At 39.7% G+C, this 144,179-nt stretch overlaps 7 protein-coding genes and 1 long non-coding RNA gene across 22 annotated transcripts in view; 7 read left to right on the top strand and 1 right to left on the bottom strand.

Moving 5' to 3' along the window:
• Hr38 (Hormone receptor-like in 38) overlaps window positions 1–8,739 on the top strand; it is a 31,918-nt gene extending 23,179 nt beyond the window's left edge. For all 3 annotated transcript variants that reach the window (XM_034322587.2, XM_034322588.2, XM_034322589.2), the window contains exons 2-8: window positions 2,026–2,249; window positions 3,885–4,114; window positions 4,233–4,730; window positions 4,823–5,153; window positions 5,236–5,544; window positions 6,020–6,254; window positions 6,630–8,739. In XM_034322587.2, coding sequence (XP_034178478.1) covers window positions 2,026–2,249; window positions 3,885–4,114; window positions 4,233–4,730; window positions 4,823–5,153; window positions 5,236–5,544; window positions 6,020–6,254; window positions 6,630–6,886 — 2,084 coding nt within the window. In that variant the 3' untranslated portion in view covers window positions 6,887–8,739. The remainder of the gene's footprint in view (window positions 1–2,025; window positions 2,250–3,884; window positions 4,115–4,232; window positions 4,731–4,822; window positions 5,154–5,235; window positions 5,545–6,019; window positions 6,255–6,629) is intronic.
• A 3,096-nt stretch (window positions 8,740–11,835) lies between these two features.
• Fs(2)Ket (Importin subunit beta Fs(2)Ket) lies at window positions 11,836–24,769 on the top strand. 3 transcript variants are annotated; one of them, XM_034322585.2, is made up of 6 exons: window positions 11,836–12,273; window positions 12,839–12,897; window positions 12,985–13,167; window positions 13,246–13,599; window positions 13,678–15,689; window positions 24,628–24,769. In XM_034322585.2, coding segments are annotated over exons 1-6 (2,670 nt in total). In that variant the 5' UTR covers window positions 11,836–12,212; the 3' UTR covers window positions 24,629–24,769. The 3 variants fall into 3 exon arrangements, with proteins under 3 accessions (XP_034178476.1, XP_034178474.1, XP_034178475.1); XM_034322584.2 differs by lacking the exon at window positions 24,628–24,769 and adding an exon at window positions 16,396–19,354 and having other exon boundaries at window positions 11,837–12,273; XM_034322583.2 differs by lacking the exon at window positions 24,628–24,769 and having other exon boundaries at window positions 13,678–15,693.
• LOC117603430 (uncharacterized) lies at window positions 20,967–34,069 on the bottom strand. 7 transcript variants are annotated; one of them, XR_004581220.2, is made up of 8 exons: window positions 32,855–33,176; window positions 32,543–32,752; window positions 31,434–31,964; window positions 30,552–30,621; window positions 30,317–30,479; window positions 29,291–29,521; window positions 27,972–29,228; window positions 20,967–27,765 (listed from the first exon to the last, which is right to left on the bottom strand). XR_004581220.2 is itself a non-coding variant. In XM_034322597.2 (8 exons), exons 1-8 carry the CDS (start codon window positions 33,426–33,428, stop codon window positions 29,201–29,203), a joined length of 1,368 nt encoding a protein of 455 aa, XP_034178488.2. In that variant the 5' UTR covers window positions 33,429–34,069; the 3' UTR covers window positions 20,967–29,200. The 7 variants fall into 7 exon arrangements, 4 of the variants coding, with proteins under 4 accessions (XP_034178488.2, XP_034178487.2, XP_076544221.1 ...); XM_034322597.2 differs by adding an exon at window positions 33,402–34,069 and having other exon boundaries at window positions 20,967–29,228; window positions 32,855–32,962; XM_034322596.2 differs by adding an exon at window positions 33,213–33,363 and having other exon boundaries at window positions 20,967–29,228; window positions 32,855–32,962.
• CarT (Carcinine transporter) lies at window positions 24,791–28,716 on the top strand. Its single transcript, XM_034322590.2, has 11 exons — window positions 24,791–24,932; window positions 25,326–25,547; window positions 25,935–26,108; window positions 26,364–26,467; window positions 26,530–26,684; window positions 26,758–26,926; window positions 27,030–27,278; window positions 27,534–27,748; window positions 27,989–28,170; window positions 28,252–28,430; window positions 28,506–28,716. Exons 1-11 carry the CDS (start codon window positions 24,876–24,878, stop codon window positions 28,714–28,716), a joined length of 1,917 nt encoding a protein of 638 aa, XP_034178481.1. The 5' UTR covers window positions 24,791–24,875.
• LOC117603429 (uncharacterized) lies at window positions 32,096–41,914 on the top strand. Of its 2 annotated transcripts, none has more exons than XM_034322595.2 (10): window positions 32,096–32,119; window positions 36,728–37,057; window positions 37,873–38,080; window positions 38,258–38,427; window positions 38,948–39,143; window positions 39,539–39,693; window positions 39,759–39,942; window positions 40,028–40,356; window positions 41,074–41,269; window positions 41,418–41,914. In XM_034322595.2, the coding sequence occupies exons 2-10, from the start codon at window positions 36,815–36,817 to the stop codon at window positions 41,498–41,500; spliced, it is 1,764 nt and encodes a 587-aa protein (XP_034178486.2). In that variant the 5' UTR covers window positions 32,096–32,119; window positions 36,728–36,814; the 3' UTR covers window positions 41,501–41,914. The 2 variants fall into 2 exon arrangements, with proteins under 2 accessions (XP_034178486.2, XP_034178485.2); XM_034322594.2 differs by lacking the exon at window positions 32,096–32,119 and adding an exon at window positions 35,029–35,269.
• A 1,842-nt stretch (window positions 41,915–43,756) lies between these two features.
• Window positions 43,757–44,807, top strand: LOC143305267 (uncharacterized). The gene is made up of 2 exons (XR_013062133.1): window positions 43,757–43,896; window positions 44,543–44,807. It is a non-coding gene; the product is annotated as an uncharacterized LOC143305267 (long non-coding RNA).
• Window positions 44,808–56,774: 11,967 nt separating this feature from the next.
• Window positions 56,775–143,094, top strand: LOC117603247 (uncharacterized). 3 transcript variants are annotated; one of them, XM_034322213.2, is made up of 7 exons: window positions 56,775–60,869; window positions 91,975–92,083; window positions 121,729–121,839; window positions 123,633–123,746; window positions 133,757–133,827; window positions 138,508–138,783; window positions 138,906–139,685. In XM_034322213.2, exons 4-7 carry the CDS (start codon window positions 123,677–123,679, stop codon window positions 138,927–138,929), a joined length of 441 nt encoding a protein of 146 aa, XP_034178104.1. In that variant the 5' UTR covers window positions 56,775–60,869; window positions 91,975–92,083; window positions 121,729–121,839; window positions 123,633–123,676; the 3' UTR covers window positions 138,930–139,685. The 3 variants fall into 3 exon arrangements, with proteins under 3 accessions (XP_034178104.1, XP_034178101.1, XP_034178098.1); XM_034322207.2 differs by lacking the exon at window positions 138,906–139,685 and adding an exon at window positions 139,695–143,093 and having other exon boundaries at window positions 57,013–60,869; XM_034322210.2 differs by lacking the exons at window positions 121,729–121,839; window positions 138,906–139,685 and adding an exon at window positions 139,695–143,094 and having other exon boundaries at window positions 57,009–60,869.
• Window positions 97,488–102,582, top strand: LOC117603246 (uncharacterized). Of its 2 annotated transcripts, none has more exons than XM_034322205.2 (5): window positions 97,488–97,856; window positions 98,967–99,088; window positions 99,146–99,338; window positions 99,534–99,666; window positions 100,867–102,582. In XM_034322205.2, exons 1-5 carry the CDS (start codon window positions 97,806–97,808, stop codon window positions 100,968–100,970), a joined length of 603 nt encoding a protein of 200 aa, XP_034178096.1. In that variant the 5' UTR covers window positions 97,488–97,805; the 3' UTR covers window positions 100,971–102,582. The 2 variants fall into 2 exon arrangements, with proteins under 2 accessions (XP_034178096.1, XP_034178095.1); XM_034322204.2 differs by having other exon boundaries at window positions 97,502–97,987.
• Window positions 143,095–144,179: the final 1,085 nt, after the last annotated feature.

Here is a 144,179-nt window from a genome sequence, read left to right as displayed (position 1 = left end):
CTGTTACGCAGAGCAAAAGAGAATCTCAGATATTCCAAAATTCCCTCCTTGTTTCCCTCATCCCCTTTCGCGTCCACTTGATTTTCGCCATAAATGGCGAGGAACGCGGAAGCGAAAGGAGGAGAGGAAAAGGAAGAGTGGTTAATTCATGAGGAGGCATCCGAGAAGGAACGAAGCAAGTGGCGGTGTGCGCCGTGGCTGCACGTGGTGGCACGTGGAGAGGCGTGGTTCGTGGGAGGGCCGTGTATACCGCTGTAATCCACTTGGCACACGCTGTTCGGCTAACCCTACTCTTTCTCGTCCGTTCGCTACCCTACCCTGGGTTACCTCTACCTGTACCCTGCCTACGGTACCGTCGACTAGCGTTACCGAAGTTAATCGAGTCCTTCCGTGCACGTGCACACACGACCGTTCAGGTGCAGCAGCCTGTTGCCTCTAGTATGCGTTCGCGTAGGTGGGATCGGTTCTTCCACTCGCGGCTCTCCTTCACGGATTCGCTATCCGATAGGGTTCATTGTTTCAGAACGAACTATCTTAATTGGCAGCCACCTTGCCTTTCCTTCGACAGGTTACACTTGGCTGAATGTGAGAAAGAGAGGAAGGGAGCGAGTGGGTTACTGCGTTTATGACTTTTCTCCAAGTGGTAACAGCCTCCTGTCTGACCGATCCGGCTGGTCTTGAATTTATGACGATGTAGATTCGACGGAGAGGTGGGTTTGCATTGGATGCCTATCAGCGAGCTCGTTCATACCTCCCTATCGTGTCTAATCGCTTAGCACCATGTACAACCCTTTTGATTAATCCCCGCCACGGTGGCAGCCTGGAGTATGGTTTACGACGTGAAAACCACTGGGTGGTCCGTTTACGCTAGCTGCAGGGAAATTCAATCGAATAAGCGAATTGGGTGACCGTGACTATCTGCGATTCGCATCTTGGCAATCGGTCGAAGGGTGGAAAATATTCGAGAGGGATGAACGCATCTGTTTACTCCGTGTATCTAACATATTTCATGGAATCTATGATTCCTGTAATTTGATATTCAATTTCCACTTTCCAAAGTATAATTCATGTATCTAGAATAATAAGAAGTATTTGTTTAATTTGTTTCACAAAAAGACGAGGCAATCACCGTTCTCGTTGACAGAAACATATCCACCCCCTAGACGTTAGGGATAATATCGCGTAATAATAATCGAGCAAGGGTATGGTGGCCGTCTGTATACTGGGTAGTATTTTAAATGCCAATGATTTCATGTCTCCCCGGGGTGTCGAAGCAACCCTATATAGGACGAACCGCCGACGTCGAGGACCTCAGTCGACGTCGACGATCCAACGACCAATAAGTCGTTCCTAAACAAAGTTCCTCGAAACAAAAGTAACATCGAATTACCAGTGAAAGTGTTTTCTAAATTTCATTGACTGCCAGGCCTAATCCTTGGCCTGGTGGTCGAAACTCGATCGTACTTACCAAAATTCGTTCGATCGCAGAGATGATCACCATGGACGCCAGTCATTCTCAATATCGAAGATATTGTACGTGGTTTGTCGAATAAACATTTCCCAATCACGGTATCATAAATAAACCGACTCGGTTATCCCACGCTTCAGTACTCGCGTCAAAAAGTTTCTTTTCTCATCGAGCATCCCCTTTGTCTCATCTAGACAATGAACGGTTGATTTCAGACTCCACTTTTCAAATCATGTTTTCAATACACCGAGTCTGTAAATACTTCTGTATTGGTGAACGAAAATAAACCAACCAGACGCTATTGATGCCGGAGGAATTTGATATTTGAGGAAATATCCACGTGATTCATAATGTAACACATTCAGCACATATGAAGCCTCAAGGCATCAAACACCGTCGTTTAAATGGTGCCTTAAGGCTTTGAGTAATAAAATCCAGTCAGGCGTTAAAGTAAGCCAAATGCAACCACTGGAATCCAGCTGAAACTTCCAACAGTTAATATACTTTATGTTGATAGGAAACAGTTGCTTTAGGGTGTTTCTTTCGTTCTGTTGCAGGGCAACTCCATTCGCCGAACGGCGACAGCGACAACAGCAACGGTAGCCAGCGTGCTGTGGCTATTACACGGAACGACGTAGATCAGCAACCGCACCGCCAACGGCAGCAACGTCAGGCACCAGCTACCGTTCCAGTTCTCGCCTGTACGAATCACTCGTCACCAACCACGACCACCACCGCGTTCAACGTAGTAGGCTCAAGCATGCTTATTCTCCAGGCACAGGTAAGGGACATTTTTATCGTTCATCAATCTCTATGGCTTACTTGTTTCCTGTCTTTGATATTGTCCAATAAACGTTATGATCCATTTCAAAAATCCTGCTGTGGTGTGTTCTTTTTCCTTTGGAGCCGTCTGTTCGCTATTTTGTCCCCTTTTTTGCCAACAGCTCGTGGTAATCCATCTTTAAAATCCGTACCCAATTAGCCTTGACTTCGGTGATCTTGCGGTTGAGGGTAAATGACTAAGATGACGATTCATTTATCATGTTCTTTTATATTCTTATTAAACTCTCCCCTTTATTATCTATATAAAAAGCACCAAGACTTTACCTCTTATCCCTTTTTACCTAGCTGTTAAGGGTCGACCATGATACCTTTGAAATCGATAATTTTTATATAATAAATAAATTGTTAATTCTTGAAAATAATAAAAATAATATATCTTCAATATCGTTTAATTGGTATGCTCGACGAGCTTCTTTCGATGATTAAACTGTGTTTGCCGGAGACAGTTATCCGGATAATTATCCATCATAGCGGTCGAGCAACGCATGATACTTTCACTATTTCACAGTATCTTATCTGTCCTGGTACTCTTCGAAGTCTAGCTCGACCCGCAACAAGATCTGCCCTCCTACGTTCTCGATCGTCATCTGCATTCGCTTATCGCGCACCATCTGCATTCCTGCCCACGTACCCGGATCTCTACAGTGTCGTCCTACCTGTTTCTACCCCTTCCCCCAGCTGTCAGGCCAGATTTTCCATCTCGGTTTCACTCGTTCGGATCAGCCATTCTCGTTACGCGTAATTAAACGACCAACGGTTTGGTTAGTACAGTTGATACACGAAATTAGCGATCCCAGCTATTGGAGATTCCAAGGGGATGAAAGGGGGTTGGTGTTTTCTGGAGGTCGTTTAGAAGACCGAGAGACTTCGATCGCCTCTCGAGGGAGCGATGAACGAAATGTCAGACCAGAAGCGGAACCAACCTGGCAAATTGAATATCCGTCCCTCATCCTCCCTTCCGCCTTCTGATATCCTTCAGCCCTCCCTTTGCAGACGTTTTCTTCAGAATTTCAAATCAGTGAAATAAAATCTCTAACCACTATCATAATAAAATGATATTTTAAATTAAACTAATGTTGGTCACTATTCATAGAGTACCTTCCGTCATGCGATTGTTATTTATAACATGCATTAATATTGCAAGGTGGAAGGTAACTCGACTATTCGAATCATTGGATGTTGAAGTTGTTATAATTCGTCTTGGATTCGCAAGAAATCTTCGGCTGTCCGTTCAGTTGTAGAGAACACGCGATACAAACCGCCTCGCCAATCCTCTCCGACATCCTCACTGCGCACCTCAACTGTACATCGATGTCTCGACACGGCTCGCAATTGTGGTCGAACAATGTTACCGCCTTGCAGTCGAGTACTTCGATTAGCCGCTCGCGCGGCTCTCCGGAGCTTGTCCGACTTGGTTGGAACAATTGAAAAAAGTGAATAGCTTCTTCGTTCGACCACCGTGCTCTCCTCTAAGGATATCCAACTTCTTACTCCATAATCGTCCTTAGAAATTTTAGTAGGATGATTGAAAATTTTAAACGATCCAGGGGTGAGTTTAACGTGATCTTTTCAGAACCCTTACGGTGACGCTCTGCCGGACTTCTACGACGTCCCTTATCCGGCTACCACGGATACGGGAAGTTTGCCAGGCGAACTTGATCCATTTCCGGAACTACAGCTGGGCAATCACCAAGGAGTGCCGACGGCCGACGATTCGGCTCAGGCACAGCATCATCCGCAAGCTCCACCGCCACCTCCGTCGGCTCCGTCTCTTCCCGAAGACGTCCAAGCCGATTCGCATAGGTACTATTCGTATCAAACTTCCATCAGATTTTCTCAAGATTATCGATCGTCCTCGTTAGCGATAAAAATCATCGTTGACATTTCGCGAGAGACCATTGACATTTCAATCTTGACGCAGCGCGACACCCTTGCCGAGCTTCCAAGAGACCTACACCCAACGGTACACCAGGCAGGAGCTACAGCTCAAAATGGACGACAAGGGAGAGTGTTACGACAACTTGGTATATTCCTGTCCCGCTGACCATTATTCCACCGAGTTCTCGCCCACGTTGTCCTACCACAATCATCAACAACCACCTCAGCAACAGCATCATCATCCCCACCAGCAGCAGCCAGCACCGCCTCCTCAACAGCAACATCATCCTCATCATTACTTCGCCACGGAGACAGCGCCGACACCGACCACCGCCTGTCCTTCCCCGTCGAATCATCGACAGGATTCACCGTACGGTGGGTCCGGAAGCGTGCCCATCGTGTATGGTCAACCACCGACCATCACCGGGGGTGCCATCCCTGTCGCGCCGACGGATATTTGTTCGAGTGTCGACACCGTAGTCGTGGGTACTCCTCAACCACGAAGGCCGTCCTTACCCACGCAGAGATCAGAGTCTGCGAGGTAAAATGACTGAATTCATTTCGGCGAGTAAATCCTGTAAAAAAGGGAACAAATTTTGTTAATCAAAAAGGATCGTGTCTTTTATCGAATAGTAGTGGCAGTACGGAATCGCCGAAAGCACGTGGGGGCAGCGGCAGTACCGGAAGCTCCGTCAATTCTCCTTCGCCCGGAAGCGGGGTCAGCAACGAACGGGCACCACCAAGTCCCAGCCAACTGTGCGCTGTCTGTGGGGACACAGCAGCGTGTCAACACTACGGTGTACGTACCTGTGAAGGTTGCAAGGGCTTCTTCAAAAGGACTGTACAGAAGGGTTCGAAGTACGTCTGCCTTGCCGAGAAAGCTTGCCCCGTTGACAAGCGTCGACGGAACCGTTGCCAATTTTGTCGCTTCCAGAAGTGCCTGATGGTCGGTATGGTGAAAGAGGTAAGATAGAGCAGCACTGTGGATATTAAAAATATAATTGAATTTGATTTTCTCAAATAAGAAGAGTATGTTTGTTCGATAGGTTGTCAGGACGGATTCGTTGAAAGGGCGAAGGGGTAGATTACCCTCGAAGCAAAAATCACCGCAAGAATCACCTCCCAGCCCTCCAGTTTCTTTGATCACAGCTTTGGTACGTGCACATTTAGACACGACGCCTGATCAAGTGAACTTGGATTATACGCAGTACCGACAACCGAGGCCCGGTGATCCACCCATCACGGAAGCGGAAAAGACCCAACAGTTCTACAATCTTCTCACCGCCTCCATCGACGTGATTCGGAATTTCGCCGATAAGATTCCTGGTTTCACGGATCTGGTGCGAGAGGATCAGGTTCGTAAAATATTTTTATTCACCATCGTTATATTTCCATCTGTTGCATGATTCTTTTTTTAATATTGAAAAGAAATTAAAAATATATCGAAGAATTATTAAAATTAAGAATAGATGTAGATCTGTAACACAATGTAAGAAAGGATTAATTCAGGGTGCATTTTCTTATCACTAATTTCCTGCGTCGTTATGCGAGCCAAGTTGTACATATATTGTTTATTATGTATCGACGTCCAGACGATATCCGAGAAGCTCTCATTAAAGAGAGATCGATAGCTTGTACATTTTATAAAAGGTCAATCCTGACGAGCCTACGACATGTCTAATCGACGGTCTGATTGGCCGGTTGTCTAGTAGTCTCGAGACCTCGGTGAAAATAACATTTTCTCGCTAGAAAAATTGTACACGAATCGGACGACTCATAGTGAACAATCCTTTCGTAATTACCGAACTTTTCTGTCCTCCCACCTTGCAGGACTTACTTTTCCAATTAGCCAGTCTGGAATTGTTCGTTCTACGACTGGCGTACCGCACAAAACCAGAGGACACGAAGCTGACGTTCTGCAACGGTGTCGTCCTGGCACTGGAACAATGCGAGCGTAGTTTCGGCGATTGGCTTCACAGCATCCTCGAGTTCTGCAAGGCTCTTCACGCCCTCGACGTAGACATTAGCGCTTTCGCCTGTCTGTGTGCCCTCACGCTCGTTACCGGTAAGTTTTTATCGAAAACCATTATGTCACACGATATAAATAAAGTAATCCCATGATTTTCCTTTTCTTTCGTTTGACGATTCTTCATTACGCGCGCGACCGTCTGCGAAATAAATGATTAATCGAACAGTCGGGTTATTTATTGATACGACGAAAGGAAGTTCGATCGTGCGTCGCACGCGATCCTCTTCGCGCGTTGCATGTGCGTGTTCCTTATTCACCGTTTCGATGTACTATGAATTCGATTGCACGCAATCGAGAGCTTCGAACGTAAACAGAAACGTGGAATCGTTGTCCTCTCGAGAAACGAAACTCACCTCCTGTGAGTTGGTAGTTGACTGACAGAAACGCGTGTGTCTTTGCTTGACTTTCCAGCAAGGTACGGCCTGAAAGAACCTCATCGCATGGAGCAGCTGCAGATGAAAATAATCTCCTCCCTACGCGATCACGTCACCTACAATGCCGAGGCACAGAGAAAAGCTCATTACCTGTCCCGTCTGTTAGCTAAGCTACCGGAACTGAGGAGTCTATCGGTGCAGGGGCTCCAGCGTATCTTTTACCTGAAACTGGAGGACCTGGTGCCAGCACCGCCGTTGATCGAGAAGCTGTTCGTCGGTAGTCTACCGTTTTAAAATGTCACCTTCGAACAGCCAAAGCCTAAGGCTAGTTTCGCGTAGGACAATTCATCATCGTCACCGTTGAGATTAAGTTTACATTTTAGTTTTATACGTATATACGTATACGTAGCTCTTGCTATCTTCTTGCGTATATCCTCTGCATGGTTTTCACCAGTGAATCGCGTGAGTTAGACTCAAGATAAAATGGACAAAAGACGAGAGATCCTCTCTCGGATGCTGACGAGTTTCGAATGGGTGTGAGTGTGACCGAACGTTGTGCGGAATATTAAATTTAAGACAAAGGTTCCCTGTGCGTGTATGTAAATACATGATCCGAGAGAAGCGTGGATGCTCGGGCGCGTGATTCGACGATGTGTCCGAAGGCGGACGTGTCTGCCCGACGCGACAACTGTTACTATTGTTACTACTATTATTACTGCTATTACTATTTTAACACTGTAACGATTATTCTTGCTATCGAAAGTACAGTGGATGAATCACGATTTCTTGACGGATCGTCGATGACGAGGGTGAACATCGACGAAACGAACGATACATTCTATACATTTTTGCTATCGTTTTAGAAGGCGTAGAAGAAAGTTACCTATTTTTCGCAAACGTGCACAAACGAGAGGTTCAAGGAGTATCACACACGAACACACGCGTCTATACGTACACGTACATACACACACGAGAGAATTTTTATCACTTTTCTACCTACTTTGTACAAATCATCGCGTCGACGAACAATACGTTTATTTCATCGCTGGTGCTACGCGTAGCCGACGATCCGCCAAGCAACAAGGTTCTCTGTTTACTGTGGACGAATGTACTTATCCGTTGGAGAGAAGGAAGAGACGCATTGACGGTTTACAACATATCAGAGCAACGACGGAAGAGCGGATGTAAACACCGCAGATTAACGTTGCTGATTTATTCCCTCCCTCTCCCTTCGTGAATTTCGCTCTTCCGTGTTGACAGTTTAAAAAATAAAAAAAAAAAGAAGTAGCTCGTGATTGTGATCGCACTCGACGTCCACGACGATGCTAAATAATCTCCCTCTTTCCTAAAAATCCTTCGTTTCCTATGCTAGAAACTTTTAATCGGTGCTGTGCTCTTCTCCATTGTCGATCTAAGGAATTTAGCGTCGTCGTAAAACTTCGGGTGTCTTCAGCGTCACACGTGGTCGGGACCGTTCCCGTCCAACAAATCAACCGCTATCTTTGCGTTAATGTGATTTTAGACAGCTAAGGGAGACAAGATTGAAGTAGGACCCCGAAGTCAGCCAAATCGGACAGGCGTGTCATCGCGATACCTTTATTCGGATAATACAGAGGCTTTGCGACGGGTCCGGCATAAAGTTACCTATTACGTTATGACATTTATTTTTAATCAAACTAACGTAGAAAGTCCCTATTTATACGTATACCGCGCCGCTATTACTACTACTACTTATACTACTATTACTTGCTACTTACTATTACTTATTACTTACTTACCGCTAGCGTTTACGATTCTATGGCGTACCGTTCGCCTACCATTACCATTACTGTTACCATCCGCTACCTTCGTACCACCATTGACACCACCTTGCGTTACCATTATTCGCTAAACGTTTAAGGAACACCGTCAACGTTAAGCGCTCTTCGCCGCTCTACAGTATCTCTGGGACGTCATCTTGGAATCCGATCGACCCAAGGGCAATCGCGTCCATATTGGTCGGGGAACGAATCGATGGAAGATGGTCGTCGATGTAACCAATCGTTCGATCTCCGCCAGGGTCATCCTTTCGGTAGGAAATATCTGTCCTCTGTTCTGTATGTTACTTGTCGACGTAAAAAAAAAAAAAGTACACAGCCCAGTAAACCGATCCAACCGATACAACTTTTAATATATTCAATAGTATCACAGAGCATTGTCTTTTAGTGCACTTAATCGATCAACAGGCATTTCGCGCGGGAAAATTACCTTACCTACACCGCGTGGAATGCTGAGACAGAAACACGTTAAAATACATGTATATGTGCACAATAGGTATAAAAAATTAATTACGTGTGTATACGTTACTCTCTAATCCGCCGTGTGTATCCGCAAATGTTTAACATTTTGCAAAGAAATTTTCCTTCCATTTCGATCTCTATGCAATCACGGTTCCTTTGGAAAATCGAACTTCTTTAAATTTCTTTTTTAATTTTGTATCGTTTTAAATTTCGATTTATCGATCGAAGATTAGTTTATTAAAATAGCGAACGATTGTTGTAAACGAGCTTTGCGGATGGATACGAAACAGAATAAAATGCCCGGCAAGAAGCAAGGTACAAATGTACGCGAAAAGAAGATGTATATTGAAAAGTATCTTCCTTTCGATAGAGAAAATAGAACATCGCGAAGGAAGCGATTGATTAAAAATTTGTAATGTACTCGATGATCAATCAGAAAATAATGAATCCGTAATTAACGATAATGGTTTCTCGAGCTCGTATAAATATTTTATCGAGATTCAGGGGTTCGGTCGCTTTCTCCGCGTGTCAGGAGCGGATCGAGTCCAGAAGAGATTTAGAGGCTGAAGGAATTCGTCAAATTAAACGGTGCTATTAGGCTAATTGCGATGAACGAGCGCTCAATGAATTCGAGAGTTCTTAAGTTTTTACCTCGCCGAGGGACAGAGGGGAATGGATTATTTTTGTTCCTATTAATTAAGAAAATTAAAGGAAGTCTCGCGATCGTTTCTAATCCCTTAGTGAAAGTGAAAACAATTCGGCTCGTGATCGACGTGTACACTTCTGTTTCGATATTTATCGGATCTTTCCTGGACTCAACGCTGTATTACTTTTTATTATGTCAAATTCAACAGGGAAACAATGAAGAGAGGAGGTCAGAACGAGATGGGTAAGAAAACTTGGAAAGTATATCTCGGATCGTTCGAACGTAGAAATATCTCGATGGAGAACGAGATCGTTCGAGTATTGTTGTTACCAATTAATTGTCGTAAATCGCTGTAAAACGAACGGCCAATTCCGTTAGGTGTACTATCCTCTTTCCCTCGATGTAATAATAAATATTCAATCAACGGCTGATTTCATTATCTTTTTTTTATCGTTTTTCGTAACCTGGCGTGTTCGATGTTCCACCGGAACCGTGGTGTCGCTCGATAATCGAAACTCGTTCCCTTTCCGTCCAACGATCGAGCGAAATTTGTTGATTTTTCTTCACGATCGACATTTTATAAAAAAAAAAGAAACAAAGAATCATAAGAAAAAACAATTATCTTTACTATTTAAGAAGAAAATAAAAAATATATTCTCGTTTTCGTACGGACATTTCTACAGCGATCGATCCGTACTTCACCGTAGGAATATCTGTGGATACAGTCACAGACAGGGGCGTACTGGGACTTAAATTTTTACCGGGAGAATTAGTGACATGATCCAGGGCCCAAAACCTTATCGGACCTCCGGGAAATCTCGAAACCTCCAGGCCAGTTCGCCTCTGGCCACAGATACTAGCTGCACCATTACAAAGTACACACCGGAAGTGGTGGACGTTGCATCGAAAGTAAATTCATAAATTTATGTACATTAATGTTATTGGGAAGATCTCGTGAGAAATATACTCCAATCCTCTTTTGAAATATATATACATATTATATGAATCGCAATAAGAAAGAAAGGAATAGAAGAATAAAATAATGTCGATCGATTGCCGATACGTATTGACGGCCGTACAATTGAAAAGGAGGTGCGAATTGTTGATATCGATCGATGGTTCGCCGATGATCTCTATCGGGTCAATTTGTGTTCTCCTTGCAATTTTGTTCACAAAGACAATAAAAGGGAATTGCAAGGGAAGTTTCCCCATCACCGGCCTTTTCACCCCTACGACCGTCGATATCTAGCATCGTTACAACACTGTTATTAACAATTTGTAAAGATATTCTATTTAAGGTGTTTTACACGCGCGCACATTCACGAAACCTTCTTTCCGTGGCCTGATTCGTTGTAATTCTGTGCCGAGCCACACACAGTTCCCTCTCGCTTGATTAATATATGATACGAAAATAAAATAATATATTGTTATTATATATACATACTTATAAATATATAAATATGATTAATATAAATGAAGAAATATATATATATATATATATATATATATTATACTTTCGATATGCGAACGAGAAAGCAATTCAAAGGAATGACGTAATAAAATAAAATATTTAAAAAAAAAAGATATGAACACATTGTGACCATTATATTTTATAAATAAAAAAAAATTGACATGTGATATAGATGGTAAGGCACGCGGACGATGCGATGCGATGCATTACGAAAGCAAATGTATTCTGTATATCGTTTCATTAAATCTATTAAAATAACCGACGTTCTTTTTCCCTTTCGTAACCCCGTTTGCTGATCATGAATTGCAAAACAGGTATTCGAAGGATCGTCAATAGTCTGAAGGGATCCTGACGGTTTTCAAGGGTCCCGCGACTTTGCATAGAGCGCACCTGGCGCTTAAATACCAGTCGTGAAACCTGAAATCTAAAGAATTATATTTTCTCTTCGAATTGCAATGTGTATTATGATTAACAGTTTCATTTTATAATTTCTTTCAAGACCAAGATAGTAAAGGGAAAAAAAACTGCACATTTTTCAAATAACGTACTGTTTCAAAGTCGTAAGTTGTCTTTTTAAGTTCGTTTGAAGATCTATTCCTCGGTATATTTCTCTTTATATTTAAACAATTTAATATCTAACAACGGATGGAGACAAAGCGTTCAGATGTGAATCGCGTGAGCGTGCAGCTGCAGTGTGCAGAATTTCAAAATTAACCGGCATAACGGTTATGTTTAGGGCGGCAAGCGTGAGAGCGCTGGCAGCGGTTGTAGATGGCAGTTCCGGCACCGTGTCCACATGCGCAGAAGGAAGTTTGCACGGCGCACAGAGAAAATAGTCCGCGCTCGAAGAGACACGACGATCGCTTCGAGAAACGTGACACTCGTGACAGTAGTTTTGCAACGTTTACGCGATCCCGAATCAAAGTTTTAAAGCTAATTGATAGAAGTTGCACGTCGAGCGTACATATTGTCTCTGTTTAAAGAACAAAAGATTCATCTCTACGATAGCAAAGGGCGCGGGTATCACTGCGCTGCACGTTGTGGAAGGAAGCAGAAATCGAGTAACTAGCAGGAAGTGGGTAGAAGGGGGGTACGTCGTTGAGCTAGTTGATTTGGTGGTGGCTACATGTGGCTGTCCGCCGGTCACGACACGGAGACATTTCCTAACTGGGCATAAAAATTACATTTTCCAAGGATAATCGATCGCCGAAAGAAGCTGAAATCATGCAGATGGACCCAACGACGGTGCAACTGATCCAGGTCCTCGAAAGGACCGTGTCGTCAGGTGGGTCATTTGATTAATCGAGTTCGAGCTAACGGCGACATCATGGAGTTGAGATTCATTTTTATTGGTTACTTTGTTCCCCTTGACCTTGCTTTCCTTCTTGTTTCACGAAACATGTCGCTCAACGAACGTTCTTTGATGATTTTCACGATATTGCCTGGAAAAGTAAAATCCTACCGCGTGCGCGTCCTTTACCAATTCCTTCCGGTATGTTCGGAGGGTAATTGATATCTCGGCGGAGTAATGCTTTTATCGATTTCTTGGAAATTTTTCTACACGAATACGTTAATATTTGATGAGAATTTCTCGTTTGTACGATAATACGTCGTATTGGGCTCCGTTTGGCTGTTGCTAGGGGCTTTGTTCGCCACCGGAAAAGTATTGTCCCAATGTGACGGTTACTCCTATTGCACGTCCCCGTTGTCGGTTGGCACGGCGAATACGGGTGCATCGTGCTTTTCTAACCTCTAAACGTTGCCACAAATCTTTATTGCTTGTCATTAGTTAAATGATTAGCTCAAAAATTCATCATGTTAATAATTTTAATTTCCATTTGCAATTTCAGATAAAAATGAGCTGGAGGCAGCTCAGAATTTTTTGGAACAGGCAGCACAAACTAATTTTGTAAGTTGTTCAACCTTGAAAATTAGGCTGCTTTTAAAGTGGAGCAATGGAAATTCTAAAACTAACAGTACATTTTATATTTTACAGCATGAGTTCTTGCAAAGACTCAGCGGCGTGCTGGTTACTGCCGCTGCAAGCTCAGTTGCCCGTATGGCAGCAGGTCTTCAGCTCAAGAATCAACTTACATCCAAAGATGTCCAATTGAAATATCAATATCAACAACGCTGGCTTCAAATTCCTGTAGAAACTAGGGAATTTATTAAGAAAAATGTAAGATTCTTTTGTCTAAACCTGTGTTTCTTCTCTTCTAGTGGCATTCTATAAACTTTGTATGGTTTAAATTTAAAGATTTTTGGAGCACTTGGAACAGAAAACAATAGGCCAAGTTCTGCAGCACAGTGTGTTGCATATGTTGCTGTTACTGAATTACCTGTTGGCGAATGGACCAACATCATTCAGTTGCTAGTCAACAATGTTGTTAACCCAAACAGTACTGAAATAATGAAAGAGGCGACGCTAGAAGCCATTGGTTACATTTGTCAAGATATAGAAAGCGACGTTTTGGTACCTCAGTCTAATCACATTCTCACTGCTATTATTCATGGCATGAAAGGATCTAGTACTTCGCATCACGTTCGGCTTGCTGCTACTAGTGCACTCTACAACTCCTTAGAATTTACCAAAGGAAATTTCGAAATAGAGGTTAGTTTCGATTACAAGAGGTTAACACCGAAGTATAACTTTAGAATCGTAATTTAATCCAATTTTTTCTTTGTGCAGTCAGAGAGAAACTTCATCATGGAGGTGGTGTGCGAAGCAACGCAATCTGTAAATACGCAAGTTAAAGTAGCTGCTTTACAGTGTCTTGTGAAAATTATGTCCTTGTACTATCAGTATATGGAGCCGTATATGGCTCCAGCGCTATTTCCTATTACTTTAGAAGCCATGAAATCAGATATCGACGAAGTTGCACTTCAAGGAATTGAGTTCTGGTCGAACGTATCGGAAGAGGAAGTCGATCTATCGATGGAGGAAGGTGAAGCTTCCGACGGTGGTCGACCACCAGTTAAAGTATCGAGGCATTACGCAAAGGGAGCTTTGCAATTTTTGGTACCTGTTCTAATGAAAAAACTTACAAAACAAGAAGAATTCGATAACGAAGACGATTGGAATCCTTCGAAAGCCGCAGGGGTGTGTTTAATGTTATTGTCTTCTTGTTGCGAGGAGGCCATTTTCCCATACGTTCTTCCTTTCGTCAAGGACAATATCAAAAGTCCCGACTGGAGGTTTCGAGATGCTGCCTTGATGGCTTTTGGTTCGATTCTCGGAGGATTAGATCCTGGCTCCGTTAAGCCATTAATAGAGCAAGCTATGCCAACGTTGATAGAATTAATGTACGATACCAGCGTCGCGGTAAGGGACACGGCTGCTTGGACGTTCGGTCGTATTTGCGAGATCATACCGGAAGCGGCGATCAACGACACGTACTTGAAGCCATTATTAGAAGCCTTGATAAACGGTTTGAAGGCAGAGCCTCGCGTCGCGGCGAACGTTTGTTGGGCGTTTACAGGGCTCGCGGAAGCCAGCTACGAGTCCGCACAGACAGACGAGGATGGACAACAGCCTGATACCTATTGTATGTCTCCGTACTTCGATTTCATTATCCAGAGATTGTTGGAAACGACGGATCGCGCGGACGGAAGTCAGGCCAACTTGCGATCAGCCGCGTACGAGGCTTTAATGGAGATGGTCAAGAATTCTCCGCGAGATTGTTACGTGACGGTGCAAAAAACTACGATGGTGATTCTAGAGAGGTTGCAGCACGTACAGCAAATGGAAACACACATCCAAACTCACACGGATCGTGCTCAATACAACGACCTTCAATCGTTGCTGTGCGCCACCTTGCAATCCGTACTGCGTAAAGTTACACCGGAAGATGCGCCACAGATTTCCGACGTGATCATGACCGCGCTCTTGTCCATGTTCAATTCGAACTCCTGCAAAGAGGGTGTACAGGAGGACGCGCTCATGGCTGTTTCGACCTTGGTCGAAGTGCTGGGAGAAGGTTTCCTGAAGTACATGGACGCGTTCAAACCGTACCTCTGTTTGGGCTTGAAAAATCACGCTGAATACCAGGTTTGTTGCGCCGCCGTGGGTCTGACCGGCGACATTTGCCGCGTCTTGAGGAACAAGATGCTGCCTTACTGCGACGAGATCATGACCCTGTTACTGGAGAACCTTAGTAACAACACGGTTCATCGTTCGGTGAAGCCTCAGATTTTCTCCGTTTTCGGGGATGTCGCTCTAAGCATCGGTCCTGAATTCAAGAAGTATCTGGACGTTGTGCTGCAGACATTGGCACAAGCCTCCCAGGCTAACGTCGATAGGACTGACTACGACATGATCGATTATCTGAACGAATTACGCGAGGGTGTTTTGGAGGCTTACACCGGTATCGTGCAAGGATTACGCGGCGACATGTCGAATGCTTGCCCGGATGCTGCGATCGCTCTCGTAGAGCCCCACGTGCCCTTTATCATTCAATTCATCACGTCGATAGCACAGGATCGGGAACATTCTGAAGGCAACATATCGGCCTCTGTAGGCTTGCTCGGCGATTTGGTTACCGTATTCGGGGCAAAATTGTTGCCAATGGTAGAGACTGAACCGCTCACCGACTTGCTAACCAAGGCCAGACGATCGCGCACTCAAAAGACTAAAAGTTTGGCCAACTGGGCAACCAAAGAGATTCGAAAGCTCAAGAGTGCTGCCAACTCAACGTCCAGTTGGTGAGTAAAAATTTTCCCCTTCTCTCTTCGTGTATTATCTTTCTTTTCTTTCACCTTTGTTTTTATTTCTCATCATTTTCGTGTGAACGATGTGTGGTGCGTGTATTTCAGTCACTATCTCCGCCCGTAATGCCTTTACCGTTTTATTTGTCGAAACCTTTCATCTTATTCTTTGCAACGCCCTCTTCTGTTTCATGCTACTTTTCGCTGTGTTTAACTTGACTCGTTCACAGAGACCTGCTTTCCAAAGAACGATACAAGTGGTACAAAAGTTAGGACAAAGATGCAAGTAAGATAGAATAGGGTTGGGTGGGTGGTGGTGGTGTAGGGTCAGGTGTACCATATTGGAGGTTAAGTTGCATCTTTTCCTGGAACGAAGATTGGAGGGTTAATATAAAGGAATATTTATTTGTAAATACAAAGAGACGTTTAAATTACTGTTAAATGATACTTCTCTATATCTTCGTTTGAGAAAGAGAGTCAGCTTAATTCTAGTGTCCAGTTTCGTTTTGTTGTTGTTGCTGCTGCTGTTGCTGCTTATCGTTTCCCTTGTCGTAGCCGTGATATCGCGTGAATACGTGTACTCGACACGGAGATCGTATCTAAGAAAAATAATTAAAAAACAAAACAAATTAATAAATAAAAATTCGTAAGAGACCCGGTGAGCGACGGTTATTGATATTTGGCTCGCTTTTGTTGTTTACAGATCACCCCACGGTTGTACTGTCGTGCAATTTGATTTGACTAGAAAGCTATCGAACACAATGCAAAGACAACAAGATTGGATGGTGCGGATGCGAGTTGATGGATGTGCGTGAGTTCCAAAAGCGATGACGATGATGATGGGGTGATGAGTCTGCACGTGTCCCTGCTCTGGCGACGGTATTCGAGTACCGACACGTCGAGCGCAGCCCAATTGGTCGAGACTCAAACAAAAAACAAAAACAGAATACAAAAAAAAAAAAAAAACAAAAAATAAATAAAAGAACAAACGAAAGAATACCTGTCTGCCGGATGTCTGCCGACAACTGATGGTGAGGAGTGCAAGTGGATTGTTGCCGATGAATGAGCCAAGGCCGAAGCCTGCCTGCCGAGATGATGTTCCGGTGATGCAAGTATGCCTGATAACGAGCCTGGGGCTTCTACCCGCGTGATTGAGAAGTTGAACCTGAGGAAAGGACGACTTCGATGGACAATGATCGTGGCCAGTGAGAAAGAATACGAGAGAAAGGGAGACAGATGAATGAGAAAGAAGATTAAAATGTGATAGAGAAATTAAGTGAGAGAAAGAAAGAGAGAGTGAGAGAGAAAGAGAGACTGTACAATTAATAGTGTATGAGAGTAATTGATCGAGAGAATGAAATTTTTTCCTATACGTATGCGTGTGATAGTCGTATATATTATTAAATAAAACGCCATCGAACGAACGATTGTGCATCGTCTCGCAGAAAGTACATTTATTACGCGTACTCGTTGTAAAGCTCGAGCTTTTTTTTTTTTCTCCAAACTGTAGCTTATCAACGAAGCGTGTACTATCATTTCGATTCCTCGCTGAAACGATCATCATCCGCTCGATAGATGAGAATCGAAGCGTCATCGTGTCGTATGTTTGCTGGCGTGATTCACAGTTAACGAGCGAAATAAATGATCGTGAAAATATGATGATTGCTATCCGATGCAGCGAAATGTTGCGTGATTGCGTCTAGACTAACAGAAAGCGAGGGAGTGAAAGAGAAAAGAGGAACGTGATGAACGTTGAATGATTGTAAAGAAGAAAGGAGAAGATTTAATAAACGAAACTAAAAGGTCGGAAAGATTCGAAATACTGGTGACCCCCTGGTCCCCGATCATGCTGCGCGAGAATCCAAACGATCAGTTGTAGTATGATGATGCGTATGTTATTTTTTTTTCCCCCCGTATGTGAATGTCTGTTGCTGTTGATAATTCATTAAAATTAATATTTTGCTGGCATAAGTTATTGAGTTGTACCGAAGTCCTCGTCCGGCCTGAACGTTCGTGAAGATACACACAAGAGCGTGAAACGAAAAAAAGAAAAACAAAAAATCGAATGTCTAGCCCCACCCCCCTAAAATATAATCTACCCAATTTGTTGATCGTAGTCCTGCGTTAGATACAAGAATAATTTTGTACACGATCATCGGTCTCGTTGGAAAAATTACGTAGCGATCTTCGAGGAAGCCCATATATCAGACGAGAGCTTTTTCGCACTGCCAATTATATCATGGGACAATGTTTGCCCCGGACACTTTCTAATCTCTCGTTCCTTCCTTTCGAATTTCAAGAACCTCGAGAGATATCGATAACAAGCTCGAGGTTGCATACTGTCGAAGAAGTCGTCTTCCTGGCCTATCTGGCTTTATCGTAGAAGGGCATTCGTCGAAGATCGAATAAATTATGCGAATTATTTCATTCGTATTTTATTCAGGTACTCAGAGTACTATGATCGTGTAAATCGTGACCCTAGTTAAAAGAAAGGTACTTGGTGTACCTATACACCGGTTAACAAAAATGGCTTCCCTTGAGGAGATCCTTTATCCTCGCACTTAGGTCATTATTAGTTAAGGCAACAGTCATTTAGTAAGTTTGTAAATTCGTATGTTAGATAGTGCTTTAAGTGGGAGGATAGGATGTTCCTAATGGGGGAGAGCCATCGATGCCAGGTAGTTTACTTTTGGGGACGCTTCAAGTACCTTGACTTTTAAGGATTAGGGTAACTTAGGATACTTTTTCGCTTTCGTACACTGTCCCGTTAGACTTCTGTTGAATCCTGAAACGAGCGTACACGGAGAATAAGGGACGTCGTTGAACCCAGTCGAAGGGTTAACGAGGGAGAAATTAATTTAGTTTTGTCCTCTGCTCATAGTATTCCGGCCTCGCGGATGAGATTCCTATTAGATTGTTGTTCTTAGTAAGATTTCACGGGAAAGATTAAACGGACGGATGGTCGGTCGGTCGGTCGCCTCTAATAATATAATACGAAGTTACGTCACGTTACCGAAAACGTGGCCGTGGTTAGTGCCATTGCATTCCAAATACTTTTGCCAGCGGAAAGCACTATATTAACGTGTTAGACCACCGTTCTTTCGCGCGATTGTCGGAACTGTACATTTTAAAGCGTTTTCATTAATAATCTTACTTACACACTTTTCTCGAGTACGCCTCGTTTTTACGCGAAACTTTTACGTACGGACACGACATATAAAGAGATGTTACGTGGAAAATTAACACCCGGCTGATGATGGCGGTGGTGGGTGATGAGTGGATGGTTCCTTCGACGGGGACCGTCCTGGAACAAAAATGAGACAAACGTGTTTCGATGAAATCAAAATGATAAATTTAAATAAAAAAGCGAGGAACAACATTGGCGTAATACAAAGAAGAGACACATACGATATAAAAAAAAAAAAAATGGATAAAAATAGGGAATTGATGAGGGACGATTAAACTAAGAGACTTTTTATTAAATTGATTATCTTTTTTACGATTTTACATATCGAAGGATAACCGATGTGTCAGCTCCACGTCTGGATACAAATAAATATATATATACGTATATAATTTTTTTACTGTTGCGAACGATATTGCCAAACTTAGCGTATAAGGAAGAAAAGTTTATCTAGCTTTTAAAAAAAAAAAAAAAGAAATGACTAACCGTGAAAGAAAATGAGGGGGAGGGTGGGAGGGTAGTACAGGGAAATTGTTTCGGTTCGAGCCGCTCGTTAAATAGACTGGAGCCTAAACCTTGATCTCTTTGCAGTACACGCGCATAAATTCTCTCTATAGTATTCGATCGATCGGTAATTATTACTGAATTATTTTCAAGTAAATAATCAGACATTTTTTAACCCTTTCTCTATGACCATCATTAAACGCTTCCTTACGTTTGTATATTACAGTATGTAATTTAATATTATTTTCATTTTGAAAAATCAGGAATGATGTTAACGATCACTGATCCATTTCATATGTATATCGTTTTATCCTTTCGATTTTCGACACAGAAAGAAATTCCAGCAGACGAAACACGGTGTCTTCCAATCGCGACAAAATTTTACCTCCTTTCAAAACGCAGCTTTGCCTTGCAGTCCATGATGATGTTTACCAAAGTTGATACCTTGACTTAGAAAAAGAAAAGGAAACGAAAGTGGTTGTTCCGAGTCCAAAGAAGAATGCTTTTCTTTTACATTCCATGTAGCAGAGAGAGAGAGAGAGAAAATGAAAACATGAAAAGAGAGGAAGAACGTGAGAAAGTGAGAACGAAAGAGTGAATATGAGAATGAAAGAGAGGAACCACGACGGAGAGGACAGCGGTGCGTGTTTTTCTGCGACTTGATAAAGAACTCGATCGCTCGCCTGTTCTTCTGATTCGCAAACAATTTGATAATTACACCCTCGAGGTAGGCCGTGTCTGAGCTTTCAGGGATAGTCAGAGTTGTCCTGAAGGGGGTGGACAAATTTTCTGATCATTTGCATCAGTAGAACGCCATTTATCTTATTTTTTTATTAATCCATCAATCATTTTTAAACTAAAGGGTTTCATTATTTTGGAAGAATAATTTTGAAAGAACAGTATAAAATTTAGGAAATGAAAATAACGTGAAATAGAAAATTAAATTAAAATTGAGACTCTCTTCATGGTCCGCCGTCTGAGGGTTAACAGAAGAAAAATCAGATATTTTCAGAGTATAATTTCCTTCAAATAAATGGAGTTATACTGTATTTATAAAAACGATAAAAATTCATAAAATTTGCCCACCTTAGATTCACTCTGAATATTCGAGCATACGATTATAATTTCTTACGAATCGTTTGCGAATCACGTTATTTGGTCCACAGAGAGAGCCTAAATAGAAAGGAAAAAAGGAAACGAAACGCGAAAAAAAAGGTAGGAAACGGTCGTGGTTAGATAGGGGCTTTTTACTGCGAGTAAGCCGAGAGGGTAGGAAACTAGGAAATGAAACGCCGGCCGTGCCGAGTAACGAAGTGAAAATGAGGAATACAAATGAAACAAATTATATTATATACGCGACTGTGATTTTTTGGAGAGACTCTCGTGTGCGAGGGGTCGACGTTCTACCCTGAAGGGAGCTTGTCTCTCTCGGTGTTCTCGTATCTCTCAAACTCATCGATCCCCTCAAAGAGTTCAATTAAAACAATCAAACGATCTATGCTAATCAATATTGCAACGTGACAGTCAACGATATACAATTGATCAACACGAGCGATTAAGATAATATCTTCTCCCTAACGTTCTAGTTCTTTTTTTTTTTTTTTTCTTCTTCAATGGACACTGGTTCCAGTCTAACGCGCACACATAAATACACAGGTGAATAATAAAACGAGAGATCGAGACGCGATAGACACGTGCTCCCTGAATCAAACTCATACACGATAATATCTTTTATCGAACTATTAGTTGTTAGCCTTTTCATCGTCGAGACTCCTAGAGTGCGTGCGATGCTTCGATAGGGAACGCAAGTGAGAGCGTATTTAAGTGATAAGTATATTAAAAAAAATACACACAGAAAAAAATGAACAAAAAAAAAAAGAGATGAGAAAGAAAGCGTGTGCATTACGCTGTATCAGTGATGATGTGCGCTGTGAAGTAAACTTTAACTGATCGGGTGTGTCCTGTATCGGTGTTGCGAGTGATAGAGATAGAAGAAAGAAAGCGATCAAACGAGAGATAGAGTGAAAGAGAATTGGAAGAAGATTTGATTGTTGGAGGGATGACGAAGAGGGGGGTTGGCTCGTGATTCGACGTGAATCACGGCGTGTCACCGTTCAGGATGGGACGAATTTGTAAAAAAACGAGCAAAGATGGAAATAAGTAAAAATAAAAAAAAAAAAACAAAGAATACTAAATAAATAAAAAGAAGTTATATAAATTTTGTATCGTGACGCGGTTAAAAAGATCGGAGAACCTGTCTCTGAGATCATCTTGTTTGAAATTTAAGAAAAGCTGGATAAAATAAAGAAGACAGGATTCAACGAAATAAAACTGCTACACGAGCCGAACAATAATCCAAATCGCACAGAAGAATACTTATTAATTAATGTTTCTTTTTTTCTTGCGAGAGACTCTTCAGCTGGGCTGACAGGGTGCTCGAAGGCAGAATTCTCCGTTCTTGGATAGATTCGCGGTTCTACGTACGAGACAATATTTTCGATAATATTTTTTCAATCGTGATCGAATCGCGAAACACGAGGCCAACGCGTACGAGCTGTTGTTGTTCCAAAGCGTCAGAGACGTGGCACGGTAATGGTAGGAGAGAAAGGGGTTGAAGATGGATTGTTCCGTGAGATGCCTATTTTATCACTCGATATTTTTGTTCCGATTTTCGACTCGTGAATGTCGAGAGCCACCGTGCCATTACCGTGCACGCAACCGTGTGATTTATTCTAGAGAATTAAAGGGAAGCAAGATGAAAAAAAAAAACTAAGAAAAATTACAAAAAAAAAAATGAAGAGCGTAATTATAGTAATAAAGAGAGTCAGCAGAGTGAGAGATGGACGTTTTTTTGTGATGATTTTGCGAAGAGATAGAAGAAGAGTGAAAGAATGCTGTCGAGTGCTGCCGATTCAATGATCGGACCCTAAAAAAAAAATCATATAATTTACGCATGTGAACGAATTCGGGCGATAAACGTGGGCAAAAAGGAAGAAAGAAAATGAATAAACGAGAACACAAGTTGGATGAATTCCTGTTTCAAATTTGCTCACCCTCTCCAATCTTTTCTTTTTATTCCTTAACACGTTGACTGCCATGCAAAGTCGGATTAATGGGGTCTGAGGGGGACTAGAGTCCTGGGACCATTGTAAGTCTTCTATTTAGTACGTTAAAAAATATCGAATAACATTATTTTTTATTTAGAATAAATTTCAATTTTTAGGAGATTATACTTTGATTCTTCTGCCACGCTGAAGTTGGGAATTTCATTAGGTAATACTTATATTTTTGACAGATTTTATCTATTGAGTGACGTAGCAGTCAACGTGTTAAACTCACTTACCCAATTTTCAAAATTTTGAATCATAATAATCCTAAATAAATAATATGCAATTTAAGGATCGTCAGAAAATTTAGGAGAGGGTGCCAAACCTTCATTTCATTTCGGTTTGTGTCAGTCGTGTGATATTGCGGAGCCTGTGTTTCAATGAAGATGTATTTCTAAATGACAACGATTACATGTGACGTCGGCTAATATTGTTCATCCGAGTGCCAGAGCGATCGTGGAATGATTGTTCTGGAAATTGTGTGCTTCAAAACGTACATGTACAATCGGTCACATTAATGGATCGTCGAAGATTTGTTTACCACGGAAGGGAAGCAAACAAACGAGCAAGTGAAATAATCAGTGATCAACAAAAACACCCACGTTTGAGCGACGAAAGTCCAAAAGTCGTATCGAAGATTCGCCATTCATTCCTTTTTTCCCTTCTGAATAATCTTCTTATCTATTTTTTGCGCTTGTCACTGGGAAAATTTCACGAATTTTTTGTTTATCTGGCTGGTCATTAATGTGGCTGACCGTATATTATCGTTCATGTGTGTACAAGTAACAGTGCCATATGATAATACGATACATCATTTCGATTGCTAACGTCACGGTTCATCGTCCTGACGATCATTAAAAAAAACAAAAAAGGAAACACGAATGCGATCTATACACACTTCCTTTAAAAATCTTGTAACAAGAAGAAAAGATCCTTATGCGAATTGCTTCTACATTTTCTCAGCGAATTTTTTATCTTTTTTTATTACCTTTTGTTTTCATCGATGAAATTGCCCAAAATAAATTCAGTTTTGGAATCTGTACACACGTAGTGGTGCCATTTTTACCAGTGGTCGTCGCTCGTACTTTTCACCTCGATCCGTCGCTCGTGATAAAATACATTCGTAGATGGATCTGGGTAAAAATGGGAAAATGGGTTCCTGCAATTTCAAAAGGTTAATTTTATTCAGTTACAAAAATACAATAAAAATGTTCCAAACAAGCCAATAGCACGCGTCTCCTTATACGGTCCTTTGCTTCATCAATTAGATTACCCCGGATTAAAACGGAAGCCGTACACCTCGCGATACCAAGAAGTTCCCGTAATTTTCGATATCGTACAAAAATACCGAGGTCGACGGTTAAACGATATCGCTTTTTTATCTTCTTGATTTGTGCATTTTATCTGACTGAATTCAAAGTACACTCGCGTGATTTATTCCACGCGCATCGAAATGATCGATCGCAATGAAAAAAGCAGACCGTATAATTCAGATGAAAAATATACGGATGATTCAGAGAAAAGAATTAGAGGATGAAAAAAAAAGAGATTGTTTTTGTTTAGATATTTTGCATAAACTTGTAGTGCATTCGAGGAATGAATCGCACGGCCGCCTAGCAGCATGTGTCAGCAGTGTTCCTAATCTCCTCTAAGTACCCTTAACCCAATTGAATTAGAAGGGCACAGGCCGTGGCACGCGCCGTTAAACTCATTTCTCCTGCATTTCCTCGATTCTCTTTTCCGCGCGCGAAACGCGGCCGCGAGTGCGTGCGCGAGTTCACCTTTTTATCATTTTGCGAATAACATTGCCTGGTGTGCTTGTACACTTTCAAAGAAACAAACAACGTTGTTGTTCTCTCCGTTGAAAGTTTCGTAACAAGTTACCCAATAATCCTGATAATCGGCTGCAATCTTAGAACAGCAAACAAATTTCTTTTTACCAACTTCCAATCTCCTTTCATCCATTTCTCTTCTGTTTTTAACTAAAAAAACACGAGTAACAAGTGAGAGAAAAAAAAAATAATGAATTGTCGAAAAGAGCAAGCTTTGTGAAGAATGTTGAGAGGGATGGATTTGATACAGTGACATCGACTGATTGATCTTCTAATTGATTTAATCGTTTGGATTCGTGTCTTACCAGAACTCGCTAAAAAGAGACAGCTGGATATCTGAATACTAGATACACACTGGTCGGTCGTTGGTTCGAGGACATCGCGGGGGAGGACACCCTCGCGTCACGATCAGCAAAGGGAGAACCGTCGGTACAGGATGGAACGAATGGCATATCGGTCGCACAACCATCGGCAAGGAGCTAATACACATCACGTAACGCTTTTCTAAGGTATCGGAGACGTTTCGGTAGACTAGACGTGGGCTAAGTGCACGAGGATGGACGATAATCAAAGTGCAGGAAACGCCAAGACCACCGGGACCGCGGACGATGAAGTAAGTTGTTCCATTGCAACCCCTCGATCGTCTATTCTTTGGATTAGTGAATGAAACTGTTAGGCTCGTCGTTAGAGGATTTTTTCATTGTCATCGTGATTAACAAGGAACCTTTTGTAGATTTTTTGAAATTCTTCATATTTATGGAACTAGGGGATCTAAGGGAGACTTCAGCTTTGGACCCCATTTTCCAAAAATTCCTAATTATTACTGTAAAAATAAATCCTCATAAATTTCAATTTTTTAACCAAATATATCAACCGAAAGGTCCTCGAAGGTGTGATAGCCCCAGAAATCTTAATCCTGTTTTGAAAATAACCAAATTTAATAATAAGATTCAGGTGTCGAATGGATTAATGATCATGATTAAGAGATGGAAGTTTCGTATCGTAGGAGGGCTTTGATCTGGACGATCTTCTCCCGACCGTCGGGGAGTTCGGTCGCTACCAGAGGCAACTCCTTTGGTTCGTATGTCTTCCGGCGTGTCTGCCCTGCGGGTTTTGTGCCTTCAACCAGCTTTTCATGGCCGACACGCCACCCCATTGGTGCAACGTGCCAGGCTTGGAAAGCCTGGACATCTCCCGTAGAAGGAGACTCGCGATTCCTACTATTCAGGTGCAATTGTTGTTCTAGGTCCACTTTCGAAAAGTAACACTGTGCCTTAGGTTATCCAATGCTAGCCATCATTTCACCATGGTTACTACATATTTATCCTTTGTATCTTTGTGCTTTTTAATATGTTGGCTGTCATAGAATTATCAGTGGTCGACGGCACAAATTAATTATGAAATGAAAAGCTTCAATTAGAAAATAAAAGGATTGTATTCTTGAGGCTTCTTATTGAAGTGCGCCGTACAATTATTACTGTGTCAATCAACCTTGTTAGACCCTGCTCGTTTCTATTCATCGTATCCACCTCTATTGTCCCTGGCTATTATGCTAGCTGTAGAAATCTGGCATTCTATTCGATTGTACTATTGTAACGTTAGCTTTCATAATTAGGACGACAATGAAACGTACAGTCAATGCACACGATACGATATCGATTGGACAGCTAAGAATATTTCTGTCGTGACGACAGCTTCGTACGTACCAAACACGTCGTGGCCTGTTGTACCATGCGACCATGGTTGGGAATACGAGACATCGGAAGTCGTGTCTTCCATCGTTATTGATGTAGGTTTTTAACCATCGTTAACATTCTTTTTTTTTATCAGGGGCGGACAGAAGTTAAATTTTTACTGAGAACTTAGTGACACGATGAGCCCTAATTTTAATAAATTAGACCTTAAATCCTTACTGGGTTCATCGGAAATTTTCCTGAACCACCAATGGCCAGCCGTCCCTGATTTTAACTCGAAATTTCACAGACACCTTGCAGCTGATATTAGAATTAACGATAATGATTAATGACGATTAATGATATTTCAGTTCAATCTAGTGTGCGACTATGCAATTTATCCAACGATCGGTTTGGTCGCCTTGAACACAGGAGGACCCATAGGCGTGTACCTGTTCGGCACTCTAAACGATAGGTAATTATCTGTTATAAAAAACATTAATCATTTTATCACAAAGTATGTCTTACGTTTCGTAGAATCGGTAGAAGGCTATCGTTTTTCACCTGTTTGGCGACGTTAATCACCGGTGGTTTTTTAACCTCCATGTCGAACAGTTTCTGGACATGGGCTGCTACACGTGTTGTCGTCGGTTTAACCATTCCAGCTATTTATCAGATACCATTCATCATATGTAAGCACTGTAAAGATAATACACAACATTGATTCTTAGAAGCATTAATTTTTATTGATTTTTCTCTGAACAGCTCTGGAACTTGTTGGACCAAATTATCGGTCTTTTGTGACGGTAATGACATGCAGTTTTTACACAATGGGCCTGTGTATGTTGGCTGGTGTGACTTATTTGATAAGAGATTGGAGAACGCTTGCTCTATCAACAAGTGCACCTTTTCTCTTATACTCGTTATATTGGTGGTGAGTGATTTCTATAGAATTCTAATTTACCACTACACCTATTTTATTTCTCAGTGTAAAATTACAATTTAGAAATTAAATTAGTCATTTTTATGTAAAACAGGTTTCTCCCAGAGTCGCCTCGATGGTTGTTGGCGAAGGGTCGCCTAATCGAGGCTAACGATATCCTCGAGAGGCTGGCAAAGGTAAACGGGAAAGAGTTACCAGCTTCTTTCACGCAGAAATTACGGCAACGAATGATGATGTCACGGTCGAAAAGCGAGGAGGAACGATTACGTAGCGGACCTGGTGTTTTGTCCCTTTTCAAGACTCCGAATATGCGTCTGAAAACATGCTTGATCACTCTGAATTGGTAAAATCAAAATCCAAACAGCTGATAAGGCGATACGTCAACATTCCAATTTTATGTTTGTTATTTTCGATCAAAATAAGTTTTGGCACAGTCCTCGAGATAATTTTATTTGCTACTCTGAGGTTTGTTTATTCTTAAAGTAGCTCGTCATTGTTTTTGTTTTTCTTCCAGATCTGTCTACAGACTGCCACTTTAGTCACAGAAAAATTAATTTCAAATAATTAAAAATTTTTTAATAAAAAATTTCTTTTTTAGGTTTGCTAATAATATGGTGTACGTGGGTTTGTCGTACTATGGCCCGGCATTGGGGAACGAAGAACACCTGAGTTTCTTTTTCTCATCCCTTGCAGAAATTCCAAGTTATATGGCTTGTTGGGTCGTGATGGATCGATGGGGTCGTCGCTGGCCTCTTTGTTTAAGCATGGTCGTCGCTGGAGTCTCGTGCATCGCCACTGTTCTCTTGTCACCGGGTACTCGACTTCAATTCCTTATCATTTAGAAAAGAAACAACTCCATTACTCCGGCAATAAATCTTGAAACATTGATATCATGAGAAGTTCAGACAATCTTGAAAGTATGAATATAATTTTTTTCATTGACTATCAATACAGTCAATATGTTTGTTTCGTTAAATCCCCCCACCCCTAATTGCGTCACTGATACCTCAATCAATCCCTTTTCTCTAATTTTTACGTTTTTATTTTTTACAGATGCCGTGGTGACCACGTTGATTTTGTTCCTCCTATCGAAATCCGCGATATCGGCCTCTTTTCTAATTATATACCCGTTCGCTGGTGAACTTTACCCCACGCAACTGCGCGGCATAGCGATTGGTTTCTCCGCTTACATCAGTGGTCTCGGACTTATCATCATTCCTTTTGTTACGTATCTCGTGAGTGATCGTAAATAGGCTTATCTCGTCTTTTCCACTGTCGAACGAATCGTATAAGAGCATTTACGTCATTCCTGGCAGGGTAAGGAGAACTTGGTGTTGCCGTTAGTAATTCTCGGCGTGGTATCGGTTATCGGTGGACTGTCTGGCTTGCGTTTACCCGAGACTCTCCATCATCGATTGCCTCAAACCGTGGAGGAAGGGGAGTTGTTCGGGAAGGATTGGACATGTGCCGACTGCTTCCGTTGCGTCCCAATCAAGTGCGAAACCATTAATAGATGTACATTCTTATTTCTTCGAAATTCCATCGATAACCTTTGTAATTACATTTGCAGACCTTCATCAGCTGCAGCTTCTTACGAGGATCTTTCAGCAAGAGAGACGGTGGAGATGCACGAAGTACCGGAGGCACCGATTCCTCAGAGATTGCTAGAAGACCAACAAAGACCGAGCGGTGCTAGTGTGCGCCGTTTGGTCCGTCAGTCTAGCGTGATGGACACGCAAAGGGACTCGGATGGGTCCATCAAGATGACTTACTGGTTCTAGAAAACCTCGAGTTTACAAATAAAACCGAATCATGAAACGACAGAGGTATTATCGCCTCTCTCCATCTTCCTCATTCTGTACAATTGAATTTGAATTTTCTGAGAGTGGAATTAAACTTTTGTTCGCCTGTTATATAATTTATTGTAATCATTTTCTGGGGGGCCAGATTAGAATTTTGGAATTCTAGAAACTTAATGATGGAGACAGTCCACAATTTTTGGAGGGGCTAGACCCACGCTCTTCTCCCACCTAGTTATTAAAAAGTAATCGTTCAATGCATTCGAATTTTGATTCGAATAACAGAGATCGCCTTGTCGTGTACATTTTGCAATTTATTCCCACAGTTGGTATACAAAACACGAGGATTAAGGTTTGGAGAAACAAAAGTGTGAGAAATCAGCCATGGAACCGACTGGTGGAATGGATCGAGCTGTCCGTGCTTTCTCGATCGAATTTTTGCCTGTATTTCCCCTATGTCTTCGATTCAAAGTCGTGTGGTTCTGTTGTAGCAGCTGAAAATACAAGAACGTCGATTCGTACACGTATCATATGTTCTTTTACTTCGGTTATTTACCTCTCCAGTAATCGCCGCTTTAGCTCGGGTGGATAGGCTACGTAGATGTAATGATCGGGCATTTCCTCGTTCGAAATAGGTAAATTCTCGTCCCCAGGTTCGCCTTTTCTTCTGTCTGTTGATCTACTCTCCCCGAGACCACTCGGATCGTGTAACGGTGACGTAGCCGTGTAATCTCCATCCGTGTAGTCCATACTTCCGGTCCCGTCTAATCTGTCTTCCTCCGCTGAACTGACATATCAAAGTTCCACTTCAAATATCATGTATTCTTAATTGTTTAGTCTTTAGTGTACGTTGTGCAAAGAAAAATCTGTTTCATGATAAAACCATGATAGGAGGAACTTGAGTGGCACCTTTGATAATCACTTTTTTATACTCAATTATGATTGATAACTCTCGTGACGGAATACACTGTTTACAAAGATTCTGCTAGTGATTATAGGTTTCGTTACGCGACAACAGAGATTTTTCTTATTTTTTTCAGTCGCGGATGCGTTACGAAACTCTGACGGCTACTATTTATATCTCTCGAAAATATTTCATTAACCTCGAGTATTTTCGTGCGCCACGTATGATAATGTTGACAATTCACCGACTTTTTAAATATTTTCTGTACGCCTTTTTAAATCAAAACAATCTTTCTATCATTTTATCAAAATGGAACACTGTTGTGTGACTAACTTATCTTTTAAATCGAGCAAACAGATTTTAATTAAATATTTTCAATAACTTCGACCTTTGTCCCGAGTCTCCCCAGTCTTTAAGAACCGTCCTGAATCAAAATCTTGTAATGTGAAATTTGTCATTTTGTTAAAAAAAAATAAGCCAAAAATAATTCTGCGTCACGTGCGATATGTTTTCGAATATTTTCCGACTGGTCGTATCTCGCGTGAAATTATTCTTGCTCGTCTGGGGTGCCGACATTCGAGCTATATAATATCTTTTATCGTTGCACTTTGGTAAATAGAGGCAACAAAAGATAAGAGGAACGTTACGAGGTAAAAATAATTGATTCGACGTACGTACTTGAATAGGACCCAAATGACATAATAGCAAGCGTATATGGAGGAGGAGAGTACGACCAGAAAAATGGTCAACAGGTACCAAGGTGTGTGCCTTTGCTGCCTTTTAGTGTCCTCCCAGTACCTGTCGCAACTAAGGTACCAGCATATCGCGCGATTTAATTCCCCTGGAAAAACAATCAATCATTTGACTCGTGAAATTGATTGCAACAATTAATTCGTCGTAATTAAATTTTTACCTTCGATCTCCTGGAAATCTCGAACGGATAAGTTCGTCAGTAGTCCGGCGATGCAATCGCGAACCAATATCTGTCGATCACATTGGACAACAATAAGATTATTATTCCAATAGAACGGATCGATTGTGTTATTTAGAACAAGCGAGTATTATTTCATTCTACGCTACCACTTTATACTACCAAGCTGTCGTTCACGATGATTAGCGTGGCGCTAGCCTACGCACATTGGATAAGAGTGCTCGTATTACGATACTTGTTTGGGTTTTGAAATTTTGCAACCATCTTGTAGTCGCGATGCTGCAATAAATGACTAATTATCGCTCGGTGACGTACGCCGCATGTTTAGATAACATCAACAAACTAAGCGGAATAGTGTTAGTTCTTAAGGTCGCTACGAGGAATTACCTAGTTACAAGATTAATGCAAGAAAATTATACTCCATGGATCGAACGTATCAAGGTTGCTTTATATTATTCGTTCAGACAAAGACAAAGTTCGTATGATTTACCCTCGGACGACGGACCATGGGGAGATCCCCATATCAACTTCATTTTCTAAATTTTACCCTTTTCCTTTGCGAATCATTTTAATAACTACGACTTTGTTATCACTTCCGTTGGCGAAGTGATAAATAGCTTGTCTGAACAGATAATATAAATTTTCTTTCAGGGGTCAATAACCTATTCTTAATTACAAGATTAGTTAGAGAGTACTCGGTAGACCCAAGCATGTTAAGGAGAATTGATACTTTGCACTGTGATCTTACGTAGATTCTGAATTCTTCAGGGTCGGTGGAACGTCTTCGCGTTCAGATACCTATCATCTCTACATCAAGAATCTTTCTCATCTTAATCATCCTGTTTTCTCAGGATGTCAACTAACTTCGCACTGCAGCTTCAGCTTCTGCAGCTCTTCCGGCTTGCAGTTGGACTTGAGTTTTCTCAGGTGCAGACCTTTGCGCCTCTGTTTCTTGTCGACGGCCGGTAATGCCGCCTCCACCAAGTTCTCCTCGTCGTCTTCGTCGTCCTCCTCGTCCTCCTCCTCTTCGTTGTCGCAGGCGTTGCTCTTGTTGTCGGGTCCAGCGATCTCCACGTGGTACGCCGTGCCAGGTAGACGATGATTCTCGAGCGCCCCGCTGTCCTCTCGGTGACAGTATCGTTGGATGTTGGTGACCGCCACACCCCCGGACATCGTGCAGGATTTCTCCACCGGATACGTCGACCTGGAGAGTCCTCGCGACTCGCACGGCATCACCGAGGTGGAACGTTGCTCGGTATTTTCCTTCCACACTTGGATGTCCGTGGTGTGGTGGGCTGCCTCGTCGTCCACCAGGGAACTCTCGAAATCCCGGTTACCCAGCACATCGCATCTCATGATGTCGCAGTAGTCCGCGAGGCACACCGCGTCCTCCGCCTACCATTTCATTTATAATTGACACACTTGGCAAACTCGCCTCCTCCTCGTGCATTTTAATCGACTCTCTGTGCTCGTTCGAATCGGTTCTCGTGAAAATTAAAGGCGCTTCCGCTGGGCCAATGTCACCGAGACTGTGACTTTGGCTATTCAGGGTATGTAGATTAATCAAATTTTTGGAAAACTTGAATATTCAAAGAATATCACCATTTTCCCTAGGGAGTTCAGAGTTCAACTTACACTGTGTTGATTCCATTATTCTGTTTTGCATTTAATTAATCTTCAAGTGCAACTTATAAACGAACCTTGTAATGAACACGATTCCGTTATAACAGCATGCATTTCCTGGTTCGCATGCCAGCTATAACGGAGCTTCAGGAGTTGCATTCTCTTCGATTAAATAGTGTGGCTGATATTATTCAACAGTTTCTCCGTCTGAATACTTTGCATTCGTTTAAGTGTTCACCTTTGTCATTGATTATTATACAAGCTAAATTCTGCCAGGGCAACACCTTTAATTTTCCATTTGAAACACTGATTAAATCGTTGAAAGGATTAAAAAAACAAGAATACATTACCGTGTTGACGTTGCTCTTGTGTCTGTTATCGAAGTGGGCATCCAAGTGTTTCTCCGCGTAGAAGGACTTGCCACACAGGCCGCACGTCCATTGGGACGGTCTGTGCTGGTGCTTCGCCTTCTGTTGAGGCCGAAAAATGTCGCGACTCTCGTGAAACGGGCACTCCAACGGCAGCTCTACTTGGTACTTCTTCAGAATGGGCATCCATCTCTGAAATCTCAAACAAAATGAATTACCACGTCGAATCACACGCGGCCCATCCACGTCCAAATGTTAATCCGTTAGAATATTTTCAGTCGAAAATTTCTTTACCTTCTGAACGATCCTCCTCACCACCGACGCTCGATCACGGGGGCATGATATTTTAAACACGCTCGGTCCTGGCCAGGGGATCACGGATAACAGTAACACTATTAAAACCTGCGAAACACGTAAAACGCAAACGTTCAACTCATCGACCTCCTTTTCCTCAACGCAGTCTGTATTTGTGTGCGTGCATGTGGTTCGTTTACGAAGAAACGCGTGTGCATCGGTGCACGCTGATCGTTTCAACGTTACACTCTTGTATCGCCCTACATTAGTGACGTCTTTCAGCCGAGTCATCAAGTTAGTTTGCGACGATCTATATACATGTAGAAATGAAACGGGCATTGAATAGAAATTCACGCACTCTGATGGTTTTGCTCATCCTCAGTCGGCGGCCGAGGTATACCCCTATCGTTCCGCGGGTCCTCCTCCAATCTCGATGACACAGAGGAAAAAATTGATTCGTAATGACGCAATCCGGCCGATGTGACGAATATACGCGACGACCATTCCGCCTGTCGATACACAAACACTTGTGAAAAACAACGATTACCTCGAAATGGAAGGGTTGGGTCTTCATTCATAGCCCAGATTCGTCTAGCGAGATTGACCTGGTGCGATGAATCCTAGCTGCGACACGATCCTTTACGCGTGTTCCTCGGGATTCACGGTCAGCTGGGGACGTAACGGGGGTGGCAACGAGGACGAACTATAGGGGTGAACGTCGACATGGCGTCCTAGTCAGCTTTCGTCAGGGGTGAATCGAGCAGGGGTGCTTCGACTTGCAACTCCCACACCACTAAACAAGAATTATTTAAAATTCCTTTAAAAAATCCTTCTTTTTTTTTATTAAAAAATATTCGCTCGCAGTATTTGCGCTCTGATTGCAGACGAATACTCGAGTTTATTTTTGGATATCTCAGGGCACATTAATTGTGTGCTGTCCTCTTTTATTAACATTCATTTATGAGCATGAGTGGGCAAAGACTCTTGCGACGGTTAAAAGTTTTGTAAACAGGTTACATCTTAGCGATGCAGCTTTTCAGACACAACACGTGTCTCGCGTAACTCATCGTACGGGCCTGCACGAGACGTCGGATTCGGCGTCGATGACGCTGCGCCGACGCGACGCATCCCGACGCCTCGGAAGCGTGCCGGGCGCAATCGGGTTCGAAAATTAAATGCGGCCACCGACCAGAGGAAAAATATCGTTTCCATTCGAACGCACGTCACGCCGCTCGTCACGTTTTAATTAACCCCCTCGATACTAAGGGTAATCATAAAGCAATCATTATGACGCTAAGTCGATTATTGTCGACGAACGATAATGCTTCAAAATCTATGAATCCTCTCGCCAGATGGCAAGAGGAGAAACATTTGCAAATTTTTCAAATACAAACGAGGTCCAACTGCATCGATAAAAGAAAAACAATGTGTCAGGTTGATTATTTAGCAGATGCCCGCGGATGAAGCAGAATAACAATTTGAAAGCTTTGATAAAAATCTTCTGGCCAACTTTTCTATCTGAAATAATTCACCGATGCAGTGTTTATTTCGGTCTCGGAAATCGTCGATTCGCGCGAGAAAAACAAAGCCATTACATAATCGAAGAATCAGAAAATCAACCTGCTACAATTACGTAACTTGCATGCAGTTGCATTTAACAAAGTTCTTTCGATATGAAGGTACGATAAAAAAAAAATGCACGCATATCGTTCAATCGGGTCGTGAATCAATGGCTACTTGAGCGCAAACAAAGAATATGCGATGATTGAGCATGGTCTGAATCGTTGACATCAATTTGACCCGACGTATGCATATCAAGGATCCACTGGCGTCTGTACGCATCGATGCAAATGATTTTCGAATCGTTTAAAAGAAATTGCTCTGTTAGAAGAAGGCTAGAGCCCAGAAAAATTGACGGAGGAACGAAGAGACGTGTGTCCTGAATAGGCGAAACGAGCGCAGACAAATTTGATAATTGGCCTAACTGTGACGCTTATGGATGGAAGTGTGTATCATAAGAAAGAGTTAAAGTACGCAATACAATATTTTCTGCGATACGCGAATTCGTTTCGGAGTGTTCCACTCGACCAACCAGCCGAGCCGTCCTCGAGAATGAGAAATCCTCTCTTCGCGGGCACCTTGTACACGCCTCCTTCTGCGACCACGTTCAGTGGGGGAACAGTATCTACAGGCTGGTTGAAGTTAAGCGGTTTGCCAGAGAATCCCGTAGTCTGTCAGTGAAAACAGTTACGCGAGCGAGGTCCGGTTTGTGAGTATCGTGGTGATCGTGGAATTCGGAGATCGTGCGTGCCAAAAGATCCCGGATCGAAGAGACAAACACGCCGAAATAAGAAAGATAAACGAGAAATCTCACTAACTTGCATCTAAGTGCATTTCGAGAGGATTCGTATAAAGGTTCGAATTGTTTTCATACGTTTCTATACGGAGCTGACCTATCGATAAATCGCCTCCATGCACGGTACACTTTCACCTGTCTGTTTACCACGATTTTCTATCCGCGCGACCGGTTTTTCTCGTTACCTTTCACGGAGCTCGTTAACCCAACAGGTTAGTCTCGAGTTACCTGCGTGATACGGGAAAATCGATCGACCGATCGAAACCGTGAAATTCCATCGTCGATATCGTAACCCTTTATATTAATTTTCACCACGATTAATTACCATTCGCAAAGTGGGTTATTTTTATTATTTAGGTGCACCGAACGATTGATTCAGGGAACATTGTGTCGTATCGGTTGCTCGGTTTCGTAGAACACAGACGTTTCACCAGTTTATCTTTATTGGATCCCTCGCGTGCTTTTTTCATTCACGATAGCCAGATAGGGCGGAAACGAAGGAACAACGGGTCAATTGCGTCCAGGGACGATACCGTAAGAGACCGATTGCAGAAAGCGAGAACGAAAACGTTCATTTGCTGGCGGTTCAAGAATAAAAGCCAGTGTTTGCCGGGAGTGAACGTACGTTTCGTGAAAGCGTATTACGTAGAACGTTATTTAAGGCCGATGCACCGATAGCCTCTCGGCTCCGAATGCACGTCGGTAGATGACGCTTTTCAGAAAGCATCGGTCCGGTTAATTAACATCGATTTCCCTCGGTGCCAATAATTAGCCAGACTGGGATATGTTTGCCAGTGAAAAAGGTTGTTATGTATTCAAATTCGAAAATAAGCCTTCATAAATATTCCTCGGTGTTATTGTCATCGTGAATATTGAAACTTTAAATTGTACACGATAGTGTTCCGACGTATTACTTGTCAGTCATTCAGAGTTGACTCTTGTACCGTTTGACGTGATAATGCAAAGAAGGAGGAAAAAGAAATCGGTGTATTTACGTTACGAGCAAGATAACATGTACGAGCGAGGTGTGTCATCGACGATAACTCGATGAATCGTACTTTGAACTGTTATTTATTGAACGGCAATTCGTCCTCACAATTATTACCACTGGCAAAGATTCGGTGCAAACATTCCACGAGAGATAAACGATGTACGCTCAACGCGGCTTTCTCGTCGTGTATAATATGTATACTTTTTATCCGGTTTGCAGCTCGTTATCTGCGCGGGTGAATCGCCCTTGGCATAATTATTCGGAAGAATCGTATCAAACGGAGCTCGCTGGATTTCGACGAAAAATTATCAGGAACTAATCTTATCATCTTCCATATAGTATTACATATCGTAGAATGATTGTTCATATTCATATTTTATTATGTTTCATGTTAGGTGACGCTTTATCAATGTTTCTTCATATTTTCTTGTGTTGTCATCGATGTTTACGACCTATTAGTTTACATCGCAGTAGAAAGCCGCTTTCACACAGAATAATTTTACAACGGATATTGTATGGTTTCCAGGGTCCGTAATTGCCTTAATGAATAGCTAGGAACGTTCGCGTAAACGGACAGAACGAAGAGGAAAAATCAAGAGAAGAAGTTGGAAGCATGACGAGCGTAAGGCAAATTCTTCGCTGCACCCAAAGGCTGATGCAGCTACAGGAGAGTGGGGCGAAACTTTTAAACCGGTCTGTTAGATGCGCGTCCACCCAGGCGCGACACAAAATCATCGAGGATGAAAACGGGAAAAAAATTTTCCCCTCGCCGTATGGCGATGTTACTCATTGCGAGATGCGCATTCAGGAGTTCATCTGGAGGAACATCGACAAACATGCCAATAAGACTGCTCTGGTAATTTCATTTTAAATATTTGAATTTTAGGATTTGTTTTTTTTTTTTTCTTATTGTTACTAAGGACTTGTTTCTGAGAAACTTGAGTTGGCATTGAGTCGAGTACGAGCTGTTCTTAGTGAAAGGAATAATTAATTCCGCTTGCATAGGAGGAGTAGGAGAGCTCGTTGCGGACGGTCTGAGATTAATCGAATGTATTATTTACGTCGATCGTAGACGGACCTTGCGATTACCTTACTGTTTTTACACGATGACGAATGCCACAATGACTGGCACTTTCACGGTCATTCGACGAAGTTACACGAAAGTTGAATGCTAAAAGAACATGCAAACAAATGAAATATTCATTGTTAATTATTTTTGAAATTTTGATCTTCGATCACTCTATATTATCTTGCAACCTGCTATATTTTTTCGGAGACACACGCGATAAAAAGTTGGCTACCCGACTTCCGGAGCGTCGCGTATGAATCTTAGGCAACTGAGCAAACAGCTGACACGGGATCAAAGAAACTTGCATTCACAGATAAAGATACGTGTCGTTGCGCACACAACGAGTATTACCAAACAGAAGGAAGTCATTCACTCTTGGCCCTTCCCATGGCATAACAAACGCTACTGTGAATAATTTCGAGATAGCGTCGCGTGTATACTCCCAGGAAATATGGTGATGCCCTAGTTTTTGGCCCTGATGGGGACCATCATCAGGATTCGATTTTATTAAATGATTTTTATATTTGCCTGGTTATTGATTTCCGTGCGAACCGCGTAATCTAATAAAAATCACGAGTGTCTTTATTGTGACATCGTTTTAGGTATGCGCGGTGACCGGAAGGAAGTATACGTACATCGAAACTAGGGACGCGGCTAATTATGTGGGGAGAAGTTTGTTGAACATGGGCCTGAAGAAGCGTGACGTGGTTGCCCTAGTGGCACCCAATTATCCAGAAACGATTATATCGTTCCTCGGCACCGTGGATGCTGATCTCATCGTGACCACTGTCAATCCATTTTACACAGCCGGTAAGTTAATTAAACTTTGCATTATACAAAACCGTATAACCTCTTGTTACGTTGTTTGCATACGAACGAACAGAAAATGAAGTAATAAAGTTTTTACAACGATCACCATATTTTTTTATTTGTATCTAAACGAGTCGTGCGAAGAGTTAAAATTATTCGGTTGCATGTTTCGAACAGATGAAATTAAAAGGCAGTTGAAGGATTCTGGGGCGAAGGCGGTGATTACCGTGGCGGAAATTGCACGGACCACGCTGGAAGCTGCGACCGGTGCGCTTCCGCCTGGATCACCCTTCATAGTCATCGAGGATGGTACTGGACCCATTCCCGAAGGCACTATACCGTTTAAGGTGAGAACTGTTATTATTATGTTTCAAAAGAAACTAAAAGAATGGATGGAAATGGAAATTCATAATGGGAAAGAAAGAATCTGTTTATTTCATACCTCCGAGTTAAGAAAGTTTGATTTTATAAGGGCTAGCAGCTGCTTTTAATTTCCATCTAATCAATCCATCGATTCGTTCTTTCTTTGATACAGTTTTATTGAAATTCGCATGGACGAAAATGTAGTCACTGGACGAATATTAAACTTAGGGAGAAAGAATTTATCAACGTGCCTGGGTAGCTCAATTGATAAACCAGTCATCCGGTTAACGAATCATCCGGTTCGACGATTCGAAGAGTCGATACTCTACGGGTTATTTCGGAAGAGTCTTCTCGCTTGTTTTTCTATACAAAAATTCGAGTTTTGAGGTGAAAATAGTAATGATAAGAAGAGGTACCAATCGAACGATTCTTTTTCCTTTATCGTTTTTTAAACACCCAATGTTCTCTTTTCATTTGTCATTCAATATAATGAAATTTTCGTAGGATCTGATTGAACGTGGCAAAAGTTTGCCTGCTTTAAAACTATCTGACGCGTCTATTCATGATATGGCGGTCTTGCCGTATTCCAGTGGAACGACTGGATTGCCAAAGGGTGTTATGTTAACACATAGAAATATTGTTTCCAATATGGAGATGGTGGATCGAACGGCTAAAGGAAAAATGTGGGTGGAAGCGTCAGGTAAAGAAACATTTGTTATTTATCATTTAAACGTGAAACAATGAAAATGGACATATGTAGTAAGATACGTAATAACAGTTTTTAATTTTTCAATTCTTATTTCAAGGTTAAACTATTTATGAATGCATCTGTTTTTTTCTTTTTCAAATTATGCGATAATATTTCATTTGTGCTGTTCGTTATCGATGACCTTTGGGTAGACAACATGGTACTTTTGCACGTGTTGGTCATTAAATTAGTAAGATAGATGACACACTGAAATAAATAATAATTCTCTTTAAAAACGTGTCTTATCACATACAACCATTTCTATTGATTTTCCATAGCACCTCCAGGCCCCACCTTCCAGGGGCCCCGTTGGAAGCAATCCATTTACTATGTATTTTTTTTTACAGAAAGTTTCCAAGAAATATTGCCCATGGTTCTACCATTCTTCCATATCTTTGGAATGAACGTAATCGTTTTACCACGTCTCGCAGAAGGCACCCAAATAATCACTGTCCCTAAATTTACACCCGAGTTGTTTACCACAGTTCTAGCCAAGTACAAGGTAGCCTATAAATGATCATCATCAAAACATGCATCGAATGCATTCTATTCGTATTTTATTCATAGTCTACAGGTCTGTTCGTTGTGCCACCGGTACTTTTGTTCCTGAATGCGTCGCCGTTTATCAAAAGAGAATACTTGGAAAACATGCATCACGTAATCAGCGGAGCGGCGCCCTTATCAAATCCGGACGTCGAGAGATTTTATGCGAAGTTTCAGATAGATAATAGTAAATTAAAGTTCTGTCAAGGTAAATTATAAAAATACTTCTCGAACATCTATTTTTTAACCTGTAAACAAAGCGTTATGTTCATATTAACGCTTGTTTTGTCAAGGATACGGAATGACGGAAACATCGCCAGCCATTTGCTTAGAAACGACTGGCCAGAAGCCAGGTAGCATCGGGAAGAACGTAGCCGGATGCGATGTTAGATTAGTCGATCCAATTACCAACGAAGATATTTCTAGTCCCGGTCAAACTGGTGAACTCTGGGTGAGGGGTCCTCACGTTATGAAAGGGTACTTAAACAATGAGGCCGCCACCAGGGAGATGATCGTCGAGAACGGATGGCTGAGAACCGGCGATATAGCTTATTACGATGAAGATTTTGATTTCTTTGTCACAGACAGATTGAAAGAGTTGATCAAAGTCAAAGGATTCCAGGTGAGGGAACATAAAACTTCGATTACGTATCACTCTTGTAATACTTCATTTTTTTTATCGGAGAAATTTAAATATCTTCAATTTACATGATGATTAGCAATTACTTTTTTTTAAAATGATATTGTAAATTAGTCGATGAGATAACACTGAATAACTAACATGTTAAAAGTTTCTTTGTCCATTTATTACGAGCACGATTATTTATTCAATAGTAATCTGTAAAAGTAGTTGCATTAATTACCTTAAAATTGTATTCTCATGTAATACTTGCAATTCTTGACCTTTTATTTTGTAATTTCGTAACAAGAGTTCGTCTATCACGGGACAGATATTATGCATTTATGTAACGATTATATTCTATCAATTTTTTTAAAGTCCATTCAGAGTGCATAGTACAAACAATCATATTTTATTGAATATTCTGTTGATGCTCGATGACCTTTGATAATTCGAAATTGTACTTTAATACTTTATAATTATATTCCATTCATCTTTGAATGATTTATTGCATTTATTTTATGTAAAGAAGCTGAATGCAAGATAATGAATATGATGCAATCGCATTTTTTTTACAATTAATGATTAAGATTGTAAATTTTGAACTTGACACGAACCTGTCTTAACACTTGGATGACTTAAAAAAAAAAGAGATTGCTATGGAAATTTCTGTAATATAATTCAGAAGACAATATTAAACATAGAGACGTTAAATAACAGGTAGCACCAGCGGAACTGGAAGCCTTGTTAAGAATGCACCCAGACGTACAGGAAGCAGCCGTGGTTGGTATTCCGGATGAAAGGTGCGGCGAGGTGCCGAAAGCTTACATTTTGCCTAAAAAAGACGCGAAACCAAACGTAGAGGACATTCAGAACTTCGTGAAGGGAAAAGTATCCGACTACAAGGAACTTCGAGGTAAAACAATTATACACCGCGGTGGGGATCATTCCTCAAGTAACGATTCGAAATATCAGAGTCCATAGTTCAGCGTGAACAATAGCTAGATCCGGTCACAATTGATCCTAATGATCGCTAATTGATCATAATCAATTTATGATTTCAGGAGGCGTCATGATCGTAAACAACATACCGATTAGCCCGAGCGGAAAGATCCTGCGAACGCAGTTGAAGAATCAGTACAAATAATGAACGTATCTCGGCGTATGTTTTCTTTAGAAGAGAGAATTTCTCGCGTCAGTTCTTGATTAACAGTTCACACGTTGACAATCATGACAAGAGAAACGACAATGCTATTAAAAATGGTTCTAGATACCATTCGTTGGGAAATTGATGGTCGTGAATGGAGAACCATGTGACTGTTAGTCGAGACACGGAAGAGGAAGCGTTAATTACGCTAATTGGCAAACAACCACGCGTGCAATCGATATTTTTTTACGGATATTTTACACGATGTTACACGACGTCGATGGTATACCATTTTTTTTTTCTTTTCCTTATCGATAAAGGCCTTTGCCATTCGTGAACGGTGGTCTAGATTTTAACGAAAACTCCTGCAGCGAGGGTAAACAACGTAAGAAAAGAAAAAAAAAAAAAAAATAACGGGTCAGGATTTGATGTATACCTTTTTAATACTATTTGATATATTTCCTAATGTTTATCTATGGTGCTATCTCTGACAATGCAATTAATTCTTAAGGCACGTATTTTACGTACTGGATCATAATGATATGTAATTTTTATAGGCCATTTGTACCATAAAGTAGCAGGTGTTTTAAGCAATAAAATCTTTTACAACAGCGTTATCATAAACTTCAGCGTTTTGCTTTTTTGCAGATTGAATTTTTGCATGTTGCCAAAGAAACTACAGTTTCTCCAGCGAGCATTATCTTTATTCACTTCCTGCCTACTTATATTTGTTTTTCTTAATCCTATCTTTAAATTTTTTTCATTTTAATTATAGATCTGTAATTAGTAATGTGCAATTGGATCAAAAAGGTAAAACAGACTACAAATTTAGTTCCTCATTTTTCCTATAGGGCGCAGTTCATTAGTCCTCTCTGTGGCGTTAGTTAGTTTGTAGTCCGCAATCTAGGTTAAGCATATAGTCCTAGTTGTCAGAGTTTGAACACAAATAAAAAGAATAACCGACGTGCATTCGCTACGTGGTATTGTAATGATTAAGACGTTAATATTAAAGACGTAGAAATCAGTAATAGAAATAGTGTGTAGGTAAAGCCCTACATCTCCGAGGTTTCGTTCGCCTTTCACGTGTTTGCAACAGGTAAGGTTAAATTATCTTCAAATATTAAGTTAAACTGCCTCTTGGGTGTTAAAAGTACAAAAAGCAGAAGGAAATGTTGAAGAGAATTCTATATTCTTAATTTTTGATATTAATTCGGCGTTTTCTTTAAAAATACGCGAATTGAAAATTTTGCTCTTGTCGTGAATTCACAATGATGTTGGAATAGCAGAAACTCAATTACTTTCCTTTTTATATCAACAATTTCTTGGATATTATTACATTATTTCATGATTTCCTCATTCTTTGACTATTCTGCCAATATACATATATACGAATTGAAATAATATTTTCCTCATCTATTCTACTTTTATGACGATAAATTATTAAAAGTCGTTAATATCTCATATTTTTTTCTATTTTCTTTCCTATATGTTGGTGCTTTAAATTGAAAAAAGTAATTTTGACATTATTTCATCATGTTGATAATATTCAACGAACCTTTTCGTTATTTTAATGGTAGAGTTTCTGAGCAATTTGGAGTTTTTAACAATGGCTGTGATTGGTCGTCCTATTATGGCGTCCTCTCATTTCGACCAATCAGATTCATCGTTGCAGGATGAGGTACGCGGAGCCGAGGAGTGTGGTAGTCCTCTACGAAGCTTCGTTCGTTTGGCACGTGTCTGCAACAGGTAAGATTAAATTAACTTCAAATATTAAATTTAATTGCTGGTCGGGTGTTAGAAGTACAAAAAACAGAAAGCAACATCGAAGAGAAGTCTGAATTCGTGATCTTTGACATTAATTCGGCGTTTTCTTCAAAAGTACGTGAGATGAAAATTTTGCTCTTGCCGTGAATTCACAATGAGGTTGGAATAGCAGAAACTCAATTACTTTCCTTTTTATATCATCAATTTCTTGGATATTGTTACATTATTTCATGATTTCCTCATTCTTTGACTATTCTGCCAATATACATATATACGAATTGAAATAATATTTTCCTCATCTATTCTACTTTTATGACGATAAATTATTAAAAGTCGTTAATATCTCATATTTTTTTCTATTTTCTTTCCTATATGTTGGTGCTTTAAATTGAAAAAAGTAATTTTGACTTTATTTCATCATGTTGATAATATTCAATGAACCTTTTCGTTATTTTAATGGTAGAGCTTCTGAGCAATTTGGAGTTTTTAACAATGGCTGTGATTGGTCGTCCTATCATGGCGTCCTCTCATTTCGACCAATCAGATTCATCGTTGCAAGATGAGGTACGCGGAGCCGAGGAGTGTGGTAGTCCTCTACGAAGCTTCGTCCGTTTGGCACGTGTCTGCAACAGGTAAGATTAAATTAACTTCAAATATTAAATTTAATTGCTGGTCGGGTGTTAGAAGTACAAAAAACAGAAAGCAACATCGAAGAGGAGTCTGAATTCTTGATCTTTGACATTAATTCGGCGTTTTCTTCAAAAGTACGTGAGATGAAAATTTTTGCTCTTGTCGCGAATTCACAATGAGGTTGGAACTACAGAATCTATTATATCGTTCATTTCTTAAACATTATTGAATGTTTTTAGTACTGTTACTCGCGATTTATTGTTTTAAATTGTTAAAATTCACTATCACGTGTTGATTTTAACAAGAGATTTCAATAACGTTCTTCCTTGAGCATCATAAAGTCTGTTCGTTTAGCTGCTTCGGTATGGGCCGGTGTCAACCGGTACCGAATATTACCGAATGTTACCGAATGTTACCGATTAGTTTTCGAGGGGCAGGAAGGTCTCGTCATTTGTCTCGTGAACGTCGAGATGATAACACGTGTTGAGAACGTCCTTTCTTATGTGCCGGTAGTACATAATAGGTACGCACAGCATATCTATTCAAATATTTTGCATAAATTATAAAATTCGCTCGTTTGTTAATCATAATTTTATTGCTGTTATGTAAGTTGTATTTACGTAAATTTGTATTTCTTATTTGTTGCAGATATTTGGTTGATATCGAAGCAACGCCATATTGATATTGGTTTGAAATAATTTCATAAAGAATTGGTAACGTTTTCACTTATTATAATCAATTGTTAATATTTATTATTTTTTTTTGTTGGATCGTTGTTAATTGTGAGTATTTTTAATAATTAATTGGTACCAAGGTCAAGGAAAGAAAGATCAAAGAAATTTCTTTTTATCGATTAATACAAAACGGATCATTAATTTTTCATTTTATTAAATAATTTCGTGTAGTAATTTAATACCTGTGTTTTAAATTAGAACAGTATTGAAATAATTCGTTTTTTACTGCAAATGATTGTTTCTCTTCTGTAATTATTAATTATTTTAAACAATCTATTTTTGTTAAGACATAGTAATTGTATTATAATATCCAGCTTTTGGTGCAAGTTTAAATTAGAATCACGTTTTTAAATCACATGCTGTTTAAGCATGATTAATTATTGAACTTTGTTTATTGAAAAGAATTTAGACAATTTATAAATCCAGGCGTAATACAATTTTGAACACATTTTAGCATGCTTACAATTTTAACAACAGAAATCCTCTACTTTAATAAAATGGTATATTATATTTATTTAACAATGATTTTCTATTCTTGTAATATTCATTGAAATAATTATCAACAAGTATTTAAAACATTTCATTATTGCGATATAATCTAGGATCAATATTCAATTTGAATAATATTCGTGTTCGTTGAGAATATTTTATGAACAGGGATATTTCCATTTACAAATAATAACAGTATTTCCTTAACCCAACGCTGAATAAGAAGAATGTTTGTTTTGTATATTTCCACCCATCCCCAACCTGACTAATCTTTTCTTCCAGGAATTGTTGTGGCCGCGCGCAAGGCGGTCGGTAGAGCCAGTGTTTGCACGTACATACGTTTAATGTTTTGATTTTCTCAAGGGTGAACTGGCCCTGAATAGCGTTGCGTTTGTACAATTAGGAATCACGCGATAGTAGAGTCAGTGTTTGCTGCGTTTTATAAAATATTTTCTAGAGCATCGCGGCTCTGATTTTTCTTTTTTCATCGCGAAAGTAGAATCACTACAATTGTTCGCCGAAAATTATTCACGGTCGCGTTATTAGTATTTTATATCTTTATTTTTATTTTTAATTTTTTTTTCTTATTGCTCGATATATCCGGTATTAGAGTCAGTGCACCACTGAAGAGGAGTCTTGGGCGATGCTCCACAAGGAAAGAGTGTAAGTATTTTATTACTTTATTTAATTAATTTTAATTCAAATAGAATAAACTACAATTCCAATACTTGATACTCGAGAGTTCTGTTTAATTGCTATTGCTAATATTTTATAAAATCCAAATTCATATATAATTTTATTAGAATAAAAATTGATAATTTGCAAAATTAACCGTAATTCTTTTTTGTTTTGTTACAGATGAATTTTTTGATTTTGCCGAGTTTCTGGATATTCTGATGATGGCTTTCTTCACGACTTCCGTCTTCTCCTGCAAGGCAGCCTCCTACCTGGTGTTTGACTGTCGGAAGAAGAGTATATCTGCGAACGGTGAGTCGCATGTTTTATGGTTCCTCTAGTGCCCAATCATGTCGTAGGACGAATGGTCCGAATCGACACGGGCTACTAGTTGTATACGTGCTTGGCAAGCATAGTGATCATGGGTATGATTATACCCATGAGTAGTAACATTTTTATTGTTTCATTTCATTTAGTTTAGGCCAGGTCTTCTTGTACTCCACGTTTTAATATCATTTCAATTCCACATATTCCAATAGATATTTATGAAATATATGAATGCTCTTAAATGTTCTTAAATGTTCTTACATGTGGAATTAGAATATTTTAATATCGAAACAATTTTATTTAGTTTGTCTGTAATAGAGAAGTCAAATACTATCTGACCTAGTTATTGCGATGGTTCAAAGCAATATAATATTGATAGTATTATGTAATATGTATACTGGATGTACATATTAATGATGCTATTACATTGATTTAATTACATTTTGTACATTATAAATTCAAATATAATTTGAGAAGTTTTTAAAATTTCATTCATTCAATAGCGAAGTTTAACTTATTTATACGTTCATGAAAAAATGAACAATTTATGTGCAAGAAGACAATTCGTGACGGGTAGATTTCCAAGTCAGAGTGATCTATTTCAACACATTTTGCGTATTTTTGAAAATTTACTCTGAGGAGGGAGTCGCCCGAGGATGTTTTAATTTTTTATTAATTTTCACAATATATTCTTTTCTCATTGTAAAGAATTTTTAATTAGTGGTTTTGCTTTTAATAAAATATCAAATTCAATTTTGACATTAAATTCCTTTTCATTAGAGTTTTGCCTTTATTAAATTAGTGTTGCGAGAAATTTTCGACGCGAGAGTAAATATGACGATGCACTGACTAGTATTCGGTGGGAATCCTTTTGGTTTTTAAACTCAATCCTATGTATTATTTAATTAATCAAATTAGTTACAAGGATTCCGCGGCATAAGACCGTGAACACCATCTCTGGGAGATATACCCATGCATTACTAGGCCTTTGCAGGCGCAGTTTTAGAATACGGAACATGTGAAAATATGTTACCATATTCTAAACTGCAGTCCTTTTGTCTATACTATGGGCGTCCGTCAATCTGACACCGTTGGATGCAACGTGTTGGACGGGCGGGTAGCGCTCTTAGCGAAGGGGTGCACTCTGTCCTGGCGTTACGACGTCCAGGCGGGGTGGGTGGTATGTAGCGTCTGGCGCAAGTCTAGGGGGCGTGAGACCCTTCGTTGCCAGCTGATATTAGCAGTGCACCATGTTTGCGTCATAGTTGCTCTATTTTACTTTTCAGTATTTGTTCTTAAAGCTTTATATTTACAAAGTCGAGTCACTTTTATTAAAATAGTGAAATATTAGCCCGTTAGATGTTTATGTACTAATCATGTTTGTAGATCAGGATTTTCAGGTTTAATCCCTTCCGTGTTTATTGCCAAAGCCCATTCACGTGCCCAGGTGCTACTTGGATGGGTAGAGGCAATGGGTACGATGATCTAGTTCATAAGAATAATAATTAATAAGCGGCTGGCATTGTGTTAGTATATCGTGCACGACGTAATCTCCACATATGGTGTGTGTGTTTTTAGGCTGTGGGATTGCGTCGGTTTCGTAACTTTTTCATTTAACTTTTAATTTGAAATAATATTTTATTCAACAAGATGTACGATGAACGTACAAACCAAATAGTATTATTACCATTATTATTACTGTATTGCCATTACTATTACCATGATTATTGCCATTATTATGAAATATTCTATATCAAAGTAGTTAATTAAATTTTGTAATTATCATTATACGCAATGATTGCTAGCCTTGCCAGACGATTTCAGTGAAAAATGGTACGTACCGTAGAGTGTGATGTGAGATGAAACTCGGGTGACGGAGGCGTCCCGGGACGTTCTCCCTAGTTTAGGCTCTGCGCCCGGGTGGAGTGTATGGGGGTCGTGGAATGAATTTTTGTGAGAATGTGATTTTGCCTTTTTTAAATATAGCGTTAGGTAGGTAGGTAGTATACTTTCTGGTGTGTGTGATAGATTGTAAGTAGGTAGGGCCGGGACAGGTTGTCACAGTCTCTTGGTCGGGTAGGCGCGATTTCGCGTGATCAGCCTGTACCTGGAATATATTTGAAGAATTGACGATACGATCGATACGAACGGGGTATGCCGTTCGCCTTCGAATCTATCTGTACAATTTTTCAAATTTTTGGCGACTTCATAAGTCGTCATACGCGATCGCGATGGCACGAAACGCACAAGTTCTGCTCGAGCACGGCACGTGTGCACGAACAACGACTTATATAAAGTCCTTTTTCGTCCACGTGTCAATTAGAGTTTCGCGATTTTTCTTTTTTGTTGATTGTTTTTTTTTTGTTTTGCGAATTTGCAAGTCTCGAGCTTTAGATATAAGTTTCAGGTGGGTGGACCGCCCGAAGAAAGAAAAGGCTATATGCCGAAGCGCCCCGACAAACTGTCTTTCAAGAGGGGAACTACTAATGATTTTGCATCCTTTTGCAAAAAAGGATGGGAAATCATTATCGTTACTACTTTGTCACTGTGCTTGCCTGTAGTTGTAGTTTTGTAATTGCAGGAGAAGAGGGGGCCCGTGACCCCCATGATTTTGGGCAAATCGCGTTTTCAATTTAGTGTTGCGAATATTGACCACGGTTCAATTTAGTGTTGCGAAGTAATATCGATCACGGTTCAATTTAATGTTGCGTATGCATGATTATCGCGATTTTCATTTAGTGTTGCGAACTTTAAATATCGCGTTTCTTTCTTGCATTGCTTTAAAATAGAATTTAACTTTTCAATGTTGATTGCTTTAAGATTTTTGAGAGTTTTGCTTTTTAATGTTGATTGCTTTAGTGTTGCGAATAAAAAATTCACGGTTTGAGAATCCCCGTTTTTTGCATTTTAATTGCATGTCTGTTAAAGATAGCGTTGCGAATGACATTAGCGCGATTGTTTCCCAGTGTTGCGACTTATAAATACGCGATTGCTTTGCATTAGTTTATAGAGTTCCCTGCTAATTAGTGTTGCGATAATGAATATTCGCGTTTTGCATTAGAGTTGCGATATATGATGAAATGCCCAAAAACGATCCAGTGGAGTTGCCATGGTCCATAAGGCAACTATGGACCAGCTGCCATGATACAGCCTTGGATTGGCTGAACCCCTTTTTTAGATTAGTGTTGCGTCTTACAAAATTCGGTAGATTTGAGTAGTGTTGCGTTACAGTTCGCGTTTTCTCTTTTTTTCTTTTTTTCAGCTTAGTGTTGCGCATAATGGAGCAGCCTTCACGCGTATGCTTTTGTACATATTATATAATTAATGAAATTAGTGTTGCGAGTAAAAAATTCACGGTTTGAGAATCCCCCTTTTCTGCATTTTAATTGCATGTCTGTTAAAGATAGCGTTGCGAATGATATTAGCGCGATTGTTTCCCAGTGTTGCGACTTATAAATACGCGATTGCTTTTCATTAGTTTATAGAGTTCCCTGCTAATTAGCGTTGCGGTAATGAATATTCGCGTTTTGCATTAGAAATGCCCAAAAACGATCCAGTGGAGTTGCCATGGTCCATAAGGCAGCTATGGACCAGCTGCCGTGGTACAGCCTTGGATTGGCTGTACCCCTTTTTTAGATTAGTGTTGCGTCTTACAAAATTCGGTAGATTTGAGTAGTGTTGCGTTACAGTTCGCGTTTTTCCTTTTTTTCTTTTTTTCAGCTTAGAGTTGCGCATAATGGAGCAGCCTTCACGCGTACGCTTTTGTACATATTATATAATTAATGAAATTAGTGTTGCGAATGAATTCGCGATTGTTATTAAATTAGTGGAAGTAACTATGACTAACATTCGGTGGGAATCCATTGCTAGGCAAGGATTCCGCGGCATAAGACCGTGAACACCATCTCTGGGAGATATACCCATGCATTACTAGGCCTTTGCAGGCGCAGTTTTAGAATACGGAACATATGAAAATATGTTACCATATTCTAAACTGCAGTCCTTTTGTCTATACTATGGGCGTCCGTCAATCTGACACCGTTGGATGCAACGTGTTGGACGGGCGGGTAGCGCTCTTAGCGAAGGGGTGCACTCTGTCCTGGCGTTACGACGTCCAGGCGGGGTGGGTGGTATGTAGCGTCTGGCGTAAGTCTAGGGGGCGTGAGACCCTTCGTTGCCAGCTGATGTTTTGTCATAGTTCAGAATGTTTGCAATTTTAAAATTAGTGTTGCGAGTGATTTCGGTTTGTTTTATAGGGTTTGCTTAGGGATTGCTCTTATGGGCAGTCAAACTTTTCTTTTCAGGTTCCCCTGTACCCTCCCTCCCACAGCCACGCCCCCATTCTTTTTTCTTCCCTTTTTTTAATTTTGAACATTTTGAGCATTCGGTTGTTGGAAATACTGTTAAAAAATATATGAATTTAATGTTGTCAGAATATTATTAAATACGATAAAGTTTTAAATAGAACTTTATTAAAAGTTTTATTTCAAATGGAAATTCATTTTATTTTGTGATGATTGGTGATAAATTATTTCAAGGAATATTTGTTCATTTGAAATAGCTTATTAAATTTTAATTCTACTTTATTTAAACAAAAGTAGTGGATGATTGTTATTCGAGTTGTTCAGTTATAATTTTTGATCGCGATGTTTCGTTTCAAGCTTATGGAAAAACTAATTAAATTACTTTTATAAATTTTCTAATTCTTTTCCTGTAAAGCAAAGTCCACTCGCGATTTTGTTTCCAGTTTTTCTATTTACAATAAATATGCATTGAAAGGTATATTGAATAATATAATGCAATAAAGTCAAGTAGAGTCATGTTTGTACGTATATTGCAGTAAAAGACAGTTGTTTCAATGACAATATTGTGTACTATTCGTCGCGAAATCAACGAATATTAAATACAATAAAATGAAATAATTAATGGTATTAACTCAAATCACTTAACTCAAATATATATTTATCTAAATCTTTTTTTCTTTATTTTGGCACTGAAGTTTGCTTTTAATTCATATTTCGTAGCAAATTGATTTTGAGTTATTAACAACCACTCTGATTTTTGTAAAATTTTATTGTTACTAATATATCTTCTTTCCAGCTATTAATTTTTTTGTTTTTATCTGGATTCAATTAATCAGTTTCTGTTGCAGAGAAATATCTTCATAGGAAGAATGAAGTTAAGGTATTCAATTAACTAAAGTGATATAAAAATGATTTCGAATTGTACTTAATCCTTTTTAGTTTATTTCAGGAAATATTCTGATAAGTATCATCGTACCAACAAATTTATTACAGGTATTTGTTTATATCCCTTTAGATTTTTGTATAGGCAAGTTGTAAGTCTATGGTTAAGGCAATATAAATTTTATTTATTTTTTTAAATTATCTTTCATTCTTTTTAGTTTGTTTTAGGAAGTATTGTGGTAAGGACAACCAAAACAAACTTATTATCAGCGTTTGTTTATCTCTTTAGATTTTAAGAACCCTAAAGTTAAGTAATTGAATAAGTATATAATTAAGTTTAAACACCGCAGTGTTTAATTAGGAAATCTTAGATGTAAGCGAATTTTAGTCATTATACGAGCGCTCGTATTCTTAGTATTTAGATGTAAGACAAATATGCAATTGCATATTACTGAATACAGATCTGTAATCAAAATTGTAAGATAGGATTAAGAAAGAAAAATATAAGTAGTTAGGTAGTGAATAGAGATAATGCTCCTTTTGTTGTTCGTTTGCACAACAGTCGAAACGTTTTGCAAATGTACATCAAGAGGATGATGTGATTGAATAAAAATAAAAATTTGCATAAATGGAGGGTGGATGGGATGAGGTAGGGCGGGTCTCCGCCCGCAGCAACCTCCCCGTGGTGAGACCTGGGCAATCGTTATTATTTGATGACTAATTAATAACTGTATCATTATTTCTATGGTATATTTATTAATTATGCAGCAAATAATACGAGCGAATTGGCTGCGAAATTTATGTTTTCTTTTCTATTTAATCTCTGTTATATATTTTTCAGGAACTATGCCTTTGAGATTCTGAAGTGTACCACATTGCAAATACAATTTTACGGAAAGAAAATTAGTAATAATGAATGTATGGTCAGTATTGTTTAATTATGTACTTTTATAATGCCGTAGAATATGACACTGTAGTACCAAAAACTATGTCGTGTTTGGTATCATTTTAATCAGGAGATTTTCACAAACAATTTGGTAAAAATAGCCTCGACGCTTGCATTCCCTTAACATTTTTTCTTCTCAATCATTAAAGTTTCAGTGGTTGGAATTCCTAATAACAGATGGCACGATGTGGTCGTCGAGAGTGATACTCTAGCCACAATTGAAATATTAGTGTTTACAATTAATCACATACATAAAGTATGGATTAGACTAATCATCTTCTGAAGAATTTGGGTCTCAAAATCTGAAATGTTAGCATTATCCCAAACTCCAATTTTGTTCTTGCTTTGTTACGCCCTCTACGATTCAGGGTGATGATCTTAGAAACTACACCAGGTTAAAGAATCGATGGATCACGGGACTTGATGATTCAGGGTAAAGGGTAAAAGAAATCGACGAACGTGTCGGATGAGTGTCTTTATTCAAAGAAATAAACATTGTTGCAAATACTAAAAATATACCTTTTGAATACTTGTGTACACCCTCGATCACCAGAAAGTTGTTGCCGAGTTCGATCGAGGATGTACATCAAATAGACTGTTAACAAATTAATCAAGATGGAACAGTCTTGCTTCACGTTTTCATCTATTCTTTATCTCTGTTTTTCTTCGACGAATGTCAGAACAGCGGAAGCGCGCGACGCTGGTTGAAAGATGAAAAATAGGGCTGAGGAGGTTGCAGCAACGTGCCACCCATTTTTTCTCGCCCTCTATTTCTCAGCCGACTTCTTCTTCCTTTTTCCCTTCTTTTTTCAACTCTTAACGCTTTCGCGACATAGTCACGCTCTACTAACGATGGACGGTCTCGTTTCACGTTGGACGACACTAAGTCCAGTTTGGTTTTTATCCCAGCTAATGTCAAATGCTTTAACCCTTTGCACTTAGAATTAATAAATAGCAATTTTTAAAGCTTTTTAACATGTTGTGTGTCGTGGTGGTCATCTAACATTTTGTATAATTCAAACAGTGAATAGCTTCAATATTATATTAATAATGAATTTGATAATTAACTAATTTTAGTTTTAGTATTTCTGATTATATATTGTAGTAATCAACCTGTTAAATTAATGTTGTTCCATGAATTTCCGTACACCAAAGTAAGGTAAAATTAATTTTATTGATTCTCTGATTACAAGTTCTTCTGCTATGAAACTGTTCATTTCCAGCAGAATCTCTTTACAAGAAACGAACGCAGCTCACTCAGCTGGTTCGGACGTTCTAACAAAAAGCTCTATTTAAGCTTTCGATCGGGTCGATTTTCTAAACGTTGTCCCGGATAAATTTAAGCGTTCCCAGATGCCGAAACGCGATCCTCTCAAAGTAATAATGGAGGAAGATCTCGGTAAACAAATGTTCTCGTTTGTGGTAAGAATTCATTTCTCGGCTGCTATGCTTCTCTTTCCAGGTGACCCGCGGCGCTGTGTCAAAGGCAGCGGAGAAAAGGGAAGAAAAGATCACGGAAAGCGTGAGAAGAAACGTGCTTTCCGGGTGCATATGAAACGCGCCGGCACGAAGCCACGAAAAAAAATAAGAACCGTTTCTCACTATTTTATTCGGACGAAGTGCAAGCCAGATGTTGTCACGCCTTCTTTTATTAAACCTTAAGCTCTGCATTTCTCCTTCTATTTATTCCTCATTCTATTCACACTCTACTTTCATTCCAGAATAAATTAATCTACGTTTAATCTTCTTCTAATTTTAAATAAATAAAAATGGTTAAACAATTCATAAATCATATGTAGATAATAAAATCAATGATCCTGAATTTTTTCGAATCACGGGGGTCAATTAGATTTCACCGGAAGGTAAAAGGTCAGCGATCGATCGTGTCCGCCGGAAGTTTCCAGTCCCGACCCAGCGGAGGGAACGTTTCGAAGGAAACGGCGTGCTTTGAGCGCGAAAAAAAGGGAGTAAAACTCGGGTGGACAGAGTCGAAGGGAAGAAAATAGAAAAGTGTCTATATGAAGCGGTCTCTCGGGAGGATCGTCGAAAAGAGTGCACACGTGGCGACACGGACGAAAAGGGACGAAAGGGTGGAATTGAATTCGTCGCCGGTGAAAGAGGGTGGGTGGCACCGCGCCATTATTAATTTACGAGGATCAAAGGCGGTGTCACGCGACGCTAATTAGTCCGGTGCAACGTGTGGATCGTGTGCACATTTCGAATGGTTGAATGTATTTCTAGGAAGATCCCGGTGAAAATCTAATTACTAGTCGGACCTACCTACCAAACAGCTTTTAATGATTTCCGGGAAATAGCCTTTAGATTTTAGGATCGATCGATACTGATCGATGAGAAAATTATTTGAATTATAAATTATTTGAACCCGAAAAAGCCTACTGGGGATGTCGGGAACCTGGAAATCCGAAAATTTGGGAAAGCCTAATTTGATCGCGAGTATTTGTAAGACTTGAAATTTCAAAAATTTTTTTTTATTATTTCCACTCGTCCAAATGAAAGCATTGTTATTTTAAATTCTCTACCCCAAGCTTTGTAGCAGAAACTCAAAGGCCTTGTATCTCGTACAGCTTGATATATTACGGCAGTTTGTTGGAAGTGTTCGCACAGACGCCCCTCAGTCACGAACCAGAGCCATTTTTTAAAGGATTTTGAAACTTTAACCGGCATTATGGACGTATGTTTATGAATTTTTCTGCTGGTCACGTTTAAAAACTCTTTCTATTTAATTTAATATGTTCCCTGTAGTTTAGAGTATTTTTCTTTAGAATGTTTCAAATGGAAAGTGGAAAGTTTTTCCAGCAAAATTCGATCGTGACTTCAGATAGCAAAGAGAACAAGCAGGAGTAATAATAGACCGATCAGTCTGACAGAGAACGAAACAATCGAGAATTTGTTGTCTCTCTGTTTTCTTGTTTTTCAAGCTGTTACGTTCGGAACGGGCGTACCGGAAATTACAACGTGACGCCCTTCGATTTCTTCCATCTCCGGTCGAGATGTGACGGTGTGAGTTCACCCCTCACTGGCCGGGATAAACCACACTGCACAATCTAAGAAAATGAGAACGAGACGAGCGTCATGTTTTCTACGTGAGATTCGTGTCTCGAGTTCTCTTTTCGTTCTCATTTCATCCCCTTCGCACGTGATTTTCTTCGGGTTATCATGTACAATTTTTCTGGGAGTCACGTTGGTTCGAAGTACCTTTCACTTTCGATTGTTTGTTTGTAAACTGCGTAGAAAAATAAATAAATTGAATTTACAGTGAATGATTAAATTATTATAAATAGCATCGGTATAATTAGGTCTGGGACAGAGTAGGTGAAATGTACATTGGATTTTCATTTGTCAATAATATTAGAAAACTCAACTCATTCCATTGTATATGTTATTATAGTTATTTTGAAAATTTTCCAAGAGAACTATAGCCTTAGGATACCAGCAGTCATTTATCATCAACTGCTCGATAATATTCAGCCAGCGTTGACCAGTCCTGAACGAAGTTGAAGTTCACGAATACTCACCCCCTTCTAATAAATCAATATCGACAGGGATGTTATACTTTTTTTTCTGCCTTCAAGATATCTTTTCTGTGAAAGTAGACGATATCGTTTTTCATCTTTACAACGATCTTTCCTTGTTTTTCTTCCATCGTTAATGATTTTATTTCATTTGTATTTGACAAATGATATTTTTCAAAATTATTTCTCTGATGGTCTACTGACCATAATGATACTTCATTAAAAAATTTCCAGTTCGTACAGTAATTTTTCAAGAATGGTTTTCATTAAACGAACGTTCCTTGCCATAAGAGAAAACGTTCGCCGATGACTTGTATTAATTTTCATAATTGTAATATCCGAGGAAAAGTGCACTGGCAGCGACAACCGATAATAAATTACCGTCGAACGAGGGTAAGATTATAAAGATAGACACTCGGTTTTTGCAGATCCTTCCGGTGAATAATTAATTCCTAGGATGGGATGGCTCGTCCGATGGGTCCAAAGACATCCAACGGGAACTCGTCCCCGTTGATGCAAAAGGGAACCTCACTAATTCCAGTTGGCCCAACTTTCACCTCGTTCTGCATATAATTTGCGACTTCATTACTTTCTCGTCTAACTTTCCAGAATTTGCATTGTACCGCCTGTTAAGTTAAATGAATAGAAATATTTTAACGGACAGACCTGTCCTTTCTGAATCCATCTGCAGGTGCAGTATTTTTTTTCACTTTTTACAAATTTCATTAGCATACTAAGAGAGAAAGGGTAATAATTTGTAATTAATTGTTATTGAAAATTCTTTCTACATAGAAAATCTGAAAATACTTTCAGATTCTACACCTAAGATAAAGTTTATCTTAAAATAATATTTTATTTGGAATAATTTATTTTCACTTGGATTTTCTCATGCAGCTGCATGGTGATCGATACCACTCTCAGTACCAGAGAATTCAGAGTGCTGTCGCGACACAGCTTCGTCAACAGTTCTTGCCAGCACCGAGGCAGTAAAAATATTTTTTTTTTTCCTTCACTCAACTCGATAGCTTACGGAACGAGGACCGTTTCATTATGTCCCATTGTGTCGGTGCTTTCAGGTTCCGGCGCCGTTTCATTTCGGCGCGCGACGTGGCGACCCTTTGCCCTGAAATTTCGCTCTAATTGCAGACAAATTAATGTCACCGGACGAGCGCGCTCCACACCGTTGATTGGTACGTTCGCCTCGTATCCGGAACCAGGAATGCGAAAATCTACGTTCGGCTGCACCAAAATTGTGTTTGGTTAGGTATTTACGAATTCTCCAAACAATGCCATTCAATCTTTTCAAAATCCTTAATGGAATTTCGTCTATCAAAAAATTAGAAATTGAAAATTAATAAATCAAGTGGTGGTAAAAATCAGCCCATATGCAAACGAAGCAGTGGAACGTGGTTTCATCTGTCTTCATTGTTGTTCCAGCGTGCAAGCGTCCAGTGACGTTTAAATTTTGAGAGTGGAAACACGTGACGGGATACGGGACGAATACCAAGTGGCCAGCAAGATAAATTGATTCGATTCGAAATGGGAAGAGAGGCGAACGGGGACCAATTTCGTGCCCAAGATTCTCAACCCCGACGGAGTTTCCCAAGATTTTTCATTTCCCTAGAAAACGGTGCGTACCTTTCTTGACTCTAAATAACCATACGTTTCTCTTGTTACTTTCTTTTCTTTTTTTCCAGCGAATAAGTATCCCACGGAGAGTTTCGATATCGTTTCGTATTAAATTCTACCAGCGAAATCTCGCTAGAATCTTGAATCCAGCTGATGGTCGTCGGTGGTTTAAGGGTCAGCGTGACGTCACAGAATGGACCGGAGCAAGACGATGGACGGTGTACGATGAATAAATTACGAGGACAGTGACACGAAACCGGCGAGATGAGTAGCCGAGATAGTGGACTGGTCTATTTTTGTACGACCATCTCTACGCTGATCCAGTTTTTCTATTCCTTGGATCCATTGCACCGCTTATGATTAATTAGCTAATAGAAGGTAACGTTTATTCAGCTCGCGTAGACCGCAAACGCGTGCGCAAATTCGGTCAGCATCTGGATCGCGTGGCAGTTGATAAATTTCGGAATTGGTCGACGATAAACATACACGTCACCCCGAAGTCCCGTATATTCTATAATACGTGTTCTCCGTTGCGTTGCATTAGTTCATTTCAATCGCGACGAAATCAAATTACGAGCAACGAATTGCGATTGAAACTGTGCGCTACGTCCGGCAAACACCCCGGCGAGTTAATCACGTACACACGATAAATTTACAGTCAATGGAAAGCATCGGGCGCAAATTTCACATTTCACCTTTAACCTTCGGAAGTTGGTCAATGGATCCATTCGAATAGCCTAAAATTACGTATTTAAATTGAAAATTTTATACATATTTCTAAATGATACAAATTTCGAAGGAGTCTCTAGGGTAAATAAGGACTGATAGGACAGCGAGGAGAAGAGAAATGAATAGAAAATTTATTTTCTCTGATTCGTAGAAAATAACAAGTTTCCTCAGCGATGTCCAAGAAGAACGCGAGAGTCACCGGCCAGATTTCAGCCGGTGTTTATCCCATAATTCGTGTCTCGAGCCTTCATCCTTCTCCCGGCAACAGCGGTCGTTTCCTCTTGCACTAAATCACAGACGACGTAGCCAGCAGCGAGCAAGTGACCCAGAAATTAAAGTATTCCATCCGGTGCACCGTCTTCGCGATCGCTTTATTTCGCTTATTAAAAACGAAAGCTCAGCGAGATTGCCTGCGAGAGATTCTGTTTCTCGTTTCACGTCAACCGAACGTGTTTCCGTCTCCAGGCTCGTTCAGTGGAACTTTACCGGACATTACGAGCCGGATATTCCTTCCGGTCGGTCTCGGCCAAGCTCACCCAGGCTACGCGTTAAATCATTGTTAACGCGCTTGTCACCACTGACCTCGAAAGTTATGGCGCTCGATGCACAGATGGGAGTGCTGCTTTGTTGCAATATACAGCGAGTTGCAAAATTGTTTAGAATATATAGGGGGTTACAAAATTAGTTTCACAGAGGGTGAATTGGTCATTGGGGGGTTAGGAAAATTTCCGGTGGTCTGGTAGGGATTTGAGGGGTGCAATTAATTAAAATTCCCTATGTCAGTAATCTTCTATCGGTAATTTCGTAAAATAAATTTTAATTAGCCTAGGCTGTGTTTGCATCTTTGTACTCAGGGTTAAGGGTTGAGGATTAAGTCCAAGTTTGCCTCTGGTTAGGTGGTATATTTCTATCGGGAAGGTATCATGCCTGTCCAGTTGCTAATTGAGAGGGTACGATTACTTATGCGACCTCTTGTACGTGATCTCCTGTATGCCCGTAGCGGTATCAACGTGTGCAGCAAGCTAACGTATCCTGGGCGAACGAAGCGGCACCAGAAATCGATCCTGTGTAAGATACTTCGAGACAGATACGTTCCTAGACTGATTCAACGTACTTTGAGAAAGTTTTCCTCTCGGGCAGACGATGTCGGGAACGGGAAGGAAAAGTGTCGTTGCCGTTGAGAGAACGTTACGAGACTCTTATCTGGACGAACGTTTCCAGTTGGCACGATAGCTCTTCGCTCAACTTTCTTCCCGTACCCAAGGCCCAGAGACGCATAATAATTTACCGGTTATTCATATTCATAAACGGGCCATGCATATTCACAATAAATTTCCCTGCGGTACCGGTCGGGCGGAAAGTGTAAATTATTTCCTTGGCAAATTGAAAAGCTGCTGCTTGGTAGCGCTGCGTACAGATAGAGAGAATCACTATTCGTCGTCGCGACGCGGAAACCGTCGATTTTCGAGCGTTCAGATACTTGACCTGATGATGGTGCATTTGTCGCGTCGTTGAAGGTACTCCTTTTCGAGAGTACTCTCTTGCTCGTGAGACGGTTTCAGGCGGTTTCTCTATAGACTTGCGTTTTCAAATACATCACGTTATTTGTAGGTAGATATACAGTAGGCGCTTGATAATTCCCCATTAGAAAGGAAGTTCGTCCACAGGAAATAGCTAAACAATTCAAGAATCAAACCATCCTCCATAAACCCAAGAAGTTGATCTTCCATTGTGCTTTTCCACTCCCATTTCCAATTTCCTTTTTTCCCCCCATCACCTTTCCTCTCCTCTCTCAACACAGTCAACGATCAAAAGTATCTCGTCTCCAATTCAACCGAACTTTTCTTTAGATATACAGGTGAGATCGTTGGTCTCCGAGATCCAATAAATCCCTGGTTCTTCCACCCTCGGGTGAACCCCTTTGTCTCCCTTTCGCTCCCACCTTATTTGCACCTCTTTCTCCCTCCATCGAATACGATTATACTCGTTCCGGCGTCTTCTTTCCTGTTCTTTTCATCCACCTTTTTATTCCCGCTGTTAAAGTTCGTCTACACGAACACGGTGACACTAGGATTTTTCTTTCGTATTGAAAGAGAAATACAACCCTCGAAAGTAGCGGAAAATCTATCGATAGAAAACAGACAAAAGTAAGAGTGAATTGTAGCGGAAAGGACTGGAATTCTAATGGAAGGAAAACAGAAAAAAATAAAATGACACACCGTGTGGAGATAAATAGAAGAGGGTGAAAAATAAAAATAAATTATAAAATAAAAAGTGGATGAAAACAGACAGATTGGCTTGGGTAGAAACAAAATGGAAAGGGATGAAAAAAGGGTAAAGGGTGAAAGAAAGCAGAGAAAGACGTACGAAGTAAAGGGTGAATAAAAAGAGACGGATACACGGGGGTTGAAAACGAGACGGAGAGGGATGGAAAGCGTTTCGCGTCGAGAGCGAGCGGGTCGATGGTGGGGGAAGGGGAGAATCAGCGCACAGCTACACCCCATCGTGACGGTCGCGCCAGTCAGTCGTCCGCGCACCTTCGTTCGGTGAAGATCGTCGTTTTCGTTTGTGAATTTTCGTTTGCCTTGCGAGTGGCAGATCATCGACCGTCATTCTTTGATCAACTGACCTCTGGTTAGTGGTGACGTCAACGTTGTGCCATCAACCCCATCGCCAACCACCCTGTCAACCCACTGTCAACCCTTAACAATCTGTCTCTACAAACTGGTGAGACAAACAATTTCTTTATATTTCTGCGACAATTTTTAAATCATTCCGCGTACGTTATTATTATTATTACTACATACATTGTAGTTAATTTAGTTAGTTTGATATCTTTAGTTGTTTCTTCAACGTTGCGTTTAGTGTTCGAATAAGAAAAGCCACGGGGTTAAAAGGTAGGGCAACGGGGGTGAAAGTTGGTGGCAACATGTTTGTCTTACGGGGAGCACAAGCTCCAGCAACGAGTCTGTTTTCTTTTCTTTCCCTCGTTTTTTATCAGCGTGCGAGAGAAGCAATCGATACCCGATTCTCGAGATGTAACCAAGGACGCGCCACGGCTTATCCGCAGCGACACGTTAGAAATGAATGGATTGCGTACCGTGGATTCTTCTTTTCCATTGTTTCATGCCTTTTATTGCATTCAGTGCATAGCTCCTCTTTCTATAACCCCTTTGTTGTGACGTCCATTGTGTAATAAATAAACAATTTTTCTTTATTATTTATTTCAATGCTTTCAAAGAAAATCTTTACTTATCTTCGTCGTTAATTATTATTTTTTAATGATGGACGTGTACAAAGGGGTAAAGTAGCTTTAATATTCGATAGCTATTTTGAACAGCAGAATGATTTGGAGCTTTAGGAAATTAATTATTATTTTCTTAGCATATATTTACTTCGCCAGTAGCTAAGCATTCTCTCGTTGAACGAACACATTGATAGGGAATTACAAGGAGAATCTGTTTACCTCGAACGAGGCGTAGCACGGTAACCATTGTTTTTCAGAGAGACGGTTGATTACATTTAAGGATGTTTAAAATATTAAAAAATCGATGATTTTTGAAGATTTCGTCGGACAATTTATCTTGCTCGTGTAGGCTAAAGGCAAGGCTAACTTAGCACTTCCCTTCAGCACGCACAATCAATACTTGTTTTTCTTGATGGAATCTACATTCTCATACGCAGTTTATATCCCACCATAATTTATTAAAATGTGTCAGCGACACATGGGGTAAGGGGTACAGCTGTTGATCCCTATACAATGATTGACTCCTTTGAAAAAACGGGGGAAAATATAATAGTGTTTCTTAAATAATAAAATACAATTATATATATATATATATTTTTTTTTAGAAGAGACCTACTTAATAAAATATCAAATTTCAATAAAAGACTATATCTGATGTTGTAGATATTAATACAAGTACTCTTAGACGTTCTGGTTGTTACTCGTATTTCTTGGTATTCTCGTGGAATAAAATGTGCCTCGCTAGGTATACAGTTACCGTTTAGAATCATCCGAAACGTCTCTCTACACTGTTTGCAATTTCTGTTATGCCATGAACCAGGGTATAATTCCCCTATCGTGCTACAATACCGCGGTCTTTATTGCCCCTGCAGAACCATACCCGTCTCTTTCCCAGCGATGAAACCACGCTCTTGGCGAAACACGTCCGGAAACATTTGGAATTGATGCGTGAAATTTTAGCCGGTAGCAAGCCATAAAAGTCGTTGTAATTTCGACGATTCCAAGACCACGTGCAATCGTATCTATCGAACAATTCTTACTGGGTCGAACTCCGTTTCTCTTCTAATTATGAAAATACAGTGGTCTGAAGCACTGTTCAAAAAGGGGTTGTTATCCCCATTTTCCAGGTGGCCCTGTTCTAAGCTATTATTACCCTTTTGGAATAATTAGAATAAAAATAATTTTTAAAAATAATTATTAAAATATCTTGAACCAGGGGGGCCCCCGGGATTTTCCGTCACCTTCGAATTAGTCGAAAATGAGTTTCTCCTTAGTTTGCTTACTTGTTATCTGACAGGATTTGCGTAGAACGGAAATAGGAAGTGCACAATAATCGCTCGCGGGCTTATTATTAATTATATACACGCTTTCTAAACATAAATTCGTCCATGGTGCCGTTTCAACTTGTACAAATTTGTGGTCGCATTAGTTCCAGGTCGTGTATGCTAGTTTCTATCTGGTTGTATAGCGAGAATAGCGGCGTCATTTTAACCGGCGATGTTCATTCACTCGAAACTAGCGGTTTTCCGTGTAAATTTTCACGTTGCCAATAATCGTTTCACTATGAGCATATTTGCCGTTCACCCTGAATGGCATTGTAATCAACGTTACACTAATCGTTATTCGAAAGTATATTTGCTTGGGGCCAGTGAACTTTGTTCTCTTCTCTTCTCTTCTCTTCTCTTCTCTTCTCTGTTGATTCCTGCCTTCAGACATGAAATATTTCAAGTATTTCTACTTGATGCCGTCAGTCAAATTATAGAGTAACGTACACAGTTGTTGGCTCCCGTACAATGATTGACCCAATATCTAATGGGTTTCTTAACCTTCAGACGGCAGACCATGGAGAAAATCACAATTTTAATTTAATTAAGCATTAATTACGAGATTCACGAGTGAGAAGAACAGAGCATTTAATAAAATGTGGCTTTTACAAAAAAAATTTATTTTTCTCGAATGAAGTAATTATTATTTCGATTGAACAAGCAGGTGGTTCTCACAGCAACGCGAATAATCCTAGTTAAATAGGTAGGGTTCTTTTTGCGGTCAGTCTTGTAACTAGCTGGTAAAAAGAGTTTCCACGTTTTACATAACTTGGGACTCAAACGTGTACGAAGGGTCTAATGAACGATCCGTACGAGGGTCGAATCGAAAAGTAGAGTTGCTTGTCGCCCAGTGGAAATTGTTCCCGAGTTACACCGCGTCTCTCTTGCCTCTGCCGTCCACAGGATCTATGTACCTTGAACTTTTCGAAGTTTGTGCCCGACAAAGGAAGCGTGACATGCTGAACAAGAAGTGGCGATCAATCAGAATTAAGGCTCCTCTTCGGTTGTTTGAATGAGATCAGAGAGGTGTAAGTGAACGTGTGATGAAATGCCGATAGATTTCATGAAAGTTACGTGTAATAACGATGCAGATGAAAAGCTCTTGAAAAAAATATTAACATACACCTCGATAGTAATTATTTTATTAGAGAAAAATAAAATTTTTATAAAAGCTACATTTTATTTCATTTTCGATGCACTGGACGTGTAATTAATTTTTCGAACGACGTATTCTCTCGATTTTCTCTTTTAGGGTGTTTCCCTTTGCTTTTCCGTCAGTAAACGACGCTAATCGATACGCAATTCATTTTTATTATGGAAAATTGAATTTTTTAAAATACCCCCATTACACGGGAAACCGATGGGCCACACTCTTCACCCTCCCGGTCGTCGCGTTTATTTTTAACGCGGTACAACCCTTCGTTCATTTTCATAAAACAATTCCTCCTCATGGTCGTACGTCTCATAGATATAAATCAAATAAATGTTGGTTAAGCCGTTGGTTGTCGTGACGCGAATACTAATACGCTAAATGGTAGGGTATTAAAATTCAGCAAACAACCACCCCCTTAGGCGAAGGGTTGCCTTTTAATATGTTTTTTTCTCCATGAGTCACAATTTCTTTTTTTATCTGATTATTTGTTCCGAGCGAACGAACGATAAAGATATTCATAACCCCAGCGGAATGGAATCTTAAAATATCTGTCTGGACGGCGACGTCTCGGATAAACACGAAGGATGTCCGAAATATTTCTTCGGGGTGGATTTCGTTGCTGGCCGAATTCTGAATACGAACAGTGAATAATCGTAGCGTTGTTCCTCGTGCTTCGAGCAAGAATAGATAATTTTAACTGGAAGGAAACTCGTCCAGAAAGCTTTCCACTCTGATTTCCTGAGAGCTTAATTCGCTTTTCCCGGTTTGAAAATTAAACAAATTCGAACAGAATACACGAACGTTTCAACATTCATAGTGTATAAGTGGATAAAATTAATTACAGGAACGTAATTTGATTCTTACCTTCAGAGTATACCCTTTGCAATTATCTCGATACAAAATTTAACGTTAAAAAATTTCAGACAATTTTACAGTTGATAGTGAAATACAAAGGGTTATTATCCGATCCTCTTATGCACTGTTTTCATACTTATTTTAATATCCTGAAACAACAAGTGAATTTCGAGACAACTCTGGCAGTAGGAAAAAGAGCATCAAGCGATTACACGTGACGGAAAGAAAACAATTCCAGCTGTATTTTCCATTCCGGGACGATACACAGAGCGTTATTAAGTAGACGAGAGAGGGAAAAACGAAGTTGTTTGTTCCCGGCTTAAAATAATTTCACGAGGCGAAGGTAAAAAGCCGGCGCAAGGAACGAAGTTTCCAATGAGATTCGAGCACTCGCGAGCCGAAAGCACGCGACTGTTGCAAAAAGAGCGCTGGAATAAGGAACGAATGCAAAGTACCTCCTAGACGAGAGTCGTATCCAAAGATTTACCGTGCAGAAGCTCTCGGTTGTGCTTGTCCGTTTGTCTGTTTGTCAGACGGGACCTCTCTCGACGACCCCCACTCTTAAACCGTGCAACCCTTACAGCCGTACATTTATGTTATGCAAATGCGATCTTCTAGCCGGGAAAAGAATATAAGAGGAGAAAGAGTGACACTAGGGTGCAGGTCGCGCGAGGAGGAAATAAAATTCATGATAGTTTGACTCAGGTATGGAGAACTGGCCACCAGAGAGCGGCAAGTTATCCAGAGTCTGCTATAAAATTTCTTCGTAGAACAAACACGCTACCTTCCATTTTCTTTTTTTTTTTCATTTATTCATTCGAGCTAACTTGTTTTTGGGTAGTTTTAATGGAATCGGATAGCCGGGTAAATTCGATATATTTTTTGTCCCTCTCTTTTATTTTACTTTTTCCGCGAATCGGAGATAACCATTTTATCTGGAAATTTATTTCTCGCGGTGTTAATAATGCATGAAGCGACGGATGGAAAATTGATATTGATTTGGAGGCACGAGGGAGATTTAATATTTCGATGGTTCGGATATCTACTATTCGTGACAGTGATACATGGGATTTTACCTTGTCATTTTTTAACATGTTTGTATTGATTGAATGATGTGTTAATTGCAATTTTATAATTGCCAATTTCATGAAGTAATACGGTGTTTAATGATTTCTTTTTGAAGTAGTCGAAAGTTGACAAAAAAGCTGAGCTTGAAGTAATGAAAGAGTAAATGTAATTTGTACCTCTATCAATCATTCCCAGTGTAATTTTTCATAGAGGCTACGTCAAACCCGTTCACTTTCTCGAATTAACCTGCATATTTCTCCTGAAAAGTTTGTCGGACTTTTCCTCAACTTTACCCCTTGGGACAAGGTAATTCCTGACCTGCTGCGTCGGCGAGCAACTGCATATTCATAAGTGGCTATTTTTTTAATTACTTAATCGTCCCGCGTCTCGTCGCCCATCGGGAAGAGCTCATAAATTTTCATTTCAGCTCACTTTGTTCATCGAGCTTCCTCTTTTTTTTTTTCATTTTTATTTAGGTCGTATTTAAAGCGGACCGTCGAACGGCCTAGGTCGAAGATCACGATCGTAACCGTGACGTAAGCAACAACGTTTGCTTCTGACAGGTATGGAAATACAGGCGATGGCCTGCAAATTGCTTCTTCCACTTTAAACCAACCGTTTTCCACTCGATTCCGATGACGTTCGCTTGTCTCGTACGTTTACCAAATCCTTTACCATTTCAAGATATTCTTACCCGAGGTATCTTAGTTGCTTTGTTGCATCAGAATCGACGAATTTGATAATAATTAACAGGGCTGAATTTACCATTAGGCAAAATTGGGATCTACTAAAAAGGGAAGCTCGCGTGGGGGTGTATGTTGTTACTGCATAAAATTTCTAATTTCTTGACTTGTGCCACTATCATTGCCAAGTAACGAAATGCCCAACGTCGCAATGAAGGTGTCAAATATAAGGTGAATCTTCTGTTCATTAAGACTTTCCTCGAGTTCTATCGACGCGAGCACTCGGAGAGCGCGTTCGCAGCTTCTTGTCCCAGTGAAATCGGATAATCCGACGAATTCGTTACGCTTCTCAGAGCTGGCTCTTTCTCCGTGGCGTGGGCGAGAGGTGATTTGCATAAATTTTCCACGGGTGGAAATGAAATTGCTCGTGAAGCGACGGCGAAGCCTCTTTCCGCCCTATTTGAAGCGTGCACTCGCAATCAGGACGCAGCGATGTACGCGTACGAGCGACGTCGTTTACCAAGCTTCCCGGCGTGCTAACATTTTGCAAATAAGTTGAATTTCACGGTGCAACGTCACACAGACACTGTTTCCTTTCGATGTGTCAAATTCACGAAACTCCACCCGTTAACTGTGCACGTTTCGACCCGGTCATATTCGTCGATGGAAAATCTTCGGTTATTGCGATTTAATACTCGTCATCGTAACGGATCTGCGGATTTTTTGTCGCGCGATTACCACTAGCTGGATCGTTTGGTTTGAATAGCGTTTCGATGTTCTCTCGTCACGACCATTTTCCCTCGTTCGTTTCAGCCGGCTGCTAGAAAAACATTGTACAACGAGAACGTTGAAACGCGTCGACAAGGGCGTACAATCTCTTACTTTTAGAAAAAGAATCTTCCACCATGAATAAATAGAAGCCGTTTAAATATTAGGTTAGTCATTAAATTTGCAACCTTTTCACTGTGTTTTATTAAATGCTACGGACGTTCGAGAATCCGACAGGTTTTTAAAAAATAGATACGCGATATGCATCTCATGAATTTAATTGTTAATTAAGGCAGGATATTTATCTTGATATGTTTCTAGCAAATCTCTTAGCCAGGAGAAATTATTCTTAAACAAGCAACAACGTTATCCCGACGCAAGATTCCCGCGTTTTTTATTCCACCCTCTCGTTCTTTACACCACAAAACGAGCCATTTAGAAGGTACTTCACCCCGTTCCAGGGGTCTGAACGTTTGAAAAACGTCGGCTCGTTTAAAACGCATCCCTCTGTCGTACGGTTTCCTTGCTCTCCTCGTTCTTGTTTTGTGCTCCTTAAGTAGAACCGGATGGCCAATTATCAGACTTAAGAGAAACCTACGACTGTTGCAACTTCAAAGAACGTCTCCCAGATGGATGGCCGGTTTTCCTTTCAAAAGTTTTTCTTCCCTTTGCATCGAGACACGTCCGCTCGTAGATTAGGCCGAGTATCCTTAGGCAGGAGGATGTCTATCAAGGGGAGATAGCAATTTTACACCGACCGACCGCAAACGACTGCTTACGGTTATAGACGTAGCGTAATTAAAGCTTCGTAATTAAAGCACCCTGGTCGAAGGAGAAGAAAAAGGGTCGCCTAAAAATGCTACCACCTCTGGGAAGTACATTTAACCTTACCCGGAATAGAGTGGGGTAGGTGCAATCAACACTGACTGCAAAGAAATTACTGTATCCTAGTGGGAGGGCTGCTTTGCATGGTTCGAAACTCTAGCCCTTCTTATTCTAGCCGAAACTCGGCGAATTCTTGCGCAACAGCCGAATGGTAAGGAGTTGGTCGATCCTTTGGTCCGTTTTATTTGAAAGAGAGGTTTTAAACGTTCACGAAAAAGAGAGAGAGAGAGAGGGAGGACGAGTGGAAAGCAAACTGACGGCTATAAAGATATTACGGGACTGCTGAAAGAATGTAATTTCGTACGAACAGAGCTCTAGCTTGGTGGTTATGCCCGAGCTGAAAGGAGAGCAAAGGGGTGGCTTAACTCGAGGGTAAACGCGCATTTTCCAAAAGTACATTGCATTAGTTCGCTGCAGCATCGGTAAGAGGGATGAAAAGCTGAAAAGGAAGATGGTCAATTGAGAGAGAGGGAAGGCTGGGTGATAGAGAAAGATAGAGTTAAATTCACATTATTGAGAACGAGGGAAAAGAAAGTCTGGATTTGAGGGAAACAAAAAGAAGGGGCGCAAGTTTTCGCAGGCTCTTCCCCTTTTTCTCTCTTTTATTCCTCGCTACGCACAACTTCGGGGAAATACTAGAATCCTACTGCAGGCTCTAGCTTTTGCTCTACTAAGCACGAGGGCGCGTGTTTACCCCCTTTTAGCTTGGAGAGCAACGTTCTGAGAATGCGAAGTACCCCACGAACCTTTCTTTCTCCCTTAGGCTGTTTAGCCAGTTTCTCTGGTTTCCCATTTCGGAACATCCAGCGAAATGCTGTCCCGAACTTTCCTCGTTGAATTGAACAGTCTGTAAATTGCTACTCGTACAGGAGTGGACTTGTATTTTCCAAAATTAAACGGAGGTGGTAGATAAGGATGTGCGGGCACCCGAAAATTAGGGATTCTTCGGAGATTTTAGAGATTCTTCGTTATCAATTGTTATCGTATCATTTCTTTGTCCCTCGAAACTTTCTCTTCTTACTATCATTTCTTTCGCGTACTTCTTTTTTTCTACTGACGACGAAACAACCCTCCGGGCGATCATCGTTTGTACTCGGTGTTGAGAGCTTAATGGCGAAACTCGTTGTTATTCGTGCACGGGTGTTGAAACGGCCAGCAAGAACGCCCCTGGAATTGGGTCGTGCTCGTTTAAACTTTCATCCGACTGAAGTTCACCGTTAGTCTTTTTCCGTCCGTGTTAAGACATCGTCGCGATACCAGACAGGGTCAAACGTGTATCTCGAACACATCTTATGAATCATTCGACGGAATTTCCGATCGGGAATGTACGATATTTCATGAATTTTTCACCCCTTTGTTATTTCCCTCCATTTTTATCTCGTTGAAACGTTTTAAAAAGAGAAAAATACCTTCAAAACAAACGAGGTCCGATATTTTCCTTTATTCAACTTGCTCGTGGAAAAATATCTCGAATTCAAAGAATTTTTGGAGAAACCGAAACCTTTCACGCGTACCGTTTTTCACCTGTACCTGTGACAAACATTTAACCAGACGCTTTTAATTGCACGGTATCGCGCTCATAAATTGGGCACACTTCGTTATCAATAATCCGAAGATTAAATCTGCTGTGACGTATCGAACGGAACGAGTTTGCAGCGGATATAAAATCGACGTTGCAAAAAAAGATAAAGAACACTTTTTTCACGGGTATCGAGCGAGAAAAAACAAGAGCAGGAGTTTTTTGGGGTTGCCAGAGTCGATGGAGGGTGCTTTTTGTTTTTTGTATATGATAGAATACCTCGTTGGGTGTTTTACAAAATTCACCGTTTCTAGTTTCTAGTTTCTAGTTTCTGTAACACACTCTGTGAAACGAATATAGTACAGAACCGTTTAATTCAATCGAACCTACAAAACAGATATGAAGATATTAATTTAAAGTTAAATTTATAATTTTTAAAAGAAAGGGTTTCATATATTAGAAGAATAATTTTAAAAGAACAATGTACAATTTAGAGAATGAGAATAATGTGAAACATAGGGTAAATTAAAATGGGGGTACTCTCCATGGTCCGCCGTCAAAGAGTTAGCGAACATTTAATTAAATACTTGTATGCATGGCATGTGATATGCGATTAAAATGATAAAAAGGGTATTAAAACTCATTTCACAAAAAATTTAATACCCACTTAATTAACATTTGGTATTTTAAAATCTATTTACAAACGATTAACTTAAGTATCTCATGATTTGCATGGCATACACAGAAACAAGTCGGTGTCGCCAAGGTGGCACAGAAAATCGTGTATAAAGGTTTCTAGGGACTCAGGGTGGAAACTACATGGAAATCCTTTAATTTAGTGAAAGCTGTGACACAACTGGACGGCTTAGAAGGGGATTAAAACACGGGGGGAATTTATAAAGCCGAACCATCTCCGTCATTCTCTGTTTCTCCTTTCACCTTTGCCTATCCCTTTCTCCATTTATAGATTCATCCGTGTCACCAATCCGGTTCATTCGTATTCGAATCTCAGCAGATTATACGCTCCAGCTTTTCCCAGGAAAACTGTATTTCCATTACCCTCCTGACACTTCGCGACGGAAACATACCCCTTTGGTGTCGTAATTTAATTAACCGACCGTCTTAACTCACCCGGAATGTTGCATAATATTCGGCGAAGAACGCGTTACATCACATTCGTCTGATTCTTTTCACGCAACGGGAAATTAAGGCTCTCGCGGAAGAATTATTAAAGGCGAATCAAAAGGGTAATTCAGGGGTAGCGAGAGTCTTTGCGCGATTCGTTGCAATTTTCAGGCGGGATTTCAGGAAAAGCTAATTGTCAGACTAGGCGCGTGAAAAGTGTCGGTTCATAAAGAGGTCGTAGAGTGGTTGTGACGGTGTAGAATTTCAAAAAAATGAGGCAGCCAGTGAATAAAGGAGGCAAAACGAGGGTTGAATATCGACAGAGAAAAAGGAAGAAACACGAGACTCATTCTCGGCTCTTTTCTATTTTGAAAATTTAACCAGTTGGTACTTTCGCTTCAGAAATGATGGTTAATATTATAACGATGAAAAATTCAGATTTAGCTAAGCCTCTTTTGCATGCAGCAGATATAGGGTCTTGATAAATTGACCAACCTTGACAGAGTTCCCTCACTTTTAAGATATGATCTTAGGGGTGCATAAGTAAAGAACCGGGGTGTATAAGGAGATATATTCTACTCAAAAGATTATTTATCTTTTCTTTTGACAGATTAATCCCTAATCGTTCACTATCTCGAAAATTGCAATTAAACTTAGATTCAATTTAATTTACAGCGGTCTGATTAACCTTCAAAGTATTCACAAGTGAGAGAGACTTAAACAATTAAAAAGCAACTGATATGAAAACGCGGAGATACGCCAAAGAGACTGTTTAAAGTCTCAAGGGGACTAAAGAGAAAAAGAAGCAGAAGCTAGAAGACAGTGTTCTGTGATACTAGCTCTCGCGACGATATTTCTCGTTTCCCTTAAAAGCACGATTTTTCCCTGGCTCTTTCGAACCGTAAGGAACTATCTCGCGCTTTCGAATGCCTTTTCTTTTCTCCGAGAGGAGACGAATCGGTGAATCTGCCTGGTAGAATCGAGCTCATTCGTGGAAGTGCTGGTTCGCGTGAGAAAAAAAGAATCTTCCTCTCTCTCTTTCCTTTTTCCTTCGCTTCCTTTCTTTTATCTCCTCCCGGCGTCCCGAAGGAATATTAATTTCCATCGATGAGCCAACCTTCGGTGGGACGAGAGTTTGATTCGGTGGTCGTCGGGGGTTGGAAATAATTTAATCCGTTAAATGCACTGCTGACGCTTCCGTTGGGACGAAGACGAGAAGTTTCGTTACTTTCGAGATGAAACAGAGTTCGAGGCATCACCACTCGGAGTGATCGTTGTTTGTCATTGTCGTGGATATACTTTGCCACTAGCACTATTCTTCCAGTTTCCATTTATACAAGATACCGCTGCATAAACCACGGTATACCGCTGATAAAAAGTTTTATCGAGACACAAATTTGAATGGGATTAATTATTTCTTTCTGGTTCTAAGAAGTTTTCGAAGACTCATTCTAACGAGGGGATTGGATTCTTTGAGAAGAATTTGGTCTTCTTATTTGTTTTTATTTCTGAGGTATAATAATGTTAATTTCCCTTTGGAAAAATGAAATTAAATTGTGGTAATAGTTTACTACCTGTTACTAAAAAGTATTACCGTCTTTTATAAGAAAAGAGGATTTATCGTAACATTACTTCAAAGTCCTTAAGAAATAACAATCAAACTGGCATAAGAATTAATCGATTTCAAGATTGAACGGACGGTTCTTTTGTCCCTTGAAATACATACAATGTTTAGCGAAGCGCAACGATATTAAATTCTCCCGAATGTGCTGGTATCCCAAGAATTGCTTGGATACTTTGGCTCGTGCCAGGAATACTACCCTTTATTTCTTCGATCTGGTATCTCTAATCCTTCAAATGTCTCGATATAAATTTCTTGACAGCTTAACCGCACACGTAACAATCGAATCAGAAATGAAAACGCTTATTCGAAGCCGGAATGGTTTCCAAATTTTTCCACCGGTTTCTCGGGGCTTAATCTCGGGGTCCGGCTGTCGCATTTTTCAATTAAATCCTCCATGCAAATTGGCTGCTGCCCGGGCCGGAAACGGGGCGCAGTTCCACGCCGGGCATTCATCGTCCGAGTGAAATTTCATTTTGTCTCGCCGCAGTGTCGCCGTGACGTACATACAAACACCCCCGCACACGTATATGAAGTATCGGAGCGTAATGGTCGGACGAGTGTAGGGGGTGGCGTTCACACACGTACACAGAATAGAAGCTTGCCATTAAGCTTCGCCTTCGTGATTGAAGGGGCACGAAGGAAATTGTCCTGGCGCCGCTAGACTCCCCCTTTATATGTACGTGTTTACTTACCGGAACCGTTCGCAATTTAGTCCCGGGCCCCGGATGACGTAGGCACACCGAGTAATTTCTAGATAATGGTAGCTAATAAATAACTCTGGTAAACATCGGACCAGCATTCCGGATCCATTAGATTTCGCATTAACAGCGTTTCTAGGTCACTCGTTCGATTTCTAACCATCAGTTTTTCTAAGGACGCTAATCAGTGGTTATAAATTTGAGAAAAATTAATATTTTCAGTATAGTAAAATGGAAGGGTTGTAATGAGCCCTCTTGGAAAGTAGAGCCCAGGTTATAGCCCCCCTTAGACCATCCCTCGATTCTGCTCTGCAGACCCGGAATCACGATTCGACTCGAGTTTTCGAACAAAGAATTCGCCTTCTGTATTTTTAGTTAGGGATATTCTTACCCCTTCAAGAATTCGATCAGTTTATTTCCAGAGGATTAAACAGTAATGCATCCGACGCGATGCTCTCGACCGCTTTATCAGATTTATTACGGCTCGCTGCAAAACTTTCCACGTTAAACTAGGTTTCTCCTTTTGCTTGCAATTTCACGTGTTTCGGAGCCCCGTTTCTCTGTAACCCATACTGAACAAAATTTCCTCCCTCCGTCATAAATAAAAAGAGCTAGTTTTTATATACTGTTACAGAACTAGAAGTAGGTTTTATAGGGTTGCAGCAGTGCCATCTCAAAGGGTGGTCTAAGAGGAACTTTCCACAGGGTCCCATTTACTATATCAATAGAATCTTTCCTCCTTCTTTCTTCACGATCATATGTTATTTTATTTCGATTAAATTTCAATTTTTCAACCAATTTTATCAACCAAAGGTTGATAGACCCGCATCCCAGAAATCCTAATTCGATTCTGGGTTGCAGTTTGAGCAATCATGTATGCGCATTATCAAACTGTTCAGAAAACCACGTTAATTAACGTGAAAATATCGTTATTATAGCATTGCGAATTAACGCGGATGTATTATTATTCATGAGAGCATGAATACTAAATAATCGCCGAGTAAAATTCATTTTATCCTGACTGGATGTTAACATTCAGCTGGTTATAATGAAATACGATATAATTGAAATAATTATTAGGTTCTTGCATATCGAGTAATCGATTTCGAATACCATAACGTTTGTCAGGATTTGGCGACACAAAAATGCCACGAAATGATATTTGTGCTAGTCAATTCGAAGCTAGAAAATTCTCTGTCCCGCATTGTGAACTTGATCAATGAACATCTAGGAACTCAAATGAATACGGAGTAGAGGACTGTAATCATAGTGAAAGCTCGTGCATACAAATGGAGTCTCGTGCATAATTGGTGGAAGCTCGAAGCTTAAACAAATACGTTAAAAGCCACGCATGATTTGCCAGAGCTTATGCAGATCCTATGAACGCTTGTACGTGATTTGTGGAAGCTCTTGCAAACAGTATTCAGGTTCACACGTGACCGGGACATTCGTGCAAATACAATGAAAGTTCACCCGTGATTTCAGACAGTTTGGCAAATATAAAATTGCAACCACGGTTCTCAAAATCTAAGTAGATAATTCAATGGTAGTAAAAAAATCATTAAACTTATTCACACTCGATTATCAATAATAATAGTTTTTTATTTGTCTTTTTTAATAGTTTTCATTTTACATAAAACGACATTCTATGTTGGGTCAGTTTAGTAAAATAGTAAATGTGTTATAGTAAGAAAAATTTAGAATGCGTTTCGTAATCAAAGGGTTAAGCGTGCATAGAGAAGAGTCTCGTGTTTCCTGCTCTCATCTCAGGTCTTCATCTTGCCTTCAACATCATCGCGTGTCTGTGGCGGCCGAGTAATCGTTGGAGTATCGGTTATACATAAATAGATTTTGCACGGTCGCAGCTTTCTTCACCATCGGTATACGTCGTCGTCATTGTCTATTTTTCCTGGCCATCAGGTATCGGATTTTTCAGGGTTATTTGCTCACGAGTCAGCCGTTCTGTTTTGAATCACAACGAAGGAACGAGGGGTAAAAAAAGGATCAATTTCTTCCAGTCTCGAGCCTACGAGATTCATATTCGACCATCGTACATGTGTCTCTTCTTCCTTTCCGTTACAATATCTGAATTTGATATAAAATGTAGATTTTTTGATACTTTGAGGTCGTCTCCTCGCTGTCATATGCACCTCTACATTTATAAAAAATATATTTTATCAAATATTTCATTTCACTCACGCAGATACGAGAACGAAATTTTCCATGTTAGTTCGACAGCTTTGAAGCTTTTTTCTTCTATTTTCGAAAATTGGTTGCCTCTGGGGCTGGCGCGAAAACAACGTCTCCTCGATTGGATTGGTCGATTGGTGGACTTTTGTCCAAGCGGATTGAAAAATTTAAGCTGTGGGAGTCGAAGTAAAGGACGGGATATTGTTGTAAAAATATCTTTAATAATAACTAAAAAAGACAAAGATAAGAGATCCTTAGATACTTGAAAGATGTAATTTACAAAGGGGTGTAATAATAATCCCTCGATACCTTTCTATAGAAATTTATTCTTTATATTTTAACCCTTCATTACATAAGTTTCTTAAGTCCTCAATTTAAAAACTTTTTAACATTGCAAACTTGCAACATTGTGTTTACCATCGTTTCATTGAAAAAGACACGTATGATTTTCGGCAATTAATTTATCGTTCAGCCAGTCGGATTGTCGCCTTAGCGAGAGGGAAAACCTCGCAGTAGTATAGGTCAGTATTGTGCATGCCACGTAATGGAACAATGCATAAGGCTTCGGACAACAGAGTAGAACAAAGGGTAATGCTACAGGCAATGCAGAGGCAAGGCAAACCGTGGCGAGCTGCCGTCACTACGGTTAGAAACAGCTATGGCCACCGGAAGACCACGTAAAATCGTTCCTCAACATTGCAGCTCGACCTAGAATCGTCTTTTTAAATAACACCACGTTTATTCTTGCGACGAAATATCTTTTAATATCATTTTTACCTAACCATGGTTAACTTTTAATTGCGAAAATTGTTTAATGAAATTTTGCAAACCGCAACAGAGTTAGTAGTTCGAATAGGGACACATCTGGCTTCACGGACAAGACTGCCCGTCCATGAATTAACTCTCGTCGCATAAAGCAGACGCTGGAATCGTTATTCAGAGATTCTCTTCGGTCCATTTGAAACTGGTCGACGCGTGTCGTCTCCCATGGGTCGTTTCGTTAGATCGTGCGTATAGTCTGGCTGTATCTAAATGCGTCATCGTGTGAGTCGCAAATACGACGAACTCTGTGTACGCTCGTTACACAGACGATTTACTGGAGCCTTTACCATTGGCTCGTCTGGCTTGGATACCGTGGAAAATCGAAACCCTGGATGACGAGGGCTCGAGAAGAACGTTATATGGTGTAAGGATTATTTTATGGGGAAGGTAGAACTAACCCATTCGATTGCGAGGGCGATGTAAAATAAAAGGAAGTGGTTCCTTTAAAATTTTATTTTTTTTTTGCTCTTTACATATACACTGGGTTTATTCAGCCCGTGTATTACCAGAATTAATTATACATTACACTCTTGTGAAGAATTTATCGAAATGAAAACTTTTCTAATTTTCATTTTCTAAGAACCATCAAGATTCTTGTTAGTTTACCATTATTCCCAACGGTCCTTGATCTTCTCTTATCTCTTCTTCGATCAGCCACGAGGTTTCGCAATCACCATTAAGTGGCTTTAAACGTTTTCGCTGACGCAAAGAAATTCGACGACGGCAAAGCAAGGAACGTTTCACTGGTACACGTTTAATTTTTCCACGAAAGCGGTATCTTGTTTCTGTACCCCTTTTTTTTATGACCTCGTCTCTTTCGATCAAACTTTTCTGTTTCTCCCTTTCGTCGATAATTTCTTTTTCCTTCCTTTTCAATTGCCGCACGTCGAAAGTTTTCCATTATTCCGCCTTCTCGTCATACTCTTCAAGGTTCAATCTCTCGGCTGCTGCTGTCGCTTTTACAAAAGCAAGCCTCTACCTCGGTGTATTCCACTTTGCCGGCTCTTCGATAAATCCCCTCTGTGTTTTCGAGCTTGCTCGTGCAAGCCCGTAACTTCGTTTCCTTTACCTTTACTCCGATATATTCCGTGTTGAACGACACGTTCTGTTTCGTGCTAGCAACAGAAACGTTCCACCACCACTTCGCGGGGAAGAGCAACATAATGAATATTAATTCAGTCAACCTGATAATTTTAGAAGAAATTCAACTTGACTGTTCGAGCTACTTTCGATAAGCATACGCAAAGTTTATGACAGGAGTTGTTTGAAACAGTAGCGTGACTGTTGCTATACGTATCATCCGATTTGACTGGTCTCAAAATTGTTTACCGGAGTTTAATTACAGGTGAAAGGGTTAAGGAAAATTTCAAAAGCGTCAGAGAGCAAATGATAAATCGTTTTCGTTCTTGAACAACTCTTCCAAGAACTTGCTTTACGACTCTTTTCTTCCTTTAATCGTAACTCTTTCCGTCGCTTTTAACAGCGCTGAAAATTATGTCCGTTACAGCGTTCTCCAGTACTTTTCTGTATTTTCACGCTCGTTTTCTCGCGTCCCTTGAAAACGGAAGAAAGCCGGAATGCTCTCCAAGGAAAAGCAGTCGTTTGAATGCAGCGTTTGGAAAAGCGACTCGAAAACTTTACGCGAGACTCGAGCGACCGGATGAGAATGTCGAGACGTTCGTCTGGGAAAAATAGCAAAATTGTTTCGTTATTTCATCGGATGCTGTTTGAATATCCGTCCCGCCTCGTGTCTCATCAGCGTTTCGAGTGGCTCCAAAAATTTAATGAGATATCATTCCCGGTTATGCTGCTTCTCTTCGTCTACTTTTCTCTCCGTGTGTTTGCTCGTTGCATCTAGGTTACGCGGATTTCCCCGCTTTTCCGCATTGTCCGCGTGCTTCCTCATTTATGCATCCTCCTTCTCGTTTGTCGTCTTCCTTTCTCGAGCTTGTATTCATTTTTAATTAGACCTCGAAACAGCATCATCGAGAATTTCCTCTACTTTGTACCCGTACTCTTTGTACGCTCGTTAGATCCCGCTTAAAGATATTATTTTGAGGGAAAATTGTTCCAGTGTCATTAGTATTATATCAATTATGCAAAGTAGCTAATGGACAGATTAAATTGCTATTATATTAATTACGCTAAGTAGTAAGTACAGTAGGCGCTTGTTAATTTCTCGTTAGGACAGTCTCGTGTTTAACTAATTACCCTTACACATGCGTGTATTTCTTATTTCTTAAAAATGCCCATCTCTATAGCCCCGAATACAGCGAATTATCGAGCATTTACTGTAAAACGCAAAGTAATTTATTCTACTGTGCCAGTCGACTTTTCCTTACCTTTTACTTAATTTTGAAGATGAAAATATTGAAGCACGGTTGCTCTTTCTGTAATATTCTCAGAGAGAGGCCAGTAGCCCAAGAAGAACGAATAGTAAAAATGAAAAGAGCGAGGGAGTGGTGCACATTGCTGGAAACACTTCGTCGATTCAGCGATAACGTAGCATCGCAACGAAGCGAATATAAAGGAATATAAATGTTAATATTTTACGAGCAGCGCAATGGCTGGCACTATTGCAGCGATCCAATGGCTTAACAGATAACGTACTGTCGGCAGAGAGAAATCACGGTAGTTTCATTTCCATTGCAAATCTTTATTGACCAACCAGAGTTAAGGGTCAGTTTTATCAGTATAGAGTCATTCGTTTCCTTTCAATGGTTTTCTCTCTTGGTAGCAAAGGCACAGTACCACTTTTGTCGCTCTTTTGACACCGAGATCGATTGGTCACGATTCCTTTTTTACTCCTTCCTTCGTCTTTCACCGCTGCACCTACCTTGCTTTATCCTCGCTCGTACCGTCGTTTATTTCACGATCGTGCCACCACAAAGGATTATTGGACTTCTTAGGAATGTTTCAATTGTTCCTTTCGTCGCCGCGCGTCAATTACGAACGGTATTCGAAAGAAGTGTTTATCAGGAAATGTCGTTGATTAATCTTTGCCTTTGACTTGAAACAAAATTAATGGATAATAAAAACATATTCAATTTTAATGCTTTTATTTATAACTAATTAATATATTCGGTCTTTGCCCAGACAATGATTTATGAATTGCAATATGTTACAAAATTTGATACGTACATAAATTAAATTTAAAAAGATGAAATTTTTATGGGAAGCTGAAATTGCATCCTCTGTCAAAAATGTAGAGAAGGTCTAATGGGGGTCCAAATTTCAACTTCGCCGGGTCATTAATAATATCTGGGGCATGATACGAGGAGAAGACGTCGACGAAGAAATTTTAAAGTTCCAAGAAAGAATGTAGGTCCAACGTGTCGCCAACTTTCTCTAACGATTCCTGGTATCCATAAAGGTGCATAGTGTAGGAAAAATATTAAACTTCTTTCTCTAATCGATTCAACAAAGAAAGTTCTATCAGATAGGGAACGTTTTAAGTCCAACAAAGACTTCCCAGCACTAGAACTACCAAAGGGTTTAAAATGACAAGTTTCAAGTTTCTTATTTCAAATTACAGAATTTATTAAAGTACTTTCGTTGAAATAAAGGATATTCGTTTTTTTATTTTATTTCCAAGTCAGTGTATACTGAACGCCGGTAGTTCTGCTGTTAATATTTTCTTTTAAAGAAAAAATTTCAAAGTTTCCTGTCTTGTGAAAAACGGTCCAGTAGGTATCAATATTATCTGAATGCTTAAAGCATAACGTTCAGATACAGATGTTCTTTCTCTTTATCGTTATACATAGACTGCATGAAATTACCATACATCTCGGTTGGATAGGAATTGTAGAAATCCTAGGGAGGAATATTCCAAGGGCTCTAAAGGGAAGGATATTAAAGATGTATGCCGTATCCGTAAGAGGATATTGATACTCCGCGCTCGTCGTGGATTTTTTTTTCCACGAGAATGCCGTGAAAGGCGCTACTTACAGTTCAAATCCCCCGCCTCGTCTTCGTAATATCTCGCAGACTCGATAACTTGAACTTTCGAGAAGTTGTTGATTCGATGGAGAGCAGAGAAAAATTGTTTCAACGTTGTTCCTGAACCCATCGGAGAATATATATCGTAGTTTAAAAATAGAAAGGAGCAACTGTTATGGAGAAACGTGCCATTATTTTATTTTTTAAGGGTGCAATTCATCCTGTGTAATAATAATTTGCTACTTCTTTATTTTAATAAAATTTCACAAATATTTACATAGCCAAAATGTATGGAGTGTAATTACACCCCTATACAGGATCGGGTTAATAGGGAGAAAATTCTAGTATCCAAGATACTTTTTGTAGAATTATAATTTTCAAACTATATAAAGAATTCCGGTATAGAAAGTAACGAATACGTGACCCAGGTCATCAAAGTGTTAAGTAACTCCAAGAACACTTCTCTTAATCGTTTGCACTCGAGAGGCAACTCTCACTCGCCATTCGCTTTAATGCAGCAACTTGAATGGCGACTGAGGGGAGGCAATAACCGTTAAGAAATTAGTATAATAAAAAATGCCACGTTGGTAGGAGATTGTTCAGAATACTTAGGAAAACGTACGACAAGGTTCGAGTTGCGAATAAATATTTTTAGGAAAGTAGTGTATCCGAAAGTTTGGAATGGAGGAAGACGAGTGAAGGAGATCCGAAAGCCATTTTAGCGAAGCTCTGTCCGCACTCGTGGTAGAATTTTAATTCAACCGCGATGGCTGCCGGATAAACCGGATGGGTTCGATGGCTACGAGGTTTTTGGCTCAAGGCTTTCGACAATCCGACGGAAGTTCGCTTTATCCTTGTCTTTATCCCGCGGCTGACCTTATTCCTCTCTCGGCTGGCGGCATTAACGGAAGAAATGTGGTGAAAGTTTTGCATCCGGTATTCAACTGTTAGACTCGCGAGGAAACGTTTGGTCGAGGGAAGTTTTTCAAGCTGGAATATTTGGCGAGTTTTCGTTCGGTTCCCATTGAATTGGCTTTTCCGGAAGTTGCCTCCCTCTGCCCTACGTTGTTGCTTTTGTTCCACCCTTAATCGACCATCGACCAGGAAAGATAAATATTTTGTTCCTCTGCTCTGTAACTAAAATGCAATATTTTCATCAAAATTACAAAGGTTGAAAATGCCGTGTGAAATTTTTGATTTCAAAAAATTAAATTCTCATTTGCAACGTATTTGAAATTCAGCGTTAAATTGCAACAATGGCATCGACGAAGCTTCGTTGATACGCTCTGAATGGAAGTCCGCTCGAATTAACGAAGTTTCGGATTAACAGAGGCCAAATTAATGGAGTTTTATTGTATTGCCGGAGAATAGGAGCAAAAGAAACGATAGAGCCTCCTTAATCCAGACTAATTGGGGAAAGAACTATTTCGAGGCGAACGAAGAACCGAATTAATGGCGGAGCGATTAATGAAGTTCTATTGCTAGTATAACATACAAATTTCTAATTTCCTATTAATTAAAGCGAAATTCAATAGTAAATATTGAAAAATAATTTCCTATCTTCATCTTCGAAGCTAACATCGAAGGACCTCCAATGGTTTCAATTCAAAGGATATTTAAATGAATGTAAAACCCCTCGGTGTCGTGTGATCGACTTTTCAGAAGGTGTCCGATAAGCATTTCTTTTGAAAGAAGGAGCAGAATGATAGAAAAGGAAATATCATCGAGTCGAATCTGTGTCACGAAGGATGTTAGCATTGAAACTCGGTTCGATGAAAGCTCATGCGGCTCGAAGGCGTAGACATGAACCCCACAATAAGCCATTGTCAGTCGGCAAAGTAGTTTCCGATATTGGCCGATAAATTCAAATACCCACGACCGACCATTTCTGGAGCCACGCCCGACGCACGTGGTCCGACAGAAAATCGTTAAGGATGCTGGAATAGACGGGACGAACGGTCCTTTGGGATGGCATAATCGCCCGGAAAGAACTTCTATTCACTTTGACGCTCTTTTGCAACAGATAATTCTTGTTCCTCTAACGATCCGAAGTAGGATCGTTCTAACTATATCCTTCGAAAATTGCTGTTCGATTCCCATCCACTTTGCAATCAAGATCGAATTAATCATTTCCATCGATGTAATCTTGATCCTTGTTAAATTATACGATATCGGAACTTCAGGTTGATTCGATAGCATATGGACCTAGATAGAAACTAGGATTAATTATGTCATAAGTAATGATGACCTAGTTAATCAACTCCTACCATAGATACAAGAATCTGTCAGCTAAAAAACATCCTCTTGTAATTATACTATCGACCTACATTTTCTGGCTCGAATGTCTTCCATCGATTTCCTTTTTGGAGAAAAAGGAAGAAATCTTTGCCACCTCCTCGATTTTTAATCGTACCAGCGAATTTCATCCCCGTGATGGGGGATGAATTACGCTCTCGAGATAAGACGTTCGCGAGAGAAGAATTCGATATTCCTGACAGATGTTCGATACTTGTGCAGCTTTTAAGGGTGCTCCTCGTGTATCGAGCACGAGGAGAATCGATTATGCGTGTTCCAGCAATCACGGCGAACAAAAGAGGAGAAGTATAATCGCGGGGGTAGAAGAGAATAGGTGACGCGGTACTGAGAATAGATTCGATTCCGTTCGACTTTGAGGCATCCTCGAGAGATCCGGATCAAGCTTCTGCTATGTCGAAGGAAGTCTTCTTGTTCTACCTACGTGCCGCGAATATATACGCGCCATCTTTGCTGGAAGATCAAGAGGGCGAATAAACTCGAAGTAAATCCATCGGTCTAGCTTAGTTATGTAAAGTCCTGCTTCTTTCGATCTCGTGGAAAATCCAAGACCTATATTTCCTCTACACCTCTTCAGCAACCTAGGAAATCCTTGATGAAATAGAAAAGAAACGTCGTAATTTTTATCATGATGTTATTTGACGATCTATTTTCTTGAGGTAGATTGAAAATCGTGGAAATGAGTAGATTTCTCTATCAAGATTTATTTCTTCAACGTGGCAGAATTTCTTGATAAAATAGAAAATAAAGTTTAAGATTTATAAGGTGGATAGTGGTTGCTAAGCTGAGAGAAAAATATTTTGATGGAAGTGTGAAACTTTATTTTGATGAAATATGACTTTCTATCTTTTAAAGAATTTAAGAAATAATATTTATTTTTATATGTCTTAGAAGGTACTAAAGTAGCAAAATATTTCATTGAAAATAAGTTGTCATCGCCAGAACAACGAGAAAGTTGATTTTTATAAGATTCAAGTAGTACGAGTCAACGATATGTCAGGCATAGATGAATTTTCCTATTTAAATTCGCAATAACTGCAAATATATCGCTTATATCCATGTATCATGAATTTATTTGTGTGAGAAATGAAAATTAGAATCGTTTGTGATAACATTAACGAGCAATTGGTGCTGTTCGATCGCGTAACGGGCAAATTTGTCGGGGCGCTTGACTCTTGGCCTCTCTCCCTCTCTCAAAACATTCCGCCAATTGTGGTGAACAGAAATTGATTTTCTGCGCGTATGCGGCAAGCTTCGAAACAAGAACGACCACAGGCAATTACTTGGTGACGAATAATAACGTCACGTAGCGGCACGTTTGTCATTATCCTGGCTGAATAATGCCCGTCCCTTCGACAATCGGTCAAAACGTAATCCTGAATACGGTAAATTACGGCTCATCCGTGTTCCCAGAACGCTCGTTCGTAATTGAGGGAAAACAGTGACATCATTATTGGCTATTTTTCGATTTTACGATTACTATCACTGGGACAGTATTTGGTATTTAAATAACACAAGTTTAATATTAAATGATTGCCACGCATTGTACCAATTACAATTCCTGCTCGATAATTCTCTGTCTTCAATTTTTAATCGAAACGCGGTTTAGTAGAATTTCATGAATTTCTATGGTTGCCAGTGATCAGCAGTAGCCATTTCGTCCTTTTCTTCATCTTCTCGAGTAGATCTACGCGCTGCAAATCACTTTTATACCCTCCCAGGGGTATAATGAAGCAAATCCAAGGGATCCTCGATCATCAGCTAGATTGAAGTCTAGACCGGGTTTCTTGGTCGCCTGATTGAGAGGATGCCAAAGAAAAGAGAAAATTCTTCGCATTTACGTAACGAGGAGTAGTTCTTGCGGTCTGCGACTTGGGAGGGAATCAATTCTTTTCATTAAAGGAACTTGGTGACGACCGGAGTTCAATTTTACACGAGTCTTCTTTACCTCGATCATTTCCTTGGTCTGCGATCTTACTTGAAGTAGTAATTATTTTTTACTTTTTTAAATCGTTAGGTCTTTGAAGACATTATAACGGTGTGTCGATACTCGAGTACAGATTTGCATTAAATTGTGGAGATTCAATTAAAAAATTCCGAGTATTCGTTCCGTCGCAAGAGGAATTTCAAATTACTATTCCCAGTTGAATTCGAAAGGACGCCTCCGGACGTGACGTGACGTGAAAGTAATTTCCAATCATCTCCTCTCGTTCAAATATATAATTTAAAACATAGCTATATAGGTAAAATAATTTTCGACCAGGATAGAATAATAACATTCTTCTTTTTCCACCAATGATGCTTCATAATGTTACTTCCAGAAGTTGTAAAAAACAAAGCGATATTGAAACGAGAGCGTTCGTTATTGGCAATATCGTACAAGCCCGCACAATGAGGCATCATGGTGGCGAAGCGATTGTGTTGACTAAAACTGGGTGAAACAAAGTTGGGAACTTGTCAAAACAAACTTTATGCGAGTAATTGAAACGGTCAATATAGCGGACACGGTTCTTCAAGTGTCTTGACTATTTCAAACGACTAGGGAATTCAACGTCAGTGATATTAATCCGAATTGTTGGTTCAACGTATCCCATAACAAACATCGTTTCTGTTATCGCTTCGACGATCGCTCCATAAGAAACGGAGAAACTAAACAGTCCTCGTTTCGCGAAAGTAAAGGATAGGAAGCAACCGAGTATTTTCACGCGTGAATTCCCTTTTTGATCGCGGTAGCACGTGGAAGGGTCCAATCGGACGGAAAGCGGTTCGCCGAGAAAAATTGAAAGCGTCGAGAAGCGAGCGAGCAAAGGTGGAAAAAGAAAGAAATGGACGCGTCGAAGAAGTTAGTTGGGACGCTTGGAAGTGTGCCGTCTTCTACACTCGAAGCGTCGCAAACTTTTGACAGACTCTGTTGTATAAACGTGCTCGCACACGTACAAGTACGAAACTTGCCAACAGTTCCTTCGTCTTCCACGGCTATTACTTTTTACGATACATGCGAGAAACGCTCCTTTTCAAAGCGTCGGGATGCCCCAGAGTAAACGTTCGATGAACGCTTTCAAACGATCGCTTACTTTGAAAATTACAATGGAAAAGCATACTGTAGCGATATTATTTATCATATTAATGTTGATTTTTTAAACTTCTCTTAAATTTTTGAAAGTGTTTCCATATGTTCCATTGGATGTAATTGAGTTTCGGGTTTTGAGCAGAGTCAAACCGATCTGCTGTTCGCGGGTTTAATGTCGCGGCTGGAAATGCCGCGGGAATTTTATTCGTGGAAAATGGTGCCACGACGAACATTTCTCTCGATATTACAACTTTTATAGCCGCTGCCGTGTCGAATGGCTCTTTTTCCATTTGTCCGCGCTGCACGAATGGACAAATGGGATACGGGACGAGAGAAAATTTTCCTCTCTGTGTGTTTGATCCTTGAATCGCGAGCTTTTAGGCTCTTCTTTTAGAGCTTGCTTTGACTCGTCTACAAACTATTCGAACAGAGGAATAAATGGTCAGCAAAAAAGTTTGCAACTGGACGTGAAGCTTATAAATCTTCTTCGGTAAAGAATTTTATTTTGCTGAATTTTCTTTGCCAAGTTTCAGGCTGTTTTCTATGTATTCAAATCGAAACCTGTTTTTACCACAGCTTTCGTACGGTATTTTGTTAATAATAAACGAACTGATGAATCCATATGCCGATTTTCATGTATATCTAAAATTAATTAGCACGGTATCAATTACATAAAATATCAAAATTAATAGAAGCGTTGGTGCATTAGCTTTTACCTACAAATTATATTAAATATACAAAATTAATAGAGACATTGACGTGCATAATAAATTATTTTACATATGTCCTACTTTGAAATAATAAACAATTCAGTATGCCAATAAAGCCGAGAATTGGTGGCATGGTTTAGCAGGTAAATTTGTTATAACACAAAGGAATTTTACAAATTTTTATGCAAAAAGAACAACGTTTGCTATTTCACGACAGAATTGAGTATCGAAAGTGGCTGGACAAAAGCTCTCTCGAATGCAACGAGAATATGAATGGGCCAGGAAGAAAACCCGTTCGTTTCGCGTATCGAGCCAACCGCATTCGCATAATTCGCCTATAAATATCGGGTCTGAGTGCAGGGCTCGGTGCAATTTAGCGGCGAATTTGCAGTGGAAGACGTATATATGCATGCACTTACGTACAGTGCATTTTATCAAGGATATACCCTGCGGGAATTTTCAGACTTCATTCCGTGAATGTCGGAGTTGAAAGTGGTTTTCAAGCAGTTCAATTAATAACGGCCTATCGACCACGCGAAATTTCTTCTGTTCAATTTTTTTATACTCATCGACAGCTGACCAATTATGAAAAGATTATTTCTTGACAATTACAACATCGTTTCCAGTGAATCTTCGCACTACCGATGGGATTCCACTAGTATCTGGAATTTTTGAATTTAGAAAGTCTGAAATTTTTTAATTTTGGAATTCTGAAATGAAAAAAGTATCTTAGTAGTGCGATGGTTAGGAAACAAAAAGCTAACAATCAGAATTTTATTGTGGGAAAAGGAAGGGTATGGTTGCAGGGAGAAAAGTCTGATCGATTACCATCCATGCCAGAAATATTTATGGTTGCAGTAAAAGTTGCAGTCGCAAGCGGTTGTTTCGAAACTGAATGGTACAGGTTCGTTGAAAATGGAAAACGGATAAGCATGAAGCTACTAATATGACGCGCAAAGAATAAAATTGAACAAAGAAAATGAAAATTGAAAGAACGAAGGAAAATTGATCTTTTCATACCGTGTTGGTTATCGTTGTTAACCGTGTCGTTTTTTCTTAATTTATTCAGAACCATTTTACGCCGAGCTAGAAAATGCTGCCGGGCAAATTATAATTAATTCTTGCACGGCAAGCAACGAAAGAAACTAAATGAAACGCAAAGTAACTCTTTCTACTTCTCGTTTCGTCCTCCTGCTCCTCGACCATGTACCTCCTTTTCTTTCTTAATTATGGCAACGTAAATTTATTCGAGTCTCTCAGCTTTTTCGCACAGCTTTTCGTGTTAAAATGCCGGAAGAACTTCTTTCTCATGATAGTTTTCATTGTTACGATAAAATTACTAAGGGGAGAAGCAATTAACTGGTCATCGTGTAGCTGAAAAATATTTGATATTAGCATATTTTTTTATTGCACATAAATTAAATATTTTTGAAAGAAAATAATTTTGAAATTCTCCTTGAGGGGCACTGAAAGTGGCACGTCTATCTTGTACAGACTGTCAAGAATTTATTTAAGAGTAGATTGGAGTAAAACGTAAAATTAATATGTAGGAAGTTGTCTAGACAAGACATTCTTTCATGCTTGCTTAGCTTGTTACCGTGGTATCATTTTACGTTTTCCCATCCCCTTTTAAACCCTCGCTCTTTTACCCCCCACAATCTACAGCTCTCTTCTTCATTCTCCTTTTTCCCTCTGGCAGCGTTAAATTTGATAAAAATTTCTGCCGCTTTACAGGCAGCCAGCTGGTAATTTGATCGCTCGTGTACTCGATCTCTCGTTTAGCGTGGACGACCCTCGATTTAGCGAGAATAAATTTTTCACCCTTTCCTTTTCTCTCGTTTGATCGATCTTTTTTTTCACGGGAAATCGAACGATCGACCGCGTAAATGCAATCTACAACTAAGTTGCTTTTACATTGCGTATCGATGTCGCTTCGAGAGATTGATGAAATCGATGTGACGCATTCGAAACAAAAAATTGTCATCTTTTCACAGCGAGAACACTCGACATAAACTTTGGAAGAGTTAAAGTTCAGATTTTCATTAATCTTTAATTTAAAACTTAATTAGGTGCTTGAACTTAAATTTATTTTCAAAGAAGTTCATTACAAATTTAAAGCTGAACACCATGAACTTTGTAATGAAATCTTTCCTCCCAAGTCTTTGATCGTTGTATTAATCACTTTAACTGGAAATCTTCAAGTGGAGCTTACGCTAAAAAATTACCATCGAAGGTGCTATGTTCGTTAAATCGGCAATGTGCTAGATAAACGCCTGTTCGCGTCCCTCGCGAAATGAGCAGCACACACGATCGATCAGCCTCGAATAAGCTAGCTGTTAGTCGCGTGCATTAGGAAAATCAATTAACGATGCATTTATGTTAATCCCGACGGAGTTAAACGAGAAGAGACTCGAGACGGTTTCAGCCAGATAAAATGATTAATTGGTGTAATCAATTGGACCGTCAGCCTGAGCAGACTTTCGTGTGTCACGTAACAGGGAACAAGATAGAGGAATTATTAACGACGTCTTCTCCGACCGTGATTCCTCTTGCATTATCCCGTCAATAATAATTTGCCACATCTTTAATAAATAATCCCTCAATTTCTCTATGATAGAATTTCAGTGATTTCGAAACAAGCCGGTCGCTTTATCAAAGAAAATTTGTGACCGACAATTTTCACGATGGAGCCAGCTGAATCGATCGGAATGGAACATAGGAACGCTTTGAACGGGAGAAAAAGTTTAAGAGGCACGCGAAATGGAAGGCGCGATGGGGAGGAGTGCGAAACCGAGTGCAAAGTTGTTGGACATATATGGGCGGAAGTGTCGAAAGACAGGGGGGGTGAAGTGTCCCTTCCCGTCGTTCAGCCGGAAGCTTTTATAGTTCCAAACGTCGGGCAACTTTTTCTTGTCGATCGGGCAGAAACGACGTCGATTGTGTCTTCGCTGGTGGCCAACTTCCGCTCGATTAATCTTTATCGATTAGCCAAGTTCCCTTTTTTATTATTTTTCGTGAAAGAAACGCTTGAACACTATTGCTTAATTATTTTTATCAAATAATTCTAGATATTCCCTGAAGATAACTTGTCAGACACGTTTCAAACCGATCGTGATTTAGCGCCTGTTGTTAATTACATTCCGGTTGTCGGAACTTCGGACTGATTATTCCGATAGACAATAATAATCGGTAGTTGGAAGCTTCCGTGGTTGAGATTCATCGGAGTTATGCGAATTTCGAGATTAATCTCAAGGAGAATCTAATTAGTCTGAGAATAATGGCCGTGACAGAGAGAAATGACGCGGATAATAGTAATCGCGTCAATCAGTCATTCCATGGTTTGTCGGTAGACAATGTTCCTTGCTATCATTGACTACGTTGTAATCTCCCTATAAGTGTCTAGTGAAATTATCTATAATAAATTACAGCCAGAAGAAAGGTTTGTCAACTTCAATTGAGGCATTATCTGTAAGAAGTACCCTCCAATTATTCTCAAATTATTTTCGCTCGATAAACAACATTCTTTAAATGTAACTACCCCCTTAAATTTTATTATTCCACGGCTGTAACCTTTAACATGAAATTACACTCGAAGCCTTATTAAAACTCGGTATCGTTTTACAGGCGACGAGTTAGAGGGTTGGTAGTAAACATAACAAAAGCTGCTGTTCGTCGCAGTATCGTATCAGGAATTGTATAGGTCGAGAAGCTTATCGATGGTTTTACGGGCCGGGACCCTTTTGCCGTGGCTATTCGATTCAATATCGTCAAAGGTTTAGTAGTCGTCGGGCGGGCGCTGCTTTTATTGTATAGCTTCCTTCCGTTGTGTCGGTGCTCGTTCACCGGGTAGATCGCGAATGAAAACATTTACGAAACTGCTTTCGATCGTTCCTTGAGAAAATTCCCGATTTTCTTGAATGAGAAACCCTTGGAAAGCTCTCGCGATAGTTGTATCAATAAATTATCATTAGGAGCCATTTAACGCGTTGCATTTGGCTCAGCGAAAATCAGAGCTGGATATTTTCGTAATGAAAGAGTTAATCACATGGACACTGTGCTCGATGAAAAATTCAATTTCAATTAGCTCGATGTTGATCACCGGGGTATTATACGTTTTTCGCGGTATCTTCATTTACATTAATTAACGGATCGCCGGGTACACTGACTTTGGAACGATACCAGGGATTTATTAATTAAGAGATAGTAGACGCCCGTCGATTCGGTGCACGGTTTAAATTAGCCTGGTCAAACATAATTTAAGCGCACGGCCAGATTTAATCTTCACGAGGTACCGGTGAATGATTACACAATACTGTTATGCAGAGAATGTGCATGGAGACCGGATGAAGGCGGGTATTAATGTATCATTTACACGGCTTAGTGTACCCCATAATTATATCTGTGACCGTGATACACGAACTCGCTCGAGTAACATAAGTCTTCGTGTTTGCGAACCACGAAGAGAGCTGCGAATGATTAAAAATTGTAATTAGCAATGATCGATCGTGAGAAGAAAGTGAAAGATCGGACGCACGACAAGGTGGAATATAATTGGTAATACGAAACGAGCTTAATTTCCGTGTGAAACTTTTGCCAGGATCACTGTAGCCGCTCGCACGAAAACTTTGCAGCCAGTGAAAGTTCGCCTAGCAATTTCGCGTTCGGGAAATTGATTGGAATATCTCGAAACTTGCGGATTGAAACCGAGAAGTTTCGACTTCGGGAGAAAAGAAAGAAGCACAGATCGACGAAGAAACGTGGAAGTTTGATTATGAAAAAACACTTGAGAATCGAGAAAGAAACGACCAAGGGAATTTTGAAATTGTTCTTGGATCCATGGAGTTCCTCATATATCTCTTATATTTAAAATTAAAAAAAAAACAACGATTGATTATAAAATAGGAAAAACAGACAGACAGGCTTTATGGGAGTTAAAGGGACATTAATTAGAGTTAACTTACCAGAATTAATTCGTCATCCCCAGTTCATGGGTTAAAAAGTTACAGCAGATTTATTGACATTGTCAGCGGTTAAAACCGAAGTTTACTTTGTCATTGTTCCCCAACAACCCTGTACAACATATTTATCACAAAATAATCCCCATAGAAACAGGAAGTTAGCTCACGTTGCACGTGTTTACCGCATCAGTATATTATTCTGCGCGTATTACAATTTAAGCCGCATTAAAACTAGCGAGTGAGTTTGAAGTTGACCAAGGTAACTTGGAAGTTAACGGTTGCACGTCTTAAAGTAATCCGGCACATTTCTCTTCGGTAATCCCTTATCTGGAAAAGCTTTGGAACAAATTCTCTCTCTCTCTCTCTCTCTTCTTGATCCTGAGAAAATTTGTGTTCGTTCGCAACTGTAATTGAATCTGTACAAAATTTAATCCATTTCTTACGACCACGAATTTCGTGGAGGCTCGATCGTGTCTCGAAGGAAATGTTAGATAAATATTTCGAATTGTATCGTTTGTAGAGGAAGGAAATGGTATTGTAACGAAGTTGCCAGTTGAATTGGATGTCGCACGATTAATTTCCCGTTGGTAAAATATTCACTGGTCGTCGTCACTCAGGTCTCAAGATGAAATTCAATTACACGAGTTAGCTTCCCCGGCGACTTCCATGCTGCGTTTCCATCCGTTTTCTCGGTGCTAATAGACTTATTAGTTTGTTATTCGTAAGTTGAGTTCGCTGGAAAGTTTCTCGTGGCATGGGCAATGTTAATTAACTACCTATTCTTTTTGATTTTTCTTGGAACCGATGTGCAAGGTAAGGATGCTCAGGTAGCAGAGCATTTTTGAACAGTTATTTCATAAATTGTTTTGTTTTGTTGCAGAAGAAAGCTGAGCAACCACAAAAAACAATTAGGGTGGGCGAAGAAAGTCCAGAACGAGCAGGGACTGATTGAATAATCGTGGAAACTTAAAAAGGAATTCTGGGTCAAGGTAAGTGGCAAACTTTTATTCTTTGATCTGGAAATCACGGTACCGGCTTTCTGCGGATTCATTGTTACAAATCTCTATTGTACCAGGCGTTTGCTTAAATTTAAAGCGAATTAGTCGAAAAGCGGTCTTTTACTAAAAATATTTAACACTGAAAGAGTAAAATTTTTCAACTGAAAAGTAAGGAAACTTTTACTCCTTCGTCACAAAATATTAATATTGTAGAATCTGAGAATGGACAGCTAATCGATGGAATATTAAATTTGCTATTACAGGTCTGGTACTTTGATCTCGAGAAACTTTGAACAAAGGCTATAGCTTCTCTAATAACATAGAGTATCTTCAAACATAATTATCCAAGATCCAAGTTCAAGATTCCTTGGAAATTTCTGTCAAGTTCATAGGGAAACACTCTAAGAGAACCCTTGCAATCTTGTGAATAAATTTTGGCTAGTCAGTCACTAGTGAAAGCAAGTCGAAAACGATCGTTGTCTTCGTCCCTAATTAATTTCGATTCAACGCTTTCATGGAAAGTTTGAACGAGCTTCTGGCTAGCATAATTTCTCGCTGCTCGTAACCTTGTAGTTAGACGAGTTTGAGAAAACAGGGCCAGAGATACAGAGGACTGGTTGTCCTGGAAATCCTAGAAAGCCTTGAGGTCAGATAGCAAGTCGGAGATGACATTTCAAGTTCGCCTAAGCAGAAACAGAGTCGTTTCCGAGGTAACTCGGATTAATTTTGAAAGTTCCATGAGGTAAGCCTTGAAGGGTTAACCCATGGTATTGAGTTTCCGCTTAAAACCAACCAAAGGGGGAGCCTTTATTAAATTTCGCCTCGAAAATATCTCTTCGTCTCCTCCTTTAAAAATGATTTCTTTTTTTATGGCTCAATTGAGAATGAAGCAACACTGTGATGTATTAAGTTCTTTCAAGGGAAAAACAAGGGAAATTAATGATTGCAGGATCTGTCCAATCAATCACGAACTTGAGCTTTTCTATCATTGATCATCTTGCCGGGTGTTGTATCGCTTTCGAGCAAGAAACTGGCGGAAGTTCCGTATCCCCAGGGTCACGGCACTCGCGGGTCGTGTACGTATAGGTTGGTGTATGCACGCGAATCGGGCTAGGGCGAAATTTCATACCAAGAGGTTTCGTCGAACTAATACCCGAGGGGCAAGAAATTGCAAACAAGATCTTCTCGTCGCCACCTGAAATTAATCCTTCGCGAGCAACAGATGATACGCTGTTGTAGGCTTCTCATCTGGAACCCTTCCATAATGGATTCTAAATTTTGGAATTTACTGATATTGTAAATGGAAGGCGGGGCTGTAACCCTTCTTCAGACCCCCCACCCCCTTGATCCTGCGTTGCTTGCTATCGTCTCTATTAAGTTTTCTACTAAAAATTGTCAATGTTGAGTTATTCATTTCCGATTAACAGTATAATCTTTGGAAAGTTTCAATAACATGGTCGGTCCTTCGTTTAATTAACTTTTGAAGGCAAGTTGAGCTCGTTTTACGAGCGTCTTTCCAATTGCTGAAGGGAGTTCAAGTCACAAACGTAGAAATTACTCGTAGAAATAAGATGAACTAAGTTAGTCAAGGATACGAAAAGCTTCCAGGGCCGAGTAAAAGGGAGGTAGATTTTTTCCAAGCGAGTACATTCTGATTCCAGCAGAATTACACGAGCGGCTGAATTCTGATCTTGCTAGCAAGATTCTGTTCCTTTCTATTCTTTTCTTCCGCTCTCCACGTTACCTTGCTTTACTCCATTTATTTGAAGATAAGTTTAAGCTACTGATCGCTGTAACATGAACGCTAGGATCAACTAAATACGCTTCATTGCTTTCAACAAACAATAGAGCTTCCCAAACCAGTAATGCTAACGCTGATAAATGAAAAACAATTACCTATTTTTTTAAAGAAAATGTGTAAAAACGTGTTTCATTACATTACAACGTGATCGTTTGGTTCAAACGTCGTTAAACAATAACAAGTTGATGCAAAAAGCATTTCCAGATGACATAGTTATCGTTTCACTCGAATTCTATCATTTTAGTTTATGTTCCTGCCTCTCATCTGTCATATCAAGGTGTCGTTTCATGAAATTCGAACACGTTCCGAAAGAAGTTCGATTTCACTGCAGTAAATGTTAGGGAATTTCTACTACTCTAACTAAAAACTTTGTACCCCTCTAGATTTGAACATAATTGCAGTAAATTAACTTCATTACCGCCGTTAGAAAGGGCAATTCTTCCTCTTTAAAATGGCTTTCGGTTCATGTAAATCGGACCGGTGGTTCCTGAGATATCGTCGTGTAAATAGAAGCATGATTTTTAGTTTTCTGATATCTCCCTCCTTGTCGCTCACTCGGTACTTTCACTCGCACGGCTGAGTAACAGTGTACATATACTACTTACGCGTATGCACTTATGGGAAAACAGTGTACGGTGAGTAGTGTAGTGCTTTCCCGGTCCGGGCATCCATTCAAACCGGAGCATATTAGGGCTAATCTTTAAACTCTCATATCTCGAGAACCCATTGAGCTATCGACTTAAAAAAAAGTGCATTGTAAAAGGCATGCCTTACGCTATCTTTGAGACCCGTCAACTTGAAAAAATCTACACTTATTTTTTAACAACTAAGTGTTAAAGTTGATGTTTAATGTAGTAGATTTTACAGACTCTACTCAATTACCAAACATTTTTATATAAACGCCATTGAAATTCGGATGATTGTTAAAAGCCTGAGAGTAAAAAGTCAGAGCTTAAAAATTCGACGGGACAGATGAGAGGTCTGATCCACTCGCGCTTTTATTTTTGCCGCTAGAGGGGCAAACGAAAATCTTGTTTTCCGTTCCCGTCGCTCGTCCGCATCGTTCTCCCAGCACCGGCGCGGAGCGTCGTTAAAACGACGTTAGAGCCCTCACCTACGGGATATACGCAGTTATTCGCTCACCCCTCCCGGGAAATTGCTTGTGAAAGCTCGCAGTACATAAAACCCTTCCCAACGAACGGGCCGGAATAAATTCCTCCTTTTTTTTTTTTTTTTTTCTAAATACTGTTATGACGATACTTGTACTCATTCCCAATGGAGAATCACAAAACCCCATCGACGTTTCAAAATTACGAAACACTTTGAATCACCGAGCAAACTTTCCTCCGGACGATCCGCTCAAAGTATAGGAACTGATAACAAGCGGGAGACAAAGTTTGAAAGTTTAATCGCGTCTCTCGGACGTTGCTCCAGTTTCATTTCGTTTCTCATTCATCCGCCGAGCAGAAAAGATACAAACCGCTAAGAAGACAGAATGCAATTTCGATGATACTCGACCACCGAAACTACTCGTTGAAACTCGAGTGCCTTCTTTAATTCTGGAAATTATTCGCGGATATCGTGCTTGGGAATTGAACGATAACGTGGAAATGGAGAAACATTTTGGGGGGCAAATGAATAACGAAACGGGGTTCAAGTGTGCACTCCGATCAAAAAGCGAGGGAACGCAAACAATGAAACGAGAACACTCGAAGAATTGGTGAAATTTTTCAAGCGATATCCGCCCGATCCTCGTGTATATCTGTTCGTTGCATCGTCGCACAACACCGTGTGTGTTATGGGGTTATATACGGGGACACGCTGTACAAAGTGGCCTCTCACTGGTACTTAGGACCGTTCTCAACCAGCCCAGGACCATCCCCGTTGCTGCAGCTGTGTCAAACATTATGCAGGCAAGCAAAAGCCACTTGAAATGCAAATGTTTGCAGCGAACGCAATTAAGGCCCGTGTAGAGTGGAAGCAACGAACGCGTTCCGTTGTTAGATTGGCACCCGTTTTACAAAAAGCTATCGCTTTTCGTTTAACAGCTGCTTCTATCAAAAAGCTTGCTCGAGAACTTTCATCGAATGGAGCTCCAGGGTGTATTGTAAAATAGTTTGTCGGATTTTTCGAAAATCTCTTGCGCAAACTGTGGTACACCGTAGAGGATAAACAGAAATTTATTTTGAAAGTTATGGAGCAGTTCAGGTGGTTAATTCTCCCCTTTTGAACGTTCTGTGGATCTTCAAAGGATGGAATAGAAATCATTTTATAGAATATATTCAAGAAGAAGGAATTATGGAAACTTTCAAGTTTCTTTTTTAATTTTCAATTTCTGAAGGGAATAGAAACGCTGCAGTTTGCCGTTTCGATAGTAGCCTTTACCCAAGGGAACGATCCGATCTGGACAATTATTTACGAAACGGTTACGGATCGCTGCGATCGAGACGATTAAATGTTTGATGGCAACGGGACGTCGTTCGATTACTTTCGCCGATCGAATCATCGGTGTTCCGAGGTTGAAGGCGTGCAGCAGCGAGAAATCGAGGAAAAGTGACGGCAGGTTAGAAAAACGACAAGAGCAACGACATAGAGACATTTCCATCACAAAGACGAACGCTTTCGGTGGATCGTGCCACGTTGGATGCCACTCGAATATGTATGGCGAGACACTCGGCGAAAAGGGGCCACCTGACCTCGAACACTCGACAGCCTTCGTTCGGTATATATTCATCAGGAAGTCTACATCTTCTGCTTCCTGGCTTTTGGGTACTTTGTAGCCGCTGGACCAACTCGTGAAGCGCTACTCGACATCAAGAGACCCGGAATATGGCTGGTTACTCGCGAGACTTGCTGATTATAATTTCAGAAAGAGGATAGAAACTCTGTTCAACCATCGATAATATGATTAACGATAAAACTGCTGTTTCTTCTTGCCGACACTACAAAAGTCTATAATTTCGTGTGAAAGTGAGGTTCAATCGAAATTGGAACTCCTATTGTTTGCTACGAAAGAACAAATAGCTTTTGATCCTCATCGTTTGCTTCAGGATCCTCGGAAACAAGATAAGAATTTCCTCTCAAACATTGCGGAATCGAAAGAATTTCCAATGTCGAACAGCATCCAATTCTTTTGACCCGAGAAATAGGGCAAAAGGATAGTATTCAAATGAACATGCTTAAACGTTTTCTTAAATTGGATTTTTCTATGCGTCTGCCCCAAACATCGGCGAGCTTCGTCGTCGTTCCCTTTCTTCAATAATAATCAGGGTGTAGATAAAGAGAGTTCTATTGGCTACCGTTTCCCAAAAGCAGGCTTGACTGAATACGAAAGGACGTTTTAAACGCGAGCAATGGTGCAATCTGAAGATATACAGGAGCAGTTAAAGGATTTTCCAGCATGGTGCTCTCTAATTCCAAGCTAAATTCCTGCCAGTTATTTCTACCATGAATGAGGAAACGATTACGAACATGCCTTTAAGACCACCATTAAAAATTGCTACTCGGTAAATTTTACATAAATAGCATCTTTCGTTAAAAAATATTGGATTTCCGTTGAAATTTAGAGAGAATTAAAGTATAATGATGCTATTTAAAGATGAAATCCTTTCGTTAAGTGCATTATTAAGTTCCCTATTCCATTCGAACGTCAAGTTAATTTAACAGGTTGCTAAAATATTTATGCATTCAATTACTGATTTTTATTCGCTGAGCAACCTGTAGGAGTAAAATAATTAGTTCACATATGGTACAGGGGACCTGTCACCCCCTTTGGCCCCCAAAATTTTGTTCCCCATAGATATAAAAGAATCACGTTTCTATATGCTTCTATATTCATTGTTAATATTGATGAAATTTTTCTGAATTTTTATCAAATTATGATCTGTCAAAATTGTGACAAGTGTATTAAAAATGACCATAATATCGAAGGTCCTTGTGAGAAAGAGAAGCTTTAGTGTCGTGGTATGATGTTGCAACATCCATTCGTGGTTCTTAAAATAACCATCGTGGGAAATCCCAGTATGACCATAGAGAGGACGACTATAACCTTGAAGAACGAACATTTCCTCGACATTGGCGAACTTCTCGTCGATGTATCGCACTATTTCCCTCCAGCTGTTAATTCCCAGGACGGTATGGAACACCTCCGGTATCCCTTCACTGATTCAGAATGGCTAAATATGTTCTAAAAACATTGAGAAACTTAATTCTCTAAAAACATTTTCTGGAACAACGATTTCACGTCGAACAAAAGTGTTTATAATTCGTTCAAAGCTTATTTTCACGGTTTTAAACGTCGTAAAAGTTCGCCGGAGGTATTCCATCGTCTGGTTATTTCACGTGCACGACTGATCGAAGGCAATTTAATTTAATGCTCGTTCAAAGTTTAATGCATTTAATATTAATTCGTGTGCTCGACTCTCTGCTCTCCATTATTGTAGTTCCTAACACCGTTCCTTTTAAACCGTTTATAAATGGAAAATTCTCTTATCTACTACGGAATGGACCGATTTATCTCGACGTTACGCTCGGATGCACGCATAAAAAATAAAAAAGAGAAAACCGTTCCTCGCTTCGGTACATAACAAAAGCCTCTTCACCGGCGGAGTTTGTTTTTTCACTTTCACGAACTTCGATCGATCGGCATATTACATTGTACGAATTAACTCTATTGTGTTGGATCAACAATGTAAAATGAATCGCCGTGACATTTTTCATTAGCGATTTATGATAAAATTGATTAATAAAGGCCGATTTATTATTAACACATTTTTAAGGATTACAAAGGAAAGTCCTTCTGTTAGGATCAAAAATTAAACTCCATTCTTTTTTTTTAATAATAAATACCCGATTATTATATGGAATAGATAGAAGTGAAGGAGATTAGACTTTCAAAAAATTTTCTAGACCCCTATCTCTCAGTACCCTGTATAAATCGGCCTTTACTCGTGTTATCCATCATGAAACGCAGAGAAATCGATGGAAAACAGGCTGTGACGGATATCACACTGATAAAATGTTAATAAATATCCTTCTCGTCGCTCGTACGTCTCTCGACACGTATTCGAACAGGTCCGTGCAATCTGCGACGAGCGACCGTTCAGAATTTATTGTCGGATCTCGGAGCTGGAATACGTTCCTGTGTACAACTTGATCAGCTTGAAGGGTGGTCTGAACCTGATATGCAACCCTGAGTAAGCGATCGCACAGTCAAAATGGTGAACAGGGTTCTGATTTGAAAATTTTCGTAGAATCTATGTGATCGTGGACGAACCTACCCTCGATGTTTATCTATGGAAACATAAGACTTCTCGGAAATCGCATATAAAGAATGACTCCATTGAAATCATCACCGAAAGCAATGCTGAAACCGATTTCGATTTCATCCGCAGCGATATGAGAGAATCCTCGTCTTTCATGCTGTCCGACGTGGAAATATTGCAGGTACGAGGGAAAATATTTTTCAAGCATCAGATGCTCATAGAACAACTGGATAAAATCAGTTTCACGTTCATTAAATAATGAATCGAGCAACAACCGAGTTGAACGAACAATTTTCTCTCATTCAGGTCGAGAGTTTGTGCGAGAACAGTTTGATGGTATGTTGGCGAGAAATAATCGGGTTTTATTACGTTCCAGTGCGCTTTATCGATCAGAAAGGTGCATGACGATGATCCTGGCGCCCGTTTTCGTTATTTATTCGTGAAAACTTCACCTGTATACGGGCGCGAATTGAAAGATACCATTAGACAAGTGAATATTTTGGTGAAGGGTGAGTTTTGGATATTTTCTCAATGTTAATTCATAAAATGCAAGATTATTTAAGGAGAAAGTATTTCGAAATTAAACAGGTATGAAATTCGTCGGATACTAGACTCTGGAGGAGGACGATTCAATAATTCATCGAAAAAATATTTCATTTTCAAAGTTAAACAACCACTCGGAACGTATCGAATTCATGTGAACGACACAAATAATTGAAACTTCGCAATCAGCCTGCAGTGGCCAATCATTTTTACACCGAGTCCCATTTTTCTGGTTGTCTCAATTACCGGTTAATGCACTCCATCTTTTCGCTGTGTAAAATCGTTTGGATCACTAGGGAGTCGAAAAATAATTGGTCGAGCTGACCACAAAATCTTCAGAGTCCAACAGCTCCTTTTTTAGTCTCAAGCATTTAGTTCCACGTTCACAACCTTTTAACTACGTTTACTTACATCGCTAATTCACCTGGGTCATTCGTACCACTCGTTGTTCGGTTAATTGTTTGCCTTTCAAAGTAAAACGATTAACTTCCCATAGAAGAAAATGGTTAGAAGTGGTTCGCTTTTCTTCGTTCTTTAAAAGAATTCTTTCTTCTCTTCCATTAAGGAAAAAATACGTGTTTCTTTGGTTCTGCTAAAAGAACAACGCCTGAATCAGAGTCCTTTATCGTTTAAAAGAAAAATAATTCGTCTATATATTTTAATAATCGTAAAGATTCCAATTTTAAGAAATTGTCCCATAAAAGGGGTTGAATTCCTCTCATAAAGAGTAATAGTAGAATCTGTGAAATAAATGAGTCTTCAAAGAATCTTTCTTCATAAATTACTAATATCATTCATGAAAGCAACCCCCGTCTATGAAAAAATTCAAATGAGTTTATTTTTATTCAAAAGGAGGGCGAGTCACTATCTCCAAGATTTTACTTCACCCTCCGACGAAAGCAACGGATTATTAAAATTTGATCTGGCTACAGAAGTTCGTTTAATTAAGTATAATGTATACGCGTATTCGTATAACAAGTAGGGGTTGGTTTATGGAACTCGTGCAACGAGCTTAATCTCGGTCGGCAGAGATCAGCCACCCTCGTAAAAAGGAATTTTACTAGCGACTTTTATTCGAAGACGTGCGATGGATTATCCTCTTCCTTATACTCATAACCTTGTACAAAGGATATTTCATTTCAATAAAAACAAATTTTTTGATTCAGGTTTTCCAGAAATCAAGAGCAATCCTAGTTGCGAACCCTTTTTAGAAGTGAAAAAACTTCGTTCGCAAACGCCCAGTAGAAGCTCGAAAAAAAGAAGAAAATAAAAAAATTTTTATTGCCAGTAAAAATTTTAATAAATTGGAGATTCAAGATTCTATATAATATTTTTAAGGGTAAATTAGAAATAGCTTTTAACCTGGATTTTTCTATATTATATCGACACAAGAATTTATGAAAAGTTTTTCTCAGAAATTCAAGATTTTTCAACTTCAAAACGTACGCAGATTTTATTCCAGAATTATTTTTGCTTCCATATTCCATGAAATTTTCTGTATGCCGTTTTTTATCATGTTTGTAATATTTTTAACCGTAAATTAAAAAATAGCTTTTAACCTAGATTATTTTTATATGATATGAGCTGTCAGTAGAAAGTTGAAAATTAAAAATGTTTCATCCCTCAAATGCAGTGGCGAAACTGGACAGGGGCAGGATGCACCTGGTTCTAAAAACCTGAACTGGTTCCTTATAAAAAAAGGACCCTTATCAAATTTCAGAATTCCAAAATTTCTAAGTTTCTAAAGGACCTGGCCCACCTCCAAAAAAGGTCCAGATTACGCCAGTGCTGAATCGTGCACAGATTTTACTCTAAAAATATTTTTTCTCATCATATCATTTCTCAACAATAAACAGAAAAGTAGGTGTGTAATTGAGACATTTCTTTCATAAAAACAGCTCGACGTAAATGTACTTTAAAAAATGAGCTGCAGATGGATGGAAATGGATGAAAAATGATTTCATTTTGAAATTGTCGAAATTGTACGAGGGAGATGCATTTAAATCCGGCTTCAAACGTGACACGGTTCTTGTGTAATAAAACTAGTACGCGAGTGTGTCGCTACACTTGTCTCGCTCTAATGATCATTAAGCAGACTGAGAAAAGTCAACGGGCCGGGCTAGCACGAGAACATTACCAGAGTATTTTCCCTTTATTTTTCCTTTTCTTCTTCTTCTTTTTCTTTTTTTTCTAAAGTGACGCGTCCTACTAGCGGCAAAGTCTTTCCTGATTTTTCCTGTGGTGTTTCCTCGCACCCGAGCATTTCCTTTTAAATCATCCTGCCCGTCCCGTCTTAGCCTCCAGCGTCTCAGGATACTTCATAAAGATTTTCTCTTGGACGCTTTCTACTTTCTGTTTTTGCCTTCTTCGAGCTTAAAAGACGTCCCATTCAAAGTTGAAAACGTAGGAACTGTGTCCGGCCGCGTTATTCTCGGCTTTATAGCAGGCTAGCTTCTCTAACCGGAGACAAATTTTTAATCAAACAGAATATTTCACGAGGGAAAATCCTTTTTCCGTTTAATCCTTGCTAAGAGAACAAACGTCCACTGTGAATTATGAAAGAATTTAAATTACATTTTGGATTTTCAACACCCGAATCATTACTGTATTTCATTTTCATTTTCCAACTATTTGTAGATTTTATTTTCTAATTAGGTGTTCAATGACCTTACATGTTAATTATTGTTCTGTACAGGAGAACAGCTCCTTTCAGATTGATAAACGAGTTGATTAACAGGTTCGCGGGTGAAATCTTGTCGGTGGATATTTAACCCTGTGAATGGAAAACGGGACACCGGGCTATCAGAGACGCAGTGTGACGTCAATGGGTCAAAGTGTCTGTCCTTGTTAAAGGGGTTTCTGGAATGTTGCGTTCACGCGTGCGAATCCGGCTGGATCTCGATGTGGTTTGGCAGGGAATTCGTGTCGCTAGCAATTTAACCCTTTCCGTAGGAAGGGACCAACTTTAACGCTGGAACTAAGCCATCAAACTTTCAATTTAGAATTTTCCCATATTTTCATTTGCCTGGAAATATTGGCCGGTAAGAAAATTGCGTTTTAGTGGTTTATTCTCAAGGAGAAAAGTGGTTATCGAATAAGAATGAACACTCTGCGTAATTTCTCCGGGGATACTGTCGCTGCCTTTACGGTGCTCGGTCTATTTTCCCAGTCTATGGGGAAAGTGATACTTCGCTAACTCTTCGGAGACTCAAAAAATAAAGTATCAGTATTGCAATGAGAAATGGCAAGATTTTGGTATTTTATCAACTCTTGATTTCATATTATTTTCATTTGGTGTTCTTATAAAAATTATTTTAATATCCTTGTACGCGTTTTAAAAGTTTGGATCGCGATTTATCCAGGCTCCACTGTTCAAGGAATAAATTTAAACCATTTGAATTTTTAGGTGAATTTATTATGAATTAAAAGAAAAGTTTGAACAATTTAATTAGCGATTGAAAATTCTCTTCGTTAGTATTATACTACGTATAAAATGGCCTGAATGATTCCGTGGTTATGAATAAAACCGTAAAATTATTCTTCATAGTCTCCGCTTTAAATGTATCCAATCGAACCGAAGCACGCCAACAAAGAGCCTGGCCCCGTGACCGAACGTTTCGTTGGCCAATAACCATTCGGATTTTTCGCGAAATTGAACCGTGTAAATTGTCCAACCGACGCATTCAACCAGCCGAAATTGGTCATCCAGGATCCCGTCGTAGCGCATAAAGGTCGCTCGTTCACGATTGAAAGGGATTATTACCCCAATCAAGAATTATTACCCCTTTGTGCCGCGCTCGTCTCTTCCACAATAGATTTTGCAACCCCACCGACTCACTGTTTTCACCAATCGAATCGCCATTTATAAGACTGTTGCTTAGAAGAAGGGGATACTTTATAATATGCTAAACATACTGAAAAGTAATTTTAATATTCTACAGCCCTTCCATTTACTATACTAAAAAATATTGAAGGAAATTTCTCTGATCAAATACAAACGCGTTCAATTATTATTGGATAGTGAAACATCTCCTATCTTCAGAAAATATCACATAATACAGTTTCCTCGGTATGGTGATATTAGCCGGATGGAACCGCGGGCTGTCACCTCGACGCCATCGAATCAATAGAACCGTCCAATCGGCAGTTAACGATTCGGACAACCGCAGGTGTGGATCGTTGCCTCGCCATCAGCTAGCGAAATCATTCGGCAAACGATCGGTTCGTGTCCACAATTTCGCGATAATGCTGGTACAAGCTGGGAAACACTCGGGATCACTCGCGCTTTGGAATCGTCATCGAATAACCGAGCGGTGGACCGGACCTCCCGAAATTTCAATTATTAGATAATACGAGTCGGTAACAAGATAAACGGTCAGCGCATCATTTGAATTTAATTTTGCAACGCGAGCTGATTTAATCTCCCTTGCCCTCTGGCAGCGTTGATTCAGCCACGCGATTGGCTCGTCTGAAATTAAGCCGTTCGTTCGGATTGCCATACTCATTGATAAAACGCGCACTGCTGATCATTTTAATTACCCTATCGGCTATTGCGAGCCCTTTTATTCACCAATTGCAACGTTTTACCTCGTGCTGTAATTTGTAATAAATTAACGTAAGGTTCAATGGCAGAAAGTGGATTAATGCAAACGATACTCGACTTATCATTTTTGATTGAAACGCTGAATTCGTTCGAATTTATCTCTGGCGAAATTGATATTTCATCCCCGTGAGATTAACATTTTTTATTTCATATTATTTCCAATATCCATTTTTATACGTGTTAGTAATTGCATATTGATTGGACTGTTCATTTGCCAAATTGATTAACTCTGCAAAATAGAAAGGAGATAAATTGATAAAGTATAGAATACTTTGGCGTCATTAGGTGTCATTCTGACAAATTTTTCATTCTCCTCACGCAGATCGAGAAATTCATGAAAAATGTCCATTCAAAAAGATGAAGAACGAGCGATTTTCACGCGAAAGAAGATTATCATACGATCCTACCCCTAGTAACATTTGCTTCGTCGAGGCGTATCCTCTTCATTTTTTATTCACATTACCCGAGCGCGGAGTCGATTCTAGAAGGGTCGAAATTAGTTTCACGACCTCGGTTTGGGACTTTGCGAAGTGAGTTCTCGAACAGAGCGTCTCCATCCTGAAATTTATAGACCTTAATTTTTTACTCGTTCCTCGGTGGCGGAGATCGGTCAATAAAAAGTCCATAAAGGAGAAAACCATGTCTATCTTTGGTTACAATTTTAACGAGAAAAGTATATTCTTTTCTTCTGATATACTTCCTCCGGTCAACGCATTATTTTCCGACAAAAGTTACATTTATTTTGGATAAACTGATGATTATCAGACATCATTTTTTCATCTGCTTTTATCGTTTATCAAGGAGCCTGTCGCGCGCAGATGGTGTACCGTAGTCGATCCACGAAAAGGATACAAATAGTAGAAAAACAGATGGAAAAATGATGTTTGCCTGAGAATTTCTGTCAGAAAATTCCAACTGCCTTTCCACGTTTCCTCGTGCATTTTGATTCTCCTCGCGAACGATTCTCATGCCGGTTGCACCCGTTCCCGTTGTCTTCTGCTTTTCTTTTCGTATATGCACGCCAAGATTTGCCCGTTTCTCTCGTTATTCCGACGTACCGCTATCGTGGCATACGAAATCCTATTGTAATTTTTCAACGTTCCAATTCAAGTGTATCCTGAAGATCCTTGTTCACCTTTCCCCTGCTGGATTTTCAACCAGTCTTATAACTAACATTTGCTTGCCTGCATTTTATCTTATTTATACCATGAATATTATATAATGTTCCTACACGTTCCTACGCAAGTTATGCAGCCAGTGATTAAAATAATAACGGGGAGAAATGCAGAGAACGTTAAAATTTTGACGGGGTGAGAAATGCTCGGCGAACTTAATTGCATCAATAAAAAAAGGAGAGGTCACGGCTCTGGCAGTAAAATAAAAAAAAAAAAAAAAAAACAGTTCATGCATCAACTGGAACGACGAAAATGTTTTTTAAAGCATACGCATCGTTGGTGGGAAAAATTTTTCTGTACCAGGTAGATTCGAATACTCGTATATCTCACAGTGAAAACGTATATTTTAGTAAATGTGTACACTAATCGGTGTATGCATTTATGTACGCTTTTAGCAGAAGTGCGAACCGAATATAAGAACGTGCATTATTTCTAGTAAATGGATTCATTTATTATATTACAATAAGTATATACATTGACTAGGAAATGTACATATACATTTACTGAATCAATGCTTTTTACTGCAATATATACACCTGGAGAGTTACGTCGAAAGAGAATGATGATCTTTTTTCTGTAACAACAGCGAGCATCTGAATAAATAGTTCTACATAGATAATCTTCAGCCTCTCTGGCACAACACACTTTACAACAGGGCTACGGTGCTTTTTGTCGACCGCTGTTATACAAGTCGACTCTGATGCTTCTTGCTCGGATCCTCGTTAAAATTTAAACGCTTCCAGCGAAATAAACGTTCTTCAGTGCTTATAACTAGCAACTCAAAAAATTTCACTTACGTACCGGAAGAGGTGCAGACGTTGTTGAACTTGTAATACATAAAACTTGAATTTATGAAAGGTTCCTTCCATCGGTAATAGAAATATTTTATCATGGACCAATTATACACTCGATACGAGTTCTCATTTTTATACACTGCTTTTTTAACCTCGTTTTTGCCACGAGCTTTAATTACCCTGCAGAGTAGAAAAATATTCAATCGACTAGAGAAAACAGTGCACGAATTGATCGATGCTCTTTCCCTCGAGCACTGTTTCCTATAGCACCACTTCCATTATGCATGGAAATTCTGATAATTACTCGTGGAAATGGGAAAACAGAAGATAGGAATTGGATGGAATTTTTTTAATTTCTGCTCCAACTAAGGCGGAATACTAAGCAGAATCTTTAACGAAGTCGATCGTGTTAATATTCCAGAATTGGAAACGATTTCTGGTCCATCGCGTAGGTGGCTATTAGTAAAATTGCTCGTCGAACACCCTCCGCTCCAATTAGATTACTTCCCCTTTACAGTGTAGTCTGTCACATTGTACTATTCGATACAAGATTTACTAAATTTGCATTCAATAGGATCTTCGCCATTTCGAAATTTTAAAATTCTGAAATTCTGAGATTCCAAAATTCAAAGATTTTAAAATTCTAAAATTCTAAACTTCTAAGATTCTAATACTTTGTGGACTTGGCCCCTCACAGAAAAGGATTTTAATTACGCCAATGGATCTGATTCAGGTTTCCGAAACCAAATTCGAATTACCAGAGCATGTTCAACAAGCATATCAGTAATCGTATTAGCTGAAATTGACACCCTGACTGTACCACCCCCACTGATTCGATTCGAAGATCTTTTAGTACCGAATAAAATTCAGATGTTGAAGAAAGGGTCTTCAAGGATTTCTTTACCCATTGTAACTCTAAAAGAAATCTTATTCTTATTATATTGAGAGATGGTGCTCGAAAGTTTTGACCAAGGGATCTAATCAGAGGGCGACAGAAGGGTTTCGGTGACAGAAAAGCCAAGAGCATCGCGTAATTAGGGTCATTAGTGGTTGAAGTAGTTTCATGGGTGCTTCACAGTAGTACCATCCACGATCCCACCACTCCTATTTCCATCTGGAAGGACAGAGAACTGTGTCGAGAGGAATCTAATTATCGGTTACAGGTTCAAACCGCATTCTCCTAACCGGATGTTGGAAGGGTTCTTCCATTTGATCGAAATTAAGATCTGAAGGAGTTAGTTCGTTCGATTCCGACTCGAACATGTAACTGGATTTATTATTCTAATTTTATGCGAATTTTTTTAGTTCAGTGTTTCTCAGAGGGTGGTATTTAGTTGATAGTCAAATATTTAGTATTGCTTATCGTGTATTCAGAAAAGATTACGATCGTCCGAAGAGGAAAGGGGTTTCTCTTATGCGAAACACGAGTTTCGCAATTTCAGGATCTCATAAAGTGGCACAAGTTTCTGTAGCATCCTAGAAGGGGTGAAAGGTCAGGGGTGAAAGAGCCAGAGAGGATTTTAAGATCAGACTATGGACTCCTGACAAATAGATCTACAACCCCACAAATGCTATTCTTATCTCACTGCGTCCACTGAATTTTTTCTCGAGCCAAACGCACCCTCGCTATCTTTATCTAACATATCAATACTTATTTTCATTTTTTAGAAATTTTAAAATTACTCTAGCTATAAACGAAACCCTTATTTCATTCGATTCATAAAACTCGCTCCCTTATCTGGAAAACTACCACCAACAGGGGTGTATTTCAAGGGAACGGGGTTGCCTATGAAAAAACTTTGGAACACTCGGGAAACAAATTTCCTTCCTTTACCCTGCGAAACTTCCCATTATTATCCCACCCCTTTGATTGGCTAAACGCCGGCCCGTTTTTAAATTTCTCCTCGTTATCGACTTTCGCGTTTCACCGCGGCATCGGGGAAAGAAAATGTAATCCGACTAGAAGCTAGCAACGCGATATCCACGACGAACAAGAAACGAAAGGGGCTTAGAAAATCTGTGGAATCGTTGACGAGACGGTTTGGATTTTGTTTGTCGAACACAATGGGTGTTCTCAGAAGTTTGACGTAATTAGAATTCCATTACGGACCATCCTTCGGTCCAGACAATGCTGTGGTAAAAGCTACGATTACGTTAATTCCTGTTTAATGCAAATTTTCACACAATGCCTCTTCGTTTTCTTGTTCAACTGTTTTATGTATCTTATTAAATAAAATAGGCTTTCGTAGAGAAATAGGAATTCTCAGAATTTTTAATTAATAGATATTATAAAATTTAGTATAGAACTGAAAAATATCAGTTGAAATTTTCCCATGTAAAATTTCTTGTTTATTTATGCCGACTGATACGCTTATTACAATTAATGTTCAATTACGATTAGATTAGCCTCGCGTCGTTGGCGGACAATTACCTCGCGACATGATAATAACCACAGGGTGTAGCTATTAATCAGCAAATGCGTGCACGCACTACAATGCCTTTCGTTTGGGGAATCGACGGTAAACGCGGTGGAGTTCGATCATGGAATTCGGGTCACGCAATGCCTGACGATTACTGCTAATAGGGTGATTCATTAGCAAATACTTCTACCCCTTCCGAATGTTGTTTCTCGTATGAAAATGTTGAAAAGCAGATCGTTGGCATTCGGGTCACCGATCATTTGTACAAATAGAGATAAACCCCTGATGGGACATTAAACTTTTGCTCTAATATCATTTCATGACATAAAAGTATCACAAAGTGCCACTTATCCCACATCAATTCAAAGCTTAACGTTTGACGACAATAGCTACATAAATGTGTCATTAATATTTTTAGTGAGAAACGACTGATTGTCATTTATATTAAAGAATGACTGATTTCGAAAGTTGAAAATTTTAACAGGGTTTCATGAACACAAAATTATTATAAAGTGGCACTTATGTTATATCAATTTAAAGCTCAGAGTCTAATTAAAATGACCATATAGAGCTTTCGTGTCGACTAATTACGATCAATAGCGATCTAATCGATAGAAGTAGCTTTTGGACGCAGCATCGGTTGACGTACGTTAATGCTGAGCCCGTTAGCACGGAATCAGGCAATTACACGGGAACTCGATTATCGAACTTTCAGAGCCGTCGATTGTAGTTAATTGTGCGTTTCATTAGCGAGCACTTTTGACCCGCACGCGTGCCGGCTATAAAAAAGAATGGCTTTTAAGCCAGCTGCCGCTAACTCGATACTTTCAGCCCTGTTGGTTCTTCCACAGAAAGTTCAGCCGAGGAAATCGTTAATTTCAGTCCGGCTTCCTGAACGAACCTTCCAAGAGGATCAAATTACACCGAAAATTTATCGACTCGTTAAAATGAAAGAAAAGAAATTCATTTCTGCCAACCGTTCAACATACCCTATAGAACTATAAAACAAATTTATGTAAATAATTATTAATATAAACGAGTACAAATTATCAAATTATAAACGATCTCGTGTTCTATGTATCTCGTCAAAATTTACTCGCGTGCAATTAGACCAGTTTCTCGTTCGCCTCGTCAGAGAAACGCAAAGGGACGAAAAAAATGGCTGCAAAAAAATAGCGAGCAAGCATCTCGTATAAAAAGTAGTGGTTATCAGTTCTACGTTAGCCGCAACAAATTCAGCCAGTCCATGGAAATTTTTCAAGCAGCTTCATACGAGTACACTTGCAATCAAATCAGGCTTCACTGGGGAAAAATCTAGAAAATTCTCAAAATCTTAATTTTGATGATATTAATATTAAGAGTAATTTAGATTTTTTAAATCTCATAATTTTTAATGATTAAATATGAAATTTTCTATGAATAATAAGTGAGCTTGATAAACTTTAAGAGTGGGAGATACCCCACCACTTTTAACGACTTGGTCGAGATTTGCCAATAGCAGTGCACGCGTGCAAATACGGGCGTCGACGGGCGCCCTGGCTGTGCGTCCCTGGAAGAGGAAGGACAAGAATCCGAGGCACCATTTTTCCTAGGAAAGTCTGATTCGATCGCGAGTGTACAAACACGGCCGAACTAGCTGGATGCAACTGAATGCACGCGAGTGCACAGGAAACGTGTAACGATGCACCCAGAGGAGCATAATCGCGCCCAACCGTGTGCGGATTGTTAACACAACCCACGCAATGGTACACAATGTGACACGCATGAATCATGCGGAGAGAAGTAGCACGAAGCGACGTTAATGCTGTTTTTGTTACGATACAAAATGACATCTCTTGTAGAGTATGGGAAAACAGAATCGGTTGCTTGTTGCTATGCAATTACAGAAATGTTTCAGAGCAAATTAAGCTAACCAATTGTGGACACTTTTTTATTTGTTTCATTATTCGTTTATATTTTGCAGAGTTAAAAGCAACGGTATTTAGGAAATTTGTAGATACTGTTATTGTTTGAAATCGTTTGTTCTGTCTCCTTTTTTTTTTTATTTCTAGATTGGATTGTTACATTCTGTTGTACTGGAAATTTGATTTGTTTCCTGTAACTGGAGTGTATTGAAAGAATTTTTACACATTTTTTCATCCCTTTTCAGGGATTTTCTCTTTACTTTCTATATCGATTTCTTCCTGACTTAATTTTTTCAAAAGAAGATAAATGGGAAGGTGTTTGAAATATTTATACACGCACGCTGTCAATTTTATCGAATACCAATTGATTTACAAGGAAAGTAAGAAAAATTGTTCGGCTGTATAGCAGCCGGGTGCCGTGAAAGTCGTAGATTTTCGAACCCTCTCGGAAAAGTTCTTAGATACGTAAATCTTGGGTAGTAGGGCCGCGAAAGGGTCGTAAAGGGCCGTGTAATTATGCAAACAAGCGCGGCTTTAGTGGGAGCTTAATTCGTCTCGCATAGTAAATCGTGGCTTGAAAGGATAAATCACGAAGGTGGCGAAGTAGCAAGGATATTATTGTGACAGCAGTTGGATGGCAAGATAGTGGAAACGTAGGAAACGCGCACGAGCGAGCTCGAGGTCGGTTCAACCCTCTCTGGGAAAGGGTAAGCTGTAACACACACGTACATTCGTTCTACGTGAGTGTAAACGAGGCCAGGCTGGAAAAGAAAGAACGAAAAGAACCGACGGAAAGGGGTGGGAAGAAGATTTATGCGATTGAACTGGTACACGGCTACAAATCAGTTATCGTCCTGGTAATTCCCTTCCTCGCAGCTCGAGATCTCCACCACCGTCGAAAGAAAAGGGATGATTTCTTGCACTCCTCTCCAATGGAGATCTGCAAAAACTCCATTGAACTGCGAACAACGGTTATCACTTTGATCTATGTACTTGATTAATTAAGTGCTACACCTCGGTCAGGTATGGTTACCGAAGAATAATAGGGGTAGTTTTACTGATGGCTCAAATTTGTGTAGGGTTCATTGGAGTAATTAAGAATTTTCTTTTGAAGCTGGCCAGGTTCATAACATTTTAGAATGTTTTTTGAAACAAGAAAAATGATTGATATTCCCACCGTTTATTAGTAATATTGAGAAATATTTTCCAATCCTTCAACAAACGACTTGAACATTGAGCACCGGTGTCAATCGTCTTTCTCGAGCGTCATTTAATTAATAATTCTAGAGGAAACGGGGTGAGCAGCGGTGCTTGAAACAAAGCTGCATGCAAAACAGTCGCGTGACGTAGCACATAACGACGTTCGTTATATTCGACATCGGTGCACACCTCGAAATTAATTACTCGTCAACGTGCCAATAATAACAAGTATTCTACATGCGGCGTAGATTCATTAAACAGCGATGGGACGAACTATTCTAATAATATAAAGAAATGAATCGTATAACTACTACAGTACCAAATTTCTTGTTATCATTGCAAGAGCATACTCGAGGAAATTTCGGTTTAGAGCGAAAGCTTGCATTGCGGTGGGTGTCTGTTCGATGTGGCGGCTTAATGCTTGTACTTGGCTGAAAGTTTGTTCTAGAAGTTAACGTTCGCGCATGTATAACGTGCATACACTTGGAGGAACTCGAAGACCGATTCGAGACCTCTTTATTTATGTTTCGAATTTCTTCGTGGCTTGCCGCCTTCGCAAATTTATATTCAAGCATCAGCTTCTTTCAAGAGTTTTCAGCTTCTTTTGTCTTATTTAATTCGAAAGATTTTCATTAGAGCATTGGCGCAATTCGTACGGGTCAGAGCAAGAAACTAGAATGTTTTATGTCTATGATTAGCGGAATGTTCAACTCTTAAATTGATTTATCACGGACTATTAAGCGTTCGAATTTCAACCGTACGAAATTGTTACTGGGCAGCTTGATTGCTTTCTCTGTCATTTGCACGGATTACCATTGCAAAGAGGATGATATTGTATGGGTACACGTGTGTTTACATCTCATTTAGCTCGCTATCGAACCGCAGAATGAAATGACGTCGATATGGTAACGAAACCAATGTGCTGAGGTATTATCTATTCATCCATGGGGGTCACCCATTATCGACATTCCAAATTTATATAGAATAATTGGTAATAATAAAAGAAAAAGAAGATGGTAAATGACAAATTAAATTAAAAAACTACCTCTATGTTTGGTAATTGAATTCAATGTGTTGAATTCATTTAGTACATTTAGCTGATCGTTCAATAAATAACATTAGCAGCTCAGAAACAGTGTCACTTCATTCAAGATAGATTAATAGCTAAATATAGAAAAGGAGAACAAACGGAACGTGGAACGAGTTAAAACTGAATACGTTAATACGTAGCCTGATTCTATATATGGAACACGGTGTCCGCGATTCCGATTTAACCTACGACCGTGACAGTTTGTAGCATCGAACGGACGATGGGTAAATGGGGAAGGTGATGGTACAGACACAGGTACTATCTGGTCGGAACAAAATTTTCTCCGGTGTATCGAACGATTTCGAACGGTCGGCACGGCCACAACTATCGGAAAATTAATAACATGCGGAAAAATAGAGCAACATCGACAGTACATGAGTTATTTCTGGGGCGTTGATGAGAAGCTTTTATTTTATCCTGGGCTGTTTCCATTTGCTGGGAAACAATGGAGGCAGTCGGCTGCGTATATCGCTGCCGCTTTGTATACGTATATGTATATTGGTTTCACGTGGAAAGCAAATTTGTCAGCGGTGAAACAGGAATTACATTTTATTCGAACCGAGTACTTACCGAAACGTGACGATAAATTGAAAGAAAAGGAAAGACAATACATGAAATTCATAAAATACTTTCAAGAGATCAAAATGTAGATGCTACAAGCAAACTGTGAAATGAAGGCAAGGTATACATTACCTAGGCAATGAATTAGATTTAATTAGGTTTATTAACTTTGCTATTTTACACTTTGCCTATAACATAGAAACTATAATCTAAAAGTGATTCAACATCGCCACCCTATAGTGCATCCAGTTGCAGTCACGTTCCATCACGCACGCACATCTCAATGCACTTCTTCGAACCGGTAATTGTTTCATCAAAGAAACTTTCCCTATTAAACCGTATCTTGAAGCAACGTTCCAGGAGTTCCGAGCAGGAACCAGCTCGCAGATTGCACGATCTCTCGCAGACGGAAGTCGTTTAATTTATCGTCGTGCACAGACACGAGAGGCAACAATACCTTGGACCGATATAACACCGACAACAAGCAACGGATAGGACGGAAACAACGTGATGCAACGTCGTGTTATCTTGAATACCCTGTGTATTCTGAATCGGACCGCCAATAGAGGCGAATGGAAATGGTGGAAAGGTGGGCTGTAGTAACGTTGGAATACGCGAAGACGTAAGATGGTGACGAAGGGCCTGGGTAAATTTATACTGTGCAGATATCAGCTGAGCGTATGGTCGAAGCAGAAAGCTCTATTGTTTCAGGACGTATTCCTCGGTGGCCTTTGCAAATCCAGTCGATCTGTTATACTTTGTCGTCCCATTGGGTAGGGAAGGTAAACGAATGGGACACGTGGGTCGATTCTGATAACAGGAAAAAGTTCATTTCGATTTTTAAGAGAAATACTTGAATTGAAACATAGATTTCCTAATTGTTAGAGAAATTTTCTATTGAACGACACGTTTCACGCTCTCCCAGAAGTGTCACTGTCGACAAAATAGAAATTGTTTAACCAGATTACGGAGATCGGTGCAAATGGCGGAGACAATGCATCCAGGAGCTACCAAGTTGTTTGACAACGCTGGTTTCGCCGCATTTATTCCCAAACCACGTCGAACTGCCAGAGACATTCTCCTTAGGAATACTCAAACGAGAGGTTCATTGTGCTCGCCATAATGGTTGCACCACTCCTGTTCCATTATAGTGCATCCCTTCTTCATGCTACAGCTGGTACGTTTATCAGCCTCGACAAACGCTTGTACTCGAATCAGTTACAGTGAAGTTATCTTCCTCAGGGTATTCTTAATCTCTTCTCAAAATTTTTTTCTCATAAGCACCCATATTAATCATATTTTATTAATTTTGACGAGAAAGTACATTTTTCGATTTTCAATTTTTGCTTCCTTTAATTTAAAAAAAAATATACTAAGCTTTAAAAAAAATAAGGAATAAGGGGATTGACTCGTGGCGTAATTTTTTCCTAGCAGGATGAGGAACAAGTTTCACGCCTCTATCCGGATGTTTTCTCTCAGCTTGCCCTACAACCAACTGAGCATAAGCTGCTTAGAACTTCGTAACCCCTGGATGTGACCGTTCCCGTTGCATACAGGCGGCCTCCCTTGCTCTACATTTACACGACAATGTCTGGCTGCGAATTTCAAGCAATAGCGCCATTGCTGCCCAACGTAACTCTGATGTATCGGAGGATTAGGCCAGCAACCGCGTTATTCCAGTCAGATTTTCCTTCGACCCCAAGTTCGGTGAACCTACCCTGCTCGACAAGCAGAATTTCCTTGTTTAAAACATCGTCGTAGCTCTTATTTATTGTTTCCGAGGGTGGCGTAGGTATTGAGTTAAGGGATTGAAGCCTACCCTTCTTATCATTTATAATTCCAAGAGAAAATCGCGAGGTGTGAACGCGCTCGAGAGGACTTGAATGTCAAAAGAAGTCTCGAGTTTTCGTATGAAAATTTCGCTGGAAGAAAACACGCCATCGTCTCCATTATCACGAGACCTGCTATTCACGCACGCCTACATCTGCCACGCGAACTGAATACACCTTTTTTATGGGGCAAACGAACAATAAACGCGAACCTTTGAACGTGTGTCGAGCAGGCGTCGTTCCATTGAGCGAGAGAATAGCCCTGTATCCCTTTTTAAATGCACCCTCCATCTCGTCTAATTAGAATTCATCGGTAAATCGATGTTTCGTTCGCCACGACTAGGTGACCCGGTTTCGGAAGCAAGCCAGCTTCGACGTCGACGATACGCCTCGCGCGTAAATTTTCCAGATATTTCCCACTCCGCGGGCCCATGAGACCATCTCGTAAACGTTGGAAATTTTCTGGAACGTGAGAGGGAGAGGGAGGGCATGCTGGTAACGCACGCTCAACTTTCTTGTCTGAACCAATTATCTGCGCACTTAAGCGCACCGCGAGCTTTTCAGTGCGAGCGTAAACTCGCTCGCGGTTTAACCTTCCAACGAGATTTTCAGACTACCTATTCGAACCTGGGGATATTGGATCTATTGTTTAACCATCGAGGAAGTAATAGACTGAAAGTAATCCGTTTTTTGTTCAAGTGGATTCAGCTTGACAATTTTCGTTCAAAGTATATTGTTAACCCTTCGTTGCATTATGTTGAAAATAGATTAATGCACAATTTTGGTGTTCTCAAAATTAAAAGGTCTGATTATGTTTGCCCATTTTCACTGAGACGACGACGTCTGACAAGATATGGTCTATACTACTTTATCACTGAACAGGATATTTTCTCATAGCCCGTAAACAATTTGCTACATATTCTTTATTCTCTTAACTTCCTCAATATATCCAAGATAAGGCATCGCAGCTGCCATCAATTCCTGAAGCGACGAATAAAAAGAACATGAGATCCCCGATAAGATTTCAAGCAGCCTCTGTACCCGAAGGTTATCCTCCCCTCAGGATGCATCAACCCCATTACACCCAGCCATTCGTAGCCCTCGATGGAAGCCCCTTCAGTCAGCCTCGAAAAGCGCGTCACTTCAGGGAAAACGAAACCACTCCGAGCCCTCTAGGACGTCCATGAAGAGTCCTGACAAGGGAACTCGAGAGGCGAAAAAGAAACGGAAAAGCGGCCTGTAAATGACAAGATGTGGGCGCAAGGTGTGAACCTTCAACGTATCAGTGTCACTGTTTTATTTTCATGCTGCCGGAAGAAAAAACATTCTCCCTCCAAAATGATTAACGATCGAAACCGAAGACAAACGAGGGTGGAGTTTCCGTATTAGCTTCTCGTTGTTGATTAAGTCAGAGGAGAAAAAAAAAACAGAGAGAGAGGAATAAAGAAAACAAGTCGGGTGAATGCGATTGCGGAGGCGTCGCGACGTCGCCGCGGTTATTGCCTCGGCCTGGAAAACTTCCTCGAGTTCATCCGCCGGTTTTTCCACTGAGGAAAGTCTCCGGGCTTTATCGCGGTCGCTTCTTTGATTTATCCGTGGTAAATCGTTGCCAGATCGTGTCTTAGGGTATTACAGTGGTCCTGGTGTTTATTCGAATAAATAATAATCTCAATTTTTCTGCCTTGCGACAGTATATTTATTTAATTATTGAGACACGATCGCTCGAAATGAACGCGTGACAGTTAATGTGCATCCATTTCACGTTATTGTGGACGAACGTTGTTCGAGTCATAATGTTGTTTAATTGCATCGAGTGTGGACGAAGGAACGAGTGTCGTTGAGAACTAGTTTCAACGCTATCGTAAATAATACAACACCGTTTCGTCTGTCGACGAGAATGGTAATTGGGTCGTGTGCGACGTGTTCGATGCTGTGCTAACCTATCGATCTGTACAAGCTCAAGACTGTTTTAAAGTGAGGCTACGAATAATAGATTGCTTTATTAACGCTTTTACAATTGCATGTTTTGTGAAATTTATTACTTTCACAGTTTCACGCTTTCTGTATATTTGAAGAAAATGATATTTCAGAGCTTCATTTAGTTATACTCGTAATAATTCTACATCAGAACGAAGCAATCTGTTCTTCGAATTACGGCCAACATCTTGCTCGAAGTTTACAACATCCCTTCGTTATAAAGGTGCTACTAAGAAGCAGGAACTGAGCATGACGTCCGTGACGTAAAGGACTTGTTATATAAGGTTCATAATTTCTAAATCCAACCGGCTGCCTCGTGTACCTACACAAATAAATCTTGCAACATTAAAACGTTCACCACCACAGTGAAAATGTAGATACATAGTCAGACAGGATTTTACTTCCTGTTTGAATAAGCCGAATTAATTTCACACGAGTTCAAGTTAATGCTGAACACGACCGTTTGATTGGCGTTAATTGAATCGTAGCGAAACATCCAAGCTCATTATCAATGATCAACGATCAATTACAGAGAATTAACAGATCGTTTAATTATGTTCCACGTAATTAGTCATTTATCAGATGATCGAATTCCAAAAGTTTAACTACTTTCGTCTCTGTTCGCGTTTCAACTCGAATTCGTACGTAATCGCGAAGCTCCGGTTAATTGCTGGAACGGCTGTTTAATTGCTATTTTGCTTGGGAAACAGGAAGGTCGATGGTGTCCTTGATGAATTATCCAGTAAGATATATACCGGTTACAGTGATAGCCGACGCTTCCTTTGTAGAATTACCTTCTGTGAAATTGTTCAAGAAAATGTACAGCATCGTTATCCTTTCTTACATTAAATTTTTCCTTTTAAATTCTCTTTAATTAAAATATGAAAATTCGACCCAATGTTTTCAAATTAACACCTCTAGTATTATCATAATAGTGTAAAATAGCAAATTGGAATTTTGAATTAAAACATTAATTAGCAATTAATTAATGACATAAGTTCATTTAAACTTATCATACTACACTGGTACCTATTTCCAAATAATAAGAAATTTAATCAAAAGGTCTCACTCAAAGTAAAAGAAAGGATAACGAAGCGGATATGGTTGAGGGTAGATAGAGAAAAATGTGAAGAACGTAACGCGGGGAAAAGGTTATGAGATCGTTCCACCGTACTGTCTGCTTGATATTCTTGACTGTATCCTGGCTTATGAACTCGTCCTTTTTCACGTGGAATGTCTCACAGGTGTGTACGGAACTGCAGCATTCAGATATAAGAGCAATCCTCGCAAAAGTTGGAAAAAGACACGCGGAGAATGAAAAGCGAACAGGGCGAGCGGATATTTGTAAATGTATTTATACAGGTGAACGAAAACAGGGAGAAGAATATGGGATAGAGAAGTTGCATTAACAAAGAAATTGTATTTGATGTTTAAATATTGAATTAAAGTAGGCGCTAGCTGTTTAGATTTGATTATTTATTCAAATAAAATGATTACAATTGACCTGACAAGAGATAACGCGTACGAATTAGATGAAGCTCGAACTCGGATATTGTGTGCTCGTCGTAACTAGGGAGCGATAAGGGAGATAGTGTCACTCGTCTAGCTAATTACTAGTTACCAACTATACGACTCTTGGGATCGAACTCATGAATGAAGCGTATGTGTACATTAGAGGGATGAACCATATATTCAGAGACCGATCTCTGTATAATACAGGAATCACTGAAACTATCATTTCAATTTATTTGTCCTGAAGAAAAACGTTTCAAACTTCTTTTTTATCAAAAGTTTTCTCTATTAGATCATAAAACTTTCAAATTCATTTGAAAGTAACTTTTATGCAGTCTATTAAGTGTCATTTTGTATTACTTTTATGTCATACCTTTTATATCCTAGTAATCCTTGATATGTCTGACTATATACGTTCTTTTCTACTGTGGCAGCCGACGCGTTAATCAAGTTAGATTATTCGTCATTTATAGTCATTCTAGTGTGTATTTTCCGCGATAGGGACAGTATGCGTATCGTTTGATGCTGACACAAATTACAGATAACCCCGAAAACCGCACACCAATAATTCCAATACGAGTGCCACACGAAAATATCGTCCGCGTGATAGGTATCGGAAATAACAGCGACCTCGTTTGCTTTTACGCCCAGAGAACATTTCTAGATGACAGATTCTACCCTCGTTTTTCTTTCATTGCTACAAATTTCGTACACTTATCAAAGCCCCTATTTTAATTACACGAGTAATGATTTGTTTAAAAACCAAGCCTACTTCAATCGAGACTAACAGTGTTTCCTTAACGCGTTCATAGCAAATATTATTACATCACGTACCCTGAACGTTATTGAATTAAATTAAATTATCCATAATGAAGCATGCTTCAAAAGCATTTCGAGTTCGTGCCTCGTAGAAAATGAGGAGCAATTTGAACGTGGTACATTAACACTAGCATAATTGGTTTTAAATGTAGCTATTAAATTGAATATGAATTAGCATATATAATTATATCTCCAATATTTCAACTCCTACGAATACAAGTATTTCGAATTAGGTAAATCAAGGAATGTTTGGTAATATGGGTGATGGATTAAAAATTCTAGTGTCACCCATCGATGGGTGACGTGGCTGTCAAAGCGTTAAAAATCATCTGCAATATTTTTCATTTACCATTGCATTCCGGTATATTGCTTTGCAGAAACCGCTGCGGTTTCCACGGAGAACGCTCGAAAACGGAAACTATTTCGTTTTTCACAGTTTTCCCGGCTCGCTGGCCGCAATTTTTCCTCTCTGGTCAACGTGACATCACCCTGGCTACGATTGGTAACTCGAGGTTCAAACAGTCTGAAGGAAACCCAGTTTAGTAGCCGTGAAAGTTTCATTGAAGGGGACGATTGGCTGAAAACAGCTTTCAGACACCAATTACCAGTCCTCCCGGCGGTGACCACTCGAGCGATAAGCGAAACTCCTGTCAGGGTTTTGCTGATGTACGAGTACCACGGATCTGCTCTCGCGAATTAGCGGATGTGCAGATAGCTGTACCGTTACCTAACACCTGGACTTCCGTTTAATCGAACGATTACGAATCTGGTATCGTAATTCGAGTTCGACGAAACTCATTCGGTTGGCAAGTGTAAAGTACGATTGAGAAATCGGACAAAGGAGGTGTCTGAACGAGGTGAAAAAGTAGAGATTAAGAAGAGGGCCAAACATCCCTTATCTTGTAAGAGTGCCAAGAGAAACTGGGGGTGGGAGATGGAACGAGGAGAACATTAAGAGATAAAAGATTCGTCGTCATGGAATTTACGACCAATTTCGTTCCAGACCATTCGAATGTTCGACAGATATTTTGAACAATTCCTAACAATCGACTATCATGATTAAACAGTGATTAAACAGAAGTTTATTCGTCAGAATTGTGTTGGTTTAAATTTTTCGAAGGGAAAATAAACAGTTAAAATAAATATTTCCAGGTGAATCTGGATTTTAGTAAAACGTTGAACGTTCGTTTCATTAATACACTCGTATCGAACAAATTAAACTCGATTTAACAGGCGTGAGATAAAAGTTACGGGACAGTAGATTTTATTATTCCACTTTGTAATTGACGTTTTGCACAAGCACCACGTGTTTGCCCCTCTTATTTGCTGCTGCGTGGACCTGTCACATGTGTTCACACATGCCTGGAATAGCATTATGCATCTGTTCCCTGTGTACCATACATTAATGCAACGACTGGTTGATCAATTGTTGAAAAATACGAGATATTTCGTAGAGTATTTCGAAACCTCTAGTGTTCATAGATCTTCCTGAAAGTTTTTCAAAGTCTTTTACACGATTCAACTAAACATACGGATGTCAGCTCCAACAGGATTAGAACTTTTAATGCAAAAGTTGATAAACAGTCGGACACGTGTTTGCAGTGTCAGATGAATTTTGCTAAATAAATAGAGTCGAACTAGAGTTATGCACCATGCACGAAGACCTGATTGTTTGTTTCCACTTGACATGTGTGTTTCAGTGGTGGGACGGAAGTGCACGTGCATGCAGGTCAGACGTCCGTTGCATTTGTTGCATATGCGATCCACGGTGTCGTCAGATTGCAGGAGCTTCACACGTGCAACATTCGATGCATTCTAATATTCTTACGTGAATAAACCAGGAAAATCATTTCAGAGTATTTGCAATAACGAATTTACAATTGTTTTACACTTTGCATCGATGCTATTTGTGCTGCAAATACAGTTGCCTTTATTGATAAAGTTTAATCCCTAGTTTCTCGTTTCGGTGAAGTTTCATTGTAAGTTTAGTAGCTCGGTTTACGTTTCCATGAACAGAATAGTGGCCTACAGAGATTATTGTAATCACAGCATACAATGGAAGCACGTAACTGCGATCAATATCAATACTACATCTTTAGAAAATACACATTCCATTCTAACGGTGTATTATTTTGTCGTTTCAGGTTTGAAGAAAATTAGTCGTCAGAACGATGTGAGAGGAATATATGGGTGAACACCAAACGGGCAAAGAAGATTCGACGAAATCACGAACACGTGGCGGGACGTGAAGCGGGGTGAGTGGCACAGAATTTGTTTATGAAAACATTTTTTGTGCTGAATTTGACGATGAAACTTCTGGGAATAAATAATGGACAAGATCCATCAACAGTATTAAACGATTTGCAAGAGGTAAACGAATTATGTTTCGTATCACGAAAGAACAAGATTGACAACGAGAAAGAAAGTATTTTTCCCCATCTCGGCTGTGATCCAATTTCCTCGGATTGCAGGAGAAACGGAGGCAAGTTTCGCGACAATGCACCCGGTTGAAATGCAATTCGAACTTCTTCTTCGACGCGAGCCTGAAAGGCGCAATTTTATCAAGAATTGTGGCCGACGAATTTGCTTTCAAAGTATCCGCAAACTCGTCGACGGAAAAGGGCGACGGAGCGAGCGTTTTCTAGAGGAAGATTAGAAAGACCGCAGCGTGTAAGAAGCGATCCGGTCGATCTAGCTAGCACAATAGGATCGAGAAAAGGAGAAGAAGCCGAAAGAGGAGTCAAAGAGCGTTGGGAAATAGAACGAGACAAGGCAGTGGTTCGATGGTCGTGGATTTCTCGATGCTTCCTTACCATCGTCAAAGGATGAAAATTGAACCGCAAGAAGTTGAAGAGGTTGGAAGGAAAAACGTATCTACCTTTACCAAACCCTACTCTTAGATTTTCCATCACAGCGAGGGAAACAGGAATATCCAAACTCGAAATAATATCTTTTTTTCTAAGTTTTGAAAATATTCTTCTATTTCATTTTGAATTCATGTAAGTTGAGAAATTGTGTTCAAACTTTGCTCTTCCACGAACAGACGTCAGTGGCATCTAGACGAAATATACGACGACAGCGAACGCCTGAGAAATTCTTTATGTATACTTAAACAGCCACTAGGGATGATTGAAGGGATAAAAGGAGAATTTTTTCTTCCTTGATGGTGGAATAGTATAATGGAAAGTGGCGGTGTTCCACGTTGTGGCTCGTTTTCAGGTATCCTGAGGAGTAGTTTCATCCTTTTGAAAGGCTTGGAATGGGGCTGCAGGATAAAGGGAAAGTTTTCCAGTGAAGTAACTCGTTAACAATGCCGAAGGTTTGTCGTGGATGATAAAGGAAACGTTTTTGGTTCCCGGAAAATGGATGTCTCAGGGAATCGGATAGTTTGCGCAGAGAAATGCATAAACGATATGCATAAAATGTTCAGTGATATCCACTTTAAACGTAGAATTAAAACAGAATATAAAACCATGTGAACGATTTTTCATCAAACACCCACGAAGCAGGATAAAAATATGAAACAAAGGGTTTCGAGCGCCTGATGTTTCGGATGTGGCTGCAAAATTAATCATGCAAGACGTTCCTCGAGCGTTTTCAGTCTGTTGATACTCTCTTTCTATCCTACAGCTCAAGCATAAAGATGAAACGGTGTAACCCCCGCGAACCTCTTCTAATACAAGCGTGTATTTGCATACACGTGAGCTGTATACGAGCACACGCATGTTGTCGCGTTGAACGAGAATTCCTAGCGAGGCTGTGGTTGTGAAAATTTAATTAAAACGTGTCTTCGCACGTTGGTTACGAGATCCCGTGGTAACCGGTGTTCTCCTTTTGCCTTGGACGATGGTAAATTGCATGGAAAAGAACACCGGGGGTTGGAAAATATTTTGACGACGGCACAGCTTGAGTAAAACATATTTTCATCTCCTGATGAAGGATTGGATTCATTTTTTTTTTTTGATAAATTAATCAAGTTTTTTGGATCGAAATTTTTGGACCTGAAAATTTACCACTGTTTTAATGAGGTGGTCATTTTTGATTGCAGCGTTGAGCCTGCTATGCGTAAAGAAATTCGCCGGCAGCGGAACAATGCTGGAAGCACCGCCCGGAAGTCGCGAGGACCTCGTGGAGGCGGCAAGAACACCATGCACACCCACAGGTTAGTCGACCAACCCTTTATCATAAGCTTGAAACAGCTTTGGTTGCTAGATCTAATAACTCGCGTGCACACGTGGTCACGAAGTTCATAAGCTCGCTCGATAAATAACGAGCTACACCACCTGCGAGCATAAATAAAAATGAAACAGACGGTTTTCGAAATTCGACGTTCAACAATACCTAGGCATTAATCACTTTGAAACGCAATTATGTTTCCAATGAAAATTTGTCCTGGAAACTTTTCAATTTTCAAATTGAGTTTTATCACTTTTGTCGTGTCGACGTTCCATTTGCGACCATGTGTTTATCATAAAGTTTAAATGGAGATACAGTGTGTCTCGGTAAATCTACCGGAAGCTTGAACAAAGTCATAAATTCAAACGATGAATAATGAAAATGATAATAATGCGGCACAATATGCTTCGTTAAACTTGATCGCAATTTTTTCGTTTTACAAAATTATTCGTTTTCCAATTAAAATTATCGACAGAATGATTTTTACATGACCATTGTTCTTACAATAAGGAGAATGTACGAGTGTTGTTGAACGTTTAAAGGCCTGACAACGAGAAAAATGCCCTCTACAAGTTGGCTGAATCGCGAGTGATTAACCCAGTTCCCATTTTCGTAATTAAAGTTTAGGCCACGTATACATTTGAATGCGAACATGGCACGGTTGCGTGTTCCCGGAAAAACGTTCTTTCTCTCGAAAGTTTTTGTAGCTTTTTCGGCGGCGTTCCTCTGTACCATCGAACGAATTTTTCTCCTTTTTCTAGGTGTTTTTCCGGGTCAACGTTTACGTTCACGTGCCAACGCGAAACTGTGGTTTTCAGCTCAAACAATAAGCTCGCATTTCGAATTTCCACGATTTAAGCGTTTTATTTTACGATTTGCCCGAAGTGGCACCGACATCGGTTCGAGAAAACTTCCCGAGACTCGTGCGAGAATGGCCCTTTATTAATAATTTTATCATTCTAAATCAGTGACCAAAATTGACGAACCACCATTGTCTACGAAGAATATGAATCTTCATAAATAACGCTTGGTTATTTCGGCGGACAACAGGTGCCGATATTGCACGGGGACATTTTTGGGATTGCTTTGTTCCCCGCGGTGTACCTCAACCCTTTCATTATTCCTACCACTTTCATCCGTATTCCTGTCCATTTACCATTGCCAAAAAGCAAATTATTGAAGATCGTCGATCACCGTAGACACTCGAACCGGAATTCTCTCTAGTTCCCTCTGTTCGAGCAAAGTTCCGTGACGAGGCTGAATGAAAAGGGGATAAAAGAGTGGATCGATGATTCCCCTCTTCCTGTGAGCATCATCGTCGCCTCGAGCTTATGCGTAACCAAACCAATCAATGCTTTCTTTCACCTTAATGGGTCATCAATATTTCTTTCACGAGTGGAGTTAGTAGGTCGTCCTATTCATTCAAATTTAAACGAAAAGTGAACATACGTGTATAAAAATTATATTTTATCCCACTGATTTTATTCTACTTTAATATATTAATTAACGATTGATATTGTACATTGGTAAATTTTGTTTTATTATTTTGGAAAGCACAGAAAATAGAAGCAGTAGATAAACTCAGCTGAAACTAAACTTCAGTTTCAGTAGAGAAGGATACTAGTCAGACATTATCCTTCTCCCTCGGCGTGCATCGTTATTTATAACCTGAAACGTCGGTTCCATGATACACTGTGCTACTGAAAGTTTGATAGAGCTTCTCGCCATTTATCAACTCGTTGAAAATTATTATTTTTGAATATCATAGAGAAAAGTTCACTCTCCTCATATTCTATCAACCGTAAGAAATTACTGGTATCATAATTTTAGAATTGACAAATAAAGACTAAACATTGCCTTCAGTAGTATAGAACGATATTAGTCAGACATGATCCTTCCTCGACGAATATGCAACGACACGTTGATTTCACGACTCGTTGAACTTTTCGTCATTAATTTTCTTCGTAAATTGAAGCATCAGAGGAACTTGTTTAAGACACGTGTACTTCGATCGGTTGTTTCAAGTATCTTGAAGAAGCGTAGGCGTCTCAGCCGATAGCGAGACAGTAATTGACACCACTTTCACGGTTAAACCGCTTTCCAATTTTCTCCTTATTTTCACGACATAATAACTTAGCGACGGTTGACGGGGTTCGGTCCGTAAGGGTGGGCGAGAGGGTCGAAGGGGTTGCTGCACCATGCGGCCAGTAATGGCTACGTATATATAGAAGGTTCTTTACAAGGCGACGAGATAAGCTCTCATTGGCGACCGAAGCGTAATCACTACGGCTTCCTGAAATAGCCTGAACCTTCACCCCCTCTCGTCCCCCCTTCGATCTTGCCGTTTCCCTTTCCTGGGATCCTTGGCAGAGGAAGCTCGATCGGTTTTGAAGGGTGCTCATGAACGCGTCACTGTCATTGATCCTTCGACTTTCGATATTTTGTCGTAGAAACGTCGCGTTACATTTTTCTACCCTTATAAGCCTCTTTGAAGATTACCTTTTTCTTATGCACGGAAGCAGGTCCTTATTTCTTAGATAAGTGCTACGATTTTTAGGAAATTACATTGGAGGAACTTTGAAATTTTGGAATTTTTTAGCTTCTTCGTTACATTTTTAATATACGTTTTCTTCAAACTAAGAGAAGTGGTCCTTCTCTCATACCAATACCAATATTTTCATAATTACTTTTTCAACTTTTAATTACCGACCTTCTGCTAACGAGTCAACCAATACCGGAAGAAAGTCGAGTTTGTTTCATTAGCCCGTCGGTGTGTCAAACCGTCCTGCCACCCCTCACCCTCTTATAAATTTTGAAGAAGTTTAATTCCGCGTAATTGCCCAAGTTTTCGCCGTAGCCTGCGGCCGAGGAAACAGCCAGTTGTTCATGGAACACGATAAGAACGCAGAAAAGCGTGGAGCCGAAAAAAAACTTTCTTAAGACACAGACTTTTTAAAGTCACCCATAACGTCGGGGCTTTTTTTCCAAACGATCGTTATTTACTTTACCATGAGCAAGAAAAACAGTCCATCAGAGGTCGAATAAGGGTAGGAGAAGGGACGGTGTCTGGTTGGAAAAAGTGGTCTGCTGTTCGATCGAATCGACGACATTTTGATTTATGACTTGAAAATGGAAATCTCGCGTTGGGATCCGCTCTCTGCTGAGTCTCGCGGGATAACCGAGTTTTTCACCGCAAGTTGAAACACCGACGAGTTGATATTCGACAGTTTTTTCGATCGACGAATAACAGTCATAGAATTCTCTTTAAATTAGCGATTGAAGAGAATTAGAAAAATCAAAAAAAATCGCGATCAAAATATTCAGAGGCGTTGGAAACGTGACTTATCTGGTGCAAAGCCGGAAACGTGGCTTGACACGGTTGCTGTCGACACGTTGTCCCAAGAAAAGCATATTTCCCAGGAAGCAAAAGAACACGGGCGATAACAGAATCCAATTAGCCGGCACTCGTTAGTGCAGTGGTTTCTTCTGGGACTTCAGAGGCCGGGGTCGGCTTGTTAAATGTAAGTCGGTGGCTTTGCGAGGGTTACTTCTTCAACTTGCACCCTGCATCGTTGTGAAACCGGGTTCGATGAAGGGAACAAATAAAATTCACCTTTCTCCGAAAACCTTGATATTGCCTCGAGTTATTGCTTACCAGTCGACGTCAGCGAAACGAAGAAGAAAGAACAAAAGGAGAACGCGTGCTTATGCAGCGTTTTCAAGAAAAGACGGTGGAAATTGACCTCGTTAATGAAAGATCGGCCACGCAGAATACAATCGTACCACTGAAAGCTTATTACGTCAATCCCAGCCTTTATTACCCACGGGGATTTATAGCACACGCTTCAATAACGAGGAGACCGAACATTGGAACGTTTATTCAACACGTTCCCCGGGTATAATGCATTTCTTGTGTACCTTGAGCTCTCGTAATCGTTTCGTCGTGTATATTTGGCGAAAAGATCTGGAGGATCATCCGTCGTTGTCGCTGAAATTCGTAAACTTGTCGTCTCTGTGATAAACGCGCAGGTTATGCAAATAAAAAGGATAAAGGATGGGTTGAAAACTGAGAGGAAATAACAAATACTTTTTGAAGATATACATGGCAGGTTTATTGTAAACATTCTTTCGTTGATATAATCTTTTATTTTGCTATTCAAACGTTTCCCGGGTATAGTTTCGGGTAATCGGAGAAACTAAATATCGCCGGTGTTTCGAGGCACGGTTTATTCCCGAAGGTTCGTAAAATGAACAAAGCAACATCGGGAGAGCGTTGAATAATTTATCGGTCCAGGCTAACCGCGTCTGTACGATATACATCTGGCGCAGCAACTGGGCTTTCCGTTTGTGATTGGTAAATGTCATACGTCGCCTGATTGCATTCGGTTTCAGGAAGTTGGCCGAAGGAGCGAGAAGGATCGGCAAGGGAAAGCTGAAGTCCAATCAATAGTCTGTGATGAACGGTCCAACAGCTATTGGCACAGCACCGATGGCGTATAGACGTTCAGGGCTGTTCTATGAATTATTTAGCGTTAGCCAAGTGGCCCTCGGTGTATTTACCCTCAAACCGAGGCGGGTTGCATAGCGTTCGGGAAGTTCGCTTGATTTCACTTCCCTAATCTATCGTTCCTATCAGTGTCAAATGGCGTGACTGGTGTCGTTTCTTCGGTCGAATTCACTGGACATTCGAACTTGAATCCGAACGACGATCAGTTTCGAATTTCTGACAGGTTTTATGGATTGAACTTGTGAGATTATCTAGAAAGAAAGTTTCATTTTGAATAGTTTTGCAATTGTTTGCAATATGTTTGCATTCACTGGATTGTCTCGGATACTCTTTGTTTAACTTTCAAAAGCTAACTTTCCTTCTCTGCTTCCAGCAACCAAAACTATGCACCTATTCTAGAAAATTACACTCTGGTTTCATTCGAAGCTAAACAAATACCCATCCAAGTTCAGATTAAAGATGAAACGTAAGTGGATCCAGAATCTATTGTAGATCCTTTAATAAAGCTGGTATTTGGTATTAGGTGCATCTACGGTTCAAACTATTCGGAAATCTCGGTTGACTTGGCCCCTTGACCTATCGCTTTTCTCGGTATCAAACGCCACAACTTGCCACGCTCTGTTACCCCGACAAAATCAATCTCCGCGACTCGAAGCTCCCTTTCCAGCCACGATCGCGTAAAATGGACCGTGGAAATGAGTTCTTTGCCGTATCTGACGGTCCTTCAACGTTTCATTCCATAAAATTACCGCTGGTTTCTGTACAAACGATGACAAATACGTGCAATAAGAAAATGCAAAGAATAAGTAATGAACAAGGGAACTTCTAGGACCTGAGGCTACTTGATACATATTTTAATAATTTACTGATTTAAAAAGTTTAAAAGGGGTGAAATTTGTTGACACAGTAAATGGATCGCTCCTCTGAAACCTCCTTTGATTCAATACTCTTCTTAATTAAAGGGTTAGCAAAGTAATCGAAGTCGAAAGTTTCGCCACAATGAACCCTAACGAATACCGGTGGAAATCAGGCTTGTCATCGTCGCGAAGGTCGTCGGCTCGACGCAATCTCCGTCCAATCAAATGGCAAACACTGGCCTCGCAGAGAGCTGGTACGTCGGTGAGGACCGTTTCCGCGAGCCGCGTACTTCCATATGCAAATTGCACGCTACGACCTAGCACGTCGTGCAGCGAAATCGAATCAATATTGCAGTAGGAAGGCCGGATGCTACTGCGATCCGAGCATGGACCTCTATTCTAGTGAATAAATTATGCCGAAGAGCACAGCCTACCCACTCTCTCTGCAGCTTTTGATAAACGCGCTTCCCGCCACACCAGGCCGGTTACCCTCAAATTTTTGATGGCCTAGCCCGCGGTTTTCCACGAATATTTCATCCGGCAACCGCGGACCCGTATTCTGTCACGGGAGAGACCGTTTTCCTGAATCGGTTTCCTGGTAAAATCGATGGAACTATGAAATTTCGTAAAAACTCACCCCTTTGCTACGATATTCGATAATTCCTATTCAGGAATTCAGTTGCCAGAAAATTATCAGTTCTATGATAACATAGTATGATTTTTAAAATTAAAAAATTTTTTATAGTATTATAATATTCTATACAGTTCTATTTAGTAACAAAATGTAACACGTGTAATTCTCACGATCAGCTCCCAGAAGTTTGCCTGCCAGCTGAAAACATTCCTGGAAATCGTTTAACGAGTCGATAGTTTGCAAAAGCTGCTGGCTATTTGCATCGTTTCTCTCGCGTGTAAACAATACACACGATCGTAATATAGGTTCGGTTAGCCGCTGCCAGTCGAAGCACTCTTGTAATTCCCGGTGTTGATGCAAATTTTATGCGGTTCTCTAAGTTACCTAAGTTTTACGTCCGCATGTTAATTGGTTTGCCAGTCCGTTGACGAGCAAACTTAGCGACATCGTTTAGAACTTCTTTTCTTATCTCTAGAAAAGTTTTTTCTACTGCTGTCGAACCGGACAAACTTTTTAATTTAATTTATGGATGAAGGATTCTATGAAATATCTGAGTTAATTGCCTTAGGTTCGCGACACATTAAAAGTGGTTCTTTTTTTCTAAATATTTATCGACGATTTAGAATAATGGGGTGAAAATCGTAGGAATCATGAAATTATTGGCATCCTTACGCCATTATGATGATATATTATGGACGAACGAGCGATGTGATTGCTATTAGCAAGGTACCAGAAAGAGGATCGTAATTACGGCCAGGGTGGGATGGTTCGTTACTGTTAGAATCGCGATTAATTGGACGAATTTGCGGATCAGTGGAGCGGATGCTTGCGTGGCATTAAATGGGTTCGCCGTCGTTTCCATCATCGTAACTGGATACTTTGCATTGCTATTAAGGATATAATATTAATTTCCTTCGTTGCATCTTGGAACAATTTATGAGCCTCGTAGCTGGCTTACAATCTGAACGGCCAATTACTTGGCTTATAAAGAGAGATTAGCGATCATTATCTTACTCATAGCAGTGTTAATAAATTATTCTATTTGTCAAATGATACTTTGATCCTAAAATTGATTTTACTATAAATAACAGAATGTTCGTCACTTCTGTTGACAAAAGAATGAAATGAAATGAAATTTATGCTTCTTACAAAATTTTCTCCTATCTCTTTCAAAGTGCTGCTAAAATTTTCAACAATTTGATAAAACCACAAATTGCAATAATAAATCTCATTATCGTGTCGTATCGCGGTTGCTCGAGCGTACGCGTATATTTCGCTCCCGCCACAAGGGAGAGAAAAATAATGCCGATAAATTCACGTGATAAGTCAGCATAGAAAAGTAATTAGCAATAAATCCTCACGGTCTGATATATAACGCGTTTCGTTTTCTTCGCGCGTCGCTGAATAACGCTTGACACGATTTCCAGCAAGTGTGAAACGCATCGAGATCTGTCAACGTGCATTAAACATTGTTACTTCTGAATAACACATTATGACAATTTAAGAAAATAAATAAAATAGTAGATTTCTAACTACTGATATGCTTTTCTACGTAGGATTTCTTTTTAATTAAAAATTAATTTCATTTTTTTTCTATATCAAAATCTTCTAAATTCTTGTGAAATTTTAAAATTAAAACATTTTTCTGAATTTTATACTATTTAATAATTTAAAATTATTTTATTTTATTTCTAAATTACTTCTAATATTAATATCGTCAAAATTAAGAAGCCCTGTTTCCCTTATATCACTATTATCCCTAGGAAAGCCTGATTTGATCACGAGTGTATCATGCGACTATATATCGCTATGTAGTAAAATAACGCATGCAATAGAATACTGGAATTGCTTTTCTTCGAATATATTCGTCGTGGGGCGTGTAATATACGAAAAGATTTATCAAGCTTGACTCAGCGTCGCTTGAACTTCTTGCTGTGCATTTGTACGACGCAAGCATGCTCTGATTCAGTGGCTGAACTGAAAATGTTATTAAATCTATGATCGCTCAGGTTGACTTTCTAAAGTATAAATCTCTTTTCGATCAAAGGAAACATATCGGTAAACGTTCAGGTACCATTTCAAATTTTCTCTATAAAATACTTAACGTTTCTATCGTTAATGATCACGAAACCCTCGTAGACGATATCAAACTTCGAAATTGAAAATTTCCATCAAACATTTGATCATCGAGGAAATGCTCGTTTGCAAGATAGTTTGACCATGTATCGTAACGAGTTGGTATTGTTTGATCGGAGAACAGAGCCGATTATTAAAGCGAAGACCGAGCCGAACGATAATTAACGTTCGTCATGAAAATGAAACGGATGCCGCACAAGCATCCACGGCTAGAGGATGGATAATAACGTTACACTGTACGTGCGTGTGCATTGACCACCATTGGCGCAGAACAGTCGTTTGGGATAAATTCATTCGTTATTTCCGGCTGGGCTGTGCACGGTTTGGGGACGAGCTGTAGTGTCGGAATTAGCTGACCGAAAACTGGTCCTCTGTAACGCGAAGCGGAGCAGCGAAAAATTTCACCCGCCTGGGGAAAGCTTGCTGGGAGTATCGTTTAATCGTAAAACGCACAAACAATCATTTTTTTTTTTCAGCAGTATTAGTTTTGCCCAGATATGAGTGGAACAGTGTAAAATGAAAGGGTTTGATGACTATATTACAGTATCGTAACTAGAGGATCAAAAGGAGCCTATAATAAAAATTCTATTTTAAAAAATTTTTTTTTTTATGAATATTTGTAAAAATTTCAGACAACGTTGTTAGAAATAAATGTTTTCACCACGTCTCATCTATTGGGCAATTATGGCTGCGCCACTGCTCTACTCGGTACTTACTATAACGCGTCTGATCACGCAAGTAGAATGAAGTGGAACGTGATCAGACGCGTAAAGTAGAAATCGGTGGAGTTGCGATAAGTAGAACGATGCGGGATGTGGTCAGACGCGTGGAATCACGATAGAAAGGTGGAACGTGATCAAATAAACAGAACGGTGCGGTGGCTGATGAAAATGGGGTGTGAACACGAAAGGAATATAACTTGAGAAATATTACAATTGTGGGGATTTTAAAAATAAGAAGAAAAATTATTAATTTTTACAAATTTCATTTATTCCGTGCATTGTAAACTTAGGAATTTAGGAACAAGAATCAAATTTTTAACCAACATGACGATTTTTGTTACATGGCAATGCACTATGCATCGTTTTGAAATGTCTCTTTTTTCAAAAAATCATTTAAACCGCCAAAAAATGATGCTTTTACTGGTAAACAATGGCCTTCGAATAGGATTGATTCATGGATGAATATCCATCTCCATGTGCATGGCCGATATAAGGCGATGGAAACGAGTAGGGCGAAAGACCTTTCGCATGGAAATGAATCGCGATCGAGACCAAAGTGGCTCCCATTCATCGACAGATAGCTGGCGCATAGATCGGGGTAATAATTTTGAAAAATTGCTACGTTCCCTGAGCTCAGGCTGAGATTTCAGCGCATAAATCGTGCTCGTTCCTGGATTTTCCGTGATGTATCGGTGTTTGCAAGTGTTCCCCGAGAGACATTAGAATCGTATATTCTCGTAACATTGATACAGAATGGCTACACCTATCTAAAACCTCATGTTTTATGGTATTTTTATTTCCTCTTTTTCCGATTTCACTGAAAAATTATTTCATTCCTAATTGAACGGTGTGTATTGATTTATTCCTTGTCAATTGGAATTGTAAAAAGGTATCGATCAATGGAAAGATGTCGGTTTACAATAAGCGTTTAGGTTCGATTTTACGATCACTCCCGGTTCAATTGCCTAGCTCGTTTCATATCGGATAGAACGGGGACGCGTTGATAAGAAACGGTTCGATCGTAATTGGAACAACGCGATCCAGCGCAGCTGGCTAACTGTGCGTAGAATTAGTATTCCGTGTTCGCGTGGCCAATGGTTAGATCCAATTTAATGTTCCGCCTCGCTCCTTGGATTTCAGATCTGGACACGATGTTATATGGATACACGAACAACATATACGTGCTGGACCACACACCTGAATCCCTGCCGGTGAGTAGAATTCAGTTAAGCTTGTTACTCGCGACTGTTTCAGCACATTCCCATTTAAATCAATTTTTATAAAATTTGAAAAACAAAATTACTATGAAAGAACTATGAAATCGCTAAATTTGATTGCATGCTACAGAAACATTCCTTAAAAATTCAGCAGAATCAAGAGTATTAAAATAAAATGTTCAGCCTCTGAATTCACCCAACTATTCTGTTCTTTCTCTTCAAATTTGGCGACCTAGAATCAGAGTCGCCTTCAGACGAAACATTGTTAAAAATTTACCGAGTACCGACATTTAACGAAGCCTCGATAAAGCTTCCAATTGATTCCGGGCAAGTTTTCCGAGTTCTAACATTTGCACTTGTTTCATACCAAACGTAAGCGGAAAACTAAACGACAGGCCAGGGAATTTAATTAAATTCACTTCTATCAAATCCTTCGATCTTTGTTACCAATTAAAACTTTCAGTCGAATTTAATAATAATCAACTGAAAGGGACATTTCCTGCGGCGAATACGCAATTCGAAAATTTCTGGATAAATGGAATCGATCGGTTCGCTGTATTAACGATGTGAAAACTAAAGAGAGAAAATGAGAGAGAAATAAAAGCAACGTGTATCGAATGAGCCAGTGAAACGAATTGCTCTTGCCTTTGGAAGGAAAAAAAACTACATTAACTGGATAATTGCACGGATATAGAGGGCAATTCCATGGTCCGTGGTTCTGATAAAAATGAACCTGTCAACTTTGAGTGCTTCTCGTTTCATTTAACACCATCTGTTTTACTGGTTGATTAATCGTTGGGTACTGTTTGTATGTAATTGTTCGTCCAGTGAAATAAACCAAAAGAAACTAATCATAGATTCCCAAAACCAAAATTTTTTATTAAAAGCCACATATGGTCAAGATTACTTCATTAACAGAAGGGTGGATAGTTAATAACTTTGAGTTTCATCATAAGAGACACAGTAAAAAGACCAGAAAACACTTGACGACTCGTCTTCAATAATAGTCATTCGAAGTAGTTTATTATTTGATTATTTAAGAAGATAAAATATTATTAAGAAAATTGTCACAAACAATTCTAAGTACCTAATTTAAACGTAATCTAAAATGCCTTTCTAAATGATCTTTTCCATTAGTTGTCTCTCGGTTTGCAGGTTCGTTTGATCTCAACAATTCCGGCACATCTATCTATTTATGCGTGTCCTCATGAATCAAACGTGCGTGGGTGTATATGTTCGTGTGTGTGTATATCGTTATTCGAGATGTGTACAGAGACGCTTCGTGTACCGTGTACACAAGACCGAATGTAATTTGCAGCAGTCTCGCGGGGGGATCTTGATTCCGCGGTGACATAGACATTGAATATCCGGCATCTCACTATAGCGAATTGAATCGATCAATCAGTCACGTTCACGGTAATTAAGTTGTTGGGAGAAATGTTTACTAGATGAGCGAAACAGGTTGCATATTTTTAGAGTATTTCTAAGTCTTCTCTTGATTTTTCCCACTAAAATGACCATCCACGTGATCTATGTACGAGCAGCTGTTAGAAAATTAATTTCTTTTCGAGGTTATAATTACCCTAATCTTATCAAATTACCCCTTAAATTCGCGTAAAACACCATCGTTGTTGCATAAAACGTCAGATTCTCTGGCTAACAAGAAACTTCCATCAACGTTTCGCGGATTTCGATCGGAATTCCTCTCGCATTTCCCGCGTGGTGGAAATTTCCAAGAAGAAGACCGGTGTTAACTTGTCGTTTCCAGCGTGCTATTTATCAGCGTCGGAACAGAGGAGGAAAGTTCACTGGTTGCTGGAAATACGAGTGGAGAGAACAAGAGACTGGATATGTCTCCCAAGGGAATATCCTGAACTCTGTCTAGCCGTGCACTCGGTACATCGAATCAGGTTTCTCTGCTTGTTGTCTCTCAGCATCTGATCCCCTTGCCATTTCCTGTCCGCTCTTTTGTCTGGCGTCCACGATCCTGGCGACGACGTCTCCTTCTGGTCCCTCAGCCACGACAGAAATAAAGATTCGACCAATTGGCCAATGGAGAAAGGACCCCTTTGATCGGGAAAATGATTCTCTGTCGTCGACATTCTTCTCTGGATCAATGCTACCGGTTAATCGTTCCCTTTGATCAAACGGATTTCAGTTGGATATGGAATTCAATCGATGGATAATTTTTTATCAGACCAGGAGCTTCAAATTCTTCCATGAATTTTTCCTGGTAACAGTTTGCAATCAATTGGATGCTTGGATATGAAATTGAATCGATGGATAATTTTGTTATTAAACCAGGTGCTACGAAATTTCCATGAATTTATTTTGACAATAATTTGCAATCAATTTATTTTCACCCAGTATTTCAGCCTGCTCGAATTTTTCCATCAACGTTTTCCAATTATTAAAAAAATATTTGGATTAAGTCCTGCTGTATAATCGAAGGAAAAGTTTCTTCGGTGAAACTGATCCCGACAGTTTCGCGTTAAAAACTCAGCAAAGTTTCAGGATCCTTTAGTCGGTACGAATTACCGTTTCGGATATGTTTTTTCTCGTCGATGTGTTCCCAACACGTCCCGACTAATCGTGCTTGTTCAGAAACGCCAACGGAATCGCTGACGGTCTCATGAAACTTAAATCAACGCCAAGAAGTTTGTCCCACCGTGACCTAAACTTTGACCAGACCACCAAATATTAACTCTTTTCGCTAAAAAAAGAATTACTTCTTCTTTCTTTTTGCCATGAAACGAAAAGAAACTTTGCGCCAGTTCAGTCTTCCATTGTAAAAAAAAAGTTGAATTAGGCTGTGTTATTCAATTAGATTATTGCAATTATTAAATTAATTTTATTCTTTTCTTTTCATCATTATCTTAACTTTTCCATGGGAATTCAACTGAAAATCTATCCTCGACTAGTGAGAAATCGTTGGAAAGCACTTAGCGAACAGGTGCAAGGAATAAAACGCCCGAAACTGCGAGCTATCCACCGTCCACTCGATTTCCTTCGCGATTCTTCGGATATTTTTCGAGAAACCATTGGAGCAACCGTTAAGCGGTACCTTTCGAAGTAGCAAGCTGTTCCTCGAGGAGGCTTTCGCGTTACAAAACAGTCTGTAAGCGTGCTTCTTGCTTATCATGGACGTTTACGGTCGGTAATAGTTCGAAAGTCTCCGCCTCGAGGCGAAAAGGTTTTCAACCAGGTATTTTCCGAGAGTTTCACGATTGCGTCGAGATTCGGGAGGTGAAATCGTTCTGTTGTCGATAAAATAATTCTACATATCGCGTATCAATTGGTAATTTAATAATGCACGATCGACATGGATTCGTTTTATTAATTAATAAACGCAGAGAGTGGAACGATTGCTTTTTTGAATTAATAAACACCCATCTTTTTATTAATTCGTAACAAAACTGTTCAATTTCCTTCGTGATATAATATTGGTGGCTGTTAGTTATCCATGGTTATTTCAGCGTCGAATTATGGGGAAATCAAAGGGACTTCATTATTTATTATAAACCTTCTATTTACTTCGTCAAAAGTTCCAATTTAATTTTCATTTTGCATTTCGAAACCTTTTCGTTAAAAATGATACATTTACCTTTATTGCCATTGATTTTTTTCTGACAACACCCCTCGCATTATTCTGCCTCACGCTCCATAGAAATCCTAAAGTCCACGCGCTAGTTTCTTCGCATGTTCCAATTATTTTCTTCCAGTAAAACGATCGCAGCGTTCGCGTTGCGATAGCGTTGACCGTGATCGTTTGTTTCGTACCGCAGGAACGAAAGGAGCTTTTAATGATCTGGCACCGATAATTAAGCGCGCTGTACCCCGTCACACGTGAAATCCAGTCTCCGTAAACTGGGGGCTAGAATCCTGACACGCGACCAAGATTTCCAGCTTAGCGTTGTTAAGCGTTTCACAACTGAAAAACCTTGAAATATTTTATAAATGCACGCGACAAATGTAAAGGAGTTTCTCAACAAATGTACCACAATTTCGATTATATCAAATACTCGGAGGAATATGGTGTAACGCAAAGCATCGGAACAGGCGTGGTAAGAAACACGAGGGGAAAAAGGGTTGCTTTGTCGGGACACGTGCGAAAGCCTCGTCACGTTTCTCTTTAATAATACACCGGCGGATTTTCTTCGACTGCTTTCTCCCGGTCTGCCGAGAAAGAAAGATTCGGCACGAGGGAGCGTCGTTAGAAAATCCCTTTTTCGCCGGGAGCGTTTCCACGGGAGTGGAAAGTCTCAAAGAGTTTCCACCGATATGAAACGAATGAGACGACGGAAAGGATAGAGGCACTTGCGAGTACGTCTTACCTCGTTAAGAGAATAATGCCCTACCGGGAAAACCGACGAGAGATTCCCTGCTAGACTAACGAGAATCAACAAGCCAGATGCATGAAAGCTACTGTAGACAAGCTTAACAAAGGCCAATCTTACCCTACAAAGTAGTAATGGAAAATTTTGTTCGCTTTACTTAGAATTTTTTATTTAAATTACCTATGAATTTTTTAATTAATTCAAATTTTCAAATAATGGAAAATTCTATGATACTCTTAGCTTACTTTAATTAAATTGGGAAATCGATAAAATTAAATATTTCAAAAATCAAAAATGTATAGAATTCGCATTAATTAGAATTCGTTTTTGATCGTAGGATATGGACATGCTGCAACTGTTCGCATCGCCGGCAGGTCGAGCACTATTCACAAATGACAATCGCCGGAGAGGATCGACGTCGACCTCCTCCTTGTCTCGAGAGTCCTCTTCGAGGTTGAAGAGAGGCAGAAGACCATCGGGCACAGGTACAGTTAGCGCACCAACCACACCGCCCAGGCAACGTAAATCGAGTGCGGAACTCTACAAAGAAGCTGTCGAAATACTTGGTCTTACCTGCTCCTTGACTGATAGCTGCCGATGCATCGATTGCCAGGTAGTTACCTGTCTTATCTTTCACTTTGTATCCCTCCGAAGTTAGATGCATCGTGATACAAATAAGATCAAGGAGATTTTATTATTTTTATTTTATCGATTTTTATATTTTTTGTTTAAAAGGTTCTGAACTCCAAAACACCATGAGAAAAGGAATAAATATAAAGTCTGGAATAGAATTTAAACCCGAATACACGTATCTTCTAACTATCCCTCAGAAGGGATATAAAATCCCAGCAGGACCATTTTTGCCCAGCGACCTGTATAAATTGAAAAAAGAAAAAGGGATTCAATTTTCTGCCAAACCGTGTCGAATGTTTTCCATGAGCCGGTTCTAAGATCCAACGAGTAATTGCATCCATTCAGAGAACGGCGTGTACGTAGCACGCAATTCGAGGGAATCAGTGCGGATAATCTTGGAAAATTAAGCGGATATTGTCTCAAATTCAGAACTAATTGCCAAAGCTCGGCGCACCAATTATAGCCTGTAGCGAGGCATTTTCGTTGATTGGCTATTCTACCGGCAACGCGTAAATATTTCTTTGGCCCAGTTTCGAACGAAGAGCCTGTTTGATCTCGTTTCACAGTAGAAGAAAATGAAACAGAGCGAACGGAAATTGGTATACGAATTTAATTAAAAATTTTAACGCGTATCGGGTAGCCACCTCGGATTCTTGCCTGGCGAGCGAGCAATTACACTGGGGATTCCGGAATGCTAACGAGACGATCTCCCCTTCGTTTTGCCTGGGGAATCTACAAAAACGTTAACGAGAACGTTAGCTTTCGGGCTTCTACGTTTTTCATCAACGACGAGCCTGTATTCTTTGACCTTTATGATTAGGATACTTTGGCACCAACTTAAGCAGATTTAACACTCCTTTCACTTTGTCGATTTCTCTTATTTTTTTTCAGAGCAATTACTTCGACTGTGACGACGATTTTGGCGACGCCAGAACGGAATTGGCTGCGGGAACACCGATTCTACTGGACCACGCTCTGTCGCATCCATTGACGTGTTCCATACAGTAGCAGCCGAGCAACCTGTTTGAAAATCGACCTTCCGTTAGTTTGCTGTGCTATCTTACCAACCGGAAATCATCGAATTATCGAAGTTTCGTCGAGAACACTGGACTAGGAACGAAGCGTAGACGTTCAACGCGTACACTTTGATCTGGAGAAACGATCGAGCGAAGATCAATGAATCGAAGAAGAATTTAATGAACACCATTGGCTCTTTAATTAAGCTCATTGATTAATCAGCGATTGTGGAGATGTTTCCTTTGAAACAAGTATCAACAAAAAGACTTGGATTACAAAATCTTTCTTTCAATCTTAATTGCAGCTTTCGACCAAACGAGAGAGAAAAATACTCAATTTTTAAATATGGTTGTTGGAAAAATTCATATTTCATTGAATTTTTATATAATTTTAACGAAATTCCTATGTGATATTAATAACATATTGTACAACATTTATTGCCAATGAAATTCAAAATGAGCTTGAAAACCTTTTGTGGGAAAAATAAAACAAAATTGGTGGATACAGAGTGGAGACACTCAAAGGGCTAAATTATATTTAATTAATAGGGTTCATGGAACAATTATCTCGCTAATACAAATACATATAAAATTTCACAGAAAGCTACAAAATAACAGCTATTGATCTTGGACGTCTGGTGTAATTCATTCTGTCATTGTTCTCTGGAAAAGAACAGTTCTAGCGACGTTAACTCTACAGATATATAATTTACGGACAATATTTAACAAAATAAGTCGCAATCATTCTCCCTTTTTCTTTTTATAAGACACAAAATGCAGGCTTACGAAACTTAGAATATAAACTCTGTCTGAATGTGCAAAAGTTTGTAATCGCAACTGCGTGACTTTGGATATTAAAAAAAAAAGAGAGATGTTACAAAATTGCTGCTCACAAATTTCACGTTTTTATTAAACATATTTCGTACGTGTCGTTGTTGTCGATAACAAATGCCGAGGAAAACGGTACACACAGAGAGGAAATTCTAGGTTCATACTGAAAAAATAAATAAATAAATAAAAATGCTCTCGCCTGGCTCAAAATCGAATTTATCGACACATGCCAAAAATGAAAATGCGCCAAATTTCTAATCTAATTAGCGATAAATATAACGATAATAAGTAAATGAATAAATAAACGATAACCCTAATGATAATTTTGATCTAGTCGGAAGGTGTAACGTGATTAAGACGTATGTGTAGGTAACATTTAAATGATTCAACGTACACGATGTGAGAATTATATATATATACACATTATCTTTACTACACGTTTTATTATTACTAATTATACTTATTCGATTAAGTCTAATAGGATATATACACGTTGTTGAACGTTATGAGCCCGCGAACAAATAATATGAAACGAGATAAATGAGGATAGTTAACACGGAAAGGAAGATGCGTGACGTATTAATAAATTAACAGAATTTATACATGTATATACGTGTATACGTCGAACACGTGTGCGATTAAGTTTTATAAAAATCATCTTTAGTTAGACGTTTCGTGTTCAGTTATTAACACGTTGACTGTCGCCTGCTGTAAAGTAATCAGAGGAACTCCCCAAGTGTTACGCTCACTTATTAATAAGTAAGCGTAATAATTATTATAATCATTTGGATATTTATTAAATTTATGATACTGATCACTGGTGACCAGAAGCGGATTAAGATTTTTGGGGCTCGGGGTTATCAAATATTTGAAGGTCCTCACAGTTGATGAATTTTATTCAGAAATTGAAATTTATTCTAAATAAAATGAAGTAACATTTAAATAAAGCGGCAGTCGATGTACGATCCATGACTATAATAAACGATGTAACCATAAACGAAGCTAGGCCTGAGTTACATAGGATTGAGCGAAAGTGGAATAAGTAGAAGAGGTTTGACGTTTTCGTGAGTGAGGAGGAGGAAACTCGCGTTCAAGGGTGCAAGTGCCAAACTAAAGTTTAATCGTGCGACGCTCGTAAGCTTAGGTGATTCGTTATTGAAATATTTCCTTAACCCTCATACGCTAATTTAAATTTTGAAGAAAGAAATCCCAAATACCATTACTATTCGTTATAATTTCAAGTAAAAGCGAATGTTTTGTGTAATTAATTTTGAGAAGTGTGTGAGGGTTAAGGATCCTTCTTATCTGATAGATTACGATAAGGATATAAAGATAACGTCTTTCGAACTTGTTCAATGTACCGTGCTTCCCTCTAATGAGGACTATTGAGAGAATATTGTCCATTCTGTCGCTAAGCTTTCAGGACTTTTAATTAACCCTTTCACTGCCAGTGGAAGGGTTGATACCGAATTTCAAAAACACAAAACGTAATGATTTTGGATTCTTCCAAATTACTAATGTTTGTGAATATTCAATTTCTTACAACGACGAAGTCTGTAATAAATGATTGATTCGTGGTTTCGTGAAGTTCGATGGTTAACTCTGGGGCAGCGGACCATGAAGAGAGCCCCAGTTTTAATTCAATTTTGCATCTCGTATTATTTTCATCTTCTATTTAAAAATTATTCCCCCAATATATGAAATTTTTTCATTTAAATTTATATCCTTGTATATATTTTCTAAATATGGATCAGGATTGACTCAGAGGCCGCTGTTCAAGGGTTAAATTTTAAAATATTTACTTTACAAAATATCGCTGCCATTTTTCTCCAACAACAAATTGACTGTTTTAATGATTAAGAAAAATACAGAAGCTAAAGCGACGCGTAGATTAGAAAGGGAAGTATAAGCGGATCTTTGATCATCTAGTTACGAACGGAAGAGGGTCGACGAAATAATAGATCGTTGTCGGTTTAAACATTCCGTTGACAGCGTTCCTTTGTTAACAATTGTTAGAACGATTATACGTTAAGATTGTTGATATACTTTTGTTATTCCTGTCGCTTCGAGGAACCTCGCATTTCCGTCTCTCTTCCGCTTTCAAAGCGGCCAATCCCCGGCTGCTCTATATTTCTCTATTTCTCTCTATCCCTCAATCTCTCTCATCGACGAAAGTAAAAAAACATAATTAAAAAAAGTAATCGTTTTCCGAGTTCTCGAGAGACGGCAAGTGACGTTACGATATAAAACTACGTGGCTTCTAATCGTTTTATAGTAATGTAAGCCGTAATTAAGCCGAGGTGAATGGGTTCTTGGCGTACTCTTGGATATGGCTATCATTAAAATGCGATAAAATATCATTACACCTCGTGTCGTTTAATAAACCAGCCCCCTTATTATTTATTTTTCATATGATATAATATTTTGCGTTAAATTAAAGTAAATGGCATGACAGATTCAATGACATTGATATTTTAGATATCTGAAAAATGATATTCAAAGAACCAGTACGAAAATTAGAAAATGAGAATAGAAAAGAAATTTAATATAAAATTTAAACTTCAAATCATACATTGAGCTAACAAAAGATGATGTTAGAGATTCTAGAAAGAAAGTAGAAAGAGTCCAGGCAGAGCTAAAATAAAAACATAGTCAAATAGGATGAGTGGTTCTTCTCTGACTAAAGGAGACCTTAATTAATACAAAAAAAGGAACCAGCAACGCCCTGATTCCACTATCCAAGGGTGTAAATCGTTTAAACAATTTTAACCCGACTATTTTACCATCTGCTGTAAAGAAGGCGTGTTCTTTTGCCAGTAGATGTTCATGGCCTAGTTTTATTTTATACCATCATAGAATACAGTAGATACATACCACCTCCCAGTAAGTAGATACTCCCCTTCGAGTATCTTACTGTTCAGCTGGTGATAAAACAGCAGCCTTCTATATACACTATCAACCTATAGTATTTCAACCCCTAACATTTTATCAAGCATTTTTTGTTTATAATCTTCTTATCATAGAATTTAGAATTTGGAGTCGCCTTGACACTGGAATGGAATTTCTTGTCATTTCTCTTTCAAAGCACTCTTAAAACAACCCTTTATTGTATGTCATTCTATTTATTTCCAAATAATCCTACATTTCGATTAAAATGATCCTTTTATCCTGTACACCAAGACTTCCATGACTTCGTGTAAAGAAAGTCTAATAGTTTCAACCCTTTGTTCGACAGGCACCTCCATCAAGCATCGGATCAGAATCGTTTTATCAGAGTCGAGGATCATGTTGCGGGCCAAAGCGAGACGGAGAACCTCTTAAAAGAGGAAAGAGGATCAGTAAATAGAAGCCAAGATGCAAATTGAATTCGCCAGTCGAGCAAGAGGATACTCTTATTTCGTAGCGCGTTCGCTAGGGGTGTGAGTGTTGGGGATGGGGTTGAAAAGGGAAGGGGGTGAGTGGATAGATAGGTGTCCTCTTGGAAGGATACCTTAGGGAGCGACGCTTATATCGAGTTAGAGCCGTTTGA

This window comes from Osmia lignaria, chromosome 4 (genome assembly GCF_051020975.1).
Source record: "Osmia lignaria lignaria isolate PbOS001 chromosome 4, iyOsmLign1, whole genome shotgun sequence".
In the NCBI taxonomy this organism is placed as follows: domain Eukaryota; kingdom Metazoa; phylum Arthropoda; class Insecta; order Hymenoptera; family Megachilidae; genus Osmia; species Osmia lignaria.
The sequence above is the reverse complement of the archived record's forward strand: the minus strand, read 5'-3'. Positions and strand labels throughout refer to the sequence as shown.

Bases quoted from the DNA above. Each gene is read 5' to 3' on its own strand.
- CarT (XM_034322590.2), top strand. From the start codon at position 24,876: ATGGACGATAATCAAAGTGCAGGAAACGCCAAGACCACCGGGACCGCG. The intron at 26,468-26,529 runs GTAATTATCTGT...TACGTTTCGTAG, and splicing joins TTCGGCACTCTAAACGATAG to AATCGGTAGAAGGCTATCGT. The intron at 27,279-27,533 runs GTAAAATCAAAA...TTTCTTTTTTAG, and splicing joins TGCTTGATCACTCTGAATTG to GTTTGCTAATAATATGGTGT.
- LOC117603430 (XM_076688106.1), bottom strand. From the start codon at position 33,145: ATGACTCGGCTGAAAGACGTCACTAATGTAGGGCGATACAAGAGTGTA. The intron at 32,753-32,854 runs GTAAAGAAATTT...TTGAGATTTCAG, and splicing joins TGAGGAGGATCGTTCAGAAG to AGATGGATGCCCATTCTGAA. The intron at 29,229-29,290 runs GTAAATAACCGA...TTGTATTTTCAG, and splicing joins AAGCGGCGATTACTGGAGAG to CTGCTACAACAGAACCACAC.
- LOC117603429 (XM_034322595.2), top strand. From the start codon at position 36,815: ATGACGAGCGTAAGGCAAATTCTTCGCTGCACCCAAAGGCTGATGCAG. The intron at 39,694-39,758 runs GTAGCCTATAAA...TTTTATTCATAG, and splicing joins CAGTTCTAGCCAAGTACAAG to TCTACAGGTCTGTTCGTTGT. The intron at 39,943-40,027 runs GTAAATTATAAA...TGTTTTGTCAAG, and splicing joins TAAATTAAAGTTCTGTCAAG to GATACGGAATGACGGAAACA.
- LOC117603246 (XM_034322204.2), top strand. From the start codon at position 97,859: ATGATGTTGCAACATCCATTCGTGGTTCTTAAAATAACCATCGTGGGA. The intron at 99,089-99,145 runs GTAAGCGATCGC...AAATTTTCGTAG, and splicing joins AACCTGATATGCAACCCTGA to AATCTATGTGATCGTGGACG. The intron at 99,667-100,866 runs GTGAGTTTTGGA...TTTTTGATTCAG, and splicing joins AGTGAATATTTTGGTGAAGG to GTTTTCCAGAAATCAAGAGC.
- LOC117603247 (XM_034322210.2), top strand. From the start codon at position 123,677: ATGCTGGAAGCACCGCCCGGAAGTCGCGAGGACCTCGTGGAGGCGGCA. The intron at 133,828-138,507 runs GTGAGTAGAATT...TTTTGATCGTAG, and splicing joins ACACACCTGAATCCCTGCCG to GATATGGACATGCTGCAACT. The intron at 138,784-139,694 runs GTAGTTACCTGT...ATTTTTTTTCAG, and splicing joins GCCGATGCATCGATTGCCAG to AGCAATTACTTCGACTGTGA.